This window comes from Paramisgurnus dabryanus, chromosome 1, assembly GCF_030506205.2.
Source record: "Paramisgurnus dabryanus chromosome 1, PD_genome_1.1, whole genome shotgun sequence".
In the NCBI taxonomy this organism is placed as follows: Eukaryota; Metazoa; Chordata; class Actinopteri; order Cypriniformes; family Cobitidae; genus Paramisgurnus; species Paramisgurnus dabryanus.
The window spans coordinates 65,151,116-65,277,098 of NC_133337.1; the positions used below are offsets into that span (position 1 = coordinate 65,151,116).

At 37.7% G+C, this 125,983-nt stretch overlaps 1 protein-coding gene across 1 annotated transcript; it reads right to left on the minus strand.

The window, feature by feature from the left end:
* Nucleotides 1–1,999: 1,999 nt before the first annotated feature.
* On the minus strand, nucleotides 2,000–118,288 carry LOC135739425 (dynein axonemal heavy chain 9-like). Its single transcript, XM_073815872.1, has 41 exons — nucleotides 118,178–118,288; nucleotides 117,699–117,837; nucleotides 111,424–111,711; nucleotides 100,028–100,238; nucleotides 99,817–99,944; nucleotides 99,532–99,640; nucleotides 99,204–99,351; nucleotides 93,317–93,491; nucleotides 92,972–93,145; nucleotides 91,044–91,251; nucleotides 89,047–89,212; nucleotides 88,354–88,456; nucleotides 87,939–88,178; nucleotides 71,306–71,467; nucleotides 70,598–70,794; nucleotides 67,202–67,364; nucleotides 66,781–66,904; nucleotides 64,142–64,284; nucleotides 63,550–63,711; nucleotides 62,209–62,442; nucleotides 56,164–56,424; nucleotides 55,127–55,552; nucleotides 54,892–55,011; nucleotides 50,796–50,984; nucleotides 50,378–50,613; nucleotides 50,170–50,292; nucleotides 49,763–49,967; nucleotides 43,104–43,268; nucleotides 42,028–42,168; nucleotides 39,173–39,343; nucleotides 38,945–39,067; nucleotides 32,813–33,006; nucleotides 32,054–32,202; nucleotides 30,859–30,986; nucleotides 22,331–22,558; nucleotides 18,293–18,484; nucleotides 14,338–14,529; nucleotides 11,257–11,427; nucleotides 7,432–7,614; nucleotides 5,980–6,369; nucleotides 2,000–2,304 (listed from the first exon to the last, which is right to left on the minus strand). The coding sequence occupies exons 1-41, from the start codon at nucleotides 118,282–118,284 to the stop codon at nucleotides 2,077–2,079; spliced, it is 7,596 nt and encodes a 2,531-aa protein (XP_073671973.1). The 5' UTR covers nucleotides 118,285–118,288; the 3' UTR covers nucleotides 2,000–2,076.
* Between the last annotated feature and the right edge of the window lie 7,695 nt (nucleotides 118,289–125,983).

A 125,983-nucleotide genomic window follows, 5' to 3' on the forward strand; every position in this document is an offset into this window, starting at 1 on the left:
ACAATTTTAGGGGCGGATCACACAGAATGTGTTTAAGGCAGTGGAATGCACATTTCTAAAATGATTTTCAGTGTTTATCAGCACCAAACGTCTCACGTTTTTACAGGAGCGCTATGAGTGGGAAAGCACCCGACGTAATACGCATTTTCCAATGTCCAAAAGGATTAGGGGAGAGGTGGACCTTTCATTGTGGTGTCAGTAGTTTACAGTTGTTAGAAACACTGTTTGTGCACCTCTCATCCTCGATCAAAGTCAGAGCAAGCATCCTCTTTGTAAAGTTTCTGCTAATATGACAGTTAACCGCAAAAGAGCGCTCATGCTTCAATATTTGCTTGACAGGGCAGCTACCTCAGTGGTTGCCTAGAAATATAAAAAGCCGCATCGCACTGCTCTTCTTTAAAATGACCAAAAAAGTCAGTGTGGCGCACCTTGCGTCTCCAGGCGTTTAAAACGGGTTTGGTGTAATCGTAGACATGCAATGTTACTGCACACATGCTGTACAAAGAAAGATTCAGTGATACATAATTGATAAAGGTTTTTGCTCATGAAACGGGAAAACCATGAGATCAAACATCAGCAAAAACCCTCTAGTGGAAACTTAAGATAATGTAAACTGACGTGTTGTATTGAACTCTTTAACATTGAGATGACAGCAGCGCTGACACTGTATAATGAGTTATATCCCGATTCACTGCTTCACTGATCTGTCATTCATTTAATTATAGACAGCTGCCAGTATCTCTTCACACAAGAACGCTAATCTGGTTGCAGATTTTCCTAAGTTTTCAAAAAAGTTATGCCTTGAACGTCACAAGCATCTTTTCAATCTATACTAAAACTATACAAGCAAACATTACAAGGAGGTTGAACAATGTTTTTTCTCTCGGGTATATATTTTATATACATGAATGATGTAGAAATGATTGCTGTTTAAAGACATAATATGCTATACTGTATAGTTCTTACATATAAATGAAAACGAGTATTTTGGAAGTTTATGCTATATAATATGTAATGTGCAAGGTAAGTGTGTATTGCATAACAGATTTTTACATTAAGGGTAGCAATGGAAAGCAGTTAGCCAGTATACAGCTAACATGAAAAACATCCCAAGATGCACCTCATAAAGTTGATTGCGAAGATGACCAGAATGCACACAGCTGTGATCTGTGCAAAGAGTGGCTATTGTGAAGAAACTTAAATAGAAAAGCTTGATTTCATAACTTGGTCACTACATAATTTTCATATTCCCATGTGTGTTATTTCAGTTTTGATGACTATTATTCTAACATGTAGAAAATAATAAAGATTGAATGTTACTGTTCAAAGTTACTCTTGACTAGTATTGCACAGTATATCTGCTATTTCTTTAACCTAAGCATTATATAATATCTATACTAGTACATTACACAAGAGAAATTCATATAAAGAACATGGGAAAAGCTGTGTATCACACAAAACAACACTTCCCAGTGCTTTGTAATTGGATTCTGGATAGATTTATTGCTTTTCCCCACATATTCGGCTTTCCCGTGGCTCGGTGTTTCATAGCTCAGTCTCTGTGCGTGTTGTTAAGATTTCACAATAACAGATATAAGTGACCCAGGAGGCTCGTAGGTGCTGCTGTGATTTCACAGAAACACTGTGCTGAGGTTTTGCACTACAGACACAACAGCTTTAAGATCAGACAGTTGAATGTGACACAAAAACAGGAGATTTGTACATCCCTTATCCAATAACTTTGGTTCTTTTCAACCCAGCATTGGGTCAAAAAGGGGTGAGCCCAGCCCGCTGGGTTGTAATTTAACCCATGCTGGTTTTCAACCCAAAATACAGGGTTCTTGTGTCAAATATTTACATTTTCAAGGTTAAATTCAACACAGCTGAGGGGCTTTTCACTTTTTTGGATGAAAACAGCCCAGCATTTATTGCTAAGTAATTTAAAGATATATGAAACAATTTTATTTGTAAAGTGCTTTTTATTGAACTTCATGGCACATATTGTTTGTAAAACTATTTGGATTTCTACTTGAATGCATTATGATTTGTGCATATTTAATCTCAATAACATACTGTTTAGATTTGAAGGAGAAGTGCTACTCCAGCTAAGGTCCATTTGGAGGGATTTTCTTTTGTCTTCAGGTTAAACGTTCCCACATAAGTGGGTCCACGCTGTCTGGTCTTGTAGACGGGACACTGGTACACATTTCGTGTTTCTTGTTTGTCTACAGGGATGGCTTTGATGAATATCACAGGCATTGTGGGTGTAAGCTCTTTTAGACGGGCATCCACCATTATTCCAGTCTATTAGAAACAACAAACATACATTTAACATCCATTAATATATTGCTCACATATATGTATTTTCTATAATACTATTGACTTATTAAAGTGATAGTTCACCCAAAAAATAAATAAAATGTATTTACTCTTATGTTGTTACTGTATAAACCAGTACATTTTTTATTAATATTATTTTAATATTTTAAATTAATATTTTTCATTTTTTCATAAACCATTCATGAGCCCCATTTACTTCTATTGTATTATTTTTTCTTATATGAAAGTGAATGGGGTTCATGATCGGTTTGGTAAATACATTCCTCAAAATATCTATTTCGTGTTCATATCAGAACAAAGACATTTATACAGGTTTGTAACAACATGAGAGTGAGTAAGTGATGACAGAATTTCATTTTTGGGTGAACTATCCCTTTAACTAAAATTATGATGTTTTTCAGTTACATGTGTATAAACCCAGTTTCATTTAATTGGTGACTACAGAGTTAAGTCTCTTGAAAGTATCCAGCATTTTTCACGAAACTACTGTAGTTGAGCAATTTTCTTTATACAGTAATGTCATAGCCTCCATAAACAAAGGAAATTAATGCAGTTTTAGTTGAAATCACTTTAAATGGAAAGCTCCTGTAATTAATCCTCTTCTGTTGCACAAACGACAAAAGTTAAACTTTGTAAACTATTAAAAGGACAAATTCAAATGATGTCGACAATGCAAAAATCCATAGAGGATATTGTTTAGATTGCCGCTTTAATTGCCTCGTAGCAAAACTTTACTATACAGAGTCATTATAAAGATGTTAAAAATACACATCTCCAAATCACTTAAACTGTCTGGGTACTTCTTTAAACATAAAACTACAGTATAGTGGGTTTCCTAGATGAATCATTAGCTCAGTTTGCTTGTATACTGGGGCAAATCTGTTGGCCTGAGCAGGTATAGTAAGCAACCCTAAACATCCAAACCTGATAATGATGGGTCTTCTCATCAACACTTTAAGCATATTGAACTATAAGCTAAAAAGTCTTTGATTTTAGAAATGCTAAGCTGCATACCCTCATCATATGTAAGATAACATGGATAATTGTTATGTATATAGGTCAGCTTTGTCTTTGATGTTTTCTCAATACGTTGAAAGTCTCGTTCATATAAATGAGGGAGTTATCATAAATCTCTCTGGTGTAGTAAACCGTTCATGACTGGTATCAAGGTACAGTAATTCTGCTTATATGTGCTTCCACACTTGGATAAGCGGGGGAATAGCTTTTCTCAAAGGCCAAAAGTCCATCTAAAACATGTATGGGATAAAAACAGCGGACCACGGTGATTAAAATCTTCCTGTGGCTAGAGTGTAATTAAAACAGGCTTTTAGAAACAATCCCAGAATGCTGCATTCATTTACATTTATTAGGCTTACTGGTGTAAACAGATGTTCTGTATGGATCTTTATGTAAGGTGTATTTATCTTCCTCTTCCACTTGAGCAAAAGTAGACAACGGCAGGATCTCTTAAACCTAAATGAAATTAAATCCTAATTTCTAATTCTAATCAAATAACTTCAGGACCTCAGTCTCCTCAAAAAAGCTCAAGATCTGTTTCGTGCCAAGAGAGGTCACACTAAATACAGACTGATGTTTGAAGAAGACATTTAAATCTGGAGATTGTTTTGTTTTTAAATTTGAAAACATATTTCCTGTATTTTCTTGTTTGTATTTTAATAAAAAGAGTGAAAAATAAATATGGATGGACATTAAAACTTTTTTAAAACAACAAAGCTGATGGTGGTGCCCTAAGGCTTTTGTACAGTACTGTATATAGTTAAGGTATTCAGTTATGTTTTAACATGGGGGCAAACACCTTTAAACACAGGGCCATGTAGTTTTGGATTTTGTTTTAATTTGTAATTTTTGAATTTTGTAATTTCCATTAATAATAAAAACCTAATTTAAAAACTGCATGCTGTGTTTACTTGAGTTATCTTTGACTAATAACGGGCTCAAACACACTGTTGTACAACACTTTGTGTGTCAATAAGATCCCTAGCTCGTAAATCAGTCTGTGAATCCCATCGGAAGGGATTATTCCTAAACCCGTCGAAGATCAGAGCTCTTGGATATAAACTTTCGGGGATGTAACGTTACCACAATAATGTCACATGGTGTGGACGAATAAAATACACTTAGAATAAAGCAATGAAAGCAATAATTTTCTCTGGACGATTTGTTTATGCGTTTCTCCCGCCATTAAAATGATGCAAAAACACTGTTTGGAACTGCATGTAAGGATACTTACATTTGGACACTTGATCATTTATTTTTGTGAATATTAAAACACGTTGTGAGATATCACCACTGATATTTATAAACAAAACCATCTCTCTGAGTTACAATAAACTGGTTAGAATATATAAAAAATGAAAACTAAATTATTCTGTTTTATGTATTACTGACAAGAACAAAGTCCAGTAATAAAGAAAAAAACGTGTTAAGATGAAATGGAAATCAATAGTATATAAATATAATTTTATTAACTTTCAGTGTTGGGGAAAGTTACTTTTAAAAGTAATGCATTACAATTATAAGGTTACTCCCACAAAAATAACTAATTGAAAATTACTTTTCATGAAAGTAATGCTTACGTTACTTTTTAGTTACTTTTGCTATACTTTTTCTTGGCTGAGGCTTGATCCCTTTCAGGCCTTGCAGGTGTTTTTTATGATTGAAAAGTTCTGCATGCAGAAATTGGATATTTTAAATCACAAAAATGTTGAACTCTGGCCTGCCAGATCTCTGGGTTCTGACTTAAACTATTCCCACACAGGCGTATACGCATAGAGTGCATAATATGAATACGCTCAGTTTAATTCAGTAAAATTTTTTATCAAATGAATTAAACTAAAAAGAAACTCAAATATGAACACATTACTTCAGAAAAGTAATATCATTACGTAATGCACGTTACTTTACGTAAACCCAACACTGTTAACTTTTACCTCGCGCCAAAACACTAACTTAGTTTCATGACACCAAATACTGTACTGCTGGTTTGATCTCATTTTTGACCATCAAACACAGATAGGCCTACATTAGAGCCAGGGAATCCCTTTCAGAGATGTAGCCCAGATCAGGCTGTGGTCAGCAGCATAAGTGAACACTGACGTCCGTTGGTGCGTCTGGGTCTCTGGGCCCAAATCTTTCTAAAAAAAAACGTTCAAATAGGCGCTTTACTAATCGACTGCAGATTTGAATATTATAACTTTTATATTTTCTCGACTGAACTAATTTTAAAACTACACTTTGTGACCAAGAAACTATAATATTAAGAAACGACTATTCCGTTCAAAATCGCCTTCAAATCCGTGGCGAAAGAAAGTAGTTCCCTAACAAAGAGGCTTTTTAAATGACTCCGTTGTTGTTTTCTAGTCTTCAGAGTCGTGTGATGTAGCTCTCTCTCATTACGGCTGTGATTGCCTCCGATGTGCATCGTGAGACAAAACTACGGCACTGATATCTTATGCTGTTTCAAGTTGGGACAATTCAAACAAGCATTTTAGTCTTGAATAATTTTGATTGATTTATTTTTCAGACATTTTTCAAGCACACACACAAAAGACTGTCAGTCATCCAGTCTGAGGGTACCTACCTAACTGAGTTTGGCTAACTTTACAAAAAAATTCTTACCTTTGTATCCCATCTTGCTCCCTCCATGAACAGCCCGTGGATATAGGCCCCCTCTCTAGGCGGAGCGCTGAAGTCCTCACGATTGTTTTTAGTGACGTCGCACTGTAGACACATTTTGTCCAGCGGCCACTCGTTGCGGCGGGCCGTGGCCTGCATGATGGCTGTGAGGAAAGATTGTGGGTTAAAGAAGCCAGCCAGCCATACAGAAGAGGGCAGGGAGAAGTCTGAGGTCCAGGTCTCCAGCTCTTTGATGCGACTGAGAAGATCTGTAAACCAGATAGCCAGACCCGACATGGACGGATAGGCGCGCTTGGTCCAGGACTCAGGCACTTGGTCCAGATATATGGCGTTTTGTAAATTCTCCATATCATTGGTCATCGTGAGCTCACCCTGGGAGATAACAATAAATTTGTCAGTGGTGAGGATGAGGTGTTAAATAGAACCAACCTTGGATTTGCTAATATGCAAGTACATCCCCCTTAATGTTCCTACTTTATAGACTGTGAATAAATGTGTCACACAGTCCTAATTTACTTATGCAATACTGTGTGAAGCCTGTATTGAAATATCACTTCACTCACTCCCTGTTGAATCTCCGCTAAATCAAAACAGCTTCACCTAAGGCCAACATCCTTCATTAGATAATGATTGCCATTTCTTTATGAAGTTTAACATCACTCGAGGATATAATGCACTACATAATGGGCTTTAAAAGAGAAGCCCAGTCACTCGCCTGCATGCTAGTGATTTTATTTCTCCCGTTACAAAGCGCTGTCACAGTACAACACATGCAAAAAAAGCAATAACTATCTTCATATCAAATTTTAATAATCTGGCATAAAAATCTGCGATGAGATTCATGTGAACACAGATTTTGTGTGACGCAGATACAGAATAATTGTATTAAGGGGGCATGTACACCAAAGCGTTTAAACGCGACTAAAACGTCTTGCAAGCGTTCAGTTGAGCGCTTTGGTTGCTATGATACTTCTGCTTTGTTTATCAGTCGTTGAACGATGTGCCGGTTGGTTGTTGTAAAATTTGACCCGCCCCTCCTCCACTGTGATTGGACGGCAGAGTGAAAAGCGACATTGATGAGCTGAGCGTTTCACCTAAAGTATAACATTTTTCACCTCTGGGCACTCAGCACAGACAACACCAGTTTTCTTAAAAAAAAATCATGGCACTTCCATTGGAAACAATTGAAAACATACGCCGGGCGCAGGCATAAACGCTTTGGTGTACACGCTCCCTAACACAATAACACTTTCAGAAAAATGTACAAAAGCTGTAACTGGGACGGTACCCTTTTAAAAGCTCCCAATACTCTAACTATTTAGGTACTTATATGTATATAGTTGGTACCAGTATGCACATATATACAATCTTTAGGTACAAATTTTCACCCTTCATTTTGAGACTGAATGTGTGTGTGAGTGAGAGAGTTCGAACCTTCAAGCCCAGACTGAGCTCTTTTAAAGAGCGCTTGATCTCCTGCGTCAAGATGTTCATGCGCTCACACTCCTGAAACGCCACAACGATGTACGGCGTCCTTTCCTCCACCTTTCCCATCAGCTCCGTCATGCTGAACTCTTCCGGGAGCTTGTCAAGAATGTCATCGAGCACTGCTTTCACCTGGACACACAAATACACACTTCACAAATCTAACATCCTGAAAACGACCGCGGTGGAGATTGTAAACTTGGCAGTGAAAGATCTGCTTTATGTGGGCTATTTAATCATGAGCCTCGCTCTCAGTAGATCTATTTGTCTGTGTCAGTTACATGAACGGCTTAATGCAAAGTGGTCATTGCTTACAAATCCCAATCTCCTAAGTAAAAAAGGTCAGCTGTCATAGTGCATTGGAGCAGCTTTATACGGCTCCCATATCTAATCGTTTAAATGTCAGAGGCACAACTGCTGGGAAATTAGCTCACTTTAACCTCTTCAGACATGAGGAGCTTCCACAGTGTCTTTCTCGGGACATGACACTGTGATTATGGTGACCCTCTTAACATAATACAGAGAACACTTTCAACCTGTGAGTTCATTATGTGTGGGTTTAATGAGGATAAATTACCTTTGATTTCTGAACTTTTAACTCTGGGATTGGCTCAAACTATACACCAGGGTGCCCATTTTCAGTCCAGAGGGCCACTCCAGATTTTGAGAATATGTTTCATGCAAAAAGCCCATTTATTAACTGGTGATCTTTGTCTTAGCAAGCAGCTTCCCATTATTATCATTACTGAAGACCAATAACCCCAAGCATAGATAAATATATGCCTCATTAGCGACTGTATCAACAAAGCAGGCAAACCTAGTAATCATAATCATACTACCACTACTAATAATAATAACAACAATGTTTAAGGCCATGTTCATACTTTACATGTTTGGTTCGATTAAAATGAACTCTGGTGCGATTGCTTGGTTGGTGAAATTCATTTCATTCACTAAACAAGCTAACCGAGACTGTGAAAAGATGAGTCTCGATCCGCCTCTACAGTAAATGATCTCTGCTGCGGTTCGACTGATATGTGAACGCAGTTGGGCGAGAAACAACGCAAAGAACCAAAAACAGGATGTGATATAACAAGACCCTGATTTTACAGCGGGATAAGTGGTGTATGCAAAAACAAAATGAGTAGAGAGCGAACATGAAAGAGTAAAGAGCGTCATTAACATTTGGTCCATCAAGCATATGCTGGAAAAAAATCCAAAAATGCTTACGTTTTTTAAAATGTTTAGTGATATTTTCATTAGCTCTGAGCTGTTTATAATGCATCCATATAAAGATGCATGCACAATAATAGATTATTGTAACTCACTACTTTATGGCCTTTCTGCTAAAAATATCAAGAGATTACAATGCGTTCAAAACTCTTCTGCTCGTCTGATTACGCACACTAGAAAGTACGAAGAAATTACTCCTATCCTACATCATCTTCACTGCCTCCCAGTTCTCGCTGTATAAACCTTAAGGTACTAATTCTTACTTACAAAGCTCTCCATAGCCTTAGCCCTACATACTTATCCAACTTATGCTGCGTCTACACCAACCGCGTTTCAGGCGTCAAAATCGCGTCTACTGCGCCTAGTTTGCCGCTTGAACAATTTGAATGCATTTGCGCGTCAAGAGAGAAGTAGACGTGCGGAAGGAAAGCATTTGACGTGCGTCAGAGGCAAAATCAGCTTCTTGTAGGAGGGGCAAGTGCTATGCGGTTGTCTGTTTGCAGGATGGCTGATTGTGCATTTATCAAGAGAGTTACCAGTTTGTCTTACGTCACCTTAATATACGGGGAAAATAAACGGCACGGGTCGATATACGTCACATTTCTCAAATGTGAAATGTGTATTTACAACTTACCAGGTTGCCCAATGACACTCTTCCAAGCGAGGTCCATTTTATTCCTGTCTCTATAGAAATAAGAACTTAGAAATAAGTTAAAATTTTTCAACTTGGGCGTCAGCCGCAAATTCAGGTCAAACGCAAAAAGCATCATTCGCACGTACCGCGCCAAACGCAATTTGCGCGAACTAGACAGAAACGCGTCTTCCGCGCCACCCTAAATGCCTCATCCGCACCGCGGGACCTCCAGATGTGAGTCAACGCGTCTTTACATTGACTTAACATTGACATCACTCGCGCTTGCGGCCTCTACCGCGGTTGGTGTAAACGCAGCATGTCCCAATTCGTGCCTTACGCTCTTCTAGTGCAGGTCTGTTAATCACCCCAAAGATCAATCTAGTGACTATGGGAGCAAGGGCTTTTAGTGTTGTAGCTCCTAGGTTGTGGAATTCCCTTTCTCAAAATATTTGTCAAGCATCCACCCTTCTCTCCTTCAAATACCGATCTTTAAGAATCGGCTAAAAACCCATCTCTTTCGCCAACATCTCACTTGCTAATATTTTCTCTTTTCTCTATCCTTATCTTTACACTGTCAAATAAAATAAATAAAAAACTAATCCATGGCTATGTATACTGCGTTAGACTTGATGAGACTAGGTCTAGTGCACTTATGCATTGCTGTTCTTGTGTTGCTGTAATTGTTACCTCATTTTAAATGTAAATGGATGATCGAAGTCCTGTCTCATAAAATTTTTCATCAAAGCTGTCCAATCGGGTGGTGACCTTATACTAATTAATTAAGTTAATAATCCTTAGGTTCTCTGATAAAATGCCAGTATGAACGCTTAGCGAACCAGGACTTAACTCTTTTCCTGCCAGCGTTTTGTTTTTGAAGTTGCAGTCAATGCCAGCATTTTTATAATTTTTACAAAAGTTTAATGCCTTCCAGAAAATGTTCTTCTTTAAATATATAAACATTCAATATATCAAATGAAAGAAGAGACCCTCTGCTTCAAAGATTTTTCTTCAAAGATAAATTTGAGCAAAAAGCTAAAATAAATGCAATTTTGACTTTTGTTAGAGATCAGATTCAGAGCGATGATCAAAACATACACAGAGTTTTTACTGTTTGCCCTTAGTTTATGCTTCAGTGTTTTATAAGTTGGGTAAGAGGGCCGCCTGGTGAACAATAGCAGAAATATGGATTGCCGTAAAAACGTGCCATTACCAGGAAAGCGTTTTCTATTAATTGACGAGAAAACTCGTCAACGACGGGGGAAAGAGTTAATAAATTGGTTTCTTTTTTTTGGTCAGGACTAAAAGAACCATAAAAACAGAACTAAAAGTATGAAGATGCCCCAAGTCTGTGTCATTTCTAGGTTACAAAGAGGCTTGGGTGTGATCTCTTTTGATTTGAATGTCCAACACCCAAGTGCCCTAAAAGCCACACAGCAACACCCTTACAACCACTCCAGCTACTTTTGCAAGTTTATAGCATCTGTTTGGCAAGCAGCAACAAACCCTTAGCTTCTTTGTCATTTTATTTTTAATGGACAAGTTACATATTTTTAAAATGTTAAAATCAATTTAGTGAATCAATTAAGTGAAGTGTGACTATTACAATTTATTTATTCAGTATAGTGAAACCTCTCCTTCTAGCATCTAGTGTGCATGGATCTGAAATGTCCATGGGAAGCAGTGAACAGGATTCATTCATTTTAACATCCTACTTTTTTAGACTCACAAATACCAATTTCAAATAATATTTAGGACAGTATGCAAACTGAAGTGCTGCATAATTTTTTCTCTCCTTTAAAATGTACCACTCGATTTGGAAAAAGGTCAAGGTGAAGTGCTTTACCAGTAACGTGTGATTATTATATCTATGCTGTGTCTATGTGGGCATAAGTGTGATTCTCAAAAACCTTCTCGTCGCGTGAGATGCCCGTGCCCTCGCCAGAGCCTCCATCCCTGGGCTGCATTTCCAGCACGGTGCGGAAGAGCTTCTCTGACGTCTGCGTGAGGAAGCCGATCTCTGCATTGGGATGCAGGCCATACAAGTACGGTGACTCAGCCGGAAGAGCATCATCTATGTACTGAAACAGATCCAGAGAGAGAGTGATGAGTCCTGGAGCCGTAATAAAGCAGGCAAATATGATATCTTCTCATAAACCTCGGTAGCACTGCGATGATTCAGATCCGATCATCTATCCTGAATATCATTAGACTCACAGGGGGTTAGCAGCACTACAGAACTACACATAAAACAAACTGTGGTGAAAATCACTAAGCTGGGACGAATTAAAACGCAGACGAGCACTGAATCCACTGGGTCTCTAGTTTAGGATGTGGCCCAATGTTAGGAAAAGCCATAATGTTGGAGATGAACTACAGATCAGAAGCCGGAAAGAATCGGGAAAGAAACAGACATTTATCCTCATTTTGAGTAACACATTTACACACAAACAACAACACATAATTTCTCAAATGCACACAAAAACTGAAATGCTAATAAAAATATCTAATGTTATAATGATGAAATCTTTCATACAGTTTAAGGCTCAAGTTTTCTTTCCAACGATGAGATAATATTAATAAAAAGTTCACGTTTATTAGTTGTGTCTCAAAGCGCCAGACAGATCCAATATTAAAAATTACCTGTATTGCAGTGTGTCAAGTAGTTGTCAATCAATGTGAATGGTGTGCAAAGTACTTAAACCAGAAAGTCCACGATAAATAAAGTTATTGGCTTCCAAAGGAGGGGGATCTGCTCTAAAACCGTGTAAATAAGTCAAAAGAAATGTAAAGGAATATTCCATTTTCTTAAAAGAAAAATCCAGATAATTTACTCACCACCATGTCATCCAAAATATTGATGTCTTTCTTTGTTCAGTCGAGAAGAAATTATGTTTTTTGAGGAAAACATTGCGGGATTTTTCTCATTTTATTGGACTTTAATAGAGCCCAACATTTAATACTTAACTCAACACTTAATAATTTTTTCAACGCAGTTTCAACGGACTATAAACGATCCCTAACAAGGCATAAGGGTCTTATCTAGCAAAACAATTGTCATTTTTGACAAGAAAAATAAAAAATATGCTCTTTTAAACCACAACTTTTCGTCTAGATCCGGTCGTGATGCGTCAGCGTGACCCCACGCAATACGTCATGACGTCAAGAGGTCACAGAGGACGAACGCGAAACTCCACCCCAGTGTTTACAAGTGTGTTGAAAGAGGACCGTTCCTACGTTGTTGTATGTCAACTGATACTAATTAATGTATTTGTGTCAGTTTATTGTTTAAAATGGTCCGCAAATGTGCGTTTTATATATGTAACACGTGACCTCCCTACGTCACTACGCATTTACGTTAGGTCGCGCTGGACCGGATCTAGACGAGAAGTTGTGCTTTAAAAGTGTATATTTGTTATTTTTATAATGTCAAAAATGACAATCGTTTTGCTAGATAAGACCCTTGTGCCTCGTTTGGGATTGTTTATAGCCCTTTGAAACTCCGTTGAAAAAAAACTGTTAAGTGTTGAGTTAAGTATTAAATGTTGGTGTCTATTAAAGTCCATTAAAATGAGAAAAATCCTGCAATGTTTTCCTTAAAAAACATAATTTCTTCTCGACTGAACAAAGAAAGGCATCAACATTTTGGATGACATGGTGGTGAGTAAATTATCTGGATTTTTCTATTAAGAAAATGGAATATTCCTTTAAATCTCCCGCCGGTTTTCTGTCTATGTATGAAGGCAACACTTCATATAATCTCCGCCTACAGTCTTGTACACAAGAAACAAAAACCTGACCTGCCCACACACACACTAGTTGGTGTGTTAAAATCATTTCGAGAAGACAGTGTTTTCAGTTGTAAAGGTAAGTTTGTGCTGCTCTCACTACCAAAGGATGAAGATTTAGTGGTTACTTTTTCATGGCAGAATTTGCTAAACGTTTGCCCATGAAAGATGGTTCAGTACCCACGTTATTTGGACCAACATGTGTCTCCTAACCACAACCTGTAAGTATGATTTATGTTTTATTTTCACCAGGGTGTTCTGAATGTCTACACTCTTAGAACGAATGTGTTAAAAACTAAAAATTAGTGTTGATTCTGAGAGACAACACACTAAGTGTCTTGTCCCAGAATCCACCCTTCTCTGTGTTTTTTTGAAACAATACATTTTGTGTTACTTTTAACACAACTTGTGTGTTATTTTAACTCAAAATCAACACAAAATGACACATTATGTGTTAAAATTACACATAATGTGTTAAAAGCTTAACGCACAAACATGTTTAAAAATTAACACATCCTTTCTAAGAGTGTAGTTTAATGTAATGTCTTGTCAATAAATCGTGTTAGCACTCGGCTAACGCATGTTGCAGTTAAACTACTGTTTGCTATTTAGCTGTGGCCCGGTTAGCTTGCATACTTGCTTACGAGTGTAAAAATGTTGTCTGTCGTCGTTTTTATTACTTGGATTAATGATAAATGAGGATGTTGGTTTTCAAACTCTAATGTCTTGTCAGTAAGTCACATTAGCGCTATTGTTTACTGTGCGAAAACCAATCACAACTGACTGTGTCAGTTGACCAATCAGAGCAGAGTAGGCTACCGAAAGGTGGGGTTTAGGCAGATTCTTTGAATGGGTTCGCACAAATCGTTTGGGGATCTCTGAGAAATGAGGTAATATTAAATTTATATATTGAGAAAATGGCAGTGTTTATTGACCTTTTATGGTTTTAAAACTGTTGTTGGAGACAATATTAGGAAGCTAAGAAATTGGGCCTGACTGGCACTGGGCATATAACACATGCAAAAAATAAAAGGGAGCCACAGAATACTGTATTCAAATTGTAGCTGAATCATCTTAAATGCCATTGAGCTGCATTAGTCTGTGTTCCTGTATTGACTGGTAGCATCATGTTATGTGTTCAATTCCCAGACAACACACAAACAGAGAAAGTTTATGCATATACTTGAAAAAAGAGATCAGTACCTGATGATAACCGTTGTAATCCATGTTTCCAGGCAAAGGGAATCCAGGAGCCAGGAACAGCTCTCCCTCCATCATCTCTGGCTTGATAAACTCTTCTAAATAGGTACGACACAGTCTGCGGTCCCAGTCATCTGTGATGTGACCCCCGTACATGATCTCCCCAAAGAGATAACGCAGATCATCATAGGGGACCTAAATAAGCAAAAACATGAGATAATTAACAAATTTGTTATATATCTGATATGTACTACACGACTGAACCTGCAACCTTATACCGGCAGTTACTGTACCAGCCTGGATATTTAGCCACTAGGCTCAATAACATACAAAATTATTTTTTTGCAATTTCACCCCTAATGGGTCATATTTGAGAAAAGTGACAATGTATGTTAAATCCAGACCTTGAGTCCCACTGTATATGTATAGCACAAAATTTTATTCTCCAGCAAGACTTCCATTTCACAAAAACTGATATGCAAGTTGACTGTAGGTTAAACGTCATGCGTTCCAGCCCCTCAGGATACCTTATTATCTGTGGCTCTCCTAACAGCAGTTACTGCATTTGCTCTGTTCCTCACAGCTCCTCAGGGCCCTGTGGCTCTGAGTAATGTGATTAGCTAATGTGGGCGTGTGACGGGCGGCTATAGCGGAGCCAGATGAAACTGTTCCCAGGTGAGTGGGGGTTAATGTGAGCACTGTGACCTAAAGAGATGAGGTGTGGGCACTCTGGTGAAAAGCGTAACATTTAGTGAAAAACCATAAATGCATTAAACATGTAGGAAAGAACAGAACCACAATATGTTTTAGATTGTCTTTCGGTTTGATTGCTGTAATTGCTGCCATGTATATCATGCATGCTGTGCCTGTGTTCGGTATTTTTTCATGCCCTTTTCATAATCAAGCTTAATTTTCATGTCCAAATTCAGTTATGAAATAACAATGGAGCTCACTATGTGCATCATGAGGCTTGGAAAGTAAAAGTGTAAAACTGTTCTTTAAACATCGTGGCCATGATTTCTTTTAAATTACTGCCAGTCTCCTGAGAAATACAGGAGGAGATGTTAAGAAGAATGACCAAGCTTCCGTCTGCCACATACAGTAATGAAAGAGGATTGTGATTTATACTGCCAAGCTTTCAAAATGATCTTTATTCTTTTATAGATCTGGCGAGTATAAATCACAAACCACTTTCATAATATACAATATGAAAACCGCTGACATTCTGAATCCTTTCATGTTTTACAAATAGAGTTGTGATAAGCCATGCTTTCTATGCATTTATTAAACCATTACCTGCACAATTACTGTTGGTTCTTGGAAACCGATTGGAAACATGACACGCAACAACAACAAAGCAATTCTGATGCAGCATGGCATAAAAACTATTGTTTTGCTGCCTTCAAAGAGCTTATATTTCTTCAGGAATGCAATTCTAGAGTTTGTAGCTTATAAGTTTTTACAATAAAGGCAAATGCGAACTTACTACTGTAGCTGTGTGTAATAAAGGCCATAAAGACTAAATAGCGAGCAGGTTGTTGCGTAGGTGGGGGTGAGTTTAACACAACCCTTCAGACTAAGGCCCCTCGCTTTGAACACAGCATATGCCAGTAAGCCTTTTATTCTTTCTCAGTTAAGTAAGAAAGCATATTAAAATATAAATAAACATAGAAGAGACTAGGGGTCACCTTCATAAATGTGGAAGTCAGTAACAATAAAAATTATATTGTTAGTTTTCTATAGCAGTGCTTCTGTTCTGTACAGTATGCTGGATTTAAACACCTGCTCTAAAATATTTTGTTATTTTATAATTATATATATAAAAAAATAAAACCACAATTATATATTAGGTAGCTGTTGGCTAAACAAGAAAACAAACCACACTAGTATTCATTTAGGGTCAAGATTTTAATAATGTAGGCATTACCCAACAGACTTAACTGTGTTTAACCAAAGGGTATGTTTTATAAAGGTCAGGTCAGCACAGATTATTCTTTTACTACATTTATATAATTTGTTTTAACACATATTTGACCAAACTAATAGTTAATAAGAATATTCAACTTTCATTTAAAAAATCCCAATAATTTACCCCCATGTTATCCAAGATGTTTTTTTCTTTTTTTTTGTTCAGTCAGAAATTTTTTTTAAGGAACACATTTCAGAATTTTTCTCCATATGATCACACTGTTTAAAATTGCAGTTTCAATGGAGCTTTATAGGGCTCTAAATGATCCCAATCGAGGCATAAGGGTCTTAACTACCGAAACAATTGTCATTTTCGGCAAAAAAATTAATTATGTACTTTTAAACCACAACTTCTCGTCTTGCACCCGCCGTGTGACGCGTTACATACTGTATGTGAAACAAACCCATGCAGACCATTTTAAAGAACATCCTATTATCAGATTCATGACTTTACATTTCCTTTGGTGTGCAAGTGTGTGTTATGCTGCGTTCCAGGCAGGTTTTTGAGCCTGTGATTCACGACTTCAAAACCACGACTTACGACTTTGAACGGGGAGTACGCGTTCCAGGAAGCCTGTCATCCGTGTTTTTCCAACCTTCTACCCGTGAAAGTGCACTGGAACGGCAGTCAATCTCATGACTTCACACCCGTGAATTCGTACTAGGTCGATGCACTCCCAGTTCAGAGTCGTAAGTCGTGGTTTTGAAGTCGTGATTTACGGGTTACAGGTTGGCTGTAACGCGACATTAGTACATGTTAACGATATGGAAAGGTACAAATCCCAAAGTAACCAATGACACAAATGATCGTTCCCAACATAAATCAAATTTTTTTGGACTACAACATACACAAGGTCTGTAGGCAACAGTTCACTTCCTGGAACGGTTGACGTGGACACGACGTTCATTATCATATTTCCGCCCTCTTCCTACGATCATAAACGCAGACATGGTTTTATGTTTTATTATCCTTGCCTTACCAATCTGTTACGTTCTGCTCAAGCTGTGCTGGCAAAGTTGATTGTTCAGCTTCATCATCTGCATTTTCTGGAACAGATTCGGATCATATTGATAAGGTAATAAAGACGATATTTACTAATAGGGTAAGGATTGTCACACATCCGGCAGACATCAGGGGTATTCAGGCCAATCACAACATACAGATTAGCTGACCAATGAACAGATTAGAGGACACAACGCTTTTCAGAACGATGAGTTTTGTACATCAATGCGTTTCAGAGAGATAATGTTTAGAGGAGCAACAATTATGTACGGCATGTGGAAAATAATGTTTTTTGAACCACAAACCATGTCAACACATTGCATTACAGCAATTAATGTAATAGGGGCTCTTTAAACAATAAACTGACACAAAGACGTTAATAAGTATCACATACAACTTCGGAACAGTCCTCTTTCTCCACACTTGTAAACACTGGAGCGATAGTTTCGCATACCTCATGTGTGACCTTTGACTTGATTAAGTATTGTGTAAGGTCGTGCTGGCATGTCACACGGCTAGTGCAAGACTAGAAGTTGTGGTTTAAAAGTACATATTTTTTGGGTTGAAAATGACAATTGTTTTGCTACATAAGACCCTTATTCCTCGGTTGGGGTTATTTAGAGCCTTTTGAAGCTTCTTTAAGTGTCATTTTTTGTGAATTACTTTTTTTTACATAAAATTTAAATAAAATACAGAACTTTCTGTACCAATATACCCATAATATCCTTATTATTAACTGAGTAAGGTCATGACAAAAATTGAAATCAATTTGCAATCAACGTTTGAACTCAAACTTTGATGTTCCTATACCCTACAATTATATTATGAGACTTCAGCCTGGATTTTACAGACAGGATCACAAATAAACATACCCCAAGTAGGACAACTGGCCCCATTCTCTCCTATACACACACGCACGCACGCACGCACGCGTGCACACACACACAATCTGTTGTTCATATTCAGGACTCATAGCCCTCTTCTCACCTTGTTGTTGGCTTCCAGATAGTTGTACAGCACGCTGACTGAGATGGTCAGGTCTCCTGTATTGAACGGGTAACTTCTGTTCCAGCCCTGAGGGCCGAATTTTCTCCTCTCCGCTACCACGGCGTGGAAATAACAGAGGGCGAAGAGAATGCTTTTGAATTCGTTCTCCCGGGCACACATCTCCAGGGTATCCTGTCAATTAGGACACATTCAAAACACGATTCAAATTCTGCCAACAACTTCTTGCTTTATAACAAAGAGAAAACGTTGAAACTGAAACCTTTGCCATTTCCCGCTGCCATTCGCTTGTCAGGTTTCCCAGTGGACGTGCGGCATTACGACAGACAAAAGGGTGACTAGATATCCAATATATTTAGGAGCTGTGATACTTTTTTAATTGTCACCGTTTGTCAGGGCTTTCATCTTCTAGCAAATTATTTCAAACAACTTAAATGAGTGGAGGGGGTTGGGGTGTTGAGCCAAATGGCATTTCGACCTCAAGGGACTCATATTTGTACAAGCAATCCAATAACGCTGTTGAACAAATATCCTGTGCTTATGAATATGTCACTAGCAATGGGAGCCCTTATAGGTTATTCGGCTGGACCCTGTGCTGCTGACTTAATAAACTTTAATAGAGGAGGTGGTGTTGGAGCTCATATCCAGACACAGCTCATTAACATTCAGCACATGACAGTGACGGACTGAGCTCAGCTTACATCCACAAAGCCCACCGCAGCTGACAACTACACAAAGCCAAGGCCGACGCAAAAGCTAATGCAAATTTTATGTAAATATTTTTACAAATCTTGTGTTTTGCATTACAGTTTATGAATACTAGATTACAACACCTCTGTTTTACTGTTACTCACACAGAAACGATTTAAACAAAAACAAAGTTAACAAACACTAAAGTTAGATCTTAATTTGAGGTCACCGGAAGGAAGAAATTCAATTAGCTCTTTTACTAAGACAGCTGATAAGGTCAATATAAAAGTATCTGTCATTTCTTTAGATTACTTCTACTTATTAGAGTTTGAGAGCTGTTTGGACTATATTGATTTACTTTCATAGTGTGTACATGACTAGAATGTGATTCTTTCAGCCATGGAAATCTCTTAGAAATCTACAGTTCTGAAGTATGCTGCTACAGCACTTATCTGGAAGATAGTCACCAGCACTCCAAGCTATAAATTGACCTAAAGTGAGCTTGAAATCATGCAACAGATCAAGGTTTGTCGATAAAGCATGCAGAATTTTAATTCGTGCTAGCAATGCAGAAGCAAAGTAAAGACTCGTCGCTCTTGACATTCTCTCAATACACAAAATCATCCACAGAAATTCTGAAATGACAATTTGGTTTAACAGGACCTCATGGACAACATGACATACTTAAAAGCATAACTACAGCTTCTATTTCACATTCTATCCAAATAATTTACCACTTCATGATTCAATGGTTATGAAAAACACACACCCCCACCCTGATAAATGTGATTTAAATGGGCAAGGACAACATGTTCTCACTCACGACTCGTCACAAATTTACACCAATTTTTAACGCAGAGGATACCCTACCCCTTTGGTATTGTTTTTCGACATGCAGGGTAGGGCTGTGCTCGGATGGTCAAATAATGGTCGATCTTTAAAGGAGTAGTCCACTTTAGAAATGGGGTCCATTGACTTTTTATAGTAGGAAAAAAAATACTATGGAAAGTCAATGGGCCCCATCTATAAAGTGGACTACTCCTTTAATAATAATTGAAATGTAAAAATATTGATAAAAATGTTTGTTTTTAATAATTTGTATGCATTTCTGATTGTTTTGGTAATTCAGATCGCAGACTAATTGAAGTATTTCAAGTTTTAACATCAGGTTGTCTGTTTTTGTCCACCGGCTCACATGTTATTGAGACGTGCTTCTCCACCGCATCAGCGCACCATGAGAGATTTGTTAGCTTCCTGTTATGTAGCCTAATTTTATTTAGTTAATAAAGAGCTAAACAAAATAGACAAGAACATAACGAAACTTATTATATGCGATGCTCTGTGGAAAATGAACCAGATAACTGCAGATGGCTTACAGCGAACAGTAGTAGTGCTGTTGAATTAACCCTTGTGGGTTGTTTCAATTCACTACCCTTTCGTGTTGTCAGCGGCCAAAAATGGCCACTAAATTAAACGGCTGTAAAAATGTATCAGATGTAGCAGTTTCAATTTTTTTGCATAAAAACACACACACACACACACACACACACACACACACACACACACACACACACACACACACACACACACACACACACAACGCACACACGCACGCACGCACACACACCTGTTATAGTCCATATAACTCTATGTACAAGACAGAATTTAAGCTCTTTTTTTTGCACAGACCTACTAAAGGGTTAGTGGTGATCAACAGTAAAAATGACAAATTTTACCTCTTTGCAAAAGGTTAAACCACAAAGAATCAAAAATGCATGATAATAAGGTGTCATGGCTCTTCAATCAAAACATTTTGTTATAATGGGAGTCAATGGGGCAAAAATGGCCACAAACAATAAATGAGGGAGAAAAAAATACAATCTGATGCTGCACAAAAACTAAAAATGCATCAAAGCCAATGTTTTTACTAATCTTTGGCATGCCCAAGACTGTGAAAAAAATCCAGTCCACAATCACTTTTTATAATGAAAATCAGTGATTTTGTGTTTTTTTCTCAAATCAATGCCATCACTTATGAGCTTGGCAATTAAAGAGTTAAAATCATGAAAATGAAAGTTTTTATCAGTACTGAGGTTGATTAACAGATTTATGCAAAAAAAAAAAAAGGGGGGGAATTCATCCGATACATTTCTACAGCAGTTTAATTTAGTGGCCATTTTTGGTCGCTAACAACACGTAAGGGTAGTAAATTTGCCCACGGTATATTGTTAAGTTTTTGAAAAATTTAAACAAAAAAAATCTTAAAATATGTGTAAATATAAGATTTGTCAGCAAAAATCATTCCATTTCCTGAAACACGGAGAAAGTTGTGGCACAATTAAGACAAAAAAAAATAACAAAAATGGCCAAAAATGGCTCCAACAACACATAAGGGTTAAGATCGTAACTCGCAGAGTCAGTAAAAAGGTATCAAGTCACCTTACGTTATATGTTAAATAATGATGTTCAATTCAGATATTCTTGTTAGAACCGTCAGTTGTTTTTACCGGATAACCACGTTTTCTCCGTAGCACCGGCATTATTTTAGATGTACAGGCTTTCACTGGAGCAGGTAGGCTACATATACAGTGTAACAAGATTGAACCATACTGAATTCGTACTAACGGCCAACTTTAAACACCAAAGCCTGAATTCATTTGGGTTTTAATGGCATTTTTCTTAGGCTATTTTTTAAGAAGAATTTTTAAAATAAATATTTATTAAGAAGAATAAACAAATCAACTTAAAAAAAAATGAGATACATGCTCAAATATTAATTTTATATTAAAATGCTCATCCCTAGTGCAGGGTACTTCATGGACCCTTTAACACTTCTGTGTCCCAGCACATGTCGTCAAAGGTGTGTAAGAACAGCTATGGCACTGCTGAGGTATGCATTTTCGCTTAAAATGGTCAAAAAAACTTTTTAATTATTTTGTTAGAATTGCATTACTTTTATCTTGACTAATTTTTATAGTAAGGCTTAATGTGTAAGGAACACTTATTTATGTTTTTTGGGTTGTTTGTGTTTTCCTCTGTAAATTATATAATTAAAGTAAAATTAAGTACTCCTTCGATAGAGTATGCATGCTAGGAGACATTAAACATAATACAGATTTTTTCAAAGTGTTTTACTACACGAGCCAAGCTCATTGCTTATTCCTAGCTGTTTAAATCAGCAGCCCTCTAGTTTTTGGCCCTGACATTTGGCCACTGAGCCAATTGGGATGCAGTCCATGGCAGCTCGTGCTTGTTACATCCTCATAGGCCATTATGACAGAAAAAGTGTCAATACTGGTCAGCTGTGAGAATGTGTGCAGCTCACTATACCTGATTGAAGTTGTCCAGGGCTTTGTGCAGGTTGGCGTGCATGCCCATAGGCGGTTCATTGGTGATTTTGATGGAGTTCTCCAGAATGCCCTGTGGAATGATGTGACCCTCAGGCGAAGAGGAGGGTTCGGCACTGATGAAGACCCTGAAGTTCTGGTGGCTGCCCTCCCCGAGCTGTTCCAGTTTCTTCTCTAGAGTACCCAGCCATTTTGCTACTAAGTGGATGTTCTAGTTTAAACAGAAGAAAAACAAACAAGCCAAATGAAGCTTTTGATGATAAAACAAATAAGGGTGGACTTCAAAGTCCAACCATGATGAAAGTGACTCCGAAACTAAGCAAGATGCTTATAGAGGCCTGAGGTTCCATGATGGATAGGCAGCAGGCAGCTCTGTAGTGTTTGTAAGAGAGGTAATGACTTGCAAGAGCAGACAAAATTATCTCCCTAATGCTGTTTTATAACATTGTGCTGAGTGAATTGTCACAGTTCTAAAATCACTATGACAGTGGTATTGATTCTGAGAAAGATTTAAGTGAAGGAAAATAAACCACTAAATGATATCAATATTGCAATTGGTTTCTAATGACTTAAAGCCTGCACAAAGCACAATAGCATTTTAACTTCCAGCTTGTCAACACAAATTAAGTCATTCTTTCTCAAGGGCACAGAGTGACATGTTATCTAAGAGGAAACAACAGCTACAGGAGTGCTTTTCTCAACTATCTTTACAGGTGCCTGATGGTTGCTACAGTATATACAGTACAGTACCTGTTAACGTTCAAGGTGAAATTTTTATCCCTAACCGCCTTTGCAGAGACTAAACAAAAGATACCGTGGGAAGCATCAAACCACATCCAAAATCAATGTTTGCATAACATGCTCTATATGACTTTTCCTCAGATTCTGCTGTTACAGCTGATTTTGCAAAATTCCCAGAATGCAGTCGAAATAGTTAGGTATAACCTATGCTGAGTGAAATCCTATAATGTGAGCGATGCATACGATGTGTTTTGTGCTGTATGTTTATCAAATACCCTTCACTTCAAATCCACCTAATCCCAGCCTCAGGCCATTCAAAAATACAGCTGTGTTGTCTGCTAAACGCCAATGTTGATTTTCAGCAAAGACCAGAAAATGAGTTGAATGAACGACGGTGCACGAAACAAACGTGGATCACATTTAAACTTGGGTCCCTTTTGAGTACTTGAATACAGCCCGAATGTGGCAGTCACATGCATCACAGCACTCCCTAATGTGTTGTCATGTTTCTTAATTTCTACATTCTGACTTTCATTTTTTCATGTTACTAGTTGCATCTTTAGTGATTTTGACAAAAAAGCTTGCATGCACTTAGGACGGTTTCACATTTGGTGCGATTGCCTGGTCCGAACCAGAGTTCGATTGCTCCCCCCTCCCCATGTCCCCCATGGACTGGGTTCACATATTATTTTTGCATCCGAACTGCGGTACGCTTGCATCATCAAGCTGCAGCCGGCGCGTTCTCATGTTGCTTGGCAACCGCTGTAAACGAGAAGACGACAAGCGTGATTGACGAACTCCAAGCAGAGAGATGATTTCTGAATGCCTCCGCAAAAGTTTATGTCGGCAGACAGACCGTTGTCATCGAAACGACTTTACTATGTTTGGGGCAGTCAGACGCAAGTGCGTTTCTGTATTATTTCTTTGAAAACAAAACCAAAGGTTTAAAAAATAAGAACAAAAGTCAAGCAAGCATTCTATGCATTTTGTTGTCAAGGTAAGTGCACGCACACAAACACACACGTCTGTTTTGGTGGTACATTCCATATAATACGTAATTAACAGTGGTTCACTTCCGCGATTTGGTACGATTGCGCTCACATTAGCAGCAAACCGATCTGGAGTTCACATGAACCGGACTCCGGATCACCCTTTTTAAGCGGACTCGAGTACGTTTCGTGGGTGCGCACCTGAGTTCGGAAGACAGCGTTCACATCATCCAAATGTACCGCACTCTGATGTCAATCGAACCCGGGTGTGCACCAAAAGTGCTAATGTGAAAACGCCCTTAGAGGGCTTTGCAGCTAAAGACAGTTAAATTTGGAAAGTGAAATACCAGATCATTTACTCACTCCCTGTCTGTCTTTGTATGTTCAGTAGAGACATTTTTTTCAGGAATTTTCTCCATATAGTGGACGTTAGTGGACCTCAACAGTTTACAGTTCCAGTGCAGTTTAAAATTGCAGTTTCAGTGCAGCTTTCCAACTGTCCCGTATTAGCAAAGACGTCCCAAGCATTATTTATTTGTCAGTGTGTGAAAAATTTTCACAACCCTACTTCAAAGAGCTCCAAGCAATCCCAACTGAGGCATAAGGGGCGTGCACACCAAAGCTTTTACGCCCATGACCGTCGCATGTTTTCAATTGTTTCCAATGGAAGCTCGCCGCTTTTCAAATAAGCCAGCAGCTAGCGTGCTGAAAGCTGGCGCTCAGCGTTTTTTCGCGCTCAGCTCTGAGTGCCGAGAGTTGAAAGAGATTTAACTTTGGGTGAAAAACTTTGCTCGTCAGTGTCAGTTCTCACACGCCCGTCCAATCACACTGGAGGAGGGGCGGGACAAGTATCAAGTATCACAGGTACCAAAGCGCTCTGCTATAGAAAGCTGGCGTTCAGCTGAAAAAACAGCTGGCATTTGGCGTCCTCCAGGCATTTTCAGTTGCATAAAAAAGCTTTTGTGTGTCCCGCCAGTAAGGGTCTTATCTAGCGAAAAGCAGAGGTGGAAAGAGTACTGAAAATTTGTACTCAAGTACAAGTACAAGTAGTTGCTAAAAAAAACTCAATTACAAGTAAAAGTACTGGTGTTAAAAATGTACTTAAGTAAAAGTACAAAGTACCCCTCTTAAAAACTGCTCAAGTACAAATTACTTTTTAGCCGGTGATATTTATTGAATAAACATTAAATCCATTGAATGAAATCAGAGATATGAATGGATTAAAAACAGGCAATTTGTGTTTTATACGAATAAACACATAGTACAGGAATTTTGTCTGTTTAAAGAATGTTATATGATTTTAACAGCAGCTATATTATTTCATATTGTTTCTTCATATAATTTTTATCAAGTTATAAAAATGGTCTAATGTTATTATTATTATTAATGAATTATGATACAACATAAATAAGCTTGTTGGGTTATTTTATTTAAAAACAGATTTTTTTACATTAACTCATTCCCCGCCAGCCATTTTTCGAAAAGTTGCCCGCCAGCATTTTTTATGATTTTCACAAAAGTTTTACAAAATGCTTCCAGGAAATTTTTCTTCTAAAAATATATATATCAAATGAAAGAACAGACCCTCTACTTTCAAACAAACAATAAAAAAAGTGAAAAACCGTTCCATCCTTTTTTTTCCCTGCTTATAAACTCTTAAATATTGGTGTTTTTCTTTACAAATACACATTTTTTTAGCAAAAAGCTGAAACAATTGCATTTTTGTGAAGGAATTTAGTTAGAGATCAGATTCAGAACGAATATCAAACATAAAATTAGTAAATAACGTTTTGGCTTCAGTTTATCCATAAATTGGTTAAGTCCGCTATCTAGTGGACAATCGCGGTATTGCACATTAACATAAATTCTTCAGAAACACGTTTTATGCAAATGTTTTTTTTTTCTTAATTGACAAGATAACTCGTCAATGGCGGGGAAAAGAGTTAAAAATATTATTGGACAAGAAAGCTTTCCAAAAGTACCCTACTAATATTTCAAAAGTTATCAGCATTTATGATTTAGCACTGACATATGTGTAATTTAGACAGGCTGTCAGTGCAGTTACACTGCTACGCCAGTGGGACGCGGCAACAGACGAATTTGATAAAGAGTCCTTATTAGACTGTTTATTATTATAAGCTTAAAACACTGATTCAATATGAATAATACAATGTTGACAATGACATGAAATTTAACTTTGAGCACCATTTTACAATGTTAAATCTTTTTTTATGGTCTACGTGCTCGTCACCTAGGTAACTGAAGCTCATGTTTTAGGTATGTGACAAAAAATATAAATACATATATAATTATAACCATATGATAGATAATAAAAAGAACTTTAACATGGTTTTTAAATTATTAAAATCGGATAATTATTAAGAAAGTTATGGAATTTTTTAACTCGAAAATTAGGGGGCATTTTTGTACCCAATTAAAACTATAAAACTATGAAAAACTTGACCAAACACTTTAAAATATCATAACTTTCTCATTTCTTGGTCTATTTGCATAATTCAAACACCACATTGTATGTAATTAAAAGCCCAAGATTAAGATGACATCTTTTTAAAAGATATATATATAAATGTTATTATTTTTGATTAACCACTAATTAATGAAACCGAGAGCATCAATCCACGCATATCTTTCCATATGAAATCAAAGCCCTCTCAAATAAAAGCTGTATTTTTATATATTAAAGAAACATTTCATTGTTTCTTTAATATTTCTTAATTGACTAATAATGCTGGCGAGCAATTTAAATGGTCAGATATTATTAATACATTAATTGATGATTATGTTATTTATCATTAATAATAATTCAATAAATGCATGCATGTTGCATGCATGTATTTATTTATATGTTTGACAAAATTATGCCAATAATGTAATCTAGAGATTCTAATCCTTCGTTCTGTATGATTACTTTAAAAAAATAATGCACGGATTGATGAAAACGGAGAAGTTTTGGAAGCCAATATGATTGAATGGGCGATTCTGCTTTTGACATCAACGTCACTTGCGGATCTTAAAAAAGCACATGCGAATGTTACAATCAATCCCAAACTTCACCTAATTCAAGTTAAATGTATATTCTATCAAAAGTATTTGGTTTGAAACAAAAAATACTCGCCTTCATAGAGGATTTCAATGCCAAACACGAAAGAAATTTTGCTTCGCTTATAACTTTCTTCTTACGACAGCAATCTTGGAAATTCGAACGTGAGAATCAACGTGAGGAAGTAATTTATGTCACTAGTATATGGGCTTTAGAGGTTTTCACAAAGCAAAGATATGACAGATTTCCTAAGTCACCAACGTGTCTGGCGCTGAATACCTGCTGGGAACACAGCCGTGGGAACAAAGCGCTCGTGCGTATTACGTCATTTTGTCACATACCTACATGTTTCAAGTGATGTTTTCTGGCAAATTATCGTGAGGTCTACCCAACATTAAAAACGAAGACGATCAAATAAATATGGTTATAAGTCTTCTTACCATAATGTGCTTTTTGAGATTAGAGGCTGAAGTGTTGTAAGCCGAAATCACTGCAGATGGCAAACAAAGTTTGCATTACATTTACACGCTGTCTCCTTTCCTTCCTCTGTTTGAACAACTCCCAGGTGCGGCCATGGGCACTCATCATCCGGTATTTCATCTGAATTTTTAATTAATTCAGCGTCCATAACGCCAAAGTTCTTTGACATTAAAGCACTAAATACAACGTCACAGTGAAGGACGCAGAGACCGGGCTTTTTTCCGGTTCAAATACAAGGGTTTTTATTGGCCCGCCCACGATCAATTATTTCTATTGGATATCCAAATGCTGTCAAAGATTTGAATATTAATTTGATTCAAATTCTACAAGTACTTAGTAACGAATGTGATTTTCAAAGTAGCGAAGTACATTACTTACCTTAATTTGTACTTAAGTACAAGGGAAATTACAGACTTAAAAATGTACTCATAAAAGTACAAATACACGGAAAAACTACTTAATTACAGTAAATTACAGAAAAGATTGTCATTTTTGTCCAAAAAAATGATAAAATCTGTACTTTTAGGCCACAACTTCTTTTCTTGCACTAGCCATGCGATGCCCCAGCACGACCTTATGTATTATGTAATCACGTCAAAAGGTCACACATGACGTAGGTGAAACACACTTGCGGACCACTTTAAACAATAAACTGACACAAAGGCATTAATAAGTATCATACCACATACAACAACGTCTGAACGGTCCTCTTTCTCCACACTGGAGTGGTAGTGTGGCCATGGAAGTTGTGGTTTAAACGTTATTTTTTTCGGAAAAAATGACGTTCGTTTTGCTAGATACAGTAAGGCCCTTATGCCACGGTTGGGTCGTTTAGAGCCCTTTGAAGCTGCATTAAAACTGTGAATTGTTGAGGCCCAATAAAGTCCACGATATGGAAAAAAAATCCTGGAATGTTTTTCAACAAAAAAAAATGAATTTCTTCCCGACTGAACAAAGAAATACAAACATCTTGGATGACATGGGGGTGAGTAAATTATCAGAATTTTGTTTATAAAAGTGAAATATTCCTTTAAATACGAATGAAATGAATATGTTATGATGTTTTGGAGATATGAATCCAGTTTTCTTAAGCTGACTTTGAAACTGCTTTCGTTTTCAGACACAGCTGTACCCTAGTTTTTATAACCTTGACATGTGGACACACCCACTTGCTGATGGTCAGTGGGTACATTTTGCATTTGTGGTTGTGTATAAGACTGTCAGAGTACATCTTTACTAGGGGTGTAACGATTAATCGTGCATATGCGCGTTTTCTCAATGAATGAATTTGAATGAATTACGGTGAAATCCCGGCACATCCAAAAGCCAGGGGGCGCTCTCGTGCAGAAACTCCCTTTGTGCCACAGAAGTAGCAGCATTAATGCCATTCCAGGAAATGTCTACAGAAATATCTAGATCCCTGTTTTTCAAATTGTTTCATGATAATAAAGAATATTTTAAATGATTTTGTTTAACGAGTGTTGCTTTTTTAAATGCACATTATAAACGACTCCGACTCAATGATTTTTCATTGATAAGGACTTCCTACTGACCAAATGCCGTAGTACACGCACAATCTGTGCATGAAACACAGAATCACAGCCTTGCGATTCAGAATCGATTTCAGACATTTTCAATGGGACACACAATTAATCGTTACAGCCCTAATCTTTACCCATCATTCCAATGATTTACTAGATGGTTGTTCGTAATTCAGTACATAACACTGAATTACATTTTAGTGTATCAAAGCCTTCAAAGTTATTTACATGATGGCTTTTAATTAACGGCTCTCAACTTTTTTGTCTTCGCTGGAATCAGTTTTATTGCTGAATCTGTCAGTAAAGCTCGATAACACGACCTTATAACGAGTGGCGGTAGTAAAAGGCTGAATGCAGCATATTCCTTCCAGAAAATCCATTAAAGTTAAACACTATCCTGGCAGCCACTTTTCAAGCCGTCCCTGAGCGAATTCACCTTGCTCTCCTCATCTCTACTCAATGTGTATCTAAAAGAGTACATTTCTAAAGGGAGGGGTTTGGGGGCTCTGGTCAGTTTAAGCCATTTGATTCCCGGGACTGAGGATTTTCTGCCTTGGTATTAGCCATTGATTGCCTCTCCACACTGAGTGGATTTCTGCATTTCTGTTGGCCAGGGCTCTGTGTGCTGCAATATAATTAACCTTCAGTGGAGAGGAACTTTCCATTGACCCATCATCTCACAGGCAAAGTCGGAATTCATAAGTGGGCTGAAAGAGACGGGCCGTGGGCCATCTTGCCAAGGCAGGACCTTCTGGGTGAGATGAGATTGCCAGATGAAGATTAGAAGAGGAAGCCCTATGGTTCCATCAATTTAAATTTTCAAGCCAAGGCAATTCATCTGCCGCTCATCTCGATGTTTCTGGTCACTATACTGTAGCGTTAGGCTTACTGTACTTCAGATCAACTGCCAGATTAGACTGAGGATGTTCGCATTCTTCCTGTCCATTAAAGTGATTGTTATTCTTTGCAGGAGCCTCTTTATACGGTAAAATGCATTCCTGTCCTGTTGAGATTGGGTTTAATGATAGAGCTTTGATGTTTGTAGGAATCAATTTCTACAATCAGGTTTAAATAAGCAGAAGCATTTCAATTGTAACAAATTTACTATTTTTTATGCACTCTGACGTATTGATTGCTATTTTATTTTTAATCAAACCACATTTATACAGCCAGCTCGTACATTTGGCTGGGTACTGGAAGATGTCCAGATTAATATGTTTAATGAGAAGCTGCGGCCAGAGCAGACACTGCCTTAAGAATGACATTTGGATGAAATGAAAGCCGTCTAATGGACTCATTAGCGAAGTGCGGCTCTTTCCCTGCGGTGGGAAAGTGGACTGGTTGGGCATGGAGGCATTTTTCTTTTTCCTCCCAGTGGAGAACAACAGGTCATTAATCATCAGCAAGGAAGCGTAAACCCACACATTTACTTTGCCAGTTAAGTGCTAAATGTTAAGGCAAAAATTTTTACCCATTGTAAACTCAGTGAACTGGCTTAAGCATTTAGTAATAGGCACTTGAGAGTGGAGTCCATGACTTGATATGTAAAAAAATATGAAAATATCCAACTATACAGATTGAACAGAAATATTAAATTAATCAATGTTTGCTGGTCAATTTTAATAAGATCTGCATTTCCTGAATGCAAATGTGCACTTTCGACACATCTAGACTGGAGTGCTGTATAACTATATCTTACCTGTAAAATGACCCAGTGTCCCTCTTTTGCAGCCATATCCAGAGCCTGTTCTGCTACCACCTCTTGGCCCTGGCCCAGAGACACGTTGTGGAAATTTTTGTTGTCGAACGTATATCCCAGTTTGCGTCCTGCATTAAATGGTATTCAAATAGTAAATAGTCAAAGTTGAGTTTGACTTCAAATTTACTAAATATTTGCTTCCTGTATTGGTATCCTCTGATATTTAGGGGGTCATTTTGAAAATTAAAAAATTACACTTTAAAAACATGGACATTTGCAACACTTTTGTGGTTAATGATATAAATGGTCTTTGCAAAGGACAGAATTCCTATTACCGGTAGCTAAAAATTAGCTTTTTAAAGCAACACTAAAGAGTTATTGCTCTTTGCTCCCCCTACAGGTTAGACGCGTAATTGTTCATTAGAACTGTCGTAAATACTGCAGCATAGCTGGCTCTGATTGGATTGTAGGTCTGCCGTAAAGCAAGTTTTTGTAGTTTTCACTCGAACTACAGGACCACTACCCGACGTTTGGAAACTTCTTTAGTGCGGTTTTGGCCGATAGAGGGCTGCAAAGCGAATGTGAAAGTGCCATTCACCCTGTTTTGAGTGGATGAACCACTGAAACTTTTTTGGAAACGTTATTTTAAGGTAAAAAAAACTCTTTGGTGTTGCTTTAAAGGGGTCATATGATGAGACTTTTTTAATATATAAAATAAGTCTTTGGGTCCCCAGAGTGCATGTGTGAAGTTTTAGCGTTAAATACCACACAGATAATTAATTATAGCATGTTACAATTGCCACTTTGTAGGTGCGAGCAAAAATGGATGTGTCCTTTAAAATGCAAATGAGCTGATAAAATTCAAACACTGATTCCCATGTCTGTGATTTGTTGAAATTCAATTGTGCTGTGATTTTTTCCCTCTCTTTCCACTAAATGGCAGTGCCATGGTTGGATAGTGCAGATTAAGGGGCAGTATTATTGTAATCAGACTCAATACCTATGTCACAAAAGAGGTGAAACCTGAATGACTTTATTTTTTAGATGCTTGCAGAGAATGGTTCACCAAAACAAAGTGACTGGGTTGTTCTTTATCATGTTTTCTATGTTGAAAAAGCACTGGGGACCAAATGATAGCACTTAAACATGTAAAAAGTCAGATTTTCACGCTAGGACCCCTTTAAAATAATTGTACCGTGTTTTTCCACATCCTTCAGGGGGTCTACCCCGGGTGACAGGATGAAGAACATGGGTGTGGCAGCTCCAGATTCTTCAAAAGAGACAGCAAAGTCCACAGATCGTCCCATTACATATTTACTGCCCAGTTTCTCTTCCACAAAATCTCTGAATTGGAAAAAACAAGGTTTCTTATTTAGGACTTAATTTAGGTTTTATCAAACAGGAAATGTCATAATTATGACACGCATTGTAACACTGATGTACATATTATGTAAATATGCCTAAATTATGTTAAAACCAAAGAATAAATCTTCAAAACTTACTAGCCTACGCAATTCTATTGTATTAGCATTGCCTAAAGGTCATGCAGTAGAAACACAGCAACTTACTAATGGCTGATGCCAATGGCAATATACTGGATGCAGAGCCCAGTGGACAAGGGAAAAATGCTAATATACCAAAAAGTTCAAAACATTATTTTAAACAATATTTAATGACGATCCTCTCAAGACTTTTGAGATGTTCTCTCGAACCAAAATGTGCATTATCCATCAACAGGGTTGCCAGAGGGCTTAGACTTTTGTTAATCAGTCAAGTTGGCATGGCTATCGAATACATTTCGTCAGATTTCACACTGCTGCACTAACTTTTGATGACAATATCATGACACATACTTCTGTAAAACACAGCTTTAAAGCTTGAACATCAGACAAAGATGATGACATAGATGAAAGAATCTCATCAACAGTGTTTTATAGATGGGTTGGCGTCTGACCTGACAGCGTAGGTCATTCTGTCAGGACGCAAAGCTCTCATCATGCATAGCCTTTGAAGAGCTGTTTTATTCTTCCATTCCTGAGGGAACTTCTCTTTCTCTGGACACTCGGACTCCACAAACTTCTTCCAACGCTTAGAGGACCCTTCAATGTCCCGGTCAAGATTTTGAAACTCCTCCATATTACAGAGAGCCTGTAACAAATATCACAACATAGTGTTTATTAAGAGCACCTATTTTTATTGCTAAATACAGCGCTATTTTGTGTATTTGGTATAATACAATGTGTTCGCATGGTTTATGGTTCAAAAACACATTATTTTCCACATACCGAACATTTTTGTAGCTCCAGATTTTACTCTTTTCCTAAAACGCATTGATTTTGTACAAAACTCATTTATTTGAAAAATGATGTGTCCCTGATTGGTCAGATAATCTGTACGTTGTGAATGGCCTGAATACCTTTAACGTCAGCCAAAAAAATGTGATGCTCCTTACCATGTTTTGAAGATTCAGCAATGCTAACATGAGTTAACGTACAGGCTAAGTCAGAAGCGGGAGGAATTATAATAATGTCAGTCTTTACTTAATCACCAATCCCAGGAAGTAAACTGTTGCCTACAATCCGTGTGTTTGTTGTAGTCCAAGAAGAGAGATTTATGTTGGAGAGGACAACTCACGTCATCATTTACTTGGGGATTTTTAACTTTTTGCATATCGTTAACATGTACTAATACACAATTACACACCAAAGGAAATGTAAAATTGTAAATCGTACAATAGGTGCTCTTTAAACAATGCCTATCAAGATGACATTTTGATTTTATATCACAGGAAACCATTAGAAGTAGAAAAAATATTTAAAAGATTAAAATATTTAAGGTGGCATGTAAATTTTTCTTTTGCACCACTAGCATCACCGAAAAGCTTTCAAACAGGTTTTCTGAAAAGTCTCTCATTGTTCAGAAAGTCTTACCACATACTTACACCTTGGATAAGCCGATGTGTTACTGTGTGTTCACACTAGACGCTAATGAACATAGTGTCAATTAACGGTTGAATATTTTGAGTAACTTGAGTCATTGGCGCATGAATGCACTCAATTTGCAGGCTTTAGCTAGCTTGTATAGCCTCAATATGTATGTAACCAAGCTCCTCATTGGTTAATGCACAGTGAATATAAAGCAAATGTCTGATTTTTTAATTTGCCTAAAATGCTCAATTCGCACGAAATGCTTCATTCGCGCCGCCTCATTCACGCGAATCGCACCTCAGGATGTCTATCACGTCTTTGCATTGACTTAACATGTAAACCACTCACGCTTAATTCTTCATTCGCGTCTGATGTGAACGCACCATGAGGCAGGGTGGAATGCAGAAACAAACTAAGCAATGTCATCAGAGAGCCTTAGTGTTGATGGTATTTAAAAAAATCAACCTGTACTGTAAAAGATTTATAGTTGACTGCACATTATCCTTGCATGAGAGAAAAAATATTAACATCTAAAAAATGGTACACTTCATTTTAGAAAATGGAACAGATGCTTTAATAAAAAAAGTGCAGGTGTCCATCAGCATGCATCATTCTGCAAGCATAGTGGACAGTGTGCGATCTTATCAAAAAGAAAGGTTGTGAAGACAGACATAAAAGCCTCAATGAGAACAAAAAGTTCAGATGCACCATCATCGCACCTGTCAAAGTGCTAATCAAATCTAACTACAAAGTAAAGTATTTTCAATGCACAAACTGCTGAGCAAACATGAATGTGTTTCTTCATAAACCAAACCTTCAGAAGTGCTTAGGCAGCAGAAATGAGGCTTTCCTATTGCAAAGCTATTTTTATATTCTCTTGGAAGAAAAACATTGTGACACATGCCGATCCCTTTCGTATGGAGAGGACGGTTCGACGGCTCGACCCAAAGATACTGAAACCAGCAGGAGATGATGACTCATAATCCAAAAAAAAATAAAAAATGCTTATGGGAAACACTAAATCCTAATGGCACATTTGAGCCCATTGTGAATTTCCTCTAGCTGAAATAACTCCAGACTCTTTTACGTTCTCGCCATTGATGATAGCTGGAGAACTGCAGTAGGGTTTCTGGGTTTCTACTGTATAGTAAATCGAAGTTAGTTGCTCAGGAAACTGTTAAAGCTGAAGCTTCTTAAAGGCACAGCATTGCTGGAGAAGATACTTTGGAATGGTAGCTTCGCAACTACTTTTAATGCACATGACTGAATCAAATGAATCAGAGAATTGTAAAAATAAAAGAAAAATGGGAATAAATAATAACATGTGAACGTGTCTATGAAATCCAGGCTTAAATCTCAATCTATTGATGAGATTAGGAGCATCAAAGTTATTGAATTCGTATTGATTTCAATCTTTGACATGATCTTACTCAGTCAATATTAAAGACATTAAGGTTATTTTTCACAGAATGCTCTTTACATTATGTAGGAGATGATTTTATTTAGAAAACAGAACACAAAAAATTACTTTAGCTGGGATTTCACAGCCAGGTTCACACATTTTATAAATTAACAAAGCTTGGAAACAAATCACAAATGAAATGGAAAACAAATCCTGACATTAAAGCTTATCTTGGCTTTGAGCAGTGTTGGGGAACTCTGAAATTGTAGTTAGATAAGCAACAAACTACTTACCAGTAAAAGTAGTTAAACTACAGCCAAGCTACCCATTTGAAAAAGGTAGTTGGCTACAATATAAGTTACTATTAAAAAGTAGTTAGCTACATTAAATGGCATTACATTATAAATAACTGAATAGATTTGAGATATAATACAATGTAATGTAATGTAATACAATTATGATTACAGTAGTTTTAGTTTGTGAAGTACACAATAGGCTACTCAAATATTTATCTCAAACTGCAGTCTTTAAAATTGACAATGAATAGGCATAAAAAAGAGAGCATAATTTTTAAATGACCTATAATTTTTTTTATTTTAGCTCTTTAAAATAATAATTATTAATTGTTATTAATTATGTTTATAAAAGAAGTAGGTATATAATTAAATGACGTGGGTTGATAAATGCACTACTGTACGTATATAAGTATAATATAAGTTATATCTCGATTTCTTTTTCTGTTTGATTGGCAGTGGCGAAAGCACAACGTTGAGTATTGTTTTTACTCGACGCATCCGCATGAGCGCGTTGGTGTGCGCACCAAAAAGGACATCAACGCAGAATGGGTGGTCGTGCGCATTGGATGCACCACACCCCATTTTGCGTGAAGATGTGCACTGCATTTTTTGTAACTGCGCACGCGGCCCTGCACCTGAAAATGACTTATCTCCAGGCGATTCTGGCAATGGAAACATTGCCATTTAAACACAAAATTCTTTTACATATGATTTAGAATTATTGTCTTTAAATATTTGTATTAAATATACCATTGAATCAGGAATAAAAAACAAACCTTAAGATTTCTGTATTGTTTGTTAAGTAAAAACGTTAATGAAATGATTATGTTTAATAAAGACATATTTAAGATATTGTCGTTTTATTTATATATCAAGCTTTGATGTTACAAGCAGCAGGGTTGTTCCAGCAAACGACTTCTTTCCTTTACTTTGTGTTGGTTTGGGACTTGATTGCTTGAGTCACCCCCTGGCGGTTTAAAGAATAGTGCAAAAGCGAGCGTGTCAACTATATAAAGGCTCGTGGTGTGGAGCAAAGTGCACAGTAAAAAAAAATGAATCTGAGTTTGTAATCTAGTAAGAAGAGAAGACTACGCTGCTGCCCTCAGTCAGTGCGCTGCAGAAACACTTACTTTAAGAACAGTAAGATTGATAAATCTAGGGATGTCCCAATCAGATCACGTCATCGGAAATTGGGCCCGATCACGTGGTTTCAGACTCGATCGGAATCCGACGTTACCTCCCAATCAGGACTCGGATACATGGGTTTAAATGGGGCCAGGGCCGTCCAGGGCTAAGCCCCGGCACATAGGCTGAAGGTCTCGCTCTGCGCCAGTGTATGCGCTGCGGCATGTGAACTGACGAGAACTGAATGATGACTTGTTTTCATTCATAGGCTTCACGCTCATGCGCGCGGGGAACCCCTGATAAAAACTGATTGCGCGACCAGGTTTTTGTCACCATCTGCTCATTTAACCTACATCGGTACGCAGCTCCGCGTCTCACCCAGAACCTTAAGAATGCGCATTCGCGCAGGATCATGACATTACACATTGCAGAGATGAGAGAGAAAGAGCGAGAGAGAGATGAGAGAGAGAGGATGAGAGAGAGAGAGTGAGAGAGAGAGAGATGAGAGAGAGAGAGTGAGAGAGAGAGAGAGAGAGAGTGAGAGAGAGAGAGACAGAGAAAGAGAGAGACTTATTGAATACTGAAAAATTTAATTTAGATTATACTAATCAGTTATGACCTATCTTTAGTTTTACTAACTGCTGACCAGCTTAGGGAATCTAATTTGTTAAATTATAAGACATATTGATAAATCAGTAAGTTGTTTTTCTTGTTAATTGAGTCTTTTTGGGTAGCCTATCTTATGCTTAGAATTAGTCAAGAAGGTTTCTTCAAAGTTTGATCAATTGCATGTATGGTGTCAGACCTATAGTCTATAGATTTGCATAATTTAAAGTTCAGGTTTTAAAGTTTGGGTCAATCTGTGGCACAGCTTTAAAGTTGAAACTTATAAAATCCTATCAGAGGTCCAAAACGTCTTTGAAACACCCTACTGTAATGGCTTTGCTGTCATCAGGATTAAACATATTAACCCTTGAACGCCCCCCACAAAACAAATCCCAATTTAACCCCGGTACATACTATATATATATTCTCATTATTTTTTTAAAACATCTATAGTTATGCTGGCTCAGAGTTAGACCCTTTTGACTCCACACAGAAACAGCAACGCGTGCGGCATGGCATCACTTTGTTGCAGAGATGCTACAGAACTGCTCTGTTTGTTCACAGAGTTGTTGAATGTTAAAATAGGTGAATTAAATAAAAAATAAGGAACATCCTGGATCTGTTTTTTACTCTTCTTTATTATGTATTACAGAAGTATAGGACTCTGTATCGGTAGATACTCAAAATGCTTAAACATGCTTGCAATGCTGGTGTCAGATTTCACACATGCTCATAGCAAGCGGATAACGATGCGAAACAGCACTGACGTCTTTCAATCCTGTAGTGTGGGTTAATTATTTGCATGAGTAGATTACATATTAAGTCAATGCAAAGATGTAAATATAGGCAAATTCGCATGGGGCGATGTGAATGACGTGTACGTGTGCTTATCGCCTCAATTACATACATATTGAAAAAACGAATAACTTTGAGAACACGTCTGACACAAAGTTAAATATTTCTTAATAAAGGCTACTTTACAGCAGTACTGTTAAGTGTAATTTACTTAAGTATAGGTATATTATTTTAAACAACTTATGTATGTTTATATAAAAAATACTAAAAGTTGATCTTTGCATTTCCGTAAAATAAAGAGAAATGCAATTAAACCCATTTTTCTTCTTAACATCTCATTGTCGCCTAATCATAGAATAATGTAAAAACACTTTAATGGGAACCAAACAGAAACCATGGTTTAAAAACCAAGATGTGTACTGAACCGTGGATTAACTGTATTGTTGAATCCCTATTAATTACACAACCAAGTTTAGAACGATGACTGATACAGGTTTCCTGCGATTAAATTTTTCTCTTTTAGTACATATAAATATTTGAAGTGGAGGACCCAAAATAAGTGTCCTCAAAATAAGCAATATATTCAATTCAATTCAATTCAATTCAATTTTATTTATATAGCGCTTTTCACAAAAGTCAATTGTTTCAAAGCAGCTTTACATAAATAGAAGCAGTGAAAAGCACAGAAAACGACAGATAGCACAACAAAATACATGATAGCATGAGCAGTTAAATTTGCTGCGGCTATGACTCAATATTATAATTGCACGTATTACTAAAGCAACGTATAGAAGAGGAAGCTAGGTAAAGCCCAAAAAGGCTGCCTCCCCGGGGTGAAAAACCCCCTAGGAGAAAAAAAAACCCCGGGCTTTTATCCGAGGAAAAATAAGTCCTAGGAGGGAAAAACCCTTGGGAGAATATATTTAACAACTTACTTTAATTCCACCCCAGGAATGGTTTGACAGGAAGTCCACTGGTGAGGTCATTCCAGGTTGGACCGGATACCTTAAAAGGAAGTCCAGCTCACTAGGATTGATCTCTTTATTCATGAGCAAGACCTGAATGGAGATGAATACCAGAGAAACAAGCAGAGACAAGGCATATGTTACAGTCTTTATGACTATTGCTTGTCATCCGTTAGACGTAATGAAATAACAGCTCACTTGGAAAGCAAGCTGGGCGGTGTAGGTGAGTTTGTCACACTCAAAGAGTCCACGGGTGGTGTACTGGAATACAGAGGACGTGATGTTGTCAATCAGATTTAGGACCCGTTGTTTCAAGGTCTCATCCGGGGCGGCTTTTAGTACGGCATTTTGAAACACGACGTTGAACGCCTGGACGTGAGTTGCACACAAAAGCAGAAAGGAGAAGAATGAAGCTATTAGACAGATGGATAGAAAACACCTAGAGAATTATAAATTGAGCTATTTAATACAGTTGTGTTTGTTTTCCTTCTCATTCTCTAATGAGACATTTTTCTAACAGGTTTCTGAGGAAGATTTCTCCGCATAAATCTGTACAACAGGGAAGAGGCAATTATTTTTTGATAGCTGTAGATTGTGTCTTATCAGCACAATGATGGGAAAGCATGCACAGAAAGCCAGTGCCCAGAAAGTAGACAAAATGGGTATACATTCATAATCTATTTCATATTATTGCCTGCAAAACTGTTTTTGACATTAACATTGAGTGCTTTCAACAGAATTCTGTGCCGAAGATAGAAATCCCTTTTGAAGAACATTTTAAACAAAGAAACAATTACATTCAACTATGATTGGATGATCACAACTATATTTTGTCATGACACTGTGCATTACATTAGGCTGCAGGAATCCATTTACTTATTTACTAGTTGCAGTGTTGTAATGTAATGAAGTAAAAATTCTTCGATACTGTACTTAAGTAGAAATTTCACGTATCTGTACTTTACTTCGCTATTTAAATTTATGTCAACTTTCACTTTTACTTCACTACATTGTATAGATAAAATGTATACTTTTACTCCGATATATTTCCACTAAGCATATTCGTTACTCGTTACTACAAAATAAAATCAGAAGAAATGTGTTCGACCTCAAGGGAGGTTTTGGCGAATCAGTGCTTCTAGATTGCATTACGCACACTCCGTACACTCTCGCTGCGTCCCAAACTGCCTACTTTCATCCTATATAGTAGGCAAAGAATACAAGAAGTAGTGCTTTTTGCCTTTTATATAGTATGGAAGAATGCGGTTTGGGACGCAGCGTCTATTTCACGCACACTCTATTTTAGCGTAGTGTTGCCAAAGGATGAGGAAGCACAACTGTAACTGCAATGAAAGCACCTACTGGAGGACCTCCCGTTATCGTAATCGACCACCCCGACGATGAACAGGGTGAGAAAGCTAACTTTATACACCCGTGGCCATATTTGTAAGAAATGTTTTTGTACATTGGAATTAAAGATTCCCAATTACCGAATAAAGTGCCTCTTATGCCTGCCGAAGAATCACATCAAGGTACGTTAAAATAATAGTTATTAAGTAAAGCCACAATGTCATGTGATTCAACATTAGTTATCATAAGCCGTATCAGATAATTATCTGTCTAATGTGATGGCCAGGCGCACATGTTTAATAAACGTCAACGTTAAACGGCTGATTTTATTTAATTCATAGAGAACTCTCAACTGAAACACGTTTAACTGTTTATGGTAACATTATAGCATAACTGCCGGCCGAATATTCCCTCCGGTAGGCTAATGTTAGATTGAGAAATATTTTTAAAAAACTGCTATGTTAATCAGTGGCAGGTTAGAAAGAAAGTGTTAAGGACTGTATTCATGTCTTCAAAAGCATCATACGTTTTGTCAAACTTGAGATTTCCTTTTATGTTAATTAACTCAAAACTCAGTGGTTATAGGATAATGTTGTGCTAATGTTATACATTGTGAATGTACGCTTGCATTGTTGATCAAAGTCACAGTGCTTTCATTGCCACACAACGAGTTGGCATTTTTTTCTTAGTAGAGCAGCTAACTTAAAGGAGTACTCCACTTTTTTCAAAAATATGCTCATGTTTTGAAAGAAATAAGTTATTATTTATTTTTCATTTTTACCTGAAGTTCATACAAAAGTTACATTTCTGCTTTTTTATTTGATGTCAGTTTTAAAAATATGCTGTTTGCTCTTTGAACTTAAGAGAATTGTGCCTGAAAAGTCCTTGAAAAAAACAGATTTTTATTTGATGATTGAGATTAAGAAGATAATGGGAACCCTGAATATGCTTTACTATTAGAAAGCCACAATAAAGTTCACAATCTAAGTTCTAACCGCTTGCTTAAAAAAAAACTTTTTACTTTTACTTCAAATACTTAAGTACATTAAATATCAGAAAATTACTTTTGATACTTAAGTACAGTATATATCAGATACTTTAAGACTTTTACTTGAGTAATATTTTAAAAGACAACTTTCACTTCTACCAAAGTCTTTTTCTAGTACAATACTTGTACTTTTACTCAAGTATTGCTTTCTAGTACTTTATACAACACTGACTAGTTGTTACAAACCTTTATACATTTTCTTTGTTTTCCTGAGCACTATGGAAGATATTTGGAATCAAGCAGGAAGAAGGAGCACCATTGACTTCCATAGCAGGAAAGAAAAATACTATGGAAGTCTATGGTGCTTTGGTTGCAAACGTTGCTTAAAATATCTTCCTTTGTGTTCAGCAGAACAAAGAAATGTATACAGGTTTGTACCAACTTGATGACAACCTTTTCTATCCCCTTAATAGTGGTTTCAGTCAAGACCTGTACAATATAAGAGTGTGTTATATTAAAAACCGTAGCTCACCGTGACTGAACAGCTGTGTTAGCACGGGACGCAACACAGTGTAATAAAACCACAGCTAAGCCAGGACACAGAAAATATAATAAACTATGACTGTGGTACAAACTAAATCCTTGAGAACAGGGAAATAAAAACAGGTTTTTAAAAGAGCCGGTCTGCGGTTCAGGGTCAACGGTCAGGATGTACCTTAAGAGAGAACTGGTACATAGGGTGGATTTTATTAAGGTCGTTCATGATAAAGTACAGAAGCGAGGCTCGGGCCGCTGCTGGGCGGTAGTGCTCTCTCGCATCATTGATCTCAGCCTCAGTCACCTTGGCTTCCTTCACCTGTATTGATGCAAACACACACATATAGTAGCTAAGCTGAGTACCATGCTTGTTACTATCCCAAAAAAAGTGTTTTGGGAAAGTCAAACTGTACTGACAACTACCAAAAGTATGTATTATGCAATAACAACGTTTTGTTTCAAAAATGTTTGGATTTTAATTTAATCATATTTGGAAAAAATCCATATTTAATCCATATATAAACATACTTAAGTATTACAATAAGCAATCAGATTTTACTGTGTTCACCTACATTAATATAACTTAAAGGAAAACACCACTGATACACCCCTATCTTTTTTCAAGGTGTGCACTTAATCTGACTAAAGACTGTAAGATAAGTAGGCTCCAGTGGGATAATAAAGGTCTTTTGTGAGTTATTGATGCAATTTTGTAAAAAGAAATATAATAACTATAATAACTAGCTTCCAGTAACCATGCCATCTTGGACTTGATTCACGAGAGTCACTGCACAATGTACCCATGGCAATGAGTCCAAGATGCCGTTGAAGCTAGTTATTATAGTTTATAAAGTTTAAAATGTCGATTTTTCCGTACAAAATCACATCGAATACCCGCAGAAGACTTTTATTATTATTGGGGATTTCCTCTTTGAAAGATAAATGCACTTTTTGGGGGACTTAAAGTAAGAAGTTGTTCCCTGATCCCTGTTTTCTCCCTTTATAAGCTTGGAAGAGCAAGAACATTTACTTAAATAACTCAAAATGTGTTTGTGTGAAAGATGATGGATATGTGTTTCTTGCAATGCTTGAGGTTGAGTAAATAATGGGGTAATTTTAATATTTGGCTGGAGTATCCCTTAGGGATGTGCAGTCAGTTGCAGCCTTTACCGTTAGTTAACAGTACTTAACCATTAAAATATAAGCTTTTATTTAACGGATAATGTTTAAGGTTCTGGAAAAGAAATACCGCACCTTATCCTCAATATCTGCTGCTGTTCGTTTAGTTATCTCCAAGTTCTCCACCAACTCTATGTCTCCAAGAAAGTTTCCAGAGGCAGAGGACAAGCGTGAGAGAAGGTTATCCTCCAGTGTTTTCAAAGTGATTTTAAAGCCGTTCTGCTGCATTGTAAGGTTTGACTTCAAAGTAAAAAACAAACAAAGAGTGTTTAGAATGATGGGCAAAGAAATAATGATTTAAAGAAACAAGACACACAGGGTAAAAACTGTAGACAGGCCACAAACATAAGAGTGCATCTGAAAGGAACCAGAGATCAATATATCCTGTATCTGCTAGCCGGAGACATGAAGGTAGTATTTGGGTGGATTAACAGAGCTCCTCTTGGCAAACACATCAAACCACAACCACTGAAGTGTGATAGAACTGTCAAAGCGGATGGATCCATTTCCCACATTTATAAAAGAGAAACAAACACACACATTGGCATACATCCACACACATGCAAACCACACACAGCCACAGTAATGATCTGGAATATCAAAAGCAGTCAAACCACAATGAGAAGGTAAATCCCTATTTATATACCATAACAAGCATAGCATATTGAACAGTCAAGCCGAAATGTATCCTTGATGAGGTCAATTTGTGAATACGAAAATGTGAAATCCCCAGAGAATGGAATGGTCGCCAAGAAAACTACGAAACTATATCTCTGACAGTGACCAATGGGGCTTTCTATGAGTGTTCTGTTAACAAAGAAGGACAACAAAGAAAAAAAGTACACACACACACTTGGTTTAAAAATCTGGACTGTCGTGTAACCTTTCATCAGAAAACGGGTACAATTAAATTTCTAATCCTGATTGCTCAATCATCAATGATTAAATCTTTACTAGCTTCTTGTGCATCTAATTAACCTAGACCCAACTAGCCAGCAAAATGCAGAGGAGAGCGCAAATTCAGGCAAGAAAATACCTACTGTAACAAGACATCGATGTTGGTTAATTTTAGAAAGGCAGAATTCTGCTCATTAGCTGTGACTGATGCCTAACAATACCCCCTTTTCCATGGATCACAATGACAAAACCTTAATTTATAGACTTGGAGTGTCTCAAAGTGCGTCCAATATGTGCTCATAAAGATGCACTTAAAACAATTACATCAGTGTTTTGGTATAACACAACCAATGTATCCTAAACAAACAAAAACATCTACAAAAAGGAGCAATCCCTGTGATGTGGTTGCATAACACCTTATTATAAAAACAGAGCAAAGTCTAAATAAGAGCTAGTGAAACGGTGTCTCGTTTTTTGATGTTATGGCAGGTGCTTAGGGATTCTCAAGCTTTTCTTGCAACTTTCAAAATAATTAAGATGACAAGAGAGTTCTGTATCGCTATTTACTCAGATATGAAACGTTAATTAATCACAGCTTCATTAAGTAACATTTTAATTGTATGGCAAAATTCCACTGAAGGGAAGCACATCTTAACACAACCGCATTTTCATGCTATAACTTATTAAAAACATGTTTTCACTTCGTAGTAATTTGTTCACAGATAAAATCCTTCAGGTTAAGCTCAGATAGATGTGTCAGAGACTGGAAATTAATTAAGCAAAAAAATTCCAGAAGCATCTTAAAGGGGACACATCATAAAAAATCTGACTTTTTCTATGTTTAAATGTTATAATTGGGTCCTCAGTGCTTATATTAACCTAGAAAATGTTAAAAAGAACAACCCAGTAACTTAGTTTTGGTAAACCATTCTCTGCAAGCAAGTTAGCAAAATAGGTCATTGAAATTTGGCTACCCTTGTGATGTCAAAAAGGAATGTTATTGCAATAATACCACCCCTTAATCTACACTATTCAACCCATTACTGTCATTTAGTACAGAGAGAGAGAGAGAGAGAGAGAGAAAACATTATTGACAGCACAAACCACCAATATGGTGATCAGTGTTTGCATTTTATCAGTTCATTTGAATTTAACAGGACACACCCAATACAAAATGTCAATTTTAACATGTTATAATAAATTATCTATAGGATATTTTGAGCTAAATCTTCAAATACAGTATGTACCGTCGGGACGCCAAAGATTTATTTTACATCTTAAAGTCTTTAAGAGTCTTTGGGCCCTATCTTGCACCCAGCGCAATTGACTTTGTCAGTGACGCATGTATCATTCGTATTTTGCACCGGCGCCCAGTGGGTTTTTCCCTCCACAGACCCACGTCGGCAAACTAGGAAATGAACTTGCGCTCCCTGGGCGGTTCAGCGCAAAAAAGGAGGCGTGTTGCGCGCAAACCATGCCTGATGCTATTTTGCAGTTTCAAAAAACAATTGCGCCACTGACCAGAAAAAAAAAGTTTAAAGTCAGTGGCGCGTTGCGCGTTGTTCATTATATGCTATTTTAAGGGCGCATGCTTGACCATAATGTATAGCGTGCACAACGCGCATACACTTTGCATCTAATCTACACAGATGCAACAGTTATTTTTGCAAATCATAAATTGTTACAATAAAAAATATTAATACATGAGATAAGGGGAATCATTGTGGTGAGCATTGTGGTGATAGTTTTTATTTATTGTGTGGCTGCGTTAAAAACTTCTCATGCAAATAACGATTAAAAATATTTTCATATTTGTTGTGTGGCTGTATTACGTTTATTTTATGTAAATAATAATTAAAATGTTTTCATAAGAAACCTTAATGTATATGAACTTGATTTGTAAGAGTACTTTGGGGTTGGACCTTGCTTGCGTTTCTTGGGTCCGATTTCAAAGCCCCCAAACCCTTTCAGCGGTGAGGGTGGACGCAGCGATGTCCTCTGCTGGCGTCTGTGTAGAGGCAGATCCACCTCCTGTTACACGGCGTGCCCGATTTATGCTGGCAAGCTTGGGATTCCCCCGTCTCCTGACATCATTGTAGCGCTTGCCGCAACGATGGGGATGTCAGCTGATGAGACTGTGGCTATTTCCTCTCACGCCTGTTTAACGCTGATTTGGGCGGATTTCTCCCATCCCCATACAAAACAACTCCTGTGTCTTTGACTGCTCTTACAAGAACGTGGGTCTCCTCGGCTGTAAACCGCTCCTAGCGTACGCCTGGTAAATCCGTCATAATAATAGCAACCCGCCATGGAACTTGCGCCCTTGCGTTTAAAGGGAATGTTGGATGACGTTCTGATTGGTTTATTTGACGTTACGCCCAAACCACACCTATGAATAATGAACCTACTTCAGACCAACCCCTTATTGATTTGCGCCCGGCGCAAGAGTTATTTCTCCTGCCGGGAAAATAGCAACAGCGCCCAAGATCCGCCCACAAACTCACTTGCGCGTTGCGCTTCGCGCTTGCGTTTCAGATCGTTAACATAGGGCCCTTTAAGTTTATGATCAATGATTCTGAAATTAGAGTGGTTCACCCAAAAAATGCAAATTCTGACCCTTATGTCGTTTCAAAACCATGTGACCTTTCTGTGCTTTGAATATCACAGGGAAGACACTGCTGAATTCACTACTGATAAGGTTGGATTCAGGTCTGGGCTTTATTCAGACCAGTAAAGTTCTCCAACACCTGAATCAATAAAATTTTTTTATTTGAATCTTGCTTTGTGCATAGGGACATGGTCATCTTGGAATAGAGATGGGTGCTATACACAGAGATAATTCAAAGTGCTTTAGAGGTGAGAAAAAAACAATATGTAAAAATAAGAGACACACAATAAACACAATAAAAACAAAGATACATGAGTATTTAAAATAACAATTAAAAGAAAAAATAAATAAATAAAACACTCAAGTACCAAAACAGAACTGTAGCCAATCCTCAGTAAGGGGTGTGTCTGCTAACCAACATCGTTGCCTGGGTTTTGTATGTGTGGGGCGGGTCTATCAAAAGAAGGTCCAGATTTTATTGGGGTAGGGTTGTGTTTGTTTAGGTGATTTCAATTGTCAACATTGGCTTTCAGATATCATGCCCCAACCAAAAGAAAATAAATGTGATTTTAATTAAAACAGTTTAAATGTGTTTAAGAGAATAAAACTGGAGTAAAAGTGACTTGAGTTAAAAGTGCAGTCAGTGCGAAGCAGCACAGTGCTCATTCAGTAAATGCAGAGTTAAACAGATGTGTTTTTAATCTAGATTTAAAAGTGTCTATTGTTGAAGCACATCTGATCTCTTCTAAAAGCTGATTCCAGCTACAGGTGGCATAATAGCTAAATGCTGATGCACCTTATTTTGATTGAACCCTTGGTATTTCTCACTGACCGGATCTTAATGATCTGAGTAATGTGTTTATATCGGTTTATATTCAATGAGCATATCTTTCATGTATTTCGGTCCTTACCCATGAAGTGATTTATAAACGAGTAACAATACTTGCAAATCTATTCTAAATGTAACAGGAAGCCAAGGTAAGGACCTGAGGACTGGAGTGATGTGCTCAGATTTTTTGGTTCTGGTCAGAATCTGGCAGAATTCTGTATGAGCTGCAGCTGTCTTATGGTCTTTTTGGGGATCCCAGTAAGGATAATCCACCCTGCTGGTGATGAAAGCATGAACAAGTTTCTCTAAGTCCTGTCAAGTGACAAAACTGATTTGCTTATCGCTTTCACATGACTACTGAAATTAAGGTCAGGCTTTAAGATTACACCAAGATTTCTGACTTTCTGTCTTTAGACCCCTAGAGTCAAGGTATGTGTTAACCTTGAGAGTCTCTATTTCCAAATAAAATGACTTCAGTTTTGTCTTTGTTTAACTGGAAGAAGTTTTGACGCATGTTAATGTTAATTTCCTCAATGCACTTACATAGAGAGTCAGTGAGGCTGTAGTCATTGGGTGACAGGGCTAAATAAATCTGAATGTAATCTGCATAGCTGTGGTAAGCAATTTGGGTCTTTTTCATTATTTGACCAAGTGGGAGCATATACAAATTAAACAGAAGCGGGGCAAGAATTGAGCCCTGTGGGACTCCACATGTCATGGATGTCCACTCAGAGTTATGGTTACCAATGTTCACATAGTTACCTCTCCCTTTTAGGTATGATTTAAACCATTTGAGGACCATCCCAGAGAGCCCTACCCAGTTTTTCAGCTTATGTAAGAGTATGGTGTGATCTACTGTGTAAAAGGCAGCACTAAGATCTAGTAGCACCAGCCCCGCTATTTTACCTGAATTAGAGTTTAACCAATATCATTTATTATCTTTATGAGCACAGTCGCTGTGCTGTGATGCTGACAAAAGCCAGATTGAAAATTGTCTATATAGCTATTTGAGTTTAAGAATTTGTTCAGCGGATTAAAAAAAACACCTTTTCTTGCATATTAAAGGAAGATTTGAGATTGGTCTATAGTTGCCAAGTATGGTTTTGTCTATTAGAAGCACAGTTCTCTACAATATCTTTATACTGTAAGCTGCCTGTATCATTAAGATTTGTAATTACAGAAATGACAAAAGAGGGATGCATCCCAATACTTTTGTCCCAAAGTGTACTTTGCACAACATACAGTATCATGTTCATGCTGCTCTTTGCCATACAATGAAAGTGAATGGTGACCACAAACTGTCAATCTCCAAAAAAATAGCCTAAACTTGCTATATTTTAAGGTTTAAGTCATCTATCACAGGACGTGATAAAATGACTTAAACTAGGACAGGACGAGTAGTACAGACCATTATTCATGCATTATAGCCTGTGGTCACCATTCATTTCCACTGTATTGACAAGACCTATCTTGCCAAGATCAACATTATCATAAAATTATTTTGTGTAGCACGAAGGAAAGATAATAAAAGTGTTTTCCAAGTCAAACTTTACTTTTATAGCACATTTAAAACAGCGCCTGTCCCAATGTACTGTGCGATTTAAAAAGCAATACTGTATATTATAACCGGAGGATAACAAACGGCAGAAAAACACATAAGATGATGACAGAACTTTTATATTTGGGTGAGCCATTCCTTTAACGCTGCCATTAGCTAATGCCTTATTTTCCCGACAGAGTAAATGCAAGTGAATTGGAAATCATAAAATTTTAATCAAAAACCAAATTAGGTACAACCCAGCGGCACAAGTATATCATTGACCATTCCTAAGCTCATTACTTACACTAATGTAAAACTGAAATATTATTCACAATAACAATCTCGCATCTCTGTCTCCAATAGTTACTCGCTGGTCATTATTAACAGCGATCAGGGAAAGTGTGAAAAGACTTCGCTAATTACATACATAAAAGTGAAAAATCCAAACACGTCATTAACCTTTTGTAAGTCGAGGTGAGAAAACAAAGTAAAACCCTGGGGATAACAAGTGCCACTTCCTTTATGATGAAATATGTGAGTTTAGATTGTAAAAAAGATGTGATTGCCCATCCTGTCTGTCACAGTATGATGAATAATTATCTTTGAGTTCAGCCAATCTAGACCTCGGAAACTGATGAATCCAATTAAACTGAAAAACACCTCTCGAACAGACTCCAATTAGCTGTTGTCTACTTAACTGTCCCTGCAATTAAGTGTAGAGAGAATGATCAGATATCAAAGAGATTGTCCCTTCCTTTAATGAAAGCCAGGCTGTGATGTTCCTTAGAGAGCGTTTGAATAGAGACAACACATTGGTCCATCAGTCAAACTGAGAGACGTTAATGAATCTTTGCTAATACCTTGAGCTCCTCCAGGTCGGGTCTCTCCATGCTGACCACGGCCGCCAGGAGTTGATCCTCCAGTCCGTCCCGTGTCACCGTGAAGTTGACCAGTGTGCATTGAGCCTGAAGCTCGGGTTGGTAGTGAGGGTTTGCCAACTTGGTGTGAAGGATCAGGCGAAAACTGGGGTTGTACTCGCACTCCTTGTCACCGATCTTTATGTAGCTATTGTGGATGAAAGAAATTGTTCACACTGATGGAATCCAAATTGTGGTTCTCATACAGATCACAGTGACAACGTGACATTAAAGCAGTTTATATGACTCACAAAGTCTTGATTTTTTTTATTAGTGTTTTATTAGTGTTATTTTATTCTATGGTTCAGAAGAACAGTATCCATTTCTGCATGAAATGCCTTTATCCTTACCGTCCTTTCTTTATTGTTTCCCGGCCGAGAAGTGGACTGAGAACCGGATCAACATTCTCTTCTAAATTTTCTATAAGGACGACTTCACCGACAGACAATGCCCTCTCAATGGAGTCCAAATATCTACAAATGAACATATAAAACAATCAAATATAAAAATGTAAAATGAGCCAAACGTTTTGTTTTGACCTCATGTAGCAGCACCTACCCTCTCTGTCCGATCCTGATTATCCGAAGGTTATCTCCATATTTATTTTTGATCCATTTTATTCCCTGCAGCTGCGGATCCACCATTAATGGCCATCGCTCACAGCTGGTGAGTATGGTGGCGTTCTCGGTAGACATTCGGTCTGCTGGCAACCCTTCGTTCTGCCAGACTGCAATATCGGCATCATCCGTCAGCATAGTCAAGGGGTCCAACCCTGAAGTTACTGGTATCGGCACCTGTCAGGGAATATGGAAAGTTTGATCAAACATTAAATGCAATGGCTAATTTTTGTTTACAATATTTATGTCTTGATCATCCAAAGTACATTTTATTAATATAATAAATACATTTTGTATATATTTAATGTAAAAATAAACTTGGATTCCTTTGCAACACAAACAGGTATCTGTAAATAAACCTTAAGCTGGCTGAGATAAGGCATCCAGGTCTTGTCCATCAGCTCAAGGCGATACCGTTTGGTGAAATATCCCAGATAAGAAACAAATGCTGTGATTAGGAGCACATCTCCACACAGAGTCCTCTCCTGAAGCTTGAAGTTATTGACCGCCACAGCCCAGCGAACATTCTCAGACGCAAGACCTCCAACCTGAGAACAGAATCAGAAATGTAAACAAAGAATATATAATACACTGAATACAAAAATAATCCCTCATACGCACAGAGCTGATGGAAATAGTTTACACAGTTTGGTACAAAATCTTCCCATGATATGGCAAAATTAAATAATGACAAAAATGTAAACTTCAAATTCCAGGCGACTTCACCCAAACATGCCAAAAATTCTCTCTTTCTTTATATTTTGTTCAATTCATCTGACTGCAGTTTGCTTAAACTGTGCTTGGTGAATTTTAATTTGTTTCCTCAGTATTAACATGGCAAGCCTTCTTTGGTTTGTCTGTTCACAATCATTTTAAATGTGATTCTAGTGTGAACGGTCACATACTAAATTATGCAGAAGTAAAAATAACAAAAAACAAAACAAAGATCACACAAAGTGTGCTGACATATTGAAAAACATGAAAGTTTTTAATTCTTTCCTAGATGGCACTCTTACCCAATTAATAAAAAAGCTGAAGCAAAAACTAATTTAATTAATTTTAGACAAATTTCCTTTACAAAAACACAATTATTTCAGCTTTTTGCTCAAAATATTGTATTTTTGAAGAAACCTAACCATATTTAAGATGTTATAAAAAGAAATTAAGATGGAATGAAACTTTTCCCCATTTGTTTGTTTGAAAGCAGAGGGTCTGTTCTTTCATTTGATATATTTTTATGTTTATACTGTATATTTCTAGATGAAAATTTTGAAAATCATAAAAAATGCTGAGTTAAGGTCAGCATTTATGCATAGGATGATAAACTGTGACAGATGCCAATCTGAAACAATATAAAAATCACATGAATAGATATTACTTTTCAGACAGAGGTCGCATTGGAAAACATCAAAGTCATTTATGTGTGTGCGTGCCATGTTAAATTTTTATTGTATAAATATGTAAAAATATCACTATTTTAAAGCTAAAGTATGCTTAGAAAAACTATGTTTTTTCTGAGTTTTACAACCTCCTTCACATTATATATACCTGTAGGCCAGGGGTGGGGAACCCTGTCATCATTTCTTGCCCTCTTTGCAAAAAAGCTGTGATTTATTTACATGACTTTAGCCCTATTTGTACGGTAATTGTTTCTCATGAGAATGTCTTTGAATGCATCCCCCGGGAGAAAACTCATGCATTCAGATAAAGATAAATTCGCAGTGGATGTGTGAGTTTGTTATTCGAAACACCTGGAAATGTGGTTAATTAAACGATCATTTACATGACCCGGATACTTGATTAAATGTATATGGAATACTGTTGTGTAATTGAATACATTTTTAAAATAGTATTTAGCACTTGTTGCTGCTAATAAACATTTTAAATTCTTTTTTCTTTATTTATATCAGCTCCCACTTGCTGTAGAAGAGCAATAAAAGATTGTGTCCATACTTCTCATCATTTCAGTTATAAAGATGTCAATCTTTAAAATGCACGCAAAAAAGACGCTTAAAGGCGGAGTCCATGATGTTTGAAATCCAATGTTGATATTTGAAATCACCCAAACAAACACACCCCTACCCCAATAGAATCTGGACCTTCTGTTGATAGACCCGCCCCACACATACGCAACCCGGCATTTGATTTGATTTGATTGGCTATAAGTGTGTTTTGGTAGTCGGCCCGTCTCCTTTTCAAAAGCGTTTTTCAAACATCGTGGACTCCGCCTTTAAATGATACAATGCTTTTCAGTGTGCTAAAAGTATGTGCAGAATAAATTTTGCATGAATCCCCTTTTATAAACTCGGAAATCTGGATTCAGACAGCAATTAAATTATCACACGACCTTGGTGTTTAGTAGGTGAAGTAAGTAATTTGGCTGGTAATTTTTACAAGGGTGGTCGGAGAAAAACACTTACATTCTTGATTCAGACGGCTGTAAAAATACCTTACATCCCCACGAAAAACAATAAGTGCGTTAACATGCACCAATTATGCGCAATAAACTACTAATGTGTGCGGGTCATGTTAATGCGGAAAATGGTTTTCTTCAGAGTTAGCCTTTAAACAGCGTAAGCAAAAACTGATTGACACCGATAGTTTTTTTGCTAATTACCCCTTTTTGTGTAGATGTAAACACATTACCCTGCTTTACCGTGGTTTTCATGTGCACGTGTCGCAGACTTTTAAGCGTTACTTTACGCTTACGTCAGCGTGTAACGTTTATCTTTCACATACGGAACTAAGCGCAAAGTAACGCAAAAACGTCTGCCCCCGATTCATGCAGTTGGCAGAGAAACTGCAAAAAAAGCCCATGTTACATTTACAGTTTCTGCAGAAGTGAGAAACGTCCAACAGTAAGACAAGTTTTCCCACAGGCTTTTTGAACGAGGAGAGCAAGAGCAAACAGACTGTGCTTAGTTTTTGGAGACAGAGAAAGTGCAAGAGTACAACTCTCTGCTGGTTCTCTTTCCCGCAATCAATCAACATAATTACCCATTTATCACAATAAAGTATCAATAAAGACTTTGGCAGGACAAGAGTTTATTTTGGCAGCCATAAAAAAATTCTAGGAAATCCCTGCAAAAAATTTTAATAAAATAATTTGTAAGCTCCCACAGGCCACATAAAATGAGGGCACGGGCCGAATTTGGGAGATGGTTCTCATTGCGGAACACAACATCCAGGGGGTGGGGTTGGATCTAGATCCAACTCCCCCCACTTTATATACTTTGTTCCGCCAAATGAACCAGTATATTTGCGTTGTTGCAGCCCGCAATTAGTTGCAACCTGTGGTCGCCAATGTTTGCTCTTATCAATTTAAGTGTACGTTTCATTAATAATATAGTAGAGAAAGATTCATAATTTAGAAAGTATGACAGTTAGGTGTAAGGGGAGGTAAGGACACGTTCCCGGCAGTGTGATATCACTGAAGGGATTTATTTGTACATTATCCCACTTATTACACAGCTATTCCTATACGAGTAAATATAAAAACAAATTTATTTGATATTTTTTATTAGCAGATTTTTTTTTTTTTTTAAGTAAACCATCTTCGAAGGAGACCTGTTTCCTAATGGCTGCAAGCAAAGACGCGTTAAAACAAGTTCAAAGTCCATACAAGATAAACATTCAATTTATTAATTTCTAAATAACATGCCATAACCTATATATTTTAATAATTATGCATATTTATACTGGATACATTCATAGGTCTTAAACTGCATGTGGTAAGATTACTCGAAGTAGGCTTACCCGAAATGTTTTACTCCAGAACATTATAGCAAAAAACGTACATTTCACCCCAAAGGCACCAATTTTATTGTAGTCATAAGTAAAGTTCGTTTTTATGTCAAAAGAATAACTTAATTTAACTTAATGCTGAAATGGTAAAGCAGCAACACGTGTATGACGTGTCTTGTGGTAAAACTGCCGACCAATGGGATCTCTGGATCTGAATCCAGCTCCGCCCCTGGATGTCATGTTCTGCAGTGAGGTGCTACTGGGATTTGGCCCCGCTGGCCTTGCGTTTTTAACCCCTGACATAGACCAACAATTACAAAGAGAGCAAAAGTGAAAGACTTCCAAGTCCATGGCATGCAAACCACTAGAATTCTTTACAAACCAAACAAAATTATTTCGACTGCTTCAAGCCAAAACAAGATGTGCAAGATTGCTGCATGTGTTTGTTTGTGTGATTTATTGCTGACTTCATATTACTGAACACTTGAATATACAGCATAAATTACTTATTCTAGTTTTTTTTTGCTGCGTGTTAATTATTATTCACAATGTTTTCCTTTTATGCTTGCTTTTATGTATGCATTTTTTAGTAATTAAACACAAAACATCAGACAGGTTTCATATGAAATGTATGCATATACAGTTTATTAGTGCAGGGAGTGAAACACTTCCTGGGTGAGATGGCAGTGTGTGTGATGGGTTGACACTCACTAGGCGGTTGGCAAGAGAGATGGTGCGTGCTGTGGTCTCAGCCTCCTGTTGGCACCTCAGCTTGTCTGCTGTCGCTTTCTCAAACTTCGCAGTCAGCTTTGCCAAGTTCTCATTAAGATGCTGTCGGGAAAAGAAGAGGCATAGAGAATCTGACATTATAACAAAACAACAGATTTTAAAGCCTTACTATAAAGCATTTTATAAAAATGATAAGAATATAAATATATGAACTGACTTTGATCTTTGCTTTGATGATGGTGAGTTTCTCCTGTGCAGCGGCGAGCTCAGCGTTGGCTTTGCTCAGGGCCTGCCTCTTAGGCTCAACCTCGCAGTAAACCTCATAAAACGTCACAATGTTGATGACCCAAGAACAGAGGCCAGCTGCGGCCTTAGACTTCGCTGCTACCAGCTCGGGCTTAAACTCTGGGTCCTCCAGGTATGGCCTGATGGCTTTGAGACAGTTCTCATGGATGTTTTCCTTTTTGAAATGTATTAAATCATCTAGGAAGTTGTCGACCTTTGCCATCATCACCTTTGCTGCCTTCCAGCTGCGGTCCTTTGGAACTCGACCCCCGGGCGCTGTGAGCACCATGACAGCTGCCGTTACATTGGTGACAGCGACCACAGGGGAGCCGAAAGACTTCAGTTCTGTCAGATTGTTCTACAAAAAGGATATGAAACCAGCAAAACAAGTGAACATAGAGTTTGCAAAAAGAAATAACATGCATACCTGAAGGCATAGATATTTAAATGACTCCAGTTGAGAAAGCTGTAAAGCATTTTTCCTTTGTGAATTAATTTCTAATAAAAAATTTATTATGGAAAAAATCTGAAATGGAAGTTAAAAGTAAAAAAAGAAGTTTCAAAATTTTATAATATTTATTTTTATGTTTCAATAACAGCATGCACTTGAGCTGGCATGTGTTTGTGCCAAACCAGATAATCCATGCTATCCCAGCATGCTTTGAAAATGTCCCAAAGAACATTTTGCGCTTCAATAGCAGAATTGAAATCTGACTACTGTATAAGAACTAAATATGTAGTCAATACAGTAAACAACCCATATTTGCTTATTGATTAGTGACCTACAAAATACAGCACAACCTTAAATCTTTCTTCATCACTTTGTCTAATTTTTCATCCTGATGCTATAAAAAATTGCACTTAACACAATAAATGGAAAAACTATTGTTGACTTTTTTCCCTTTGGTTATGTTTTATCTTGGTGTTTTCTCTGAACTATTCGGGTGTCACTGCATGAAGATATCTGACCTTGTTGAGTGTGTTTAATGCCTCCTGAGCTGCTATAAGAGCAGGTTCAGCCTTAGCCAGGTCCTCCTCACAGTCTCGCTGCTTTCGGGTCACTTCCTCAGCAATGCAGGCTACTTTCTGCTCCTCTTCATCAGCTACTTTCTTCTCACGGGCCACCTTCTCGGTCTCCACACCCACCACCTGAATCAGTTTGTCTGCGCTCTCATTTTTTAGCTTCAAGTCGGCTTCCTGCGCTGCCAGCTTGTTCTTCAAATCGTCCACCTAAGTGTTAGGCAAAGGAAGAAATTGATTTTACATTTATGTGACACTTATCACTTTTTTCAAACCCATGACCCATGGCGCAACTTGTTCTCTACCAGTTAAAACAGGAACTTATATATGTTTATCATTGTAAAAGCAACTAGAGAAAACAAACATACCAAAGCACAGTTTGCTCATAGATCACAAAATGTTAACACTTATACCAAATAAGGATACCTGCATTAACATTATTTAACAATATTTGAAGAGTTTGCCATGCAAAATTCTGTTCTGTAAGTGCATGTGACATTTTCTTGTAAATTAACTTTTTATATCATGCTGTAAGGTTTAGGTTCAGTAATTTTACATTAATGGTATTGAAAAGATTATTAGTAAGTAACTAATATGTCCTATTTTAACAAATGTTACCTCATTTCACTGGGTTTTAACAATGAAAGACATCCTTCGCTGTATTTAGGCAAAAATGTCCACTTCTAAAAAAATCCACATCTTTGGACAAGACATAGTAAACATAGTATACTAAAAACATTGCAAACGATTAAAGTCAGTATTTAAAAGGTAAAGATTAAGAAACTGAATCACACATTAGGGCAGGCGCGATGCGTCATTATGGGCAAGTGGGGCAGTGCCCCAACAAAATATGAATTCACTTGAAAACATCATCAAGTGAATTCAAATCAAATTTAAATTGTTCAAAACAAATTTAAACTCATAAATGTGTCTAATATTTTTCAACAAATATTTTCGGAGTTTCTCTTCTACTAATATAAGTGGTAAAGTAAGATGAATTTGTTTGGAAATTGCACGCGCGGCTCGGTTGGCTACTTTAAGTAATGATCGAGCTGAGGGGGCAGAAGCTGCCTCTGCCCTCCCGAGCTCAACAGCACCCCACATTTTCCCAATGTAAATATGTGGTGAAAAATGGAAATGCAGTGAGCTTTAATGGTGCAGTGTGTACATTTTAGGTTGTGAATTGCAACCAATGGCTCAGTCCAATGCTCACCTCTTGCTTTTGAAACACATAGAGAAGTTACGGTAGCCGCCACCGGACAAACATGTCATCGTTGGAGACAACTTAGTAAAAAAGTTTGTCTGTTAAGGGGTTCTGTAGAAACATGGCTGCACAAAATGGCGGCTTCCATGTAAGTGGACCCTCTGTGTATGTAGATAAAATGTCTCATTCTAAGGCAATAAACACATAACGGTTTATTATACAAAGGTCTTTATACACAACTGATAATATAGTTTTGTATATTATTTTGCATTTCTGTCAAGAGATCCTTTTAAAAATTACTCACTGCACCTTTAACTGAGAGCCACATGGGCAGATTTGAATCTGCACCTCTAAATTCTTCAGGTTGTGAGCATCGCGAGTGGTACATATCAACCCGATTGTTACAATGTAGAGTTTTTATTCCACAATTACTTTGAAAGATTGTCAGTTAATAAGAAAATGGACATTAAACAACATTGCCCTGACAAGCCAGATATAAAAATTGTGCAACAGCCAAACGACCAAAGTTTAACGACCAAGTCGTTTAATGGCCTTTAAAAGCTTACGCTCTCTTGTTGTCCTAAACGGAATAAAGCGTTTTATATTCCATGCCTACTTTTTCATTTTTCGTTATAGGGACACGTGTTCTGCATGTGTTCAGTTATTTAGTTGTAAAATGTATACCACTAGCTGTAATCATAATGTAGGTCATACAGCATGACAGGACAGAGATTCTGCCCCACCTAAATTTATAGTCCGGAGCCGCTAAAAGTTGACAATCTTAAAGGATTCTGCCAACAAACTGGTATCTCAGAATGGCAGAATCAGCAAATACGTGATTTTTGGTTAGTTCATGATACCTGATCAATTAAATATTGTTATTAACTGCTCCCTGAAAGGATTAATTCTGATTAGTCAGTTGTGTGATTATCAAGATTCAGTCTGATATTCCTTAAAAATGACAAACTTTTGGGAATGAGAGACTATGTCAAATCGCTCCTACTCAAATCTCTCCAATAATAAAGTAATATCCAATACAAATATTTTATAATACCTAATACTAGTGTCAAGTTACTTATACTTAACTTATATTTATTGGCAACTACCATATCAGAATTATAATTTGGTAAGCCATTTGTTAGAGCAAAATAAATCTTTTCAGGACAACAGATGGCCCATTCATTTTGTTCAGGACTATTTGATCATCCTGTCAGGGATTATATTAGCGATAAAGACTGTCTGGTTGTACATTATCCATCATTAACACATACAAAAACCTGTAAAGTGTTTATTCTATCAATTTATATGTGGAACTGGCCCAGAATGTGCATTAAATGGCATTACAGTTTTCTTATAAATTAATGACCTTGCTGTTATCACCTAATTGCATTCGGCCTGGAATTCGCTGTTAAATTACATGAATAATTTTATCAGTAAAATGAGCACTACAGCATTTAATTGATAAATGACATTTAGGGCAGGATGAATGAAACGAACGACAGTTTACACAGATATGACAGATGAGCATAGTTTTGTGTTACAATTGATTAAGCCACTGTCACTCATTTTCTGCACACAAAACACTGAGGTGGAAAAGCTATTCAGGATAGAAAGCAGGAGGTATGAAAAGGTGAAATATGCAAAATAACCTTAAGCAACATGATCCGAATAGATAAAATGAGGCATGTACTCCAAACTTAAATCTGCTTGCTTTTCCCAGCATCCGAATGAGCTGATTAGCCTTAAGAAAATGACACGTCAGGGATAAAATTCCCTCAGGGTAGCAAACCATACAATACCCACACAAACCGGTTGCTATCATGTGAATAATTAAACTGATGAATAGGAGGTAAAAATGATGGAGTGCTAATTGCTTAGAAAGCACAGTTAGAAATCTCACTTAAACCCTCTTCATCTGAGTTTTTCCTCTTTGCTCCCCAAGCTATACATGAAACAGCTATAATGATCCTTCTACAGTCAGATAGAGGATACTTTGAAAATGAGCATCTTCAAAAGTTTGGAGCAAAAAGTATGTCTAATCTTACCTTTGTTCAAACATAGCAGAGTATCACATTTAGGGATAAAAAGAAATCTTTAGGTATTACAAAATTATGCCTTGTAAATATCAATATAGTTGGAACAAGTCTTGATTTGTTTATTATTATGCAAAATATTACATCATACAATTGTTTGTTTTAAGTGAAGACAAACACTGCAGCCTTGAGTAACACAATTTACACACTTAATGAGAGTGACTGTAAAACTAATAAAAACCAAAGCACCCCGTCCTAACCTCTGCGCCCTTCAAATGTAGGCAGAGACCAACTAGTTTAAATTGATAACCACAAATTACATCTAACAGGGGTCCCACCTTAATAATGCAGCATAAAGCACCGCCAATAAACTTTCTGCCTCATTAGCACCTGCTTTTAATTTGAAATCCTAGCCAAACCCGCGGTCTCAAACTTGGCTCCTGAACCGCTAATGTAAATAGGTAGTTGTGGTGGGCGTGGATCTCCAACCGCACAATAGGATGTCATCCGTATGTGTGAATTTTTTTTATTTGAAATGTTTTCCTCTCCTACCTTGCAAATACAATCTATGCACACAAATGAGCTTTCTGATAGCTTTTCCATTTAAAGGGTGGTGGGACTGAGGATGGAGCCCTGAGGCCATTACCTGAGGATATAAAGAGTTTTTCAGCAGGTCTGTGCCTGCGGGATTAACACACACACACACACACACACACACACACACACACACACACACACACACACACACACACACACACACACACACTTCTAATACAAGCTGCTTTATATGAATCTCTGCATAATACAGCTAAAACAGAAGGACACATTTGATAAGTAATAATGTCTCAATCAGAATAATTAGCAGGAGTTGTTAAGCAAATGTGTTGCTGAGAAAACAATTATTGGTTTAACTACATTTTTCCATTTATTAAAAAACATTTCTGGGTGGGTGGGTGGGTGCTAGGGGTTTATATGGTTGCTATGGTGTTTTCAACATGATGCTACAGTGTGTGTTTGCTACAGTATGTACTCTAAATGATTGCTATGAGGTTATGATGTTTTTGACAGTTGCTAAGTGTTTGCCTACTTGGCCAATTCAAAGCAGCCCAAACCCAGGTTTATAGCAGGGGGCCGCAAAATTATGCCACAGGGGGGTGCAAAATGGGGCCATAGGGGGCCAAAGTTGTTTGACATTTTATGAAATGCATTCATTTATCATAAATTCTGTGTAACTAAACATTAGGGGCCGGTTGCAGCAGCTGGGCGTGCACCTGGTCATGATACTAGCCTGGACATAAAATGCGCTTTACGTTCTATGTAGAATTTATACCTGTTGCACCACCTCAGCAGACGTCTGAGACTAAATCTTACATCTAGTCAAAAGTAGGGGAAAGTTTAAAGCTTTGACTTCTTTCTATGGCAAAAAACATAAATAATTAAATTAATGAAACATTGGCTTTCATGCATAACTGAGTGAGAGACGGCACCAATTAATTCTTGTACTTGAATATTAAAAAAATCCCAAGATACTCACTTAACACTAAACTCTGATTAGACATGAGATTAAGCGAGTATCGAGCAAAGAGAGCGTCTCTTTAATCATAAACTCTTACGAAGCATCTGCAGCAGGAAGGTATTTTGACATGACGTACAATGCACAGAGGTTCACGAGACGCATGGAACACATATTTTGACATGCCGATCCACACACATGACAATGTTTCACAGGTTTCACATTCGTGCTTACTCTGAAAAGAAGTCATGTGCCGCCACTGACTTTTTAAAGTCCTGCTGGTGCAACCGTCCCCAGAAAAAAACACAGCCAACTAGCCAACAGCGCTGCATTGTACCACTTACAATGTTTAATTAATTAAAATTTTATGTTTGAGATTGTTTATGTTGACAAATTTTATTTGGGGAGGGGTGCGAAGGGATGTACACTACTGGTGGGGAAGCCGCATGCAAAAAGTTTAAGAACCACTGGTCCATAGCATATTCTGTGCATTAGGAAATGGCTTAGATCCCTATTTAGTTTTTTTTTGTCCATTAGGTGACCCATCTGTTTTGATTTTAACAGACTGTGAATACTAATACTATGTACTCCAAAATGCTACTATTGACTGTGTTGACATTGCACCAAATTATCATTTTATTTAATGGACCTATTAATGAATTATATGACAGGTTGCTACAATGCGTGCTGTAAAATAAAGTAGCTAATTGTAAATTAATTTATGAAATGAAAATAAATCTTTGCAGCTGTAATGCAAGCACTTATATAAAGTACAGAGCTTTTCGTTTCAGTCCTGGAACATTAATTATTATATTGAACCATTTCAAATAGACTCATTATTCTGAATAACACCAAAGATGTCGAAATACATCTGGAAAATGGCAGGTTTTAGCTTTCTTTACCCCAAATGTTTAAAATAACCAAATAGGTTATTTTAAACAAACAAAAAAAAGGTTGGAAAAAGTGCTGGACACACTTTACCACACAATGAACGTAAATGGAGAATAAGGTTGCCAAAATTAGAAATTAGAAAAAAACATTAGAAAAATTCAGTCTGTGCGTAATGAATGAATATAATAAACAAGTTTCACTTTTTAAATGAATTAGTGAAATAAAGCAACTTTTTGAATAAAATATTTATTGCCCTATGTTGAGTTAATAACTTTGGCCTTGGTTCATAATGCAAAGCCTTTAAAGCATTTGATGCCTATGATAAGTGAAGTGGTGATAAGGAGAAGGCGCACCTGAGCAGTGGTACTGTTGAGCTTCTCCAAGCCATTTTCCAGCCGTTCCATCTTCATGGTGAGATCCTTTCTCTTAAGTGCCAGCAAGTTTTGATATAGCTTGATCTGCTCCAGGAAGGACTTGGGTGTAGTGTAGTTGTACCGCCTCTCATTGGCCAAGTAGTCCCTTGAGATCTTGTTCACACTTACATGAACATAAGCCATGAACTTACTCACAGAGTCCTTGACCTCTGGCTAGATATGTGGGAAAATGAACAATGCGATTACATTTCAATCCAATAAATATTACCAACATGTCACATTACACAGCCATTTCATTTTCCCTTGAAGGTGCCAAAGAATGCATTAAAATAATCGTTAAATTGTTCTTAGATATCTACATAGAAGGTACAGTATGTGTAATTAATTTTATGTCAAGTAATTTTTATTAAGTGAAAAATTATCTAGAAACGTTTTTACATGTCCATTTACAACTCTAGGATTTTCCCTTAGAATAAAATATTTAAAACGGCAATGAATAAAAAAATTGAGCTCTGCTCTAATTGGCTGTTTTTCAGAGCAGTTCAATTCAGTTCAAAACAGACTTTATGTTTGAGCCTGTATCAGACATAGATACAGATTTTGAGGAAAAATCAAATGTTTGGAGATTGTTAAAAGACGTCTGTCTCTGAGTGGTAAGTTTGTGGGGTTTTTTTCAATATAGACCTGCAAAACGTAACTGTAACGTCAATAGTAGAACTTAAGCCTAAACGCTAGCATGTAGCATTAACATATAGTGCTAACTCAGCACTCAAAACTTTGTTTTTAACATTTTAACAGCATTGTAATTTATTTAATGTGTAATTTAATGTTGGGGCGTAAATCTCGACTGCATCAACACAGTTGGTGTTATGTTGAGATCAGTCTGTTTTCCAGTGGTCTTTTGCATGCACAGGGTTTACATAAGGAGGAGGAAACAATTGTGTTCGAGGCTCATGATTTGTCATTAACATGTACAGAACTCTTATTATTCATCTATGCCTAGGTAAACGCCTTGCCTAACTTATTTTTTTATGACTTAAAGCACAGCATATTTCCCAAAAATTACATTTGACATTGAATTGCATTTGCACCTGAATCCATTAGTCAGTTTCATTCTGAGCTCACATCGAGATGTATTACTGCTGCAAGAGGCTGGTGCAGAATAAATCGAATACATTTGATCCCTGTGCTTTGGATTGAGGGAATCGTGAGGAAAATCATGCAAAGAAATGTTGGTTCTCTGCTTTATAGCGTCCTGGTAAGCTAGGTCAAAATGATATTTTGCCCCCCTATTGAATTCAGTTTGGGTGGGTGACTCACCTGAATGTGCTCTACTTCCTGTAAGAACCTAAGACTGACCGACTCCAAGGCCTCCTGTGGCCACTCGTGGAACCAGTCGATGGCAGTGCAGTTTACCACCGCTGGGAATTTTCGACTGCGTACCCTTAGCTTGTTTCCCACAGGTGAGAAACACAGGACTACCTGCAAAAAAAGGACCTTAAATTTAAAGAGAGCACCTGATGCATAATGCAAACCCCAAATGTGAAGAAATATGGCTGCATGTTATATTGGCAAACCAGTAATGAATGTCCATTAGTGCTGTTGTTTGTTCCAAACAAGATTTATATCCAAGTGCCAGTGGCAGATAGCAAAGACAAAATTTGGGCTTCAATACAAAACCATTACAGTGCATACACCTACAGTACATCCTACATTATGAACCTACCAACAGTATCGCGATTCTGTATTCACACTTCTGTTTACGTTCATCTTGTAATACTGCATGAGCTAAAATCTTGCTGTGTGATGTTTGACCAAAAAGAATTTACAGAGGGTGTACAGAGCTTAATCTTTTTCAAAGAATGTGGGAGTACAAAGGCTGCACTGTCATGAATCATTTTTGCTCACGCACCTTGAGTTGCCTACGAACGCGGTCGATGAAGAACTTCCAGCAGTTTTCCCTTGTGTCCATGAGACCCAGGCCACGCACTTCATTTCTTAAAGAACCGATGATGTTCTCCACCTCGTCATCAGGAAAGAGGTCTGGGATTTCACCTGTGACCAATGCAAAACAAAGATGTTGATGTAAGATTGTTTAAAAAGCTTGCTGACATCAAGGAAACTAAACTGTGCCATTTGTCTTATCCACCTGTTTCTTGACATAAATGTGGGCGCTGCCATCTTTGAGCTTTCCGGTTTATGACTTCCGGTGAACCACTAAAGGTAATGGTAGTCTATTGCAAAGCGGACACAAGTGTGCCGTTTTGCCTGGCTGTTTAATGTTTATTATAAAATCCAAGAAGACCAACATAATTTGTGCAGTTAGGTGTTGCCATAATAGCTAATACAAACACAGTGAATCTCTACAAAACATTTGTTTTAACCCCATGCACAAGAGCTGAATGTGTACAGTATGTGGCGCACATGCAATCATGATCTGTATTTACAAATCCATCAGTAAAACCTTTCATAGAAACTACCAGTAAACAATAAATACAATAATTGTTTAAAAAAAACCTAATATTATGCTGATAAAAATATGCTGATTTAGCTGAAATATTTTTTCTGCTACTATATATTATTACAAAAATGTGATTACAGTACAGAATATATGACATAATCTGTTTAGTTTTAATATGATGTAATCATATTTTCATACAACGAAAACAATACTCAATACATGAAGTAGTTTAATATGTTTATTATGGTTTGTTCAAATACCTTACAATGTGTTGAATGAAACTGCTGACTGTGTCAGACCGCGAGAAGCTTGACGTGTCGCCATAAACAAGCCCGTTAAAAATTGCCGTTTAAAAAAAAAAACTCACACCAGAGGGCCAGGTGTGACATTTTAAACCAGCCCGGAAAAGTTAAAAACAGGAAATCTCGGTAAATTTCATGTACAAACACTTGACGGACTTTCCAATTGTAAAGAAACTGGTATGTCTCTGTGCTTTTATATTTGCTCATTGAAGACCCGTCACCTCCGATCAACAACACAAAATAATTGAATATTATCTTAATATATCAAGCCACTTCTTAATTTCATCCTCACGCTGGTTCATACATGGCAGGTGTAGTAAATATGAAATGTTTAAAGCAACACTATGTAGTTTTTTTTACCTTTAAATAATGTCTCTAAAATTATTTCAGTGATAGAACAACTTTTAACTGGACAAATTGTACTGTTGCTGCAACCTGAGCAGCCTCCTAGCTGCTACAAGCACACTCTGAAAGTGGCAGTGGAGGGTAGGAAACACAGCCCCGCCCCTCCCCCTGCCTGCAGAAGAGTGTCTGATACCAGGTACTATTGCGCTTTTCAACCACATGGGGGAGCTGTAAGTCATTTTTACATGGAAACTACATAGTGTTGCTTTAAATTATGTTTTATGCGTGCTCCCACTACACTCTTTTCTACCGGCTTGCTATTGAAATGGGGTTGTGCCATATTGAAATGGGGTTGTGCCATATGTTTGATAGCGATAGCCTTCATGACGATGAAATTATTATTATGGTTTTATTGTTATTGTCATGGTTTCAAATTTACATTCTTACATAACCTGCACTTGCAACACCAGCGCACATTGCGTGCTTTTCCTCACGTGAAAAAACTTGTGGTCAACTTGTGGCTCTGACTTCTAGTACCTGAACTTGAATTGGACCGTTTCTCGCACTATAGAGGTCCTAACGGACATTTCCTCGCACATGAGCTTGTTATGCGCTAAAGAAAGTTTGTAATGCATGCAGGGGTTTAAAACCAGTAAGCTGTTCCCTCTCCCTGCCATCCAAGTAATTTACAGCGCACCCAGGCATCAATGACATGATCTGATTAATGGCGTCAATCCAGTGGCTTGTCATAAACAAATGAGTACAAAAATAAGCAAATAAATAAATAAATAAATAAATAAATAAGGAAACTAGTGCCCTCACCTCCCAATACACTGATACTGACGATAGGACAATCTCACTATGGAGAATATCGCCCAACACTACTATATAGTTGATGTACCCTTTACCCCTTTTAAGTGTATTTTTGTCTTGCCAATAAAAATAGTTTTAAAAAGCAAAAGTGAGATTAACCTCTACATGCTGCCTTGCAATGTATAGAGAAAAAAGGGAAGTGATACAAACAATGAAAGTATCATAGCAGTATTTTACTAAACATAAAAACTCTCAGCTGTTTAGATTAGAGGAGCAGATTATAAATGTAACTTAATAATGCAATTATGCATCTATTCAACAGTTAAAAAAAATAATAATTTAAACTTCCCAGCTCTTACAACTAGTTTTGGCCCTATACAGACTATTAAAACATCTATCTTAACATGCTCATATTTGTAAGTCATAAGAAGAGCAGGGATCAGTAAACCAGTCCAATGCCACAGCCTTTAGAAAATGGCCAATTAAAAATCTCATTAAATTATTACAATATTCATTAAGCCCAAAAAAGACGACATATAATGCATACCATCATCTGCTTTATTTCTTATGTTTGGCAGACACTACGTGATGGCACATGGGTTTAAACTTTAGAGACACAGCAAGCCTTACCAGATGCTAACAGGTCGTTCACCAACACTAGGAACTTCTCATCTGCGACCTGGGCATCTGTCATGAGGAACACCGTGCCAATATTCTTCACGCCAGCTTTGACGTACAATGCAGCCAAATCGCTCTGAAAATACACAAAACAACATTCAAATGTCACTGAGCTCCTCTTCCATGGAGAAGTCCCTAAATGGCAATTGAAATGAAACATATTACGGGTATAAAAGTTGATGAGCTTTGTACACAGTAATGTGCAAAATGATAGTGTGTTCAAGAGGTCCTCTGTGTACTTGTTAATTATTTCTGTATATTTTAGAGTTTTCACAGATAGGCAGGAGCATTACAATACAAATTTGGAAGGGCAAAAAGCAAGCGAGTGCTGTAGAGATTGTTTCATTTGAGTTAAGTGTTAATCTTGGCGAACCTTTAGATCGGGTATGGAATATCCTTTCTTCAGAGTGATCTGAAAGACCTCCAGAGAGCTTATGAACGCTGCCAGCCTTGTGAGACTCTGCTTACCGCTGCCTCCAACTCCAACCAGCAGAGCATTTCCCCTAGGAGACTCCAGGATCCGATTGATACGGCAACTAAAGTAAATGTGCACAGTAGAGTATAATAAGTTTCTAGAAAGTGTAATATTGTAATATAAAACAGGATATGGAGTAAAAAAAATTACTTTGTCCTATAAAATATAAGTTATTTATAGTTTGACATTCTCTTTAAAAAAAACTTCAAAACAATGTAATGTATGATTTGTTGAAATCTGACAGAAAAGACTGAGCTACACGTCTTTGAAGTTGATAGAGTCAGCTTAATCTATTTTAAGAACAAAAAATGTTGAGGGTTAAAAAGCAAAATCATCCATACCTTGAAATCATTGGTGAAACTAATAAATTTAGCAGACACAAAGTCAAAAACAATACCACAGGAAAAAAAATATGTACAACTTTTTTTCTTTCTTTTAGGGCGCACTCACACTATCCAAACCAAACCGTGCTCGGGCGCAGTTGACCCCCAAAGCCTGGTTTGTTTGACTAGTGTGATCGCTCTGTTCCGTGCCCGGATTGGTTAATCGCGCCACGGCCAGGTTGCAGAGGTGGGCCGGAGCGCGGTTCACTTGGGCGGAGGCGCGGAAGGCTGTGGTGTGAGCGCAATCGCGCCTAAGCGATTCAAAAGGTGAAGACGTCAGTTGCGCGACCACTCACGTTCATCTGCCTCCGTAAAACCTTTTGATGCAGGCAGCGGGGTTACGTCAATGTCCGAGCTGCACACGTGATACATCAACTAAGCAATATGATGACATTTGAGAGGGCTGTCTGTAATCGCACACCAAACGACTCCGAATAAAAAACACAGACTTATCATTACGGTGGGTTCCAGTGTTAAGAGAGCGCTTTACTTCCTGCTTTTTTCAAAACAATCGCATCTTAATGACGAAAACACGCCCGGACTCGGATTGATTAAAAGTACAGTGTGAGTGCGTGTATCTGGGGGATTAGGGAGGGGTGACAATCGCGCTGGGGCATGGTTTGGTTTGGATAATGTGAGTGCGCCCTGAGTGTTTGATTGACATTAAGACATCTTTAAAATCGACTGCAATGCAAGGTTTTAATATAAAGTTCAGATATTTTTTCCCAATAATTAACCAAACATTCACTTAAAGGCGCTCTAAGCGAATCTGTGTAACGTCCCTTCTTGTTGATGTTCGAAGTGTTGTCAAACAAAATGGAGAGTAGCTAACTCCTTCCCCTCCCATGCTTTCTGAACGCGCCTAACCCCCTCCCCCAAATCCTTTTTGCCGTTTATTCTGGAATACTTTGTTATGTTTCGTGTTGGTAGGTTTGACCACTTTGTTTTTATTGCAGTCTACAAAGCCTGGGCTGTCAACAGGTTTTAATAACTATGTTAACATCAAACAAGTCCTGTGTTCTATTTATTGATTCCAGTATGTTTTAAAACCGAAACTACCCGCGTCGTGTGTAGGACAACTCACAGGAATCGCACATCGGACGTGCACATTAAACAGCACAAGCTTAGTCAGACTAATGCATAGTACCCCACTTTTCCATTGCATAGTACCCCACGGTTTAGTTTAGTTTGGGTCGGGTCAGCTCACCCCACTTTGGCGTGGTTAGCTTTTCCATCAAGTTCGGTATTACTTCGCAGTGTGAGGGAATATAGGAGTGTCGTTATATTTACGCTGCCTTCTGCTGTGACATCATACAAGAGAGAGCTTTGTACATTTCCATAAATTTATTTATTTCTCACTCTGCCACAAAATTAAAATTGGCCACCACAAATAGATGTATGCACATCGCGTTTAACACCACCTCTGTCTCAAGACAGTTTCTGTTCAAACACCCGTCAGCCGACAGCGCTCCGCTGAGCCTCATTGAAGTTGCATTTAAGCATATGCTGACGTGCTCATCGCGAATGTTCCACCACAAACTGCATGTCTGGAAAAAACTGTTATGGTGTCCCTGATTCTCAACCTGTGGATGTTTTTCATCGCTAAAAGGGAGTTTGGGAACTTATAGCAGAGCACATATGACAACACGCTTGCTCGAGACAGCGCAAGCTAGGAATGAGGTAAAGCTAATATTTTACATTATAGCGATGATGCTGGTAGTGACGATTCTCTCAGACCAATCAATGATCTACAGGGTTTTCGCGTCACGTTTGGTTTCAGCTCGGGTCGCTTGGAACCCCAACCGAGTTGAGTACCACGTACTGCACCTAATGGAAAAGCTCCCAAAAGTAAGCTGACCCGACCCAAACTAAACCAAACTGTGGGGTACTATGCAATGGAAAAGTGCCATAAGTCTACTTCAAGATGCAAAATATACTTTAGCAGCCTATGTTGTTGATAACGATTTGGGACAAATATGATGTTATTTAATGTTAAACTAGTGGCAATCTGTGGCACACCAGGGATTTGAGCAGCGTCCAGTCTTTGTAAATTCATAGAAAAAAATGTGCTTGATTTTTAGATACATGGGTGTGGTGCTTCGTACAAATAAAGATCATTTTAGATGTTTAATTGATTATTTAGAGAATTGAGATTGCTACAGTAGATGAGGACTTAATGTAGTTATTTTTATGAAAACCTCAATTTCGACCTAAATCGGCATATACTTGATTTTTCTCTAGCTCAAAATAAGACTTATTCTGCCAGCACAAGTCAAATACTATAAAAATCTGACTGTTACCATGTTAAAGTGCTAGAATTGGATCCCCAGTGCTTCTATTAATGTAGAAAACGTGAAAAAGAACAACCAAGTAACTTTCTCTGCAGGCATGTGAAAAATTAAGTCATTCAAATTTCACAATTGAGTTTCAATTTTAACAAACCACCATTATGGTAATCAGTGTTTGCATTTCATCAGCTCATTTGCATTGTAAAGGACACACCCAAAACAGCACATTTTGCTCACACCTACAAAGTGGCAATTATAAAATGCGATAATAAATTATCTATATGGTATTTTGAGCTTAAACTTTACATATGAACTCTGGGGACATCAAATACTTATTTTACATATTTTACATCTTAGTCATGTGAAATGTCCCCTTAAAAGGGACTTTGCTGAAAATCGTTATTAATGGTTTCTGCCAATAAACCACTATTCCTGAATAGCCTGAGGCCGTGATTAAGTTGCCGTTTAGCGTCTTTTGCATTTGAGCTTTCATACTTTCATATGTACTGTTTTGTATGTGTGACTATTCAGCCTGGCAGTCATGCAATATCCTATATCTTTTCCCAGAACAAGTTACAGTCTGCAGTGACAGTTTCTGTTGAAATCTCTTGTAATTCTCTTACATATGTGACATAGCATCCTCGAAGAGAACAAGGTTTAGAGCAGGATTGACTTCATTGTAACTGTCAAGTGCTTCCAGCAGGGTCTTGTTCAAGCTCTCCCAGGATTGCACTTCCATGTATTTGGGCTCGCCAATGCCCGTGGCAAAGTGGCAGTACATATTCATCGCCTTGGTCTCCTCCAGGGCCTCCTCCATATCCTGGTGGGAATAAAAACAGCCTTTAGAATGCCATTAAATATTAAAAGTTGAATAACCAACCTCCAGTGTTGCTACCCGTGAAGTGAACAGTACCATTCTATAAAAAACTGGCATATTGAGAATTCACATCAGGTGGGTAGGGCAAACATTCTTTGTGTAAAACCAACATAAATTCTGTCTATTTCTTGTTGATCTGGCTTGTTATGCACTAAGCAATGTCAGGGCAGTCAGGGGTGACAATGCAGTGAGCTCGATGTCTGTTTGTCTGATGATTAGATGTTTCTTCAAAGAGAAGCACTGAAGGAGGACTATTTCTCTCCTTTTACTTTCTTGACAAGACTGCATGAGTTGGGGAGAGGGGATGACAAAAGATAAGAAAAAAAATCCCCAATTATTTGCTGGACTGATGTCAGGCTGAGCTGATGTGGTTTTGCTCTGATTAACATGGGTTTTCCCGTCAGGCCTCTAATGACTCCCTCCACTGTAGCAAACTTTAGTGAAAACCTCTCACCTCGTAGAACTTTTTCACCGTGTCGGACTGTAGCTTGTCAAATGCTGCAAAATCTTTGTCGTCCACCATCTTGTCACGGTATACTCGGTTGGACTCATGAAGGTAAATCTTTACCAGGTCCTGAGGGGTCCGCAAGCACTCACTGTTGCAAAAAAGGATGCCCTGTAACCAAACGGACAAATTATTCTAAAATAAGAAAAAACATTGGTTTTACATCCTAATATTATTTCAAATAATAAAAACAAAGTAATAAAACTTTGTTGCACAATTAAACCAAACAAGCACAAAAAATAAATAGTCAGACGGTCTCAAGTCATAAGAAATAAAAAAAACAAAAAAAAACAATGAGATCCAAGGTCCAGAGTTTAGAGAGGAATTAAACGCACAGACTCATATATCTCACCACAGGCGTTTAATATCTACAATAACCTGAAGTGAGTGAAATGGATTGTGATAAAGCAGAGCTAGCCAACCTTGCTGGGCAATCTACACTATCACACGCACACACACCACGTTTACATACCTTTTCATACTCCATCCCTTTTCCCTCTCATATCCAGCTGTTGGAACGGTAAGTGCACACGCAATCCGATGGCACACAGACATTTTGTAGATTGCTCTTCTCCTCTGTTCACTTTTCATAAACTTGAACCCTTCACATTTACACATTGTTTTGGTGCCACGCTGTTTTTTGTTTGTTTGTTTTGTTAGCCAGCCAGCCTTTCGGGCTGACACACCGGCATGGCGTGTCCCGTGATATCAAAACCTGACGCCGCTCAATCGTTCGGGTTTGCCGATGCAGTACACCCGAAGGTGGGCAACTTAATTAGTGTTTGTTTTAGTAGGGGGCACCTGGTTTTAAGTGTGTTAATGTTAAAGGTTTATTTTATTTGTTTATGTGTGAATTGTATGTGTTTGTCTTTTAAATATAAAGTATTATTGTTGGATTATGAAGTAATGTATATTTTTTAACTCAAAGGGAATGGAGTAGATTTTTGTAAAGACATACTTACCTAATAATTAAAGATCCCACTTTGGGTGAGGAGTCTGGTCCTATAAAAGGGGGGCATACTTACATACTTTACTTGTTTACCAAGTCGATCTGAGTGTAGTGTTGATAGCGGTTAAAGATAAATTTTGTGGATATTTACTTTTTGGGGTTTTGGGACTTTCTCACACCTCAAAGGGAACTGGTGGTGTTCGCTTTATCACAGTTGGTGTCAGAAGTGGGATGGCTCTCTGCAAGAAAAAGGGCCAAACATTGTCCCAGAGGAAGGCAGGAAAGGAGAAGGATGTGACCTGGTACATCACCAAGGCCAGCTTACCACAGCACAAGCCGATCACACCAGGTCCAAGGGTTGATGAAGGGATGGTGGCCCTGATGCGCATGTTTTTGGATGCCCAGAAGGGAGGGGAGGTATATGCTGGACTCCGAGGTCTCCATGAGAGCATTGTGCGGTCGGCACCTCCTGCTGAATCTTCAATTGACATTGGAAGCCTGCAAATGAAACTACCCACCTCAGCAGCGCGGAAAGGTACTAACCGTTATGTTGCAGAAGATGACCATGAATTTCCAAAATTCCCTGCTCCCAGTCAGACAGTTTCATGGGCAGAACCAAAGATGGCAGTCTTCCAACAGGGGGAGGACATTGAAAGCTGTCTCTGCCGGTTTGAGCGGCTCGCAAGAACCTGAAGGTGGCCTCAGGAGGAGTGGAGCCACAGACTTGTTCCAGTGCTGACAGGGCAGGCGCTTACCTGGCCATGGACGAGGAACAGGTGGAGCTTTACCCAAAGCTAAAGGAAGCACTCCTGGTGAAGTTCAACATATCTGCTGAAACCTCGACACTTAACATTGTTAACTTCGTCAACGCTTCTAGGCAGCCACAGTTCCCGGTGGTGAGTTGCCAGTGGAGTCATACAAACGCCTAAAGAATCTCTACAAACATTGGGTGCGGCCGGAGGCTTATACAAGAAAGGAAATGTGCAAGACCATCATCCTGGAGGAGCTTCTCAGGTTGTTACCTTATGACGCACACACCTGGGAGAAGGAGCATGAGCCAAAATCAGGACTGGAGGCAGCAAAGCCATTGTGGGTATTTGTGACCAAATGTATCTATTGAATGTTGCAATAGTGGACAATTTGCCTGCCAAAATGGTTCTTAGCTGAGACTTACCAGTGTTATATGAACTGCTGCAAACCACCAAAAATCACAAAAATTTAGAATTTGTCTCCCAATGATGATGTTAACCTGTCATGTCCTGTTATAACTGAACAGAAAGTCACGCCGACAACAGCAGTTGGAACGGCAACTGGGTACCCCAGTCACTGAGTTTTCAGTGGAATGTCTTCGTGTTAATGGCTTGCAGATCCCTGAGAACATTTTTCTTTGCTGAACTGCAAAGGGCTGATCAATCTTTTAAACCGTTGTTTGAGAAGGCTGAATGTGAGAATACGTCTAATCTGTGTAATGAGAAATATGTTGTGTTAAATGATTTATCATACCTACAAACAAAGGATGTGAAACGTTTAATTGTACCCACCTATTGTCGTCATATAATCTTACATTTGGCACACACAGTTCCCTGGGTTGTCATCTTGGCCAGCAGAAAACCTATGCACACATCTGTTCACGATTTCAATGGACTCAACGTTACACTGATGCCCAATCATATTGCAATACACCTGCCATCTGTCAGAAGACCAGTGTTGTATCCCAGCGGGGTACAGCACCCTTGCAACCTCTCCCTGTAATCTCTGCGCCGTTCAGGCGCATCACAATGGACATCCTAGGACCTTTGGATAAAAGCAGCACAGGACCTCAGTACATTCTAGTGGTCAGTGATTATGCTACAAGAATACAAGGCCGTCCCTCTCCGATCCATCTCCACACCAAAAATTATTCAGGCTCTTGTCCAGCTATTTTAAAGGGTCGGTATACTGGATGAGATCCTGACGGACCAGAGGACCAACTTTGTGTCATGACTGATGGGGCAACTGCATCGGCAGATGGGCATGACTGCCATCCGGACGACTCACTATCACCCGCAAATAGCTGTATCGAGAGAAGGCAAGAAAGAACCTACAAGACGCACAATAGACTCAAAAAATGTGGTACGACCAAAATGCAAGAAGGTGAGAGTTCCAACCAGGACTAAAGGTATTACTCCTCTTATCAATGTCAACCAACAAGCTGTTAACTAAGTGCTCTGCTGAAGGAGTGGAAAGAACAAACCAGTAAAGCATCAGAAACATCACTTCTGGTACAAATGGTGGAGGGTGTGGAGGATGAACCTGCAGAGTCGAGAGCACAAAGACGAGTGTCTGTGGTGAACCTGAATCACCTAGAGAACCTCAAGCGAGAAGACCTGTAACAACCTCTTGAACCAGTTCCTGCTTTGTTCCGCCAGAGGCCTGGGAGGACTGAGCTGGCCCAGCATACCATTCACCTAAACAACCCGACACCATCAAGACAACAACCTTACCGGGTACATGAATGGCTTGTGGAACCTCTAAAGGAGGAGATTCAACTCATGAAGGAGCTTGTAGGGATAGAGCCCTCGAAAAGTGAGTGGAGCAGTCCAGTGGATATCGTCCTCAAGAAGGATGGAACACTTTCCATCTGCATAGACCAATCTCAGTTTGATGCCTACCTAATGCCAGAGGATTTGGAGGACCTAGTACATCACTACCTTGGATCTCTCTAAGGGATACTGGCAGGTACTCCTGGATCCAGCATCTAGACCATACACAGCATTCCGAACGCCACTTGGACTATACCATCACCGTTCTGCCATTTGCTCTACACGGGGCGCGAGCAACATTCCAGAGGTTGATGGAACAGGTGCCCCAGAGATGTGAGGAGTGGTCTGCTGCCTATCTGGACAATGTGGTTATCCATCCACTGCTGGGGTATGCACCTATGACAAACATTGAAAAATATACAAGATGCAAGATTGACCCTGAATGTGGCAAAATGCTAATAGGCAAAACAAGAAGATACCTGGGAAATAACTTTGGGAATGGACAGCTAGATGAGGAGGGGAGGTCTTTCTCTGGGTTAGTAGGCTGGTACCTAATATTTGTACCAGGTTTCGCCACTATTGCAGGACTGTTGACCACCCCACGGAGGAAAGAAATCAGGAATCCAGTACCGTGGACAAAGGGCTGAGACTGCCTTCAGCACGTTAAAGGAAAGGATTTGCTCCAACCCAGTTCTGCAGAATCCCGACTTCTCGCAGTGTTCCTGGTGCAGATAGATGCCTCCATGACAGATATTGGGGCAATCCTCACAGACAGGATGAGAAAAAACGGTTGTCTACCTCAGTCATAAGTTGTTACCCAGAGAAACCTGATACTCTGCTGTAGGGACGGAAATTCTATTTGGAAATGGACGACCGAGCGCTTACATGGAAACACTCCATGAAGGAGCCTGCAACCCTACAGCCTCAAGGTGCAACATCGACCTGGGAAGCAGAATGTGTTCGCAGACTACCTGTTCAGATTCCTGGCCAGTGTGCGGCTTGGAGATGAGGGAGATGATGTGATAAAGCAGAGCTAGCCAACCTCGCTGGGCAATATACACTTGCACACATACACAGCCATCCAGAGGACACGGGTGGGCAAGTTTATTTGTGTTTGTTAGTAGGGGGCCCCTGGTTTTAAGTGTGTTAATGTTAAAGGTTTATTGTATTTGTTTATGTGTATTGTATGTGTTTGTCTTTTTAATATCAAGGATTATTGGTGGATTATGAAGTAATGTACACATTTTAATGTACACCCAAGAGAATGGAGTTGATTTTTATAAAGAAATGCTTACCTATTTATTAAAGATCCCGCTTTGGGGGAGTAGTATGGCCCTACAAAGGGGGATGCCAGACTTACATACTTTACTTGTTTACCAAGTCGAGTGTGGAGTTGTGGTATTGAAAGCTGTTAAAGAAATATATTGTGGATATTTACTTGCATATTTTTTATCTTTATTTTTGTGATTTGTTGTTTCTTTAGATTTTTCACACACTTAATATAAATATCTCACCTTTGGTCTTTTCCATATTTCACTGTAAATAAACTTCAAGTACAAAAGAACTGGTGGTGTTTGCTTTATCACATGGATCAATATTGTTAAAGGAGTAGTCCACTCTATAGATGGGGCCCATTGACTTACCACAGTATTTTTTTCCTACTATAAAAAGTCAATGGACCCCATCTTTAAAGTGGACTACTCCTTTAACTACTTCACATTTTGTAATGCAGAAGACACTCCCAAATATAACACACTATTTGTTATGTAACAGCAAAAAACGTGTTACCATGTGTCTAAAGTTATCCCTTTCTATGGGACTTTAATATTTACAATTAGCAGCATTAACAGACTTTTTAAATCTCCAAAATAAGAAGATCGATCACAACATTGACTTGGGAACCTCGAGTAAGAACTATATCAATTCCTAATATTAACGCATGAATGGATACCAGAAACCATCATCTTGTGTGATCCACAACTCGCCTCAAATTCATATCGATTAGCTATCAAGAGGCAGGATAAACAGCTTTTCAGCTGTGTAGGCTAACCCTTAGTCCATTCAAAGCAACTGATTTACAACACGCACCGTTCCAGTTTCTCTGCGCCATTCATTAACACTTTAAAGCATTTTCTATTTTCTAAAATCATGACACTTAATCATTCAAATTAGCTTTATTCTGGCATAAGCTTGGACTAAGCTAATTTGAACTAAGTTGTTTTTATCCTCCAAAAAATCATTAAAGTATTTGATCAAGGTAATAAAGAAATTATTTAGTTATTATTAATAATTGTGATTTTTGCCCTGTACATTACAGTACATATATATATTGCTGGATTAAAATGTACTTTTAAGCAATTCAAACTTAAAGGTGCCATATAATGTAAAACTGTATTTACCTAGGCATAGATAATTAATAAGAGCTCTGTACATGGTAATGACATTGTGAGCCTTAAACACGATTGTTTCCTCCCTATATAAACCTTGTATGCGCAAAAGACAGCTGGAAAACAGGCCAATCTTAACATAACAGCAACTGTGACATTACAGTTGAGATTTACACCCTAACATTAAATTACACATTTTATATATATTTATATATGTATTAAGGCAAATCCTAGGGTTGGAAATGGACATGTAAAACTGTCTCTGGATCATTTTTGCACTTAATAAAACCACATACCTTCTATGTACATAAGAGAAAAATTTAACATTATTTTAATACATTCTTGAGCACCTTTAATTAAGTATGTAAGGAATAATTGACGATGGGCCATTGAATTATTAGAACATAAATGCACACCGAAAGTGGTAATTACACTGTGGGTGTGCATTATTTTCTAATAATTCAATGGCCCGCTGCAATTATTCCGCTTATACCACAGTAACCACAGGAATTGCTAAGACATTACTCTGGTGGTTATTTTAAAGGGCACCAATCATCCGATTAATGATTTTAGATTTCCTTCGATGTGTAAGTGTGTATTAGTACATGTTAACGATATGCAAAAGGTACAAATCCCAAAGAAAACAATGACGCAAGTTATAATTTCCAACGTAAATCTCTTTTCTTGGACTACAACAAACACACAAATTGTAGGCAAGTTTACTTCCTCGACTGGTTGATGTGGACAAGCCGGTCATTAACATAATTCCGCCCGCTTCTGACTCACAGCCTGTAAGTAGTCGATGTTTTCATATTTAAAGAATTTAATACTGAAGATAATAATGTTGAATATTTTATTATATTACTATTTTTTACATTTTTAACATTTGGTTTTAAAATAAAGGTTAAACAACTAAATGTATTCATTAATGCATTTAAAAAGTAGAAATATAAAGACTGGAGGTATGGTAAACACACTTGCCTAACACTAGTTCCAATAAAAAATACCAGCCTCAAACATAAGCTTAAGAAACTAGATTTTTTATATACACTGATATAAAACTGATTGTCCTCTTATAAGGATACTTATAAGAATATACTGATCTGATAAGTCTGATTACCATCATCATGAATGCTGTAGTCATTATTCTCAAGTGCACTTCAGGCTGCAGTCAAGAATGATTCTCTTTTAAAAGATGTCACCGTCTCCGTGACCTCCTTTGAAAACAAATAAATCAAACTGACTGCCCATTGCAGCCCTGCAAGATACTACAGTATATAGTCTAGTATATAGAGTCCATCCCTGCAGTTATGCCAACACATCACATGAAGAAGTCTGTTTTAATGACATACAGGTGACAGGCTTGTGCTATGAACATTTAAAAAAAAAACACTTCACAGTGTTGTCAAATCACAGCAGTGCCTTCTGATGCACAGCATTCAAATGAGTCCTCTGTAGAGCTGAATAATCTGAGCATTTCCTCACACACACCGGCTATAAATTAATGACTTCATGTCAATCAGTGTAATTAAATAAGAACCTACTGGCGATAACACAATTGAAAAGTTTTTCACACAACTTTATTATTAATAATAATATGTTTAAATAGAGAAACTTTATCTGCTATAGGCTTGAATTGGCTCCCTAACAATTTTTTTCCTATTTGTTTTTTAATTCACAAAAACGAACTGAACAAGATTGCCTCTGGGTTCTTCTTTATGCATCAGGAGACTTTTAATATTGTGTATCTGAAATTAAACTGGTCTGAGTAATCATAAAGCAATCAGCAGCTTCTCATGGCACTGCGATATAACAATGAAACTTAAATATGCTTACAACCTAAATGCATTTTCCGTGTTAAACCCCTTTCTCAAAGCTTGCAGATTGTTTGAATGCAAACATGTCATGGAATTGATTAGGATTGCTCCCATAAAGGGATCTAGTAACATTGAAGCAACATATGTGGAATGCAGGAACAGGTCTTGAACCGGGGAACTGCAAGGGGTCCGCCAAATCACGTATAATCACAAACATTTATTTGTTTAAAATGTAAAACATGTACAAAACATTACAACCAATGTTACGATTACAACCAATATTCCGTGTTTGCTTATTGAAGGTTCCCTGTGAAATTGCAGACAAAAATATTTGAAGACTTAACCCGTGCCCACTCAGGAACCAGCAGTAGCATACCTCTGGATCATAAAAATAGGTAAATCATATTAGCCTCTTTCACACAGTAATTCTAGTAAATTACCATGAATTTACCAGAATGAATTTACCAGTAAATACAAAAATGTGCTGTTCACACATGCAGTGGCGTTCCGTCTATTTACCAGTAAGACATCATTCACACATTAGTATCAAAATACCGGTAAACTCGGAGAGAAAGCGGAAGTTACCTGTGGCGCACGGCCGCGAGCTCCGTGTCGTATTTGTACACAATGGCGGGTTATGACTTAATATCGTCGGTCCGTATTTTGTTGTTTTCACATCTGTGGCAAACGGTCGCGAAGTTGCTTGTGACCAAACAAAATTGCGTTAGGCGGCGTCAAACGGAACCTGTGTTTGCACATTAGGCTTCACCGAGGGTGTGCTAAGGACGTCGGCAATTTTGCAAATATATGGTAAGCTGTTTTAAACAACTTTGAAGAAATGTGGTTGTTAACATCAGTTGTGCTCAACTTTTAAGCAGCATGGGTGTGGAAACGAACGTAAACAGTGCGGTGGTAAACGTGTCATCTGTTTAAAAACGGTCTGATTGGCCCGATCTGTCAGCGCGGTCTGACATAGTCCTTTCTAAATGCCGGTAATCCTATATTTTTCGTTCACACATAGCGCTTACCGGTAAATTACTGGTAATCTTACAACCTGTCTTACTGGTAAATTGGGAGCACTGATTTACCTGAAAGGTTCTGTTCACACATGACATGTTAACTGCAATTTACCAGTAAATTACCAGTAAAAACTGTATGTGTGAAAGGGACTAATGAAAAGTTTGGCTTTCTTTCAGAAGGTAAATTTACTGTGCTGTGTGTTCTTATCTAATTTCTGAACTTGGACCGCTGTTTAAAGCTGTTCAGATTTGTTAATGGCAAAGGGATGCTACATCTGCCAGGAAGGAGTGGAGAAGAGGAAGATCTCCTGGAAAGAGCTGTGGGAGATGGAGGCATTCAGAGCAAGCTTTACTGTCAGGGCTGCTTACAATGTCCTGCCTTCTCCCGCAAACCTAAGCCAATGGTATGCCGAGGACCCCACGTGCCCTCTATGCTCAAGTCTAGCAACACTGTAGCACATCTTAATGGGATGCAAGATCAGCCTCACCCAAGGCCGTTACACCTGGCGGCACAACCAGGTGCTGAGGTGTCTTGCTACAGTGTTGGAAAGTCAAAGGACAAGTGTGAATTCCTTTCCTCCCCCATCATCCCAGTGGCAGCCAACACTATTTGTTCGAGAGGGTGAGGGTCAACCCAACCTCACCACTATAAGATCAGACTCTGGTAGGCTGGGCAGAGCATGGGACTGGAAGCTGTTGGCAGACTTGAACAAGAAACTCTGCTTCCAAGCCAAAATTGCAGCCACCACCTGTGACCAGACCTTGTCCTGTGGTCAACCTCGCTCAACCTTGTCTACATCATCAAGCTCACAGTGCCCTTGGAAAGTGCAGTGGAGGAGGCCTATGAACGGAAAAGGCTGAGGTACGCTGAACTTGCAACCGATGCACAACAACAAATGTGAAGGTACGCCCAGTGGAAGTAGGTTGCAGAGGGTTCGTAGCCACCTCAACATCCAGGATTCTCAGGGAGATGGGAGTGCAAGGAACGACCCACCGGCAGGCAGTCAAAGACCTTTCCGCGGCTGCGGAAAAGGGAAGCCAGTGGCTGTGGGTCTTCAATTGAGTTGATGGCACCTAGGGAGTGAACCTGTGTGTTTGAACAGGTATGAACTTTCCATTGCGGAGCGAGGATTCCCATGAGAGGCATCAATTCTTCAGCCAGAAAGCCCATAAACATAGCGTGCATATGACTTGATCAATGGCATCAATTCTGCATAAAAGGTCTGGTGAAGTGCATAATTCCCAAAATAACCATCTGCACACTAAAGCTTTTTTACTTTTTACTTTAAAATCTTCTAGTTTTTCAGAAACAAGCTACAATTTCCAGAAAGTAAAGTTGTGGTGTAATGTGCTAAACACTGCTGACATTTGTAATGATATCACATTGCACAAACAGCCAAATAACAGTTATTTATATACTGCAAATAAACAGCTTAATCTGTTTCATCCTGTCACCCTAATCAAGATCCTTATTTTTGTAGCAAATAAATAGATTTTCTGATAGCCAAACACAAATTAATACATAATATAACCTGAGGGGTTTTTTTTAGATATCAAGGCTCCTTAAAGGGATAGTTCAGCCAAAAATAAAAATTCTGTCATCATTCTCTAATTTTCATGTTGTTACAAACCTGTATTAATTTCTTTTTTTTTCTGATGAACACGAAAGAAGATATTTTGAGGAATGTTTGAAAAACCAAACCAATCATGAGCCCTATTCACTTCCATAGTAGGAAAAGAGAACACTATGGAAGTGAATGGGGCTCATGAATGGTGTATTTAGTGTTAGGCCATGTGTTTAGTGGTTTACGGTTCAAAAAAACATTTTAAACATTGCATACATTATTGTTGTTCCTCTATACCACACCTTTCTAAAAAGGGTTGATTGCTCTGAAAAGCGTTGTGTGCTCCGATTGGCGGCTATCCAGTGCATTGTGATTGGTCGAATACCTCAAGTGTGTGACCGAAATGTGGCGTTCCTTACCATATTGGGAAGATACTTATAGGAGTTATTATCGTCTTTACTACCTTATCAATACCAGCCCGAAACTGATCTAGAAAATGCAGATGACCACGCTGATCGTTCAACTTTGAGCAGAACATAACAGATTGATAAGATAAGAATTCTAAAACATAAAACCACATTTGCATTTCTTCAGTTCAACTCACGTTATCTTAGACTTTGGGTTTTGTAACTTGGCAGATTGTTAACAAGTACAAATCAAAATAAATTTTAAATCATGAAAAGAAAAATAGGGCTCTTTAAGCTTCAATAGATTTTACTACTTTTTGTTAGCTTCCTCAACAGAACAATACTAAAAATGCATTCATAATAAATGAAATCTCTAAAACCCACATTAGGGAAGATTCACAGAGAAATTTATTAGAAATGCTTTAAAGGTGTCATATAGAAACGCTCTCCTCCATCTCCTTCAGTCCTCAGGCAGTTGAACTGTGATTTGAATTAGTAAGGCAGAACTAAGGGCTGCACTTCAAATGTTCCTTCATCTGTTCTCTCTCTCCCGCTCATTTTGGTTCATTACTCTGACTGCACCCAAAACAATGAGCAGAGGTTCAGAGACCACCCTCTTCTTTTCTCTCTTTCATCATTGCAAACCGAGGAAGCGAGGCCCAATAAAGCCTCTTAAAACAATTGAAATCGAAAAGTCACCGCAATAACAAGAACAAGGACAGCAGAGTCAGACTTAAAAGTTAGACGTGCTGAATTGTTTATGCGTGAGAATCTGGGTAATGATGTTGAGCCTCTTAACTAGCTTGAGAATGGATGCGGCACTCTGGCGGAAACCATTTAAATTTGGCCACAAGCATGTCCGACTCAGATGCTTTAAATTAACGGATAAAGTGGAATTTTCCAGGCTTGTCAAAAGTTAGGTAACTTCCATCAGAGTGTGCACAGGAAAAGGATCCATGGATGAATTAATTATTTACTTCAACCCGCAAAGAGAAACAATTCATCAGATGATGAGAAGACTTTCTGACAGAGATTAGGCCTCATGGGTAAACTTTCGAGTGTATTTAGGGTATGTTTACACGACAATGATGTAGTGAAAGACGGTAATGCATTCATAAAATATTTCACATACACATGGCATTGCTGTCAAAAAAATTCACGTTTACAGATTTATCACTGAATCTGATGTATTAAGTATGGCCGTCTATGCCAATAGATGGTGACATTACCTTGTAAATAGGGCTGGAGCGAACATTATTTTAGTAATCAATTATTCTACTGATCATTCCATCTATTAAGTAAATGGGAAAAAAAAAAATTTCTTTAATAAAGAGCAATCCTTATTATACAAGAGAAACTAAAACAGGTCTCTTAAAATGAACTAACTGGTTTCATTCTTTTAAATAATTAACATTTTAATTGCTAAAATTGCATTCATTCAAACAGCTAAACTCTTAGGGGCTGGACACACCAAAACTTTTAAACGCAGCTGAAAACGCCTTGAGGACGCCGAATGCCAGCTGTTTTTCAGCTGAGTGCCAGCTTTCTTCATCTGAGCGCTTTGGTAGCTGTGATACTTCAGCTGCGAGCCGGTTGGTTGCTGTGGTAATGTCCCGCCCCTCCTCCACTGTGATTGGGCAGCTGTGTGAGAACTGACATTGACGAGCGGAGCTTTTCTCCCAAAGTTGAATCTCTTTCAACTCTCGACTCTCAGTGCGGAAAAAACCCGCTAGCTGCTGGCTTATTTGAAAAACGCAGAGCTTCCATTGGAAACAATTGAAAACATGCGCCGGCCGCGGGCGTAAAAGTTTTGGTGTACACAACCCCTTAAGCATTCTTTTCAGTCAATAGAAATTTTACTATAGACAGTTTCAGCAGTAACAACATAAACAAACGGCTTTCATGGAACACACGTAACTTCCGGTAAACTCCGCTAAGAAACAACAACGAAGTCCTTTTAGAGTAGTTTATTTCTGATAAGAAGCAAAATAAACAGCATGTAGATTACCTTAGTTCAAATCATGGCTAAAGTGTATAAAAAACGACACAGATCTAACGTTGCAGTGTTAAATGTGTACTATAATGTATACAATGTTACAATGAAACTACAAACTGGCTGCTAAACCTCAGACCATTAACTCTTTCACCGCCAGCGTTTTTTAAAAAAGTTGCCAGCCAGCGCTTTTCATGATTTTCACCAAACTTTAATGCCTTCCAGAAAATGTTCTTCTTTAAACATATAAACATACAATATACCAAATGAAAGAACAGACCCTCTGCTTTCAAAAAAAAAAAAACCTTTCATCCTACCTTTAGTGGTTCTTTTGCAATCAGCTTTTGAATATGGGTAGGTTTCTGCAAAAACACCACATTTTGAGCAAAAAGCAGACATAATTCCATTTTTGTGACGGACTTTTCATAGAGATCCCATTCAGAGCGATCTTTAAAACAGACACGGACATGCAGCAGCTTGCCATAGGGCAATACTTCCGGGTTTAAAAAGTTGCGGAAGTTGCGCCACCTGGTGGATAATAGCGGTATTGCGGAAAGACGGAAAATCTCGTCATTGGCAGGAAAGCGTTTTCTCTTAATTGACGAGATATCTCGTCAATGGCGGGGAAAGAGTTAAACAAACAGAAACCGGAAGTAAAGTTCCGACCAGAGTCGTATAAAGAGAGAGTTACGACACTCACATTAGGGCTGTCACTTTTGAGAAAAATCTAATTCGAACGGATTTCGAATTTCATGCAATGTATCCGAATATATTCAAATATCTGGGCACCCTTTTGATCAATAAAAGTAATACATTTTCACAAATGAAATAATACTGTGGCACATTAAAAGTGCAATACAGTAATCCATTAGTGCACTTATTTCCTTGCTAAAAAACAACGCTATTTTGTGTATTTGGTATAATACATGGGTTCACGTTTTTGTAGCTCCAGATTTCACACTCTTCCTGAAATGCACGGATTTGAAAAGCTCTGTGTCCCTGATTGGCCAGCTAATCTGTTTGTTGTAACTGGTCTGAATACCTCTGATGTCAGTCAGAAATGTGACGCTCCTTACCATGTTTGAAAGATTTGGTCACAATGCAATTCTAACAGGAGTCCAAGCGGGAATAATTATGATAATGTCGGTCTTGTTTACATCACCAATCCCAGGAAGTAAACTCATATTCATATTCATATGTATTCTAATTTAATATGTATCTATTTAAATATATTCACCTGTTACATTAGTAGTGATATGCTAATAGTACAGAACACTAGATTTTAACGATTTCCCCGCCACTGACATTTTATCTCGTAGATTAAGAGAAAACACTTCCATGCCAATGAGGAGTTTTTACGTCAATCCATATTTCCGCTATTATCCATCAGGTGTCGCCATTACCAAACTTATAAAAGTGTGGCATCCTCTAAGGCCAAAAACAGTTAAGACTCTATGTATCTTTGCTTGAAGAAATATTTTTGAAGAAACCTACCAATATTTGAGAGGTAATAAAAAGAGAACAAATTTAGATAGGATGAAACTTTTTTTAAAGCAGAGGGTCTGTTCTTTCATTTGATATATTGTATGTTTATATATTTAAAGAACAACATTTTCTGGAAGGCGTTTAGTGAAAATCATAAAAAATGCTGCCGCTGGCTGGAACTTTTAAAAAAAACACGCTGGGGGGGAAGTAAATGGATGTTTAAGGATGTATAAGTTACAAAAACTTTGCCGTATAGGATAGACAACTGATTTCTAGGGGTTGCGCTTTTATCAAATTAAACTAGTGAAATAAACTCTTAGATAAGCTCTTGGGTTTATACAGTATGTTCAACTACTCATATGATACGTCCAACTGCCACATGTGTAGTATGTTATACTGAAAAAATCGTATTCACTGAAGAGACACGCAGAACAAGCAGATGACACATTTCAAAAAGCAGACTTTAATCCATTTCACGACTTGCGCCTGAATTTCCATGGAAATATTATGAGGTTTTAAATATATGAGCTCAATGCAGTGAGGAAACGAGATTTAAGAGCAAAACAAAGTAAAATAGTGCTGATCCAATGATTAACATAAGGAGTTGTGCGTCAGTAATAATATTCTGTGGGGAAACACAGTGCTCCATCTGTAATGAAATAAACGAATAAGGAAATAATTTGCCTCAATTATTTTTTTGTATTCAAATTACTCAAGGAATCGTTACAGCCCTACTTGTTAAGAAACACTGCATTCCTGCGCCCATATGCATCTGTCTACAGAGAGAGCAGTTTTGGACAATGAGGTAGGTTTATGTAGTGCCACAGTGATGTAATGGCTAACCCCAGAAGGTAGGGGGACACTGGTTCCCTTGCTAAAAAGCCCATTCATTTTCCCCATAGACTTTTGGATTTTGCGAAAAATAAGCTCTGTGTTAAACAAAAGTTAAACGTACACGTTTTGCATTTTATAGAAGTGTCAAACTTTTGTTAAACACTGAGCTTAATTTTTGCGATAATACGAAAGTATATGGGAAAAATGTATGGGCTATATTGAGAGGGAACCATTATAATTCATTCCTGTGGCACTCTATAACTACCAATAACCCTGAACTACTTTTTGACCAAACAAACAAAATTTGTAAACTTTGCTGGAAATAAGTATAATAATATCAGTATCTTCAGGGTTCCCAAACCTTAGTTAACGTCAAATTCAAGGACCTTTCAAGGACTTTCCAGGTCCAATTGCCCCCTTAAATTCAAGGAATAAATGTAGGGACACATTTCAAGTGAGAGCAAAGTTACATTGTGTTACCTTTTAAGATACATTGTTACAGTTCCCTTTCGAGGGAACTCTGGCTGCGTCACTGCGGTGACACTTTGGGGACGCCTCCAGGGGTAATTGCGTCTGAATGTGTATATCAAATTCAACCAATGGTGAGGCTTAATGACAAAGACAGGGTGACGCGGGTGCCAGGGATATCGCTATCTGAAATATTGCCAAAGACGGCGTTACAGGGACGCAGAAAGTATGGCAAGGAAGACGCAGCCTCTCGTTCACTTCTCAGGGAACAAGTGTTACATACATAACCCGAGACGTTTTCATGTGTCAAACATAACTATGCAAAAAAGCATTTTGGTATAAATCAACATTCGCATACAGAAGATATAAGCATTTAAAGCAAACAGTTTTGCATGTGTGCTTAAAAGGCTAGAAATTTTAGGATATTATCCTACATAACACAGGGAATATGGATTTTTTATTTCAGAAAACTTCTTGCATAAAATAGATTCAAGCACTTTCAATGACCTGTATCTATGTATGTATATTTTCAAAAACGTCCCAGGGCTTTGAATTATTTCCCCCAGATTCACAAACTTTCAAGGATTTCAAGGACCCGTGGGAACCCTGTATCTTGAGCAGCACTAACACAGTCCTGTAGGCCCGCATTGTTGTTTTGATCATACTCGCACATGTCTTTTGACTGAAGAAATGCATGTTCACACCGTTAAAACAGTTTCATAATCACATAATTTACATGGAGAACACAAAGTGTTATTATGAAAAACTTGCACTTTGCAAACAGTCTTCAACAGTTTGCGTTTTCAGGAAAAACAGTTGTAGTATAAACAAACAGCCAAACCAGATTGAAACTTTTCTGTTTATGGTTAAAATTGTTGTAGTGTAAATGGACCCTTATATATAAACTGTATTGTAGTAAATCCTAACAGTCGTTATATAACGCCAAAATGCTGGTTTGCGCAAGCTGCGAGTAAATCTGGCCCATATTTCTCTTCAGTTCTGAGAGGAAAATGCTTATAGGTGAATTCTATGTAACATTAGACACAATTACGGTTATTAAACGTACAACAGTTACAGAAAGTTTGAGATAACAGCAGGTGAGTAAGCTGACCTGGGGCTTGCACCCCTTACAGTACCTGAAATATGTTGGAGAGATCACGAAGATTGAAGATATAGTGGAATTTGATGGCAGTTGGCAGGAACGTGGCGGTCACGCGCTGATGAAACGCTAAGGCCATCTGGACTAGTTGAGAACAGCTCTTCTGAAGAACTTGTGTGAATCCTTCACCGCGGAGGTGTTGACTTAAGATGCTGCAGTAGATGGTGTTTAGGGCGTCCACTCCGGGGAACGAGAGAGCAAATACGGAGAAATGCCTCTGAAATGGACCATTTTAGAATCAATATTTATTTCTGTTTATTTACTTGCTTCCAGAAATGTGTTATCGAAATTTCACCAAGGTATATGATTAAAAATATGAGAGAGACCAATGGAGCGGTGAAAGTGAGAGATGTGTTTAATTCACAGTTACAGCAGGCCGCCTGAGCATGTACCTGCAGTCGGGGGTTGATGGTGAAGCTGCCCGCAGTGGGATTCATGCAAGACACGTACTGCACATTGTGGATCTCCTTCAACTGCAGCTTGCTCCTGTCGTACCTGAGAGGACACAACGTTCAGTCAGTCACTGCGACGCCACACAGATAAAAGCTCACACACACCGTGATCTGTATGCACAATGTGTCTTTCTTTAAAATTCACTGCAGCTTAAAAGGAATGAACTGACTTCAGCTGCTCTCCCGCTCATCTCTGATCTAATAGACATCGCAGAAACACTGCAAAGCTGATAGCAGACATATGTTATGTTTTCACTGACAAAACACAGTACCTCCAGGCAGCGACTAACCGCACAGACAAAATAAAGAAAACCTCTAGTGACCTCACGCACCGAGTAATCTCCAATGATTTTACGGTGCTTAACAAGATAAAACTCTTATGTAACAAAATCCATTAGTGTAGTAATTAGATTCTCTACCTAAGCAAAGGTAACAGGGGGAAACGGTCATAACTAGCGTGTCCATTGTGTTAAATAGATAAAAGACAAGAGGGTAAGCTTGTGATTCTTGGAGAAACTGATTTATCCATGATATCAAATTTATTTGGCTGTTAGGGTTGGCTTCAAATAAATCATTGTGATGCTCGGGCTAAGTGTTGTGCTTGAAAGCATGTGATTGTCAAGCAGTAAGTACCAGTGGTTATAATCCATGTGTTGACGGATAAGGGTGTGAGGCTGAACGGTGCCGTACGCGTCCACTTCCGGCATGTTCATGTCATCTATGAAGTATATGAGCCTCTTGTTGCCGGGCGGCCCGTAGTTCCTCCCAGCCTTCTTCTCTAAAGGTTTTTCCAGAACAGCTGCGGGGAAAGATGGCAAAGATGCTTATCGATTTGTTTAAAAAAATGTTAATGAGTTTATAGATAAAGCCTCAAAAACATGAAGCATGGAAGATCGAAGTACTTTCAGGGAGCATTTTATGTCCATGACCTTTAAAATTATGACACCAACAAGAAATATATTAGAGCGTTGTGTGTTTTTCAGAGCCGATGCCGATACCGATTATCACTGATAAAGTAGACCGATAACCGATATTTGAACCGATATGTCTGGTGTAAAAATGAAAATTAATGTCAAAATTAAGACTCAGGCTCTGACAAAAACTCTCAATGCTTTGAAACATTTTTAATTCTGACTCTAAGAAATGTTAATTATAGCAATCATATTAATAATAACAAAAAAAGCAGGAAGCACCAATAAACTGTATATAGATACAATTTATTGAATTAAATATATTAATTATTTTCTTATGATTTTATCATTGCATACAATAGTAGAACTATTCAGTTAATCAAAAGTCTTAAAATCTACTCAAGTAAAAGTAAAAAGTCAGTCGTTTTAACTTTAATCAGGGTAAGTTACTTTTTACAGCGGGGTGAGGTGGGAGATTCTAGTATTGTGCAAAAAGGACAAGGAAATATAAATCACAAACTAGTGTTTTTTAATTGTTGGAACACCTTAATAAAAAACTTTTTTTAATTAAGAAATATCTATGGAATTATTTCCTGACCCCATTTTTCAACCTTTAGTTAGTGTGTAATTTAGCGTGTGTGTTGCTGTTAGACCATAAATAATACCTGCAAAATGATTAAGCTCGTAGTTCACTGCCAGGCGATATAGTTTCTCAAACAAACAAAAAATGTTTCATTCCTATCTATATTTTTCTCTGCTTATAAACTCTATGGGTATTTTACTTCAAAAATATTTTTTTAAGCAAAAAGCTGAGATAATTGCATTTTTGTGAAGGAATTTTGTTAGAGATCAGATTCAGAATGATTATCAAAACATACAAACTTACACAGAGTTTAAAATTAGTAAATAACGTTTTGGCTTCAGTTTTTTCATAAATTGGGTAAGTGATCATCTAGTGGGTAATCGCGGTATTGCAGATTAATGAGCAGCGGGTGCGTGACTTGCATGCTCCTTACACATAGAAACAGCACACTCATCTAGATCTGTTGTTTGTGTTTCAATGGCATAAAATCACTTGTTTTAAACCTTGATAGAGACGATAGTACAAAATCTACCGGTGGACAAATTTCTACCAGTTTACCATATCTACCGGTTTATCTACCTAACCCTACCACCCTACCAGTCTACCACAAACAGTCTACCAATACTCTAATGAGACCTAATTGACATGTAGTTATACAATTACTTATAGTTGGTAAAGTGGTCTATCGAAATAATGTATAACATCTACATTATCCCATGGAAAAAAATAACTCTAAGCAATTTTATGTTTCAAACAGTGAATGCAATAGAGTGGCAAAAGTTATGAATTGCAGCTTCAATTCAGATGTTTATTAAACCTCTCTCAGAATATATAGTGCAGTATTTTAAGTCTCTTTGCGAATAAATGCTGGTGAGACAAAAAGGAGTACACAAAAAAGACACATGGGTGAACATGCTGAGGAGTGATAAATATCAAACCAACAGTTTGCAAAGACCAAAGAAGACAGTAGAGGACAACATCACAAATAAAACAGCTGACACTTAGAGAAATGTGCAGTGGGTAGGTGGATCAGATCACAAAAAAAAATCTGTCAATGTCCAAAGGACACTGAAGTTGCACTTTTTGTATCGGTGTCAGTCCCATAAAGGAGAGAAAGACCCAAACACAATACATACCCTGTAACATGGCTGAAGTAGTGTAGTAGTTGAAGGGGACATTTTTGATCGTGTACTTCTCAGGGTCCAAGGAACCAAGTTTGTCTCCCACCAGAACAGACTTTCCAGTGCCAGCATTGCCTACCAGCATAACTGGTCGCCTTCTCTCCAACAGACGGTCCATGAAATAGCGCACACGGATGGTCTCTGTAGTATGGACGAGGCAGGCCTAGAGGAGAAATGTGCTAGGTTAATTCCAGCTACCTTTATGTCTCAGTTTAAGTTGTAGTTCAGCTTCCTAACTTGTAAGGAAGCCAGAAACATCTTAAGATATTGTGGCAAAGGCTCTGTTTCACAACTTATTGAGCTAATGTGACATTTGTGTAAAAACATATTTATTGGTGCTTTTCCATTGCATAGTACACCACAGGTCGGGTCAGATCCCTTTTAGAGGCTTTTCCACTGCGTACAGCCCATAGAAGTGTTGTCGTTCCTGGATCTCAAGACCACTTTTTAAAGTTCTTGGTCTCGTGTTGGAATCGACCGCATTTTTACTCTGTCTGGTCTCGGTCTTAGACAAAAAGTACTCGGAATTTTATTTCAAGACCGGTCAAGACCAAAACTGATGGCACATCACTAATTTATTTTTTGTCATTAATTTTATGCAGTTTAATCAGGTTTGGCATATGATGTTGGCATTGTTTAAGCATTGTTTAAGTTTCTCCCAATGAGAGTTTTTCTAATTTTATTACTAAAAGCACCTGCATTGTGTTAAGTGGATGGCAAGCCATGGAAAGACAGTTCAGAATAAATGTTTAGTTGATTTCAGCTCTTTAGTGTTTGTGCTTATAGACAAAGATTAATTCCCACATATCTGCAATGCCTTTTATTATTTTATCAACTTCTCTGATGGCATACATACACACACTCACACGCACGCACACACGCAAACAAGAAGTGCCTAATCATATGCATATTCCACATTTTATCATAAGTGTTTTAATGCAGTAACTTGCAATGGTCTTGACTTGGTCTTGACTTGGTCTCGGCCTGTCTTGGTCTTGACTTGGTCTCAGTTTAGGTGGTCTTGACTACAACACTAGTCCGTAGTACCCAATACTTTTTTAGTACCACCTCGGTTGGGGTTCCAAGTGAGCTGAGCTGATATTAAAACTTAAAAATTAAAGTAGATCAGTGTTTCTCAATCCTGGTCCTCAAGGACACACTCCCAGAAAGTTTTAGATGTCTTCTTATTTAAAACACCTGAACAAACTCATCAGCCTCCTTCCAGAATGTCTCGCTAACAAGCTAATGAGTTAAATCAGATGTGTTAAATAAACATTCTGGGAGGGGGTCCTCGAGGACCAGGATTGAGAAACACTGCTGTAGATCACTGATTGGTCTGAGAGAATTACTAACAGCGCCATCACTTAATGCAAGATTAGCTTTACCTTCAGGTAAATCAGGAACACCATATACCAGTGTTTTTCAGACTTGCAGTTTAGTGGCGGCATATCTGCGAAGCGCACGTCCGCATCTATGCAAAGCATTTTTGCAACTTAAATGAGGCTCAGTGTGTCGACTGATGCCATGGTGTTTGTACAGAAGCTGTCATGTGAGACAGAGGTAGTGATAAACATTGTGATGTGCAAACATCTATTTGTGGTGGTCAATTTTGATTTTGGGGCAGACTGACAAATAAATGAATGTATGGGAAACACTGCATTCCAGCGATGCTCCCCGTTGTTATATTGGCACGCCTATAATCCCTCCCACTTTGAAATAGTACTAAACTCAATGGAGAAGCTAAACGAGCCAAAGTAAAGTAAGCTGACACAACATGACCCGTGGGGTACCATACAATGGAAAAGCGCCATAAGATACCCATTTCTGCCTAAATCATACAAACTTTCTAAATACAGATAAAAACAATTATATTCAGTACAAACCTGGAGAGGAATGTCTGGATCCATCTCAAATTTCGGAATCAGTTTTGTCCACGGCTCAAATTTTTTTGTCTCGGGATCAATGTAGTAATCAAATACAGTGCCTTGAGCTGGGAACTTAATGGTTTTGAACTCCGTCACCCACCACTTACTGAATTCCACCCTGTAATCCACGAGCTGCAGTGAAAGTGTACAGGAATTACAGATTCATTATTCATTCAAAGTAGAGTCAAACAAAAGATTCAGATTCCTGGAAATGAAAGTACACTTGTATGTATGAGGTCTGTAAGAGCAAATTTAAATTGTGCTTTGACTGAGTGGCTCAGACAACAGTTCCATAAGATCCACCTGATCCTGGAACATGGTCCCTCCGAAGGCCCAAACAGCTGCGAAGACAAAGTAGAGCTCATAGATATCTTTATGGGAGTCTGGAGGAGTGTGTTCTGGGATGAGAAGACATTCCAGGAGGTCACAGAGCATCTGGACCATACTCTGCTCAGGTATTGGAATGATCTTCTTGAATCTGGGAATATGAGTAATAGTAGCTCGTAAGAATTCACACACCGTGAAGAACACAAAAGGTTCAGGAAAAAGTGAAGTATAAGCAGGGCTGTTATCCCGATGTGCAGTATGGGCTGCAGCAAAAGTCCTAACCACTAGGGATACCAGGAACAGGTGAAATGTGTAAATCATACTTAACCAGTGGGACCCAATGTAATTGTTAAAATAATGATTATGTTTATTATCCAAACAGGTTTGCCAAACATTTGGCAATGATCTTCACCCCTTAACTCATTTATTTACCACCAGCCTTTTTATTTTTAAAAGTTGCATTTGTTTCACAAAATGTTCTTCTATAAATACATAAACTTGCTTCATTTTTTTTCCAAATTGATTAATAGTGCCACCTAGTGTATAATAGCGGAATTGAAGATTACTGTAAAAACTCGTCAGGGAAGCATCATTGGCAGAGAAATGTTTTCTCTTAATTGATGAAATAACTCGTCAATGGCAGGGAAAGATTTAACTATTTTTTGGGGGTGAAAGGTAATTCACACACTTCACTTCAAACACAGATATGTTAATTTACATTTTGAAAATATGCACTTTATTTTATACTTATCACCATAGTATTTTATTGCTTTCAAATAATTTCACCCTTACTGCCTAAGTACTAAAAAATAGAGAATTTTGAAATTGACTGAGGACATAAAGGGGCTGTTTTCTGGAATGGTTTAGATTAATCCAGAACAAAGCCTTGTTATATTAGGACAGTAGTTAATGACAAACATACCCTACAAAAATACTATTGTGGATCTTTAGACGAAAAACTGACACATCTATACTGTATGTTAACATGTCAGGTCAGTGCAAGAAGTTTTTACATTAAGGGAGCTCAAACATGCATTTGGGATTGGGACTACAAAAAGCCCTGTCCAGAAATCTGGCCCAAAGTGTTTAAGATTTAAAGCTTCATAAAACACCAACCAACATTTCTTTAGATGTTAACAGAGGTTGGGTTTACACTTTGCATTAACATGCGATCTTCATGATCCGATCACGCAGATCGGATAATCAGTATATCAGGAAATGAGGCGTTTATATTTGTCACCATCAAGTGGCTTCTGTTTCTGGATGTGTGATCAGATCCTGTGCGGGGAGACGCGCTGAATGAATAGCTGTCAATCACAAATGGCTACAGCTGTCTTTAGCCACATGATTTAGGGCTGTTGCAGTAACTGCAAACTCGTATTATACAGTGATACTGAGAAGCCAACAGCAGAAAATAACCAGCAACCCCAACAACCATGATGAATTTACATTTTAAGCTTTATGGGCCGGATTCCCGGACAGGGATTAGACTAGTCCTAGACTAAAATAAATAAGAAATAAGTAATAAAGTAAGAGCTGTCAAAACTGAAAACAATTTGCACAGAGATATCTTAATACATATCAGTGCCCTTTGTTTTGCTTTAAAATGCACACAAGTAATGTTTTTAGTAAGGCATGTTTGTTAACTAGTTATATTTCATAATTAACCTAAGGCCTAGTCCTGGTTTAAAGCTGATTTTTGTCCGGAAAACCAACACTGTTTTTATCTTTAAAGGCTTTATCTTAGAATCGGATTTACTCCTAAATTAGCTGATTCCCCCCTCAGGGTTTGGGAAAAGTTTTGAAGGAGAAACGGCAATAAATCAACCCTCCTAGCTGAGGATGAGAAAATGACAATAAAGTGGATATACTACAGAATCATGGAAAATTATGCTTAAAAGGAGCAATCTCTGCTGTTCCGATCTATTGCCCCTATATAACGACCTGTATCATACCATTTCTACACACCCAGATCGACTCAACTATAATATACAAGTTTCCTACTCTATCCTTTCCAAATTATTATTTCTTTTTTTCCTTCTCTCTCCATCCCTATCATATTTCATATAATTGTTCGTTTATATACATTGCTTCTGTGGTGGACACAAGGTATGTGTGTGTGTATATATGTATATATAGGGGTGCGAGGGGCAAAAACTAATACGAGGTTAGTTGTAACACAGACTGTTAACATTGTTGCACAAGGTTGAGCGTTTTGTTTTTACGGTTTTTCACGCTGCCAAAAGACAATCTCCCGCAAATTATTGGAAATGTATAATGTTTTTCCAGGGAGTTATTGATGAACGAGTGTTTTGGTGGCATGTAAGTACATTTTTTCATCATATGTTTTTTTTTTCGGTTTCTATGTTCGGTGTGTAAGACACCAAATCCAATGCTATGTCATCTTAATCAGTGTCTTAATCAGCAAATTTTTTGGTGGTCTTGAAAAAAATATTTTGACCCAGCGGGGTTAATTGTAACGCTGTGTTACAACTAACCCCTCAGCACTTACAATATGAAACGGCTAACATTAGCTTAATTCTTGCCATGTATTTTTGTTCATATTTTCAATATTGATTGAATAAGGTCACTTCAAAGATTGAAATCATAATGAAATCAATGGCAAAAATCAGACATTCATGCTCATTATCTCAGAATTCGATTTTTGAAACTGTGGTATGGTTATAACAGACTGGGTCAAATATAAAAAAAATTTTTTGTCATAATTGTGCTGCTTTTTCTGACATATTTAGACCTTTATATCCATTTAAAATGTAACCATTGTTAAAAAAAAATTTATACAGTGTGGAAACCTGTCTATTATAGACAGATTTATAAACAATATCCACTTCAAGTATATAGACAAAATAGTATTGAAATATTTGACTGCAAACTTAATGTCTGTTAAACTGAATCCCACCTACTGTATGGGGTAAGTTGTAACGTTTTCACTTCTGTCACGTTTGGTGTAATTGTCAAGTACTAGAAACAAACTTCAAATGCTCATTTGTAGCAGAGATGTGTGTGTGTTACTTGTGTAAAAATATATTGAATTAAACTCATTACTAAATTATTTTTTGAATGATTGAGCCAAAACCAAAAAGCGTTTTTACACCAAGTACCATCTCAGAAAATATTTGGCTCTACAAGTACCACTATAATGACCAACATTAAAATCCAGAAGTGTACACTGCAAAAAATGTGTTATTTTTTAACACATTGTGTGTGTCATGCCATTAAAGGCATTATTTCATGTTAAAATAAATGAAAGGGACAACAAGTTGTGTTAAAAACAGTGACGCGAGTAATGGTTACAAAGTTATTCCGTTACTGTAATTCCACTACTTTTAGCGGTAATAAACCTGTAACGAAGCATTTTTTCTAAATTAAGTAACGCAGTTACAATTACTGAAATTTAAATGAGTTGGTTACTCGATTTACTCTATTTTGTGATAAATGAACACTTGCAGACAAGACATTTCTGATCTAATGTTGCAGGACCTTGGTGGGCGGCACAATGAATAATAACAAAGAAGGTGTGTTAGTATAGGGACGACACATTTAATGCAACATTAGATCTGAAATGTCTTTTCTGCAAGTGTTCATTTATCACAAAATAGAGTAACACAAGTTACCAAGTCATTTAAATTTCAGTAATTGTAACTGCGTTACTTGATTTAAAAAAAATAATAATACTTCGTTACAGGTTTATTACCGCTAAAAGTAGTGGAATTACAGTAACGGAATTACTTTGTAACCATTACTCATGTCACTGTTTTTAACACAACTTGTGTTGTCCCTTTCATTTATTTTAACATGAAATAATGCCTTAAATGACATGACACACACAATGTGTTAAAAATTAACACATTTTTTTGCAGTGTAGTAGGCCTAACTGTTCAGAGCTATGCACAGATGAAAAACAAAGTTTTAATCCTAATAAGAATATTTCTTGTTTTTATTCCTTATACAAATATTTATTATTGTCAGACAACACACTAAATGCGTTGTTCCAGAATCCACCCATCTCTGTGTTTTTATTGAAAAAACACATTTTGTGTTACTTTTAACATAACTTGTGTTTTATTTTAACACAAAAGCAACACATTTAACAAAATGACACATAATGTTAAAATAACACAATGTTATTTGTGCCCTAATCATGATGGCTTATTTTATGCCACTAACACCCGTGCTGAGTCACAATTCGCCTACTTATACTACGACCTAAAAGTATGTACTTTTTTGTGAGGAAAACACGACTGTTAACAATATTTCATTCATTCAACTTATGTCCAATATAATTTTCTTTACTCTTCCCATCTTTTTTTCTCATCGTTTTTTTCACAATACATTTTACAATGTGTTCTATCAAGTTGAGGACTGAAGCAAGGCGTCGTTGTAGAACCAAACGTGGGTCGTTTGTGAGGCGGCTGGTTCTGACGTTCATGTGCAATGTGTGTAACGAAAGGTACTTATTGTAAAGTCAAAATATTTCAAGTTTATATTTAAATATTTATAACTATTGTTTAAGATATTTTACTTATGTACTCAAACTCAAAAATACCCAGATGAAAACAAACCATGCTTTTACTATAGTAAAAGTGTAGTAACCATGTTTCTTTGGTTGCACTATTAAAGTTAACATTTGTACAGCCACAGTATTACTACAAATAAGTCAGTGTGGTTAAACTATGGTTAGTGTAGTAAAAGGTGTTTATTTTCATAAGGGTTTATAGTAAAGTATAAATCTAAGACAGAAACATAAAAAGAAATACATACAAAAGACACTTGCATGACACTGTACTAGAGCCACGGTACTTTTTTGGCACAACATCAACCGAATATTACAAGACAATAAATTATAACTTTAATTAGGGTTAAACATTTGAATTCTTACACTTAAAAGCTAAGGGCGCATCTCCGATGCTGCATCCGGCTGCCATGTTTACATCACCACAAAGCTCCTCCCTCCCGCACATAATGGGTTGTGGGCAATATTAGCCGTTAGAGTGCGCATTGATCTGCACTTCGAATTCTAACCGAAAATAGTAGACCATCCGGGTATCTTTGGGATACTCATTTCAACATACTAGGATTTGGGATGTACTAATTCTAGTTTCACATACTATTTAGGACGGATAGAATGGGAATTGTGACTCAGCCCCAGAGTTTATAAACTCATAGTAACATATCAAGGAAGCAAGATGAGCTGATGCGCGATACCATGGTAAAACCAACACCACATTTTATGTGTTCGTATAATGAAATTTCAAAAAATTTTATTTTCAACTACTTGAACTTTGTTTAAATTAAATACAATATTCAGTTTAATTATTTCTGTAATACCGCTATTTTTGTCTAATCCTATTTTTTTTACACTCAATAGCCTATTATATGATGTGTCTGCCCACCCCTTGCCATTCTTCTCACAGCATCCACGCCCAGTTGCATTTTTTTAAAACGATAGTGAGGTAGACTGGAGCTAAAACAGCGGTGTTTCATGACCCTTTAAGTGAAATCCAGGCTAAAGTCTCAATCTAACTATGTTATGTAAAATATAGCAAGGTTATTTTTCACTAAATGTTGTTCACGTTATGTGGGATGATTTTATGTAGAAAACAGTAGATCACAGAAAAAAGTACTTTTTACAGACTAGGTCACATTTTATTTAAGTACTTACTGTATATGTATATATATAAGTAACTTGCCAGACTAAATAATATAGGTTGTTATCATGGCCTTTAATCTTAATCTTTAATTTGATATGCTTTATGTGATGAGAAACACATATGTTAGTGATTTTTACTTAAAAGAAAACCTGAATAATTATGATAATCAAAAAAAAATGCAAATGCACTACCTTGACCTGAGGGTATCCAGGCATGGTGGGAGGTACTTGTCAAACAAAATGGTCAGATTGGCCTTCTCTGATTGGACTTCCCTCTTGTCAATCCAGCTCGACACTGGTGGATTCCAGCCTAAATCTGCAGGGTTGATGTACAAAATGCCTGTGCGGAGAAATTGCAAGTTTGCCATTTGTCATTTATGATTTATTGCTTCATTTTGAATTCAGATTTTTGTACTTTGGATCTGGTTACTTTGAGTTTCTTCTTATGCATCAGTTTACTGTAACAGCTGCAAGGAAGGTAACAGAAGAGAAAGTGGGGGCGAGGAGAGCAAACACTGACCAGCTCTGGAGACGGTCGCTGGCGTGGCAGTGCGTAGGTGGCTAATCTCAAACAACAGCCTCATGGTTGGATTCAGAGGGATCCTCTCATTACTCGCCAGTGTCAGCACCTACAGTATCACAACACACACAGCCTTAGAATGCTGTCAGCTCCAACAAAGCGCATGGCTAAAGGTCATTTAAAGGTAAAGGTCATTTTAATGCGCTTCAGTTGAATTCGGACCAGCAGTTTGATATAGACATTCGAATGCTGTATGATATTGAACTGGAGTTGTCTTGGCTTTACCTTGTTATCATCCATTACTGTGTTCAGTGACTCAATCCACATCGGATCAATATCACCGTCCAGGACAATCCACTTGGGTCCATTGTGACTGATGTTAGCCAGCTCACGCATGATATTAGAAAACAGCCCTGAGGGGGAAGCACACACGCTGAATCTTACATTCGGTGCAAAGCAACGTAATGAAAAAGATGAAAACAGCAGGGGCACGCACCGTCTTTCCATTCGCGTGTGGCTGGATTTATAATGCCGAAAAGTTCATCGTTGGTGACCGCTTTGGGGTTAAGATCGGCCCACACGGGCCTACGCTTCATATTCTGGTATGTCTTATATAGAGACTTGAGGACCTGGGATTTTCCGGTCCCTGCGTTTCCCACCACGAACACGGAATGACGAACGGCCAAGAGCTCTTCCAGCTGAACCACCTGAGAGGTCGGAGAACAACAGAGCTGCATTAGATTCACAGCACAAGATCGTAAAGTTCCTTTGCTCAATGTTTTTCACTGTGAAACACTCCACAGGAGAGACAAACAGGCCTGTCTGGCTAAAAGCAGCTTTCGTCTGATCCTGACAATATATCTGGTTCGCACCAGATATATATGCTTTTCCTTCATTGCAACACATTTTAAAACAAAGCCAACTAAAGTTTAGTTTTCCCAGTCCTCTAAGTTTCATGAAGTACTGTTTATTTTATCGTACAGTAGGCATAAAATGATGTTCTCTATTAAAGATTCAGCAAATTAGACACCTGCATTGTGGTGGGATTTAGAAATGTGAGAGATAATTATTCTTTGTACAATATTTTCATTTATTAGTCACATGTTTAGTACGTCTCACTAGAGGTCTTCTCGGGTCCAAAAAAAAATGTACCCAACCCAAAATGACGCAAATAACTTTTTACCCAAACTCAACATACCTAAATATTTTTTTTAAAGAAAGACCCCACCCCGAGAAAAAAACAGACAAAATCAGACCTGAGTCTGACCAGACACAGTGGCAACTTTTTTGAACATGACTAGACCCGAATGTAAACAGCACCGACGTGTGTGCAATCAGCAGCCTGCACGCACCAGAAAGAAACCCTAGTCGCCTCGAAACCAATGGTCCCCGCTGCTCCATTTAATTACATTTGTTTTCTGACGACGACACCAAAGTAACCACTACAGTGCATTTAAAAAAGATTGACAGGTCTGGCTCCCCGAAAATTAACCTTCCGCCAGCCACACAATATGGCAAGCGCTCTTGGCAAACAGAGGGAGAGGTTGGAAAAGGACTCGATGCACCCACGTGAGATATTTAGATTTTTTAAGGTTCTGTTCGGCAATAACACATTCATTTTAAATTACATTGGCTGCAAATATTATACCCGACCCGTGTCACACATGAAACTATTGGCGCTTTTCCGTTGCATAGTACCCCACAGTTTGGGTCAGGTCGGGTCAGCTCACCTCACTTTGGCTCGGTTAGCTTTTCCATCGAGTTTAGTATGTCTTCGGAGTGTTATATTTGCGCTGCCTACTGCTGTGACATCATACAAGTGAGAGCATCGTTGTACATTCCAAAACATTTATTTTAGGGGTGTGCAAAAAAATCGATTCACATTTGAATCGCGATTCAAGCTTTGCCGATTCTGAATCTATTCATAGAATTCCAAAAATCGATTCATACATTTTTTTGTAATGCCGTTTTACTATTGTCCTGAAATGAGTTTATCTCAGTATTCCCATAGATGACGCTGCGTCGTATTCACTCTGACGCCTGCACACTCTTGTCACAGTGTTTCCCACACATTGACTTCACTTGGGTGCTGTGCCTAGTTATATTAACAAGTGCCCAAGTATTTCTGGCGTCAAATTTTGTCTTTTTTGTTTTTCTGTGATGATGACACTCTTTAATATTGACATTTTGTGTGCGACATGATGAGCTCGGTGTCCGTTCACGTGCTCTCTGTTTCGCAATGAATTAGGATGCGACGCGAACAAGCACTTGTCACATTGTATCCTTCATGTCTCTGAACTTGAGCAGAATTTTACCATAAGAAAACTTCAGGGAGCACCCGCGGACCGTATGGTTCCGGGTTTGTATTTGAAATGGTCAGTCAGGTCCGGGTCAGTCAAAGTTAAATTACTTCGGGTCCCGAGTCTGATTAGTGAGTAAAACCTGAGTCGATCGGAGAATGACCGTGAGCGCTACCGTGCTAAAGCTCGCGTGCAGTTTCAGCGTGCCGACGGTTTCTATGGCGATAAAAACTGGCTCTTTTCTAACATTATTAATAAACCATATCTTTTCCAAAATCTATTGCACTGAACGAGCAAAGCTCAAGCTGACTCAAGATTTACAAAACGCAAAGCTGTAATGTAAAGTCCCCTGTCACTGGGACAGCAAGTAGACTTTTGAATCTGAAATAATGAGTGGATTTAGCTTTTTTTTTAATTGGCAAGAGAAAAATAGAGAGGCACTTTCCTTGCTTCTGCTCTATCTAATAGACATCATTCATATACTATATTATTATATTATATTATACTATAGTATTTAATGGAGTTTGATAAAAGGGGTCATCTAATTGCTTCATATCAGTTTTTATTTTTGCATAAAGACAAAGTAATATCAAACTAAACTACATTTAATTTGTTGTGTTTCTTTTCTTTAAAATTGTATATCTCCTACAATCAGTCACATAGGAAGAAGTAAACTACATTTACATACTGTGAATCGTTTTTTTAAATCAAGAATCGTTTTTGAATCGAATCTTGAGCCTAAAAATCGGAATCGGATCGAATCGTGAAATTTTCTGAATCGTGCACCCCTAATTTATTTATTTCTCAGTCCGAAACAAAATTAAAAGTGACCACCACAAATAGATGTTTGCACATCGCGTTTATCACTACCTCTGTCTCACATGACAGTTTCTGTACAAACACCTGTGGCGTCAGTCGACGGCGCTCCGCTGAGCCTCATTGAAGTTTCATTTAAGCATATATAATCCTCACGTGCTTGTCGCAAATGTTCCGCCACAAACTGCAAATCTGGAAAAAACTGTTATGGTGTCCCTGATACTCAACCTCTGGATGTTTTTCATTGCTAAAAGGGAGTTTGGGAACTTCGCATAGCACAGACGACAGCATGTTTGCTTGAGACAGCGCAAGCAAGCAGCTAATCTTTTACATTATAGCGATGACGCTGGTAGTGACGATTCTTTCAGACCAATCAGTGATCTACTGTGTTTTCGCGTCACGTTTGGTATCAGCTCGGGTTGCTTGGAACCCCAACCGAGGTGGTACGAAAAAAGTATCGGGTCCTATGTACTGCACACCCAGAGGAAAAGCTCCCAAAAGTAAGCTGACCCGACCCAAACTAAACCAAACCATGGGGTACTATGCAATGGAAAAGTGCCATATTAGACCCGAATCTGCTCTGGTCTCAGGTCGGACCTTGGGTTTTCGGATCTAAGTGGAACTGTACAGCCCTCTACTTCACAAATGAAACGTCTCAATTCTGTGCAGTACTGGGAAGCCAGACACAAAATGTTATTTTCTGAACATCGGATCTGTGTAATAAATCAGGTTTAAAAAAAATCTATTTCGATAATCCTTCTGAAATCACAAGCGTTAAGTTGTTGAATGAACAACGTGCTGTGTATAGTTTGCTACCGCTTGGACTTTATTTAATATACCAGTATAATTTAATAAAGGAATGATTCATAATGTAAAAGTTGGGACATTGCATACCCAGAGGTACTTTATGTGGGAGCAGGTACGCGTGGAAAAGAACTTACAGGAATGTGATGAAAATATCACGGGCAAGTAAGTAGAAATTATATTCAAAATTACTTTACACATCATTATGCTCTTGCATTTACAGACATCCTGAATGTTTCATATTGGCATCTCTATGACCATAAGTGAAGATTGCGCTCTTGTACTCTTGCTGGTGGCTCTGCTGTGAACATCCACTTACGCGCTGAGCATCGGCTCACAATTAGATCATATTTTGAAGAACTATGAGAATGATACACATTTAAACAGAGAGTTGCTTCCCTCAAGATTTTCCTCTTGAAACTCATGGTATTTTAATCATTGGCATTGATGCGGCTCCCCGTCGGGTTCTCAGAGGGTCTCACTGATTGCTGCTTTGATCTGATGTCTGTCAGGAGCTGCGGTTAATGGTAGACCTCAACTTAAGCACACATCATCTTCCTCTCTCTGCAGCACCTGCCCTCAAATAAACCAAAGACCAGATGAGAGCTGTGGCTCAGACGGTCAGACAGGACACATCCCATTGACCCCGCTGGTCTGAAGTCAGATGCGTGTCTGTTCTCTCTGCCTTGGCGGGGGTTAAATACTTTGATGAGAGCCAGGCCTCCATTGATGGAGTGCTGTTATGTTGTTGCTGTGCCACTTTGACCCGTCTAAGATTACACTTATTTCCCCTGGCTCTGGTGAACAGAGGAGCGGATATCTAGATCTCGCCCTAATGCTCAAAATTAGAGCTTCGCTTCGGCACCTGAGGCACTATTGCACTGTAATTCCTGCTATCTTTGATTTGTCCAATACATCCACTTTCAGACTGCTTTGACACTAATGTCTATTTGCTTGAAACACAACAGTGCATTTATGGCTCATAGAGGGAGATAATGTGCAACAGAAAAAGTTGAGAAATAAGATTGCTACATCAATCAAGGGCGGCAGTGGTTTAGTTGCTTTGTGTCTTGATGAACTTCTGCTGCTTTGAACTCTGGGTCATATACAAACTGATGTAAGATGCTGACTGTTGTAGAAAATAGAGACAACAGCAAACAAAAAAGGAAAACACCACAAAAGTGTTAATCTGACCACAAACATGTATACAACTAGTGTGATTGACTAAATAATGATGGTAAAGACTTCTTACTAAATATGGTACACTTTTTAAAGTGTATGGTGACTTTTTAAAACATTATTGGAACGAGTCCTAAGTTTTATTTTAATTTAGATAAATTTGAAAAATCAAAAGCAGGGGTTAACATTAATGCTTGAACGTGAGACAAGTGAATGTTTTGGATAGGCAAGTGAGAGAATTTTACTTGCCCGACTTGTCTATACAAAAAAATATAAAATACAATACATTCATACATAGATTAATTTCTTAGAATGATACAGACAAGTCAATATCAGACCGGATGTTTATGATAAAAACATACTGTGACACTCATTCATTTCTGTTGGGAATAAGCCTCAATAATCCAAAATTCAAAAGCACAGTTATACCTACAGGTGCACATACACTCTAAAAAATACTGGGGGATTTTAAATTTTATATAAAAAAATAATGGGCCCTATCATACACTCGGCGCAAGTGTTTTTACTAGTTAAGCCGAGAGCAGTTATAATTTTCACGTTCAGCGTCACGTTAAATAGCAAATGCATTTGCACAAATTTTTGCGGCCATGGGCGCTCTGGTCTAAAAACGAGGTGTGTTAGGGTGCATTGTTGGCGCATTGCTATTTTGAGGCAATTAAATATTGTTTTTGCTATTTAAAGAGCGTGTTAGTAATATGCTTATTACACACATGCACAGCACACAATCGTTTTTAGATATAAAATTAAAGGATTAAAATGTAAATGATTATAATTATAGAGTCTCTTGGACATAAATTAGGACCAATTATGAGACGTTAGAAGATGGAAAGAGCTGCTTCACCTGTAACCTGGTAAGTAATTGAATATTTTACTCTTAACAAATGGAATATTGCATTTATTTTTAAACTTTTTTTTAAACGTGGATTTATTGTATATGATTACATTTAAATGGGAACCTTTTTTAAGTAATGCAAATTTTTAAAAAACTCACGGCGCTGCCCAAGTGCAAAAAATTTCCGGCTCTCCACACGTTTGTAAATTCTTTATCTCCTGTTTGTTACAAATAAAGTATTTTAGAGTACAATCCTTTTCTTGCACATTTGTAAATTATTCTTAAAGATAACACTGTTCATGTAGGCTATTCATATATTTACAGCATTTAAAGAGCCTGCTAATTTTATTTCCATGACTGAAAGAAAAAGACTTTTAAATAGAACCAAAATGTTTTAGACCAAAAATTACAATTTCAATACTAATAAAAACAACGCAATTTTTTACATCAATTTTAACTGGTGCTCTTCTTCCTCCATTCTAAGTAGGGAATCGGCATGGCGCAAGTGCAACTGGCTTTTAAAGGGGATTGGGGATGAGACTCTTATTGGTTTATTGCAAGTTACGCCCAAAACACACCCATTTATCAATACAGGAATAGGAACAACCCTTTTAGACTGTGCGCTAGAAAAACAAACCATTTTTCCTGTCGTTATATTAGCAAAAGTGGATTCGGACACACCTTTTTAGACTGTTCGACATTCGCTTTACACCATGCGCTAAGATCGTTAAATAGGGTCCAATATATTGTATATTTGAAGAGTTTGGTTCCAAAACTCGATAAACGGCATTATAAAAAAATAAAAAAAGAGTTACTGCCAAAATCTGTATTATATTAGGTCAGTATTTAAAAGTAAATTCTTAATTTTACACAAAATACAATATCCGCCTTGTTATTCTGTTATCTTTTCTCCCCTTTTTCCCAAAATGCAATAAACGCTACTCCTTTTCTACAGAAATCTGTTTATCAAATCACAGTGCACCATTTCACGCATTGTAAACAAACAATGATGACGCATTGAGTACACAGAATAGTTTTCCTCATCTTGTACTTCGTGATCAACAAACAAACAAACACAAAATAATACTTTAATGGCATGGATAAACCCGTGGTGGTTTTCTGTGACGGGAAAGAAAAGTAAGCCATCAACATCTAATAATTTACGTGAGAGGCACTCGGGAGACAGAAAATGCCAGTTGCTTGTTTCCCCGACAGCATCTAGCTTCTCTCGTGCTAACACATTGACCCCAGGGGATCTTATGAAAAACTTTCCACTATTTTATGCGAAGCCAATGAAAATCGAGCAGGATCAAAACATTTTACAGCTGATCGCTGTAATGCCATTAATGTTTATTTTTTTTAGTCAGTGGATACCACTAGTCAACTAAATGAATATAACATGACAAAGATTAATGCAGAATATTTATATATTGGTTCAATTAGTGCTGGGCGATAATTCGATAACGATAATTTAACCGATATAAACGTTTTCGATAAACCGATGAGGACGATAAGGTTCGATAAGTTCTCGATAATGTTTACGCACTGTGCGTAATGTTGCGCGAGCACTTACGGAGGCAGCACGCGCTCTTGGTTTACAATCACAGTGTCAGTTAGACTTGAAGGAGTGGAAGATGAGGCAAGTTATTTATTTATTAGTAGAGACCTATGATTTTCGCGATGCGGATAACGCGGACGGAATCACGGAATAAAAAATGCGCGGAAACAGTTTCTTGTGTGTAATGTTGTTGGACGCGCAAACAGGGTTCGTCAAACACAACAGACACAATAGGTGCAGTATACTGTACTTTCATTCAGCGTCCGCCTTGCGCACGCACACGTCCGCCCAGCTTTAAAAGTATATTTACAGGACATTCACAAATTCAGGAACCTGAGGAAAAACAGCAGATCCACCACTGCAGTGAATTTAGTGTTTGCATATGTGCGCTCCCACAGCAACGTGACACTCTTGACATCCATTTATCAGCGTGTATAACTCGTATATGTATAACATACGCGTGATCACTGAACTTAGTTTTCTTTCTTGTTTAAGTGAACATAAACAGCTGTTACTCAGTATTTTGAAACTTAAAGCAGTCTGTCTTGGTTCTTAAAGTGACAGTAGTCTGCTGCTTTTGTGTCAGAAATGTGTTGATTTCATAACAAATAGATTTACATTAAATACAGATGCATTAAAACAAGATTTTAGTTTTTGTATTTGTCATGTTCTGAATAAAAAGTAGTTTAAAACCATTATTAACTTTCTGGTTTTTACAATTTTCATTCAGGAGCAAAAATCTGCCTTTAAATTTGAAAGGAGTAAAGATTTGTTATTTATCATGATAATTATCGATATCGACTGATATGGAAAACATTTTCTCGATAATTTTTTGGGTCATATCGCCCAGCCCTAGGTTCAATAGATTTATAGCATTTTGAAAAAAAATATACGTTTTTATAATAATTTTTTGAAAATCAAATTATGGATTTAAATTTTTTATGTTTATATAACCTAAAGATACTATGTGAAAGTTTGTAACAGAAAATAGTGCTTTTCATCATGTCACTTTCTTGGTATAGAAAACACATTTTTACCGAAATTAGTCAAAATGGAATTATTGCGTTTTGGAACCAAACTCTTCATTTATTATTACCCAGAAAATGTCTATATTTGACCCAACAATTGGCTAAAACAACCCAACATAGGTTGAATTACAACGCAACAGGCTGGGTTCATTCCTCTTTTACCCAACGCTGGGTTGAAAACAACCTAGCATTTGTTTTTGAGTGCATCGTTGTCTCCAATTTATGTGAATTGATACTGCCAAAACAAAAAAAATCAACAATTACAAGACTGCAGGTGACCTCTACATATCAAGAAATTCATCCATATTAACTCTTTCACCGCCATTGACGAGATATCTCGTCAATTAAGAGAAAACGCTTCCCCGCCAATGACGAGATTTTCCGTCTTTCTGCAATACCGCTATTATCCACCAGGTGCCCTTCCACAACTTATACAACCCGGAAGTAGCGCCTCATGTGAAAGAGAAAGAACTCCGTGTATGTTTTAAAGATCGCTCTGCATCTGATCTCTATCAAAAGTCCTTCGCAAAAATTGAATTATCTCTGCTTTTTGCTCAAAATTGGGTGTTTTTGAAGAAACCTACCCATGTTTGAGAGGTGATTACAAGAGAACTAATGAAGGTAGGATGAAAGTTTTTTTTGTTTGAAAGCAGAGGGTCTGTTCTTTCAGCTGATATATTGTTTGTTTATATATTTAAAGAAGAACATTTTCTGGAAGGTATTAAACTTTTGTGAAAATCATGAAAAATGCTGGCGCTGGCTGGCAACTTTTTTTAAAAACGCTGGCGGGGAAAGAGTTAAAGGAATAGTTCACACAAAAATGAAAATTCTGTCATCATTTACTACCGTATAAATTTGCTCTGGTGAACACAAAAATATATTATCAGAAGCCCCATTGATTTCCATAGTATTCTTTTTTCCTACTATAAAAAGTCAATGGGCTTCTGATCAGAATTTATACAAGTTTGTAACAACACGAGTAAATGATGCCAGAATTCTCATTTTTGATATTTTAATTTAATTTTTAATAGAATTTTAAAGAAATCCTAACTGATAACATTGATCACAAAAGTTGAATGTGTTATAATCTATGGCTTACAATTATTTAATAACTGATAAAGATCAAGTGATCTGATATTTGTTGTTAATAAATAAAGACCCATGTAAGCAACAGCCTTTACAATTAAATATATAATAATGATGAGGCAATAATAATAGATTAAAAAAAAAGTATCAAAACCAAGTAAACAATGTTAAAATATATAGGGGTGGTTTCCCGGACAGGGATTATCTTATACAAGGACTAGGCCTTAGTTTAATTAGAAAATATAACTAGTTTTAACAAACATGCCTTACTAAAAACAATACTGGCATGCATTTTGAGGCAAAACAAAGGGCACTGATGTATTTTAAGAAATGTCAGCACAAGTTGTTTTCAGTTTTGACAGCTTTTACATTTATTTTAGTCAAGGACTAGTCTAATCCCTGTAGGGGAAATAATGTAATATAAATCAACATCATGTATTACCCCTGGGGGTCAAGTGCTGGACTAAATATAACACACAGAAACTGATATACTAATTTATATACTGTATGTACACTATACTATGTTATGTTTTACCTCTTGAAAAGCACCCCCACTCCCAACCCATGAAAGACATACTTTCACTAAAAGGGCAAGGTTTTTTGTAAGACTAGTGCTTTTTCTAAGTGCCAGGCAGCCCCAAAATAAAAGTCTTTGTTTACATGCATACATGTTCGTTCTTATTATTATTTATCCTTATGTTAGCAAATAAAATGCAGTTTCCACACCAGGAAATAAAACGTCAAACAAAGATCATTGGATTTGTTATCTAATTGGCTACACATTCTGTCTATCAATATTTTCCATGAAGTCATTGGAGGAACGGGCGAGTCAAATGACGTCACAATTTTTGACAGTGCTGTTTGGATATTATGTATTATACTCCCGCCTACTTTTAAAAACAAAGTTTGAATGCGGGTTTACGTGTTTACTAGAACCTAAAGTGTAATCTCATATACAGTGTTACGATGTAAATAGTCCTCAGATTGTATATTATATTCCATTACAAGATGTTCATGTAAAATCTGATGTAAACAACAGACTATATATCTATATTTCATGGATTATACGCATTTGTGGACAAAAATGGTCATTGGATCTATTAGACGGTTTTAATGGGTTATTCACACATCTGAAAAAGACTGGATTCAACTTGCGATCGTTATATCCACACAAAGAAGTTCTGTTTATATTTTGCATGTTGCATTAAAGTCGAGAGGTTAACAACAATTATATTTACATATCAAATGATATGCCATTTTTATCTCTGGGTACTTCACTTTCTTACTCAGACAAGTGAATGACAAATTTGCACAGCCACATGACAATGCTTTTCTGTGCACTTAGAGGACTTTGCTGAAAAATCCATGTGTCGTTTAGTGGATACTGCCAACAAAGTGGTATTTCTAAATAGCCTGAGGCCGGAAATTGAAGTCCCTCCTTTAGAAATACGTAAAGAGTTCTGATTGTATAGCTTGTTTAGTGTGTTGTGATTCAACAGCAGCTTAGCGCACGTCACACCAGATTGAGGAAGCTGTCCTCAGCAAGGGCAAAACAAAGGGGATTTGACTCCGGGATAAAAACAACAGCGTCTCAACGGCTTGGCAACAAAAACACACTACTAACACTTTCTACTCTCCGTGTCATGCCCTTTTTTGGTGTATTACTATATATTGTGGTCATATACCTGGGAAGTAGAGGGCTGTAATCCAAACCAGCCGTTCTCTGCAGGTCTTGAAAAGTGAATTCCGTTAAAGAATCATTTTGCAGGTATTATTTATGATCTAACAACACCAACATTACACACTAACTAAAGTAAAAAAAAATGGGATCACGAAAATCGGCACCTTTAATATCCTGCTTGTGGAAATGTGTTGAGATGTTGTACTGTGATATAGCTGGATAGGAACATGATGCACCCTTTCTGTGAGCACTTCTTTCACAGAGTGGTAACACTTTACAATAAGCTTGTATTTGTTAACATTAGTTTATGCATTAGCTATCATACACCAACAGGGAACAATACTTCTGCAGCATTTATAACCCTAGTTCATGTTAAAGCATTTAATAATATTTTTTAATCAAAATGTATACATGTTAACATTAATAAAATAAAGAAATGTATTGACATTAACAAAGATTAATAATTACTAAAAAAAGTATATTGTTCTTTGTTCATTCATGTTAGCTTACGCATTTACTAATGTTAACAAATACAACCTTATGGTAAAGTGTTGCCCACAGAGTTTGTACCTTTCACCCATATTTACCTTTAGCACAAAGGTTTCTTCTGCCTGCAATTTGAGGTCCAACACAGACTGCTTGACAAATTTCTCCAACTCCATGTCTCTTTTTCGAGGCACGTCTAGTGCTGGGAAAAGGTCCACAATAAGTCCCATGAAGACAGGCATGTCATCGGTCACAATTTTAGGGACGTTGAAGTCTCTCAGGGCCCTCATCAGCACCTGGTCCTCGGGCCGGCCCGGATCTCCTCTTTTCAGAGAGCCAGCCACTACCAGCACTGACTTAATGGCCCGTAGTCCCCAGTCATAGTGATCCTGAGACAAATACAGCAATAAACAAGAGAAGTGCATCAAACAATGAGAACGCAACTACTGCAGGTGAAAAGCTATTACACACTATTTAATAATAATTGATTCAGCTATACTTTTGATTTTTTAGTTGATTCACATATTTTGTCTGAATCAGACGTTCCCAAAAACAATTTATATAATAACAGCAAGAGCAAGGTAGCAGGATTGATGCCATTTTTATTAAAAAACGATTGGGTGTTTCATAACGCTGCAATCAAATAAAGTCGCTATGACATAAAGATCCTCAAACCGCTAGAAAAATTGCTCTCACTAAAAGAGAGGTACAGTAAGATCTTTATGAGAAACACAGCTCTTTATAGTACGAGAAACTGTATTGGTTTTTATTCTACAAAATCTAAGTGGTACACGTGAGAAACAAGAAATAAAATCAAAAAATTTTATATTCAGTTGAAAAAGTTATTTTGAAATAAAAATTGGTGACACAATGTGTCAACAAATAGCAGACATATTCAGCAACACTTCATATACTGGGGGAGTAGGCATGAGGGAATACAACTTTAACCTACAGTAAATGAACAGGAACCTAAATGAAGTGAAAAATATTTATGACATTCACTTGGTATTCTCTCATATATTATTTACAAATTTATTCATTCGTTGTCAACTGTTTTTGTTAAGTCACAGATATTTTTATGTATAAAGTAGAGAGTTCGCTTTCAACATTTCTTTAGCATCTCACAATGGGAATCGCCTCTGGTGCGACCAATTCTGTCGGTTTACAGACCAGTCACAGCAGTGTTGCAGAAGTCCCACCTCCCTATTGTTAATCTCTGCCAACGGACACCATTTCTTTCTTAATCTCTTCCCAGAGAAGATCCTGTTTGGAAGCTATCCTTCAGCAAATTCTCGTAGGGAGTGGCGATTTAAAGGGGACATATCATGAAATCTGACTTTTCCATGTTTAAGTGGTATAACTGAGTCACCAGTGCTTCTATCAAGTTAGAAAATGTCAAAAAGATCAACCCAGTAACTTAGTTTTGGTAAACCATTCTCTGCAAGCATGTGAAAAAATAGGTCATTGAAATGGCCTCCCGTTGTGATGTCAAAACGGCACATTTTTGCTCACACCTACAAAGTGCCAATTTTAAAATGCTATAATAAATTCTCTATATAGTATTTGAGCAAGAACTTTACATAAGTACTCTGGGGACACCAAATAATTATTTTACCTCTTAAAAAAGTCCCCTTTAAGTGTTCATAGATGATTTGTTATACTGTAAGTTTTCACTGAACATGGCTGCTTTGTCTTTTGAAGAATATTCACAGTCAAAGTGTCTTTTCGTTCTTCTCTTATATTGAGATCTGACTTACTCACTTTTTCACAGTTCCCCCACTTTAAATGTTTTGACGTATCAGCCGATCCCACCGCATTGCGGGAATAATTTTGCATTCAATTAAACAGCGCTTTTGTCTCTGTCATGGTGACTGCGAGCACATCCTATGGCGCCGCAAAGGGGGAAATCCCTTTCACCCACGTGGATGATTTGATCAAAGACTCTCACCCCCGTATGCATAGCGTGTCTCGGAGTTGGACATGCAAGGGTGGAACTTGCTAAACCTGAGTGCTGCCCTTACTGCTTAAAATTCCTGTTAAGAGTTTAAGATATCCTATGCCGAGTCCAGGCCTTGAATAAAAGGGATCAGAGTCTTTCAGTGCCTCCTGCACAGTTAGACAAGGTTACTCCACAGCCCGCAGCGTTGCAGCGGGGAAGAGTTGATGGACAAGATTTCACCTGAAACCCCCACTCCCCCCTTTTGAATCAGACCCTTGGCGAGGACAAAGAGGATGAGGCAATCTCTCATCTCTTCGAGGATAAGGAGGATGGTATTATGCCAGGGGAGTTGAACCTCAATGAAATGTGCAGAAAAATGGCAGCTAAACTCTCTACTGACATGGCCAAAAAGGCCATCTCACCAAGAAGGCCAGGAAGCTGAGAGGGACTTGTATGATGGGAAAAGGCTACCATCCCAGTTAGGCAGCTGATGTCGTCCCAGCATAAGAAGAAGAATTAAGCAAAATGTTACTTAGAATGCTCTTTTGTTAGAACGTTTAGCCAGTGCTTTTTTGTTGGAAGCGTGCATAAGCTTAATTCGTGGCTGTATCTGCCTTCTTCAGAAAGGTAAGAAAGTCCCATTCAGTCTCATTCTTTTAGGACTGATGGCCTCGACAGTCTTGGTTATTTTCCAGTGAACCTGTTGCAAGTTTTAGCATTAGGTAGAAGCTCAGTTTTGTGCCCAAAACCCTACTCTTAATTTCACCACTATGCTTGTGTGCCCTTCATTATTGGAGATCGATAGCTCGATTCTTGAATCAGGGACTTGACTGGGGGCAGTTTCTATGAGAAAGGTGGTGACAATGGATGTGTGGCTCACAGTTTGGGGTGCAGTGTCCGAGGGCAGGAGAGCAAAAGGAAATGGGCCATCTCGCTACAGAACGCACACATCAATTTCCTAAAAAAAGTGTAAACAGTGTTTCTGGCAGTACAATATTTTTTGTGGTTCCTAAAAAAACCCACAATGTTTTTTCAGTTTAGACAACAGCGGTATCATGCATAAATCACCAGGGGGGACATGCTCCCCTAAGCTTCACAGTTTGGCTAAGAAATTCTCATTTATTATGGAAAAAGCATGCTCTGGAAATAATGAATACGAGGGTAGATCTACTTTTCAGAGAAAACAGAAATACTATAGAGCTACTCCCGCTTGTATGCAGGTTATGAAAGATGCAGAGCATTTGAACAGCGTTTCAAAGCTGCTGGTCTGTCTGTGGTCCTTAAAGCCTCCTTTGCAGCCCATAGAAATTATTGATTTAAAGCTCTATTTGCTTAATGCCGCTTTATTATTGGCTCTTTCTACCCTGAAGCAAGTTAGTAAACTTCATGCTTTGTTGGTTCATAACTCCTGTATGCTATTCTCTATGAATTACTCTAGAGTAAGTTTCAAAACTAATCCAGCGTTCATGCCTAAGGAAAGCGAATCAGTGGATTCACAGGCATTTAACACACACTGTAGCGCTCACTCCACCAGAAGCATGGCAACCTCATGGGCCCGTTTTAACTCTTTCCCCGCCATTGACAAGTTATCCCGTCAATTAAGAGAAAAGGCTTCCTTTCAATGACGAGATTACATGGCAATTATGACGCTAAAAAGTGGACAAAAGTCTGCAAGCATGTGAATCAAGCGCGCATGCAAATTACAGCAAGCACGAGCACAGTGACAAAGCTTGCACGTAAAATAGAAACCTGCAGAAATCGCAAATCCCACAGTCGAACACAAAAACCAAAACTGTGCGCGTAAATCAACACTTGCGAGGGGAATAACAAACCCCTCGAGTACAAATAGTTTGCTCACGCGCAGCCGATCTGCTCGCGCGAGCTGCGATTCTACACACGCGCAAGTCAGTTGTAGTGTATCACTCAGGGCGCGGGGCACCACGACTTTGTGACATCAAATACCATTGGCCCCTGCTACTACTGTTGTGATTGGCTGTTGCTGCCGCCTCAAGTGTTTAAAATCTTTTTTACAGTATATGCTTATGCTTAAAACGTAATGAGATAATATTTCTTTCCAAACAGCTTTATAAGTATAATACATGTTTTATAATCATAATCTAGTCAATTTAATAGTCAGGCTTGAGGATTCACATTAGTTGTTCAAACGTAAAACGAGAGCATAAGGAAGAATGGCTGAGCACCACTAGACTAAAACAGTCCATAATAATTGATTGAACAATAATAATTGAACAGGATTACTAATTAATTACTTTGATTAAGGGAGGTTAAAATTGTTAACATAAGACTGCTGGAATTGACCTAATACTGAATATTTTCCTGTTAATAATAATGTTGGTCATTTCAATTATTTGAATATAATGTAATGAATGCAATATAATCTTAAAACAGACAAATTAGGAGTTTTTACATCATGTTCAAAAATAATAATTATAAAACGGGCAGTTCTGGTCGTTCATTCTGAATCTGACAGACTGGTTGAAAAATATATATCGTCAATTAAAGAAAATGCTTACCCAACTTAAACACTGATGCATTCAGGATGAAACATATTTTTTGTTTGTTTGAAAGCAGAGGGTCTGTTCTTTCATTTCATATATTTGATGTTTATATATTTAAAGAAGAAAAATTTTCTGGAAGGCATTAAACTAAAGCTGGGTGGCAACTCTTTTAAAAACGCTGGCAGGTAAATTTAAGCATGCTTCCAAACATATTTGATCCACACTTCAACAGTTGCACGAAATAAATGTTTATGTATAAATTAGAGGAATGTGAATTTATGAAAATAAACACCACAGTCTTTAATCATTTTCATTATATTTTCATATTTATAATCATGTTTAATATATTGTTCATATTGGTTAATCACTACAATTTGGAGGCAAAATTACTTTGTATTTTTTCTTTGTAGTAAAAGCTGTAATGAGACGCAAGTTTTTAAAATTGTAGAAAATACTAATTTCTGCAACTACTTAAATTATTAACTGCACTGATCAAATCAGGGAAGCATTTTCTTGTAATTGACGATATATATATTTTCAACCACTCTTTCATATTCAGAATGAACGACCAAAACTGCCCGTTTTATAATTATTATTTTTGAACATGATGTAAAAAAAATCCTAATTTGTCTATTTTAAGATTATATTGCATTCATTATATTGCATTCAAATAATTGTAATTTGTAACAAGTAACAAGTCTTATGTTAACAATTTTAACCTCCCTTAATCAAAGTAATTAATTAGTAATCCTGTTCAATTATTATTGTTCAATCAATTATTATGGACTGTTAGTCTAGTGGTGCTCAGCCGTTCTTCCTTATCCTCTCGTTTTACGTTTGAACAACTAATGTGAATCCAAGCCTGACTATTAAATTGACTAGATTATGATTATAAAACATGTATTATACTTATAAAGCTGTTTGGAAAGAAATATTATCTCAATACGTTTTAAGCATAAGCATATACTTTTAAACACTTGAGGCGGCAGCAACAGCAACAGCCAATCACAACAGTAGTAGCAGAGGCCAATGGCATTTGATGTCACAAAGTCGTGGTGCCCCGCGCCCTGAGTGATAAACTGATTTGCGCGCGTGTAGAATGATATTCTCGCGCGTGTAGAATCGCAGCTCGCGCGAGCAGATCGGCTGCGCGTGAGCAAACTACTTGTACTCGAGGGGTTTGTTATTCCCCTCGCAAGTGTTGATTTACGCGCACAGTCTTGGTTTTTGTGTTCGACTGTGGGATTTGCGATTTCTGCAGGTTTCTATTTTACGTGCAAGCTTTGTCACTGTGCTCGTGCTGCTGTAATTTGCATGCGCGCTTGATTCACATGCTTGCAGACTTTTGTCCACTTTTTAACGTCATAGCAATCCTTATTTCCACTATTATCCACTTATAAAACACTAAAGCATCCACTGATCCAAAAAAAGCAAAAACTCTATGTTTTGATCATTGTTCTGAATCTAATCTCTAACAAAAGTCTTTTACTAAAAATGCAATTATCTCATGTTTTTTATAAACCATATTTGAGAGGTTTTATTCTTGTGTTTATATTACATGCATCGCTGTTGGTTGACATGTCTGCTTTAGAAAGCATATCTGCAATACAAGAGTTTATATCCAATACTGAGATTCCAAGAAAATGTTTGAAAGAAAACTAAGTTATGAACGTATCTCACAAAACCTTCTTTCATGCAGTTGTATGGAAAGGAGATATGCTGAGAATGAAGTGGTGGTCGCTGGCACAATATATAATTGGGAGGCAGTACCCCCACGTCATTGCTATAATTGGTCTGTAAACCGATAGATGTGGTGTGAATGGTGCTTCCAGTACTGAAGTTAAGTCTCAACATTGTTTAAATAAATGTCATGACCCATGTGTTGTTCTAACAGTTAAGTTAATATAATAGTGTGAACCTGTTTGGAGAGCAGTTCTTTGCATAGCTGATACAGCGTGATGAATTTTCTGGCCAAAAGTCGAGCCTGGATAAAACCCTCAGCCACCAACATAATCTCACAGATCAGCTCAAAGTCCGGCACGACCATCGCACAAGGCCTGCAGAGCAGAATGTTCAATCATAGATACACAACATTGACTGGCATTAAGCATGCATTATCCATAGACAAATTTTAACAATTTAAAAAAATAAAACTATCATTGCTTATATGAAAATTTGCTAAGGATGCCTACTCTACATAAGAAACAGCAATTTAATATAAAAACTTTACTGTCTGATATATAAAAAGTAATATTTTACAATAGTTTTAAAACTTTAATATGAAAGTTCAGGTGGCATGATATCTTCTTACAAACAGGATGTGAATTCTGATATCTAAAAGAGCTACATTTCCCCAACACCAAACATCTCTTAATGATATGCAAATCCTGAGCTTACCTAAAGAGAGCCTTGAGGTTTTCTGGTAGCTCAGTCCTGCCGGCGTATCCAGGGTTCATTGTAATAAAGATGCCTACTGAAGGGACCAGGTTAACATCCTCACCCATGAAGTTAAATCTCTTCTTTTTGTCACGAATGGCATCTTGAATACTTTTGACCTGATGGATCACACATTCTTAATATAAATGGAAATTGTACAGATTATTTGAAATTTGTGAACTGAACAGCAAACTAGACCGTCATAACAACACGACAACCAGATTGTTAAACATGAGCTATGAGAGAAGACACAAGCGTGCTTTACACTTCCAAAAAATCCATCCAAGTCTTAAAATAAACTACAATACCCATAATCATGAAGAGAGCTCCACCAATCAGTGACGCTGCTATTACCATGGAAACAAAAATTGCAGCAGACATTCAAAAGATATAACTGGATTATGTCATCAAAACAACATTATAATTATATCATCAGCATCAAATAATTGACCTGTCTGCTATGGTGCGTGGACATCGACTTCCGATGTCTGCGTAACACAAATGATTCAGATGCTGGCGGCATTCTGATAGAGTTCAGTAGTTTATCAGATAAACAGTGACATATAACATATAAGATATGAGTCACGTATTGCTGAGCGCTGATAGAATAACATGAGGCTTTACTTTGTCTTGGCCTTGAATGAACTCTACATCTCAGACTATACACTGCCTTCATGAATTTCACATATCGCTCGAAAGCAGAGCTGCTAAGCCAAGTGAAGACATGCGTTAAGACCAGCGGGAACAGAGCAGTTGATACAAGCTTTGTTTGTGAGAAATTTGAGAAGGTGGTTTGAGCAAATTTTAGGGGTTCTTATTCAAAAACAGCACCGTTTAAAAAATATACTGAAGCAGAATGATTTTTGTGATGTTGAGTTTTGCGAACACCTCTCTTTAATATTTAAATTTTTCTGCTGTTACAGTGAAACCAATGCACTAAGAGTTACTCAACTGATAGAGCAGTGTCATGGGTTTGATTCCCAGAAAATGCTTGTATAACTTACAAGTCAGGTGCTTTAGATAAAAGTGTGATATAAGTGCCGCTACTGAATTTACAACAACATGGCAAACAAACTAGTAAGTTATGAGTTTAAATTGAATGATATAAGAGATAAAGATGAGGTGCTACAATATAAAAAATAAACAGAATAAATAAACAACCCACCTTTTTTGTGATGTCCCCGCTGGTTGCATGCAACAACAAACATAACCAGAGTTGTGCAAATAAATGACTCTAATGGCCAATTCTTTTTCAGCAAGACTGACAAATCGGTCCCAAACTCATGGGTTCTCAGTATGATTCAGTTTAATGACTCACTCATTCAGTGAATGGTTTATTTAACACAGCTATGGTCCTTAAGTTACTTACTGAACCACAAGTCATTATTTTCATCACGTCGCCCATTCATTCAACTAGAAATGAACAGAGGGCTGTTACTGGGTTATTCACCCAAAAATAAAAAATCTGTAATGATTCACTCACCCTCATGTTGTTCCAAAACTGTATACATTTCTTTATTCTGCTGAATACAAAGATATTTTAAATAGAACTAATTATCCGATTTACGAATTTACTTTGGTGTGTAGGTGTGTATTGGAAAATTTTAACCATGTGCTCTCTTTTCTAGGACAACAACAAAGACACGGATTGTAGGCAACAGTTTACTTCCTGGGCTTGTTGATGTAAAAGATGAAAGACCGACATTATTTATTCCTCCACTTTCAACTCATAGCCTATAAGTTAACTCCTGAGCGAATCTTTCAAACATGGTAATGAGCGTTATATTTTCGACTGACGTCAGAGGTATTCGGACCAATCACAACATACAAATAAGCTGCTCAATCAGAGACATAGCGCTTTTCAAATCGTCATGTTTTGTACAAAATCACTGCATTTTAAGATGAGATGTGAAAACATTGTATTATACCAAACAAACAAAATATACTAAAAGTTTTTAAGCAATGAAATAAAATGTTAGTAAGAAATGAATGTTAATGTTAGAAATGATCTGGCACATCATTGGCTTTTATAATAGGAAAAAAATAATACTATGGAAGTCATTGATGCCCCAGATTTGTTTGGTTATTAACATTTTTCAAAGAAATGTATACAGATTTGGAACAACTTAAGTAAACGATGACAGAATCTTCATTTTCAGTCTACCATCCCTTTAAAACTACTAAGACTTAATGATTTGTTGCTTGGGGGGGGTTAATTCTATTTCATGGATTCTGAATAATCAACAGAGTTGTAACCCTCATGCTTACCATAAGCAAAGTAACAAAAAAGCAGTTGAGCTTGTGACAAAGTATTTCTGAGACAAATTCAAGCCTCCTTTTTCAAACAAGTTTCGTAAAGTTTGGTTAAAACATGGTATCCGTAACAACCATAGACTATAAAAAATATGGATGTAGTAGTGACTGTGACTCATTGGTTTGTGAAGAGCATTTTTGATGCTTAAAATAGGCGTTGCCTGCCATCACCATCTTGGCCATGTGTCACAGTGCATTACTCGCGGATAACCGAAAATGGGTAAAGAGGCGGGACGTGGGTGAAGCTGAGGTGGCTGGTTGCTGAAACCATGTCCCCTAGCTCGACTCTAGTGACCACAGTGGATGTTCAACCGTCACTCAGGTGGTCACGCCCTTAATTATGTAGAACTTTAAGCCCTAATATAATTTAAATGGACGAGTTACAAAAAAAATTCACCCTCTCACAGTTATCTATACAGACCCAAAACCATTTTTGTACTAGGCTGTATTTTTTTCTACTGTAAAGTTTGGCATTTTAACATGGAGGTCTATAGGAATTGACTCCATTTTGGAGCCAGACGTTCTTCCAGCAAAAATCAGAATGGACGTTTTGTCTTTTAATAATCTGACAACACGAAAGACTCTTTGGACATATGAAGGATGAAAAACTACTCTATTAGGTAACCAAGATTAACATTAGATTGGCAAAAACAGTGTGTTATGTGAGCTTTAAGTTCAAATTCATATGATAAATTGGTGGTATTGTTAATCACTTTGGATACAAGCATCCTCTAAATGATTCAATGTAAATAAAAATGCATTTAATTAAAGATAATCATTGGTTTGCAGTATTAAAGGGCAAGTTCTTCCTGATCCCTATTTTCAAACTTTAGTTAGTATGTAATGTTGCTGTTATAGCATAATAATACCTGCAAAATGATAAAGTTCACTGCCAGGCGATATATTTTCTTTAAAGCAACACTATGTAGTTTTTTTTTTAACCTTTAAATAATGTCTCTAAAATTATTTCAGTGATAGAACAACTTTTAACTGGACGAACTGTACTGTTGCTGCAACCTGAGCAGCCTCCTAGCTGCTACAAGCACACTCTGAAAGTGGCGGTGGAGGGTAGAGTACACAGCCCCACCCCTCCCCCTGCCTGGAGAAGAGTGTCTGATACCAGGCACTGTTGCGCTTTTCAACCACATGGGGGAGCTGTAAGTCATTTTTACATGGAAACTACATAGTGTTGCTTTAACAGAAGTCCCTTTCAAAGCCTACAGCGAATGGCCGGTTTGCCCTCTACTTCCCCGACTGAATGACGTCAATATTAGAGTTTTTAACTAAACTCCTCAAACAGGAATACGTCAGTCGCCAGCTTTGTCTCAAACGGCCCTGCTAAGAGGGTGACATCTAGTGGAGAAGACTATTAATTAGATTAACGTTAATCTTATGTTCAATGTTTGCGGAAATAAATATGGAAAAAAATTATTTGTGGGCTTTAAGAATCCATTTTGAATAGACCACGTAAAAGAATGATTAATTGAAAAATATATATTTTTTGCCCAGCCCTATAATCATGGAAACTAGTAAGGTATGTAGTGTAGTGTTATTGAACTCTGGTAAATGAACACGGGGTAAGTGTTTGGTTGGCCAGCAAGAGTTTTACTTTTGTGCTGTAAAAAGCTAAAAACTTTTATTTGTGGTTTTGTATTCATTATAGTAGAAACACAACAAGGGACATACGCGAGTAAATAAGGATTTAGATGTGCTAATGCATATTGATGTCTCGGCTCGTTCACTTCAATGGAGTGGGGCGTGGTGATCTCAGCTCATTTAAGATCATAGATATGTATACTAGATGTCGCTTTGGCTACGGCAGTTCATTGGACCGAATGTGTCAAACAGAGCCGCCATCTTGAAACAGGGAAGCCCCACATCAGCGTCATTGTAGGCAATGGTGTAACGGAAATATAAATCACCATAAATCGTCATGAATGCGATTTTCTTGGTTTTCTTTTGGTTCGTTTCAACAGTCAGACATGTATTTAGCATTAAGTCCAGAAAAAATTAGTTTTGATATTATGAAAATCTACTTTTTCTAACTATAATGTATAGGTCTAGTAGCCATAACATTCATACGCAGCACAAAAGTCCGGCATCGTCCATGAATTCGAAGTACAGGCAGAGATGGCAGCTTTACCTAGCTACTTCCAATGACAAGACCCCTGTTCTAAGATGACGGCGGTTTTGACGCATGCTTAGAACCCCCGGGCGACATCTAGGGGTGGTTTCCTGGACAGGGATTAGCTTAAGCCAGGACTAGACCTTTGTTTAATTAGGAAATATAACATGCCTCACTAAAAACATTACTTGTGTCATGGGCGCGGGAAGTGGGGGTGCTGCAGGTGCAAAGATTTAAAACTGCAATGACAATAAAATGATAGCTTATAAATATCTCTGATTGTTGTTTGTTACTGTTCCAAGACATTTTGTATGTCATGTTTGGGCTGTGTGATGAAGAGAGAATTATAAATTTAGTAATTTTAAAATGATTTAATTTATTTCAGTGTGTATTAGCCAATCAGATTTGTTTTGACGACGTGATTGCGATTCAGCCGATAAGCTGCGTAGGCTACGTATAAGCATACACACAATACACAAGCACGCACACTCACAGCCACATAGAACGAATTACTAGGCTATCTGTAGCCTATCAGCTTCGCAATGTCTCAGAAGAGAATTTTTGATTTTTTTCCAATCACACAGCCCAAAAGTCCAGAGGACTAGCGTTATTTCTCCAAATAACTCCTTATCCTGCAAATCAGAAAAAGGTAATCTTTTCAAAATCTATTTAACGCACATGTAAATGTAACAGAACATTTAAATTAAGCATTTAAAGTAAAAAAGATTGAATTAAATTATTAAAACGACATGAAAGGAACTAAATTGTAAAGCCTCGATGTACAATAAGGATCCTGCGCATTTAAGAGTGGTGGGCATTTCAAAAATTAATGTAAATTATTCCCATGCATCGATTTTAATGTTAAACATCTATAAATCCAAATTAATACATATGGAATATATTCCGACAATTTAGGATATGATGTTTGAATTTTAAAGTCGAAAAATATCTTATTTTTACACCGCTGCGCAGGAGGCATTGCAAACTGAAACAAAACTTAAGAAAAAAATATTACATTTACGTTTAAAAAATAGAATTAAATGCAGAGGTGGGTAGTAACGAATTACATTTACTTCGTTACATGTACTTGAGTACATTTTTTGTGTAACTAGTACTTTTAGAGTAAATTTAAGGATAGGTACTTTTTACTCTTACTCAAGTACATTTCTAGTGAAAAAACTGTACTTTTACTCCGCTACATTCGGCGGGGTTACTGCGCTACTTTCAAATGGTAATAATTAATGAATATATATTTTTTAAAGTTTATAGGGCGTGTTTGAAAGTTTCGCGAGACAGGCTGCGTCACCCTTTAGCGCGCGCGACCGCGCGGTCAACCTTTAGCGCGCGCAACCGCGCGCAACCGCGCGTAGATGATAGGAGAAGCAGATGAGGGCGCGTGTGCGTTGTGCGAGATATCGGAGGCAGATCATGCACGGCGGCTTCAAGTTCGGTCTATGTTGTCACTCCAAGAGGTCAAAAAGAATAGTTTCATGATGCGATGCATGCTTTGTTCAATGAACGAGCTGACATCTCAGCTTACAGGAATTCAAGATCCAACCTGAAGTAAGTGTCAGTATTGTCTATTTGAACACTATTAATGGTCATTTCACACACTGTCCGAGTTTTTTTGCCATATGCACTCTTGTGCAAGCGATGACAAACCCTAGTGTAAGTTAAACCATACAAACAGCACGTTCATCTGCACATTTCCGTATAATTTCCCCACAACTAAACAAACTGAACAGCAAAATGTAAGGACGTCTTGCATTTATACACAAATCCGGACACCTCACTAATGTGTAGAAAATACATTCAAATAAAAACGGGATTGTATTTTATTTAAATCCTTCCTAAAGAATGAATGAATACAAATAAAAGAATAAAGTTTGATTTTAAAGAAACATGTATTATATATTATACTAAATGTAGAGTTGATTTGCACAAACAGATAAGTTCCATATGAAATTCTAAAATGATAATTTTTATTAAGCTCGTGTTAATGTTCAGTAATTGCACTTTAATGGCAATGAAAATAACCTATTCATATAAAAACATGATAACAAACAGACACACACGTTCTTTTTTGTTTACTGTTTGCATGTTTAAAGGCAGATGCTGACAAGTTTGTGTTGTGAACATGAAATTAAATACAGAGTTAACCGACAGAAAATATCTGTGTGTTTGAGATTTTTTCTCAAATGACACGTTATGTGATAATGTGTACCCATTGCAGGACTGAGATAGGCTGCTTTACTTGTATATAAGCAGAACAATGAGACTTTTAAGGAGAGGTTTGTGAAAACCCTCCAAGTAGTCTGAAATTCAGTGCTTTTGTGATCGGAAGTAACGAGTAACTAACTACTTGAGTAGTATTTTCATCTAATACTTTTTTACTCTTACTCAAGTAAATAATTAGATTGATACTTTTACTTTTACTTCAGTACATTTTTGTATAAGTACTTGTACTTTTACTTGAGTACAGATTTTGGGTACTCTACCCACCTCTGATTAAATGAAACCCGTGAATTGAAAGGTCCACTAATCGCCTTAACTCGAGTGATGTCAATAAAGTTTCCATGTTAGAAATTATAAATATTAAAAACTTAAAAAAGCAAAGGAAAACAAAGCCGGCGTAGGCTACTGGCACGAGTGAGAATGTATAACTGGTTCCATACCTCCGACTTTCCTCCAAACTTGCTCAAAGTTAATTCTCCTGTTTTTCTTTTTTTCTTTACATCTTCAAACTCCGTGTTGCACTTTAGCTACATCATACAGAACAGCAGACCCGGTGCTAGATGGGTGCCAGAGGAGACTCATTTTGTAATTTGTGTAACTTTTTGGACACATTTGTTACTTTGGCCTAAATATAGTATATATATAATATTTCTGATTATATGGCATAGTTTTTTCCCCACCCAATGAGGATAATAAAGTAATGATAAAAAAATATGCTTAATCAACGGTCCGGCCCGGCCAGAGAATAGTAGCAGAAAATAACGACCCTGGTTGCAGAGAATCTAAACTCTACTATGTTGCAATAGGCTATATAGTTTGTATGCACCGTCAGCTCAGCTGTACATTATGGATGGGAGGTGCGAGTGAGTTTTTAAAAGAAAAGTGGTCTGCAGAATAAAAAGCTTGTGAAAAACTTTAGAATTCTATAACTCTATACACCCCCCCACTGCCGCATCCGCACCCCAGCACCCCCTACCGAAAATATCTTCCCGCGCCTCTGACTTGTGTGCATTTTGAGGTAAAACAAAGGGCACTGATGTATTTTAAGATATGTCAGTGCAAGTTGTTTTCAATTTGGACAGCTCTTACATTTA

Coding starts and splice junctions, on each gene's coding strand:
- LOC135739425 (XM_073815872.1), bottom strand. CDS start 118,284: ATGGGTGAGGATGTTAACCTGGTCCCTTCAGTAGGCATCTTTATTACA. Junction 50,293..50,377: donor ATCAGGATCGGACAGAGAGG/GTAGGTGCTGCT, acceptor GTTCATTTGTAG/ATATTTGGACTCCATTGAGA. Junction 43,269..49,762: donor CCGACCTGGAGGAGCTCAAG/GTATTAGCAAAG, acceptor TTTACTTTGAAG/TCAAACCTTACAATGCAGCA.